Here is a 144,179-nt window from a genome sequence, read left to right as displayed (position 1 = left end):
CGGAATAAACTTCGTTCATAAACATTTATAAAACTGGTATTAATCAAATAATGCATCCTCTAATATTCTGTGCTAAATATTCAACACCGTTGTGTTCTTCTGAACAAAACAATACGGCGAATGACAATTCTGTTAGTCAACAACACAAAGAAACAGGATTTCTCGTGATTACATGCATATTAAACTGATTACATATCAATAAAGCTTATAGATATCGTATTTCGGGTATAAGTATCATAAGCACAGCAAGAAATACATTTTAAACATTTTAAAAAGGTAATTTTGACCACAAGTGGTCGGGCATGATAAGGAGCCTGTGTTTTGTGTGTGTGTATGCAGAGTCGTGCACACGTGGAACCGCGTGGTGAACTTTGTCCTTCGTTTTCAGTGTGAATATCTTCTTGAGTTGATGAGATTAACTCAGGGGACCTGACCGAGCATCTGCTAACACTGTTGTTTTGTTTTGAGGGGTTAATCAGTACCTTTTGTTTGTTGATTAGATTTGATTGATCAACACAAAGGCAGACCTGATCATCTGCTTTCCGTTACAACATGCACAGTGAGACTGCACAATTAATTCGGCTTACGACAAATAATCTTTTTACGATGTCAGTTGATGACCTTGGCAAGCGTTTACGTGAACTTTCATGTGCCGGTGCTTTCGACTCTAAAGGAAAAATTCCATTAATGTTGCAAGTTAACCCTGAACAGGTTAAGGCTCCGACTCGTCCGTTCAATAACTTTAAAACCCCTCTCACTTGCTTCTGCTGTGGCCGTCCTGGGCATATTGCCAAGTTTTGCAGAAAGAGAGTTGAGCTGCAGCAGACTAATGGAAAACAGATGTTTCGGCGCTCTGATGGCTGTGGCCCAAAAGCCCCATCCTTGCGCCCTTCTTCACAGAACAGACAGTATCCAACTGAATGGAGGAAACAATGACTACGAGTGCATACACAGGAGCCTGCCTTTTCAATGATTACATTAAATTATGGTAACAAGTCAAATGTTCTGCCATTCATTGAATTAAATGTTGATCATAAACCATATGTCTTTCTCGTCGATTCAGGTGCCAGTGTATCATCATTGTCATCAAACTTTTATGAGGGTCTGATCACGGGGAAGAAAATCAGTTCTATCGGAATTGACAACGTTCCAGTAAAATGTGAAATGTCACCTCCCTTACCGGTTACTTCTAAGGATGTACCATCATTGTTTAAAATGCATGATTTTGCAATCATACCAAATTCACCATTCTGCCTTTTGGGTCGAGATTTAATGCATAAACTTGGTATGAAATTGGATTTTGATGCTGACTCTCTGACACTTATGTTTCCTGCAGCTTTTTCCATCACAACCGACACAGGAAGTTCTCTTGTCGCTGATTTGCCTGCAACTGTGCTGCCACAGGAAATTTCGGGCGTCAATCCTCAATTGTGGGCGGAACACAAGGATGACGTAGGGCTAATTGATGTCCGGCCCTACAGGGCAAATTTGATAACTGATAGACCTGTGTTTCAAAAGCAATACCCGCTTTCAAAGGAAAAAGAGGAGGGAATTGCCCCCCTCATAGAACAGCTATTGGCTCAAGGCATCCTGGTTCGCACTCATTCACCTTATAATACACCAATTAATCCTATCAAAAAGGCAAATGGTTCTTGGCGTCTAACGCAAGACCTGAGAAAAATTAATGATTTGATAAAACCACTTGCACCAATTGTGCCAGATGTACAGACTATAATTAATTCTATTCCTTCAGAACATGCATTTTTTCCTGTTATTGATTTAAGCTCTGCCTTTTTCAGCATTCCGGTTGATCGTGAAACTCAGCCACTGTTTGCGTTTTGTTTTCAGAATTGTCAATTTATGTGGACCCGCCTTCCTCAGGGGTTTAAGGATAGCCCGGCCGTTTTTGCCGCCGTAGTGCAAGCGACACTGAAAGATGCCAAACTCCCTCCAGAGACTTGTCTGCTCCAGTATGCGGATGACATCCTAGTTACTGGCGCCTCTGCGGAGATGTGTGCTGCTGCCTCCACAATTGTCTGCAATATTCTAGCTGAGGCTGGATTTAAGGCATCCAAAGAGAAACTCCAGTGGGTGCAGAGAAAAGTCACCTACTTGGGCCATGAACTGTCACAAGGCCAAGTCCGCCTGTCTGTTGACAGGGTTACAGCCATCGCTGCATTCAAGCATCCATCAACACGGAAGCAAATGCAAAGCTTTCTGGGACTGGTGAATTACTGCAGGCTATGGGTTCCTAATTGCTCCATGTATGACAAAATCTTGCGAGAAGCTACGCTGGGTGATAAAGAGGACATTACATGGACTGCTGAAATGGATCAGGCATTCAGACACTTGAAATCCTCTCTCCTAAGGCCTCCCGCCCTTGGCCTCCCTTCTTATTCTCGCGAATTTCATTTATATGTGCACGAGGGTCGCGGAACGGCCGCGGCAATCCTGGCCCAGGACCATGGTGGTAGTTTTCGCCCCGTTGCGTATCTGTCCAAAACCCTTGATTCAGTGGCCAGGGGTCTCCCTGCCTGCCTGCGCGCAGTGGCTGCTACAGCGATCATGGTACAGGATGCTGAAAAGGTTGTTTTATCACATCCATTAACTGTACATACTTCTCATCAGGTTGGAGCTATTATGCATAATATTTCTACACAGCATATGACTGCTCAACGCCGTTCAGGCTATGAGGCTATATTGTTAGCTACTGCTAATTTAACATTGAAAGTAACCTCTGTTATTCATGGTCCCACTGTACATTTGCACAGGTTGCTGACACAAGGTGAATTTCAGAGTGACGACCACGACTGCCTGACCAGGATCCAGACTTCAACTGCTTGCAGGCCAGATGTGTCTACATCTGTCCTGGAGGAGGGGAAGCATTATTTTATTGATGGATCCTGCTTTAAGCCAAACGACAGTACATATTTGTGTGGTTATGCTATTGTTGAATTGCCCGACAATGTAATTGAAGCATATTCGCTGCCATATAAATCAGCACAAGTTGCAGAACTAATTGCTTTAACAAGAGCTTGTCAATTGGCGAAAGGTCAGTGCATCAACATATACACTGACTCTAAATATGCGTATGGCGTAGTCCATGATTTTGCTAAATTGTGGGAGGAAAGAAATTTCAAAACCTCCGATGGAAAACCAATTTCGCATCATAATATTGTGGCCGAGCTGATTAGTGCAGCACAGCAGCCATTAAAGCTTGCTGTCATTAAAGTAGCTGGTCATAAGACAGGTGAATCTGAGGAAGCGAAAGGAAACAGATTTGCAGATGAAGTAGCGAAATGGGCAGCAAAAGAGGCGATACGTAGCCCACATGTAAATGACCAAAGCACTGAAGTCCCAATGATGAATTCGTCATTGACTAATGATTTGGACATAAAAATACTACAAGCGAATCCTACTCAAGATGATTTGAATCATTGGGCAGCCAATGAAGTAAAACCAGACCAAGCTGGTATTTTGAGAGATAAACAAGGTAGAATTGCACTACCTGCATCCACCATTGTAATGTTGTGCAGGCATTATCATGGTGTATCGCATGTATCAAAAGAGAAAGTGATACAAAGTCTGAATCAATCATATTGCATAGCAAACGTTCGAAGGAATACTTTGTTAATATTGGATGCTTGCCTGGTGTGTGCACGAACAAATCGGCACAAGGCAATCGCCCATGATGCTTTACCGCATCCGGAACTTCCTTTTCAATATTTACAGATCGATTTTACACACATGCCTCCATGTGGAAATAACAAATATCTGCTTGTGATTATTGATCGATTTTCTAAGTGGCCAGAAGCTTTTCCGTGTGGAAAAGAAAATGCAAAGACAGTAGTAAAGGTTCTTGCAAAAGAAATTATACCGCGCTTTGGCATTCCAACCGTCATAGCAAGCGACAATGGAACTCCGTTTGCTTCTAAAGTGACACAATTATTAGCCAAAGAGCTTAATATTAATTGGCATTTTCACATTCCTTATCATCCGCAGAGCTCAGCGAACGTGGAACGTTTGAATAAAACGATAAAAGAACGTCTTAATAAAGCGTGTCTAGATACGGGCAGAAATTGGGTTGATTTGTTGCCTGCCGTATTGACAGAAATGAGAATGTCTCCATCAGCCACTACAAAAATGTCTCCATTTGAAATTCTCATGGGTAGACCTTTCCCGACCCCTTGGGTCAGAGGTCGCGCTGGCAATCTTTCCACAGGTGACACGGAGGTGATCATCGCGGATTATGTGGATTCCCTTGTCAGAACTTTGAATGGCATAAATGGTGATGTTTCTCTGTCTCTCCCTCTTCCCTCAGAAAAGCCAACTTATCCTTTCGTTCCAGGACAACAGGTGCTGATAAAGTGTCTGAAGCCCACGAAACTTGGGGAACCAAACTATCTGGGGCCTGCCACGGTGATCGCTGTGACGAGGACTGGTGTTCTGACTGACCTCCAGCCGCAGTGGATCCACGCTAGCAGAGTGAAGGCAGCTCCATCCCAGGGGAACGCATAAGCCTATGCGGAAGTGAACCTCCAGCACTGATCGAAAGGAGAGCGAGGAAGAGAAGTAGACGAAGAACGAGATTGCTAATTGAAATTAGCAATAATTATCCTTGAATCCATTAAGTCATGTCCGCTAAGTTGCTATTACACCTGTTCGTGCTGATAACCATGCTCATTTATGCACAAGCCCTTGTTAGCAGTGGTAATGAAACTTGGCTGAGCCACGAAGACGAACCACATGCGTTTGCCTCCAATATGTGGTGGAGGTTAGCCAACTTCACTGCTAAGTCTACAGGAAAAAAGGGTGACTGTTATGTTTGCACAAAAATGCCGCAAAGTGCTGCCGGACCTCATGTAAGTGTTAAGTCACCAACGACAGAAGAAGACTTATTCTGCCCTTTATTCATTAGTAATATTGGAATGATTGCACCTCAAAATTCATCGGTAAATTGGACTTGTACTGCAACTGTCACTTTCTTGTTGTTATCAGGACAAGTACATGTTAAAGTGGCAACTGTAGGTCCCATTCCAGACTCATTGTTCTGTATTGAAAGAAAAGTAGGAGCTGCAACACTAGGTACAATTCCTGAGAGTAAATGTAAGCAAATATATCGCCGTTGTGAAGTACGAAACATGCCCTGTTGTCTTAGCTGTTTGTCGGGAGAAGGAAAATTTGATTTATAATTGTGTACCAAAACATCTCCAAGCCCTCTAACTACTATGAATGCTTATGCAGGAGCCACACCCGAGATTCAAGAATTGTGTGATGAGTATTGTGGACTTTACTCGGGAAAAAATTGTAATAGGTATGTTCCATCTGTAAAAGGAACAAGAGCTTTGGGAGATTGGTTTTGGTTATGCGGACACATGGTTTACACTTCATTACCTTTTAATTGGAGTGGACGATGTGCCCTAGTAACTTTAGAAGAATATTCTATGATTGTTAGATCACATGAAAGGGATAATGTGTTGAACCAAAGAAACACACGCTCTCTCTCTGACCGCAGTTCAGTTAGTAGTTTGGGAAGAGATAATCCAGTACCAAAAGAACATCGACTATGGACTGGTACGGAAAAATTCTTTGAAGGTATTTTTCCATCAATAGGAATTGGCAGTCTTCAAATTGAAGTAGAAGTTACAAGATATGAATTAATTTCATTTATTAAAACTACGAGGGACACTTTGGCTGGTGTCCAAGAAGAGCTTCGCTCGTTACGTCTTCTTTCGCTGCAGAATAGATTAGTCCTCGACCAATTAACCGCGGCCAGAGGAGGGGTGTGTGTCATCGTTGGTATCTCCTGTTGTACTTTTGTCCCGGCGAATGACGAAGATGGCCATGTTATCGCTGAAGGAATAAATAATATGACAAAAATTGCTGATGAATTACAGAGAAGAGAAGTGAGTGACAGAAGCGGTTTCGGTGATTGGATAACGAGCTGGAGGCAGATGCTTGTATCTGCTTTAATTCCAATAGGAACGATCCTGTTAATCCTTGCATTTATTGTTTGTTGTATTATTCCATTCATTAGGATGTTGATTTATCGTGCTATGAATACTTTTGTATCTTCTCAATATGCTATGATGAATAGAACTGTAAAACCTTAATGATTTTGAAGGAAATGTTTGAATGAAGAATGTTTCACTGTATTATCCTACAAATAATGGACATGCTGAGAATAGTGTGATATGATAATTCTGTTATATGATAATTATCTTATCAAAGGGGCCATTGTCAGAAATGTATTTTCTTTATCTCAGCTTTGTCCATGCAATAGCTTTATTCATAACTATGTTTTGTCCAGAGCATAAGTTGTGTCCAGAGAACAAAAGGCCCTGTACAGTAAGAAAGCCTTGCTTGCACATTCTTTTGTATGTATGTAATGCACATCTGTTTCATATTAAGAAGCACCCCCAAATATAGAAGGGGGGAGAGAGATGTGTGTTTTCTATGCATTGTGTGTTACAGAAGCCTTTTGGACCACAAGGCTCAGAAGGAAAACTTTACCGGATATTTACCATTTATAGGATTGTTATATAAGTATATCTGATATGATATGATGTCATGTATGTTCTCATTGGTTGAGATTGTGATACTCCCTATACATTTTCAGTATATATTTGTCCAGACTCTTGGAAAGCCTAAGCTATCTTCCTGAGCTTCCCAGCGCTGGTTTCTTTCTTTTGTTTTATTCATTCACTACCCAAATAAAGGACGGAAAGAAAAGGCACTTCGTGTGGGACAACTTTATTTCTAACAGATTTGGGAGCTCGTCCGATCTACTCCGGATGGTAAGAAAATTTCTTCTTTAAATAAGAACAGTTTCTTACTATCTGCTGAGTAGAGGAATTTTTCTGCGTGCCCTGATTAGTGCCATATTTGGTATTGGATATCCTTGCAATAGCAAGAAGAACGGTAAAGTGACCTGATCAGTCCTTTTATCGTTATGGTTTACCTCGTGTTTAATTAAGGCGTGCTTTGATTAAGACGGGAAGAACGACGAAAGAAAGTGATCTTTTATCGTTGCTTTTTGGGTGTTCCTTGTGTTTTAATTAATACAAGAAGAGCGTGAGAAAAAACTGATCACTTTTTCTGCGTTTTGGTTTTACCTTACTTTTGTAAGAAGGAAATATTGTCGCGAGATATTTCAAAGTGCTCCGTTCCTTTTTGTGGTTGTGAGTGAATGATACAATACATAGTTTATTTTGATCTTTTCCTTTTCCATTCTTCTATCTCTTTGTTTCTTTGGCCAACTGTACTAACAATTGTAACTGCAGAATTGTTCTCTTTGTTCTCTATTGGACTGTTTTGAAATTGGTTTGCTTTGAATTTGAGGAGAAATTTTTGTGTGGCTTAAAATGGGCAATAAAATATCTCCTCCGTTAATTGATGAATCTCCAAAAGATTTCATGATCAGAAACGATCAGGCTTTTTATACTGAGCCCTACCTGTCGAACCTGGCAGGGTGGTCGACTGGCAAAACACAATTAGACCCATTTCCTCGAGAGGGTTCATTTAAAGACGCCGACATGCAAAGTGCCAAAGATATGATTTTTGGAAATTGGGGGGACCCTTTCTGGCCCGGGGATTATATGGAGAAATCCTTTAAAACTTGGCAAACCATGAAAAAATACTGGGATCAAGGTCCAGTAAGAGTTAAGAGTACTGAAAATAATAGTTTATCATACCCTGAATTGGCTGTGCGGAACAGTGCAGTTTCTGCCGTCTCTGTCTCTCCGTCAGACACAGAGAAGAGTTCCCTGCACACGGAAAAAAAGTCTCTCTTGGAAGAGACACAGACGCCGCAACCCCTCCCTCCCAAATATGAGAGCATTCAGGCTCCCGCTGAAGCACCCGTTAAAAATAGATTATACCCTGACTTAAAGCAGGCGACTGCGTTTCCTTTCGTTGAAACTTCAGATGGATTTAAAGTTCATCCGCTAAATATCTCTGAAGTAATGGCTATCTGTAAAGAACTGCCAGATCCGTCCAAAACCCCGCATCATTATGTTTCTGTTTTGAAGCGTTTGACTGCCTATAGCCAGTTGACTGGGCGTGATTATCGATTTATATTAACGAAAACTCTTCCTGCTGACATTACGGAGGAAGAATTAATTGAAGCGGTTGATCTTTTGGATCCTGTTAATGATGTACCGCCGTCACGTCGTCTTGTGAAAACAGATCCTGAACCGATTGACCTCTCCAAATCATTTCGTGGTTTGAGATTTAAGGAGGATGACGATGACGATGAATCTGGTTGGATATGGTCCAACCCGAGTAAACTTAAACTTTTTTTCAAACAATTGACTGCATTTTTGCTGAAGTTGTCATCTACTAAACAAGATATTTCGCATGCCGCTAATACAAAGCAAAAATCAGGCGAGACGCCAACAGTTTTTTTTAATAGGTTCAAGCGTGCGTGGATTGAGGAATCAGCACTTCCAATCGATGATGACAATTGTCTGTTGTTTGTGAACACGTTTCTGAACAACATTGTAGCGAATACGACTTTGGGTAAATTTGAATTAGCTCAATAATATAGGGAATTTTGGAAATATTAATAATTATGACTCATGGTCATAATTCATAAGTCGCATATACATTTATTTTATCAATTATAGAGATTAACTGGTTCTGTAACTGATCTAATCGTTATTCGTCCAGCGAGTAACGGTGAGATTATCACAGTTAAGAAGGGTTATCTCTTTACAAACTCCAAGAAAGTTTAGGTTCTGGCCACGAACAGTAAACTTTATGAGTTTCTTAATTAAAACTACTGAATGTAGTCTAATATCGAGCTTGTAGCTGGATCTTTTGTTTCATTGACTTTAGAATGGTGGGTTTTCAAACACAGAGACAGTGAAAAGTATAAATGGTTTTTAATAAATGTGACTAAAGATTATATGAGCTACGAATAGAAACGTACGTAAAAATGCAAACAATAAACACAAACAAACATTTAAACAATAATAACATACGTGATAAGAATAAAATGAAATGAAAGAAAGAAAGAGAGAAATAGAGAGAAGGGAAAAGCTAGTAATTGTTACATACAGAAACCTAAACGACGGACCCCAGAAAAGCAGCTTTTATCAGATAAATATACTTGCACGTCTGTTCTCTGTTTGGTTGATGCTGAAAGCGTGGACGAGGTCCTGTTTCGACTGCGTCTTCCGGTGTCGCGGGAAGCTTGAAAAGGCTCACTGAAATGTAACGTTACTGAGAAAGTTCGTCTTCATCTTCCGTGAAGGAAGAGGCAAATATAACTTAGTTGCAAAAGAACGGCTGCTACGACTCGAACATGTGTTTGTCCGAGGCCTTCCGGGATGTTCCTCGGGGAAGCGTCGCGCCGGTAGAAGAGGAGGAAGGATGAGAGCGAGGTGAGAGAGAGAGAGGTGAGAGAGCCCGCTGTGTTTTGAAGGAGCTCAAGTCACGCCCCCTTGCGTGCGTGACCCAATCGCCTGGGAGGACGTATTGTGGTCATGTCCTTTCATTTGGAAAGGTACACGCCTCTTCTAACTAATGCTGGCGGAATAAACTTCGTTCATAAACATTTATAAAACTGGTATTAATCAAATAATGCATCCTCTAATATTCTGTGCTAAATATTCAACACCGTTGTGTTCTTCTGAACAAAACAATACCGCGAATGACAATTCTGTTAGTCAACAACACAAAGAAACAGGATTTCTCGTGATTACATGCATATTAAACTGATTACATATCAATAAAGCTTATAGATATCGTATTTCGGGTATAAGTATCATAAGCACAGCAAGAAATACATTTTAAACATTTTAAAAAGGTAATTTTGACCACAAGTGGTCGGGCATGATAAGGAGCCTGTGTTTTGTGTGTGTGTATGCAGAGTCGTGCACACGTGGAACCGCGTGGTGAACTTTGTCCTTCGTTTTCAGTGTGAATATCTTCTTGAGTTGATGAGATTAACTCAGGGGACCTGACCGAGCATCTGCTAACACTGTTGTTTTGTTTTGAGGGGTTAATCAGTACCTTTTGTTTGTTGATTAGATTTGATTGATCAACACAAAGGCAGACCTGATCATCTGCTTTCCGTTACAGTCCCCCCTTGATGAGTTGATAGGGCGTGTATGGGCCTAGTTGACTCATCACGGTAACAATGGTCAGATGGCAGGTGGTTGCTAGGCTGATGACTCAGCTCAAATGAGGTTGAGGGGGGTCGATAGTGTGGGATCCCCCCTTTTCGGGGTTCCATAGGAAACCGCCGGACACGGCGTTGTGAGCTTGGCTGTGGATGTTCACATTTCGTTGAGGTAATGTGCTCTTTCGACGTTGCTGGGTTTAAGTCGAATGTACACTTTCGGAGTGTGAGTCCTGCTTTGGTAATCAGGACTCGGGGCTGCTCTCTCTCCATGCGATGCCGGATGCCGGATCTGGTGATGTCCGATTGTGGCTGCTTTCTAGCGAACCACCACAGCATCGTGGGTTTGGTGCTGCGGTGTTCAGCACATGATGTGTTCTCGGCACGCCTGACCCCCCTTTGTGCGCTGTGGCCTTACAAGCTGTGGCGCTGTGATGGCACAGGTGCACAATGCGTACAGAAGTCCTGTGAACGCAGCTTGTGCGTGGTGGCAGACAGTTGTCTGAGGCACTGGCTGCCAGTGAGCTCAGATGGCTTGCGAGGGTGGTGGAGGGGTAAGTGGCGGCATAGAAAAAGTCTGTTCTTCAGAGGCCCGCATGACCTTTTAACACAGCGGAGGTAGCGTAAGCAGCTCTGAGGCGTGCAGTGTAGTTGGTAAAGTTTGTTTTTGCTGTGTAGTCACTGCAATCGTGAGGGTGGTTGGTCTGTGTGTGGCGCAGACATTGGTCTGGTTACTCAACTGCAGTTCAGTCCAGGACCTTGAGGCAGCAGGTGTCAGTGTTCGTTTTCTGTGTCTGTGTCAGACGTGGCTGCACTGTCTTCATCTGTTGTGTAAGAAGACTCTGGCTCACCAGTGTTCTGGGGAGAGTGGTTCCAGGTTCGACGGTCTGGGCTTGGAGTTCTGGACGGCTTTGTGTGTGTGCCAGGTCCTCCAGGGCCTCTGTGGCCTGGAGCTGTAGTGCGGCTGTCTTTTGCTGCAGGTCGGCGTTGGTCCTTTCGCTGGCCCGGGCCTTGATGACGAGGTTGAGTGCGAGTTCTCCGAAGATTTTAGCCAGCTGCTCATGGTCGTACTTCTGGGTTGGATCGTAGGTCTCAAACTGGTCCAGGTACTGTGGGTCAGCGGCGTCCTGGGGCAGAACCATTGCTGTCATTTCTCGCAGCCATGTTTCGAGAGTGCGCCAGCGGACTGGGTGACTGGATGAGCTCGACATCTTTGCTTACTGTGGTGAGAGAAGCACAGCACACACAAAAAGAGACAAAATGCAAGTTGGTTTTAGGGTCAAATGAGCTATACTCGTACGGCTAGGCCGTTTATGAGAATTTCGGGGCTAACTGATGCCGACAGTTAGCGGAGCCAATTTCGTGGGTATGGATAAAGCCCACAATAGAGATTTTGACAGGCGGTAGCCTGGGGGTCGTCTAATGACGCCGGCTCTGATCGTTACTCTATTCACTTTCCTGGGGTCTCTCTTAGGTTCTGTCTGTAAGTGAAATGAGAGAAACAAATCACAACAGAAATGGAGAAAAATTTAAATAAAAACAAAGTTGAAGGTAGGGAAGATCAAAGGGAAACACAACACAAGGAAGTGAATTGGTCTGTAATGAAATGTCACAAGCAATAACACGGGGAGTGTTATAAAAATAAAAATAAAGAGGCCTAAGCCTATAAACACTGACTGAGTTCTGCCAATAGATACACAATAAGGGATTAAGGTGTTAGACTTAATGTAAATTAAGGCTTTCTGGTGTCATCAAATTGAGTAAATATGTATGCAGGAGTCCGAGGCAAAGGTTTTACTAAAATAGTGATACAACAAAAGGGAAATTAGGATAACTGATGGTGATTTATCAGAATAACCTAAACTAGTTTGAATTGAAATTCAACTAAGCATGCAAGGGGAGGTTCAAAATAATAAAAATAAGGAAGGAAAGAAAATTAGAATGATGACAGTGATGTATCAATACTAAAATTAATTAAACTGAAATTCAGAATGACTTCCTATAATCCTTACAATAACACTGAAGTTATTAGTATTGCTTATAAAAATAATCAAACGAAAAGGGTAGCAATAAAGCACTTACATGCAGACTGGGACTGGGTGGACTATCAATAACTGAGTGAATCAAGTCTAAGCTTTAATTCAAAAAAAGTTTTTTTTTTTCGAACTTCACTTAAAGTGTGACAGTCAGAAACAGGGAAAAAGGAATTGTCTAACTCCAAATAATATCAGCATAAGCTAAGCTTGAATGCAGTTAAGTGTTTGAGAGAGAAATTGAATGCAGAGAGAAAAAGAAATTGAAAGCAGGTATTATCTTAGAACGCCACAAGATGGCGTAGTTGCGCTCGTGCAGGCTGACGTCAGGGGGAAGCGACGCTTACGCAGGATGACGTCGGTGTAGGGCGCGTGATTTGACAACCTGCCACACACCTAGAGGCTGCCCTCTAGTGTCGGTGACGTGATTCAGCAATTTAGACAGCAGATTTTTTTATCTGTGGAAATCACGAGTATTTCGCGCTCTGTTGCATGCGGAAAATGCGAGTTTCACAACATGTAACTACAGGAATTACACATTTTACATTACACATTGAGACGGTTTAGAATGAAAACAGGAATTATCATCTATTTTAATTCATAAAACTGGTCTCCAACTACACATTATATATGAAACGGTTTACAATAAAACAGGAATTAGACCTTCTGTTTTATTTCAGCTGTGAACAGGAATTTTTTTTCTTCTGTTTACTTACAGCTATGAACAGGTATTATCTTCTGTTCATTACAGGAACAGGGATTATTCTTCTGTTTTACTTAATTAGAGCTATGAGCACGACAGGAATTAGACATCTGTGAATTTAAGCCGTGAGCACACATGCATCAAACAGCTATGAGCAGGAATTATCATCTACTCATCTCCCATAAGCATTAATCAAAATAGCCCTTTTATGATTTTATGCGTAGGTTTTTCAAAATTGGTTCGCGACGCCAATGTCTAACCAGGAGTTTATCGTTAACGTTTTGTATAAGGCCTATTACGACTGAAAACTGAAGCACTGTTCAGATCAGGTTTACGTCCTCGTCCTAAAAGAGATCCTTCGTCTTCATTTAGTCGGTTTAAATCATATTACATGAACTAACTGTAAAGAGTTTCGCTTCGTCTTTACAGAGACACATGTAATATCATGAACTGCAGTTTTAGCACTTAACAGTGATTAAAAATGCTTAGACATTTTGAAACTGTTAATTTGAAGAGCTGAGCTGGCTTTGTGCCTATAACGTCAGCTGAGTGAGTTCGCTTTATAGCGACTTACCTCACAATTCAAAACGCGCGTGTAACGTTACAATTATTAATACCAATAATACACATTCACTGAAACTGAATTTTGCCCACCAAATAAAGTTTGAAACTGCCTAAAATAACTCCACCAAAATGTAGCGAATACGACTTTGGGTAAATTTGAATTAGCTCAATAATATAGGGAATTTTGGAAATATTAATAATTATGACTCATGGTCATAATTCATAAGTCGCATATACATTTATTTTATCAATTATAGAGATTAACTGGTTCTGTAACTGATCTAATCGTTATTCGTCCAGCGAGTAACGGTGAGATTATCACAGTTAAGAAGGGTTATCTCTTTACAAACTCCAAGAAAGTTTAGGTTCTGGCCACGAACAGTAAACTTTATGAGTTTCTTAATTAAAACTACTGAATGTAGTCTAATATCGAGCTTGTAGCTGGATCTTTTGTTTCATTGACTTTAGAATGGTGGGTTTTCAAACACAGAGACAGTGAAAAGTATAAATGGTTTTTAATAAATGTGACTAAAGATTATATGAGCTACGAATAGAAACGTACGTAAAAATGCAAACAATAAACACAAACAAACATTTAAACAATAATAACATACGTGATAAGAATAAAATGAAATGAAAGAAAGAAAGAGAGAAATAGAGAGAAGGGAAAAGCTAGTAATTGTTACATACAGAAACCTAAACGACGGACCCCAGAAAAGCAGCTTTTATCAGATAAATATACTTGCACGTCTGTTCTCTGTTTGGTTGATGCTGAAAGCGCGGACGAGGTCCTGTTTCGACTGCGTCTTCCGGTGTCGCGGGAAGCTTGAAAAGGCTCACTGAAATGTAACGTTACTGAGAAAGTTCGTCTTCATCTTCCGTGAAGGAAGAGGCAAATATAACTTAGTTGCAAAAGAACGGCTGCTACGACTCGAACATGTGTTTGTCCGAGGCCTTCCGGGATGTTCCTCGGGGAAGCGTCGCGCCGGTAGAAGAGGAGGAAGGATGAGAGCGAGGTGAGAGAGAGAGAGGTGAGAGAGCCCGCTGTGTTTTGAAGGAGCTCAAGTCACGCCCCCTTGCGTGCGTGACCCAATCGCCTGGGAGGACGTATTGTGGTCATGTCCTTTCATTTGGAAAGGTACACGCCTCTTCTAACTAATGCTGGCGGAATAAACTTCGTTCATAAACATTTATAAAACTGGTATTAATCAAATAATGCATCCTCTAATATTCTGTGCTAAATATTCAACACCGTTGTGTTCTTCTGAACAAAACAATACCGCGAATGACAATTCTGTTAGTCAACAACACAAAGAAACAGGATTTCTCGTGATTACATGCATATTAAACTGATTACATATCAATAAAGCTTATAGATATCGTATTTCGGGTATAAGTATCATAAGCACAGCAAGAAATACATTTTAAACATTTTAAAAAGGTAATTTTGACCACAAGTGGTCGGGCATGATAAGGAGCCTGTGTTTTGTGTGTGTGTATGCAGAGTCGTGCACACGTGGAACCGCGTGGTGAACTTTGTCCTTCGTTTTCAGTGTGAATATCTTCTTGAGTTGATGAGATTAACTCAGGGGACCTGACCGAGCATCTGCTAACACTGTTGTTTTGTTTTGAGGGGTTAATCAGTACCTTTTGTTTGTTGATTAGATTTGATTGATCAACACAAAGGCAGACCTGATCATCTGCTTTCCGTTACAACATGCACAGTGAGACTGCACAATTAATTCGGCTTACGACAAATAATCTTTTTACGATGTCAGTTGATGACCTTGGCAAGCGTTTACGTGAACTTTCATGTGCCGGTGCTTTCGACTCTAAAGGAAAAATTCCATTAATGTTGCAAGTTAACCCTGAACAGGTTAAGGCTCCGACTCGTCCGTTCAATAACTTTAAAACCCCTCTCACTTGCTTCTGCTGTGGCCGTCCTGGGCATATTGCCAAGTTTTGCAGAAAGAGAGTTGAGCTGCAGCAGACTAATGGAAAACAGATGTTTCGGCGCTCTGATGGCTGTGGCCCAAAAGCCCCATCCTTGCGCCCTTCTTCACAGAACAGACAGTATCCAACTGAATGGAGGAAACAATGACTACGAGTGCATACACAGGAGCCTGCCTTTTCAATGATTACATTAAATTATGGTAACAAGTCAAATGTTCTGCCATTCATTGAATTAAATGTTGATCATAAACCATATGTCTTTCTCGTCGATTCAGGTGCCAGTGTATCATCATTGTCATCAAACTTTTATGAGGGTCTGATCACGGGGAAGAAAATCAGTTCTATCGGAATTGACAACGTTCCAGTAAAATGTGAAATGTCACCTCCCTTACCGGTTACTTCTAAGGATGTACCATCATTGTTTAAAATGCATGATTTTGCAATCATACCAAATTCACCATTCTGCCTTTTGGGTCGAGATTTAATGCATAAACTTGGTATGAAATTGGATTTTGATGCTGACTCTCTGACACTTATGTTTCCTGCAGCTTTTTCCATCACAACCGACACAGGAAGTTCTCTTGTCGCTGATTTGCCTGCAACTGTGCTGCCACAGGAAATTTCGGGCGTCAATCCTCAATTGTGGGCGGAACACAAGGATGACGTAGGGCTAATTGATGTCCGGCCCTACAGGGCAAATTTGATAACTGATAGACCTGTGTTTCAAAAGCAATACCCGCTTTCAAAGGAAAAAGAGGAGGGAATTGCCCCCCTCATAGAACAGCTATTGGCTCAAGGCATCCTGGTTCGCACTCATTCACCTTATAATACACCAATTAATCCTATCAAAAAGGCAAATGGTTCTTGGCGTCTAACGCAAGACCTGAGAAAAATTAATGATTTGATAAAACCACTTGCACCAATTGTGCCAGATGTACAGACTATAATTAATTCTATTCCTTCAGAACATGCATTTTTTCCTGTTATTGATTTAAGCTCTGCCTTTTTCAGCATTCCGGTTGATCGTGAAACTCAGCCACTGTTTGCGTTTTGTTTTCAGAATTGTCAATTTATGTGGACCCGCCTTCCTCAGGGGTTTAAGGATAGCCCGGCCGTTTTTCCCGCCGTAGTGCAAGCGACACTGAAAGATGCCAAACTCCCTCCAGAGACTTGTCTGCTCCAGTATGCGGATGACATCCTAGTTACTGGCGCCTCTGCGGAGATGTGTGCTGCTGCCTCCACAATTGTCTGCAATATTCTAGCTGAGGCTGGATTTAAGGCATCCAAAGAGAAACTCCAGTGGGTGCAGAGAAAAGTCACCTACTTGGGCCATGAACTGTCACAAGGCCAAGTCCGCCTGTCTGTTGACAGGGTTACAGCCATCGCTGCATTCAAGCATCCATCAACACGGAAGCAAATGCAAAGCTTTCTGGGACTGGTGAATTACTGCAGGCTATGGGTTCCTAATTGCTCCATGTATGACAAAATCTTGCGAGAAGCTACGCTGGGTGATAAAGAGGACATTACATGGACTGCTGAAATGGATCAGGCATTCAGACACTTGAAATCCTCTCTCCTAAGGCCTCCCGCCCTTGGCCTCCCTTCTTATTCTCGCGAATTTCATTTATATGTGCACGAGGGTCGCGGAACGGCCGCGGCAATCCTGGCCCAGGACCATGGTGGTAGTTTTCGCCCCGTTGCGTATCTGTCCAAAACCCTTGATTCAGTGGCCAGGGGTCTCCCTGCCTGCCTGCGCGCAGTGGCTGCTACAGCGATCATGGTACAGGATGCTGAAAAGGTTGTTTTATCACATCCATTAACTGTACATACTTCTCATCAGGTTGGAGCTATTATGCATAATATTTCTACACAGCATATGACTGCTCAACGCCGTTCAGGCTATGAGGCTATATTGTTAGCTACTGCTAATTTAACATTGAAAGTAACCTCTGTTATTCATGGTCCCACTGTACATTTGCACAGGTTGCTGACACAAGGTGAATTTCAGAGTGACGACCACGACTGCCTGACCAGGATCCAGACTTCAACTGCTTGCAGGCCAGATGTGTCTACATCTGTCCTGGAGGAGGGGAAGCATTATTTTATTGATGGATCCTGCTTTAAGCCAAACGACAGTACATATTTGTGTGGTTATGCTATTGTTGAATTGCCCGACAATGTAATTGAAGCATATTCGCTGCCATATAAATCAGCACAAGTTGCAGAACTAATTGCTTTAACAAGAGCTTGTCAATTGGCGAAAGGTCAGTGCATCAACATATACACTGACTCTAAATATGCGTATGGCGTAGTCCATGATTTTGCTAAATTGTGGGAGGAAAGAAATTTCAAAACCTCCGATGGAAAACCAATTTCGCATCATAATATTGTGGCCGAGCTGATTAGTGCAGCACAGCAGCCATTAAAGCTTGCTGTCATTAAAGTAGCTGGTCATAAGACAGGTGAATCTGAGGAAGCGAAAGGAAACAGATTTGCAGATGAAGTAGCGAAATGGGCAGCAAAAGAGGCGATACGTAGCCCACATGTAAATGACCAAAGCACTGAAGTCCCAATGATGAATTCGTCATTGACTAATGATTTGGACATAAAAATACTACAAGCGAATCCTACTCAAGATGATTTGAATCATTGGGCAGCCAATGAAGTAAAACCAGACCAAGCTGGTATTTTGAGAGATAAACAAGGTAGAATTGCACTACCTGCATCCACCATTGTAATGTTGTGCAGGCATTATCATGGTGTATCGCATGTATCAAAAGAGAAAGTGATACAAAGTCTGAATCAATCATATTGCATAGCAAACGTTCGAAGGAATACTTTGTTAATATTGGATGCTTGCCTGGTGTGTGCACGAACAAATCGGCACAAGGCAATCGCCCATGATGCTTTACCGCATCCGGAACTTCCTTTTCAATATTTACAGATCGATTTTACACACATGCCTCCATGTGGAAATAACAAATATCTGCTTGTGATTATTGATCGATTTTCTAAGTGGCCAGAAGCTTTTCCGTGTGGAAAAGAAAATGCAAAGACAGTAGTAAAGGTTCTTGCAAAAGAAATTATACCGCGCTTTGGCATTCCAACCGTCATAGCAAGCGACAATGGAACTCCGTTTGCTTCTAAAGTGACACAATTATTAGCCAAAGAGCTTAATATTAATTGGCATTTTCACATTCCTTATCATCCGCAGAGCTCAGCGAACGTGGAACGTTTGAATAAAACGATAAAAGAACGTCTTAATAAAGCGTGTCTAGATACGGGCAGAAATTGGGTTGATTTGTTGCCTGCCGTATTGACAGAAATGAGAATGTCTCCATCAGCCACTACAAAAATGTCTCCATTTGAAATTCTCATGGGTAGACCTTTCCCGACCCCTTGGGTCAGAGGTCGCGCTGGCAATCTTTCCACAGGTGACACGGAGGTGATCATCGCGGATTATGTGGATTCCCTTGTCAGAACTTTGAATGGCATAAATGGTGATGTTTCTCTGTCTCTCCCTCTTCCCTCAGAAAAGCCAACTTATCCTTTCGTTCCAGGACAACAGGTGCTGATAAAGTGTCTGAAGCCCACGAAACTTGGGGAACCAAACTATCTGGGGCCTGCCACGGTGATCGCTGTGACGAGGACTGGTGTTCTGACTGACCTCCAGCCGCAGTGGATCCACGCTAGCAGAGTGAAGGCAGCTCCATCCCAGGGGAACGCATAAGCCTATGCGGAAGTGAACCTCCAGCACTGATCGAAAGGAGAGCGAGGAAGAGAAGTAGACGAAGAACGAGATTGCTAATTGAAATTAGCAATAATTATCCTTGAATCCATTAAGTCATGTCCGCTAAGTTGCTATTACACCTGTTCGTGCTGATAACCATGCTCATTTATGCACAAGCCCTTGTTAGCAGTGGTAATGAAACTTGGCTGAGCCACGAAGACGAACCACATGCGTTTGCCTCCAATATGTGGTGGAGGTTAGCCAACTTCACTGCTAAGTCTACAGGAAAAAAGGGTGACTGTTATGTTTGCACAAAAATGCCGCAAAGTGCTGCCGGACCTCATGTAAGTGTTAAGTCACCAACGACAGAAGAAGACTTATTCTGCCCTTTATTCATTAGTAATATTGGAATGATTGCACCTCAAAATTCATCGGTAAATTGGACTTGTACTGCAACTGTCACTTTCTTGTTGTTATCAGGACAAGTACATGTTAAAGTGGCAACTGTAGGTCCCATTCCAGACTCATTGTTCTGTATTGAAAGAAAAGTAGGAGCTGCAACACTAGGTACAATTCCTGAGAGTAAATGTAAGCAAATATATCGCCGTTGTGAAGTACGAAACATGCCCTGTTGTCTTAGCTGTTTGTCGGGAGAAGGAAAATTTGATTTAGAATTGTGTACCAAAACATCTCCAAGCCCTCTAACTACTATGAATGCTTATGCAGGAGCCACACCCGAGATTCAAGAATTGTGTGATGAGTATTGTGGACTTTACTCGGGAAAAAATTGTAATAGGTATGTTCCATCTGTAAAAGGAACAAGAGCTTTGGGAGATTGGTTTTGGTTATGCGGACACATGGTTTACACTTCATTACCTTTTAATTGGAGTGGACGATGTGCCCTAGTAACTTTAGAAGAATATTCTATGATTGTTAGATCACATGAAAGGGATAATGTGTTGAACCAAAGAAACACACGCTCTCTCTCTGACCGCAGTTCAGTTAGTAGTTTGGGAAGAGATAATCCAGTACCAAAAGAACATCGACTATGGACTGGTACGGAAAAATTCTTTGAAGGTATTTTTCCATCAATAGGAATTGGCAGTCTTCAAATTGAAGTAGAAGTTACAAGATATGAATTAATTTCATTTATTAAAACTACGAGGGACACTTTGGCTGGTGTCCAAGAAGAGCTTCGCTCGTTACGTCTTCTTTCGCTGCAGAATAGATTAGTCCTCGACCAATTAACCGCGGCCAGAGGAGGGGTGTGTGTCATCGTTGGTATCTCCTGTTGTACTTTTGTCCCGGCGAATGACGAAGATGGCCATGTTATCGCTGAAGGAATAAATAATATGACAAAAATTGCTGATGAATTACAGAGAAGAGAAGTGAGTGACAGAAGCGGTTTCGGTGATTGGATAACGAGCTGGAGGCAGATGCTTGTATCTGCTTTAATTCCAATAGGAACGATCCTGTTAATCCTTGCATTTATTGTTTGTTGTATTATTCCATTCATTAGGATGTTGATTTATCGTGCTATGAATACTTTTGTATCTTCTCAATATGCTATGATGAATAGAACTGTAAAACCTTAATGATTTTGAAGGAAATGTTTGAATGAAGAATGTTTCACTGTATTATCCTACAAATAATGGACATGCTGAGAATAGTGTGATATGATAATTCTGTTATATGATAATTATCTTATCAAAGGGGCCATTGTCAGAAATGTATTTTCTTTATCTCAGCTTTGTCCATGCAATAGCTTTATTCATAACTATGTTTTGTCCAGAGCATAAGTTGTGTCCAGAGAACAAAAGGCCCTGTACAGTAAGAAAGCCTTGCTTGCACATTCTTTTGTATGTATGTAATGCACATCTGTTTCATATTAAGAAGCACCCCCAAATATAGAAGGGGGGAGAGAGATGTGTGTTTTCTATGCATTGTGTGTTACAGAAGCCTTTTGGACCACAAGGCTCAGAAGGAAAACTTTACCGGATATTTACCATTTATAGGATTGTTATATAAGTATATCTGATATGATATGATGTCATGTATGTTCTCATTGGTTGAGATTGTGATACTCCCTATACATTTTCAGTATATATTTGTCCAGACTCTTGGAAAGCCTAAGCTATCTTCCTGAGCTTCCCAGCGCTGGTTTCTTTCTTTTGTTTTATTCATTCACTACCCAAATAAAGGACGGAAAGAAAAGGCACTTCGTGTGGGACAACTTTATTTCTAACAGATTTGGGAGCTCGTCCGATCTACTCCGGATGGTAAGAAAATTTCTTCTTTAAATAAGAACAGTTTCTTACTATCTGCTGAGTAGAGGAATTTTTCTGCGTGCCCTGATTAGTGCCATATTTGGTATTGGATATCCTTGCAATAGCAAGAAGAACGGTAAAGTGACCTGATCAGTCCTTTTATCGTTATGGTTTACCTCGTGTTTAATTAAGGCGTGCTTTGATTAAGACGGGAAGAACGACGAAAGAAAGTGATCTTTTATCGTTGCTTTTTGGGTGTTCCTTGTGTTTTAATTAATACAAGAAGAGCGTGAGAAAAAACTGATCACTTTTTCTGCGTTTTGGTTTTACCTTACTTTTGTAAGAAGGAAATATTGTCGCGAGATATTTCAAAGTGCTCCGTTCCTTTTTGTGGTTGTGAGTGAATGATACAATACATAGTTTATTTTGATCTTTTCCTTTTCCATTCTTCTATCTCTTTGTTTCTTTGGCCAACTGTACTAACAATTGTAACTGCAGAATTGTTCTCTTTGTTCTCTATTGGACTGTTTTGAAATTGGTTTGCTTTGAATTTGAGGAGAAATTTTTGTGTGGCTTAAAATGGGCAATAAAATATCTCCTCCGTTAATTGATGAATCTCCAAAAGATTTCATGATCAGAAACGATCAGGCTTTTTATACTGAGCCCTACCTGTCGAACCTGGCAGGGTGGTCGACTGGCAAAACACAATTAGACCCATTTCCTCGAGAGGGTTCATTTAAAGACGCCGACATGCAAAGTGCCAAAGATATGATTTTTGGAAATTGGGGGGACCCTTTCTGGCCCGGGGATTATATGGAGAAATCCTTTAAAACTTGGCAAACCATGAAAAAATACTGGGATCAAGGTCCAGTAAGAGTTAAGAGTACTGAAAATAATAGTTTATCATACCCTGAATTGGCTGTGCGGAACAGTGCAGTTTCTGCCGTCTCTGTCTCTCCGTCAGACACAGAGAAGAGTTCCCTGCACACGGAAAAAAAGTCTCTCTTGGAAGAGACACAGACGCCGCAACCCCTCCCTCCCAAATATGAGAGCATTCAGGCTCCCGCTGAAGCACCCGTTAAAAATAGATTATACCCTGACTTAAAGCAGGCGACTGCGTTTCCTTTCGTTGAAACTTCAGATGGATTTAAAGTTCATCCGCTAAATATCTCTGAAGTAATGGCTATCTGTAAAGAACTGCCAGATCCGTCCAAAACCCCGCATCATTATGTTTCTGTTTTGAAGCGTTTGACTGCCTATAGCCAGTTGACTGGGCGTGATTATCGATTTATATTAACGAAAACTCTTCCTGCTGACATTACGGAGGAAGAATTAATTGAAGCGGTTGATCTTTTGGATCCTGTTAATGATGTACCGCCGTCACGTCGTCTTGTGAAAACAGATCCTGAACCGATTGACCTCTCCAAATCATTTCGTGGTTTGAGATTTAAGGAGGATGACGATGACGATGAATCTGGTTGGATATGGTCCAACCCGAGTAAACTTAAACTTTTTTTCAAACAATTGACTGCATTTTTGCTGAAGTTGTCATCTACTAAACAAGATATTTCGCATGCCGCTAATACAAAGCAAAAATCAGGCGAGACGCCAACAGTTTTTTTTAATAGGTTCAAGCGTGCGTGGATTGAGGAATCAGCACTTCCAATCGATGATGACAATTGTCTGTTGTTTGTGAACACGTTTCTGAACAACATTGTAGCGAATACGACTTTGGGTAAATTTGAATTAGCTCAATAATATAGGGAATTTTGGAAATATTAATAATTATGACTCATGGTCATAATTCATAAGTCGCATATACATTTATTTTATCAATTATAGAGATTAACTGGTTCTGTAACTGATCTAATCGTTATTCGTCCAGCGAGTAACGGTGAGATTATCACAGTTAAGAAGGGTTATCTCTTTACAAACTCCAAGAAAGTTTAGGTTCTGGCCACGAACAGTAAACTTTATGAGTTTCTTAATTAAAACTACTGAATGTAGTCTAATATCGAGCTTGTAGCTGGATCTTTTGTTTCATTGACTTTAGAATGGTGGGTTTTCAAACACAGAGACAGTGAAAAGTATAAATGGTTTTTAATAAATGTGACTAAAGATTATATGAGCTACGAATAGAAACGTACGTAAAAATGCAAACAATAAACACAAACAAACATTTAAACAATAATAACATACGTGATAAGAATAAAATGAAATGAAAGAAAGAAAGAGAGAAATAGAGAGAAGGGAAAAGCTAGTAATTGTTACATACAGAAACCTAAACGACGGACCCCAGAAAAGCAGCTTTTATCAGATAAATATACTTGCACGTCTGTTCTCTGTTTGGTTGATGCTGAAAGCGTGGACGAGGTCCTGTTTCGACTGCGTCTTCCGGTGTCGCGGGAAGCTTGAAAAGGCTCACTGAAATGTAACGTTACTGAGAAAGTTCGTCTTCATCTTCCGTGAAGGAAGAGGCAAATATAACTTAGTTGCAAAAGAACGGCTGCTACGACTCGAACATGTGTTTGTCCGAGGCCTTCCGGGATGTTCCTCGGGGAAGCGTCGCGCCGGTAGAAGAGGAGGAAGGATGAGAGCGAGGTGAGAGAGAGAGAGGTGAGAGAGCCCGCTGTGTTTTGAAGGAGCTCAAGTCACGCCCCCTTGCGTGCGTGACCCAATCGCCTGGGAGGACGTATTGTGGTCATGTCCTTTCATTTGGAAAGGTACACGCCTCTTCTAACTAATGCTGGCGGAATAAACTTCGTTCATAAACATTTATAAAACTGGTATTAATCAAATAATGCATCCTCTAATATTCTGTGCTAAATATTCAACACCGTTGTGTTCTTCTGAACAAAACAATACCGCGAATGACAATTCTGTTAGTCAACAACACAAAGAAACAGGATTTCTCGTGATTACATGCATATTAAACTGATTACATATCAATAAAGCTTATAGATATCGTATTTCGGGTATAAGTATCATAAGCACAGCAAGAAATACATTTTAAACATTTTAAAAAGGTAATTTTGACCACAAGTGGTCGGGCATGATAAGGAGCCTGTGTTTTGTGTGTGTGTATGCAGAGTCGTGCACACGTGGAACCGCGTGGTGAACTTTGTCCTTCGTTTTCAGTGTGAATATCTTCTTGAGTTGATGAGATTAACTCAGGGGACCTGACCGAGCATCTGCTAACACTGTTGTTTTGTTTTGAGGGGTTAATCAGTACCTTTTGTTTGTTGATTAGATTTGATTGATCAACACAAAGGCAGACCTGATCATCTGCTTTCCGTTACAGTCCCCCCTTGATGAGTTGATAGGGCGTGTATGGGCCTAGTTGACTCATCACGGTAACAATGGTCAGATGGCAGGTGGTTGCTAGGCTGATGACTCAGCTCAAATGAGGTTGAGGGGGGTCGATAGTGTGGGATCCCCCCTTTTCGGGGTTCCATAGGAAACCGCCGGACACGGCGTTGTGAGCTTGGCTGTGGATGTTCACATTTCGTTGAGGTAATGTGCTCTTTCGACGTTGCTGGGTTTAAGTCGAATGTACACTTTCGGAGTGTGAGTCCTGCTTTGGTAATCAGGACTCGGGGCTGCTCTCTCTCCATGCGATGCCGGATGCCGGATCTGGTGATGTCCGATTGTGGCTGCTTTCTAGCGAACCACCACAGCATCGTGGGTTTGGTGCTGCGGTGTTCAGCACATGATGTGTTCTCGGCACGCCTGACCCCCCTTTGTGCGCTGTGGCCTTACAAGCTGTGGCGCTGTGATGGCACAGGTGCACAATGCGTACAGAAGTCCTGTGAACGCAGCTTGTGCGTGGTGGCAGACAGTTGTCTGAGGCACTGGCTGCCAGTGAGCTCAGATGGCTTGCGAGGGTGGTGGAGGGGTAAGTGGCGGCATAGAAAAAGTCTGTTCTTCAGAGGCCCGCATGACCTTTTAACACAGCGGAGGTAGCGTAAGCAGCTCTGAGGCGTGCAGTGTAGTTGGTAAAGTTTGTTTTTGCTGTGTAGTCACTGCAATCGTGAGGGTGGTTGGTCTGTGTGTGGCGCAGACATTGGTCTGGTTACTCAACTGCAGTTCAGTCCAGGACCTTGAGGCAGCAGGTGTCAGTGTTCGTTTTCTGTGTCTGTGTCAGACGTGGCTGCACTGTCTTCATCTGTTGTGTAAGAAGACTCTGGCTCACCAGTGTTCTGGGGAGAGTGGTTCCAGGTTCGACGGTCTGGGCTTGGAGTTCTGGACGGCTTTGTGTGTGTGCCAGGTCCTCCAGGGCCTCTGTGGCCTGGAGCTGTAGTGCGGCTGTCTTTTGCTGCAGGTCGGCGTTGGTCCTTTCGCTGGCCCGGGCCTTGATGACGAGGTTGAGTGCGAGTTCTCCGAAGATTTTAGCCAGCTGCTCATGGTCGTACTTCTGGGTTGGATCGTAGGTCTCAAACTGGTCCAGGTACTGTGGGTCAGCGGCGTCCTGGGGCAGAACCATTGCTGTCATTTCTCGCAGCCATGTTTCGAGAGTGCGCCAGCGGACTGGGTGACTGGATGAGCTCGACATCTTTGCTTACTGTGGTGAGAGAAGCACAGCACACACAAAAAGAGACAAAATGCAAGTTGGTTTTAGGGTCAAATGAGCTATACTCGTACGGCTAGGCCGTTTATGAGAATTTCGGGGCTAACTGATGCCGACAGTTAGCGGAGCCAATTTCGTGGGTATGGATAAAGCCCACAATAGAGATTTTGACAGGCGGTAGCCTGGGGGTCGTCTAATGACGCCGGCTCTGATCGTTACTCTATTCACTTTCCTGGGGTCTCTCTTAGGTTCTGTCTGTAAGTGAAATGAGAGAAACAAATCACAACAGAAATGGAGAAAAATTTAAATAAAAACAAAGTTGAAGGTAGGGAAGATCAAAGGGAAACACAACACAAGGAAGTGAATTGGTCTGTAATGAAATGTCACAAGCAATAACACGGGGAGTGTTATAAAAATAAAAATAAAGAGGCCTAAGCCTATAAACACTGACTGAGTTCTGCCAATAGATACACAATAAGGGATTAAGGTGTTAGACTTAATGTAAATTAAGGCTTTCTGGTGTCATCAAATTGAGTAAATATGTATGCAGGAGTCCGAGGCAAAGGTTTTACTAAAATAGTGATACAACAAAAGGGAAATTAGGATAACTGATGGTGATTTATCAGAATAACCTAAACTAGTTTGAATTGAAATTCAACTAAGCATGCAAGGGGAGGTTCAAAATAATAAAAATAAGGAAGGAAAGAAAATTAGAATGATGACAGTGATGTATCAATACTAAAATTAATTAAACTGAAATTCAGAATGACTTCCTATAATCCTTACAATAACACTGAAGTTATTAGTATTGCTTATAAAAATAATCAAACGAAAAGGGTAGCAATAAAGCACTTACATGCAGACTGGGACTGGGTGGACTATCAATAACTGAGTGAATCAAGTCTAAGCTTTAATTCAAAAAAAGTTTTTTTTTTTCGAACTTCACTTAAAGTGTGACAGTCAGAAACAGGGAAAAAGGAATTGTCTAACTCCAAATAATATCAGCATAAGCTAAGCTTGAATGCAGTTAAGTGTTTGAGAGAGAAATTGAATGCAGAGAGAAAAAGAAATTGAAAGCAGGTATTATCTTAGAACGCCACAAGATGGCGTAGTTGCGCTCGTGCAGGCTGACGTCAGGGGGAAGCGACGCTTACGCAGGATGACGTCGGTGTAGGGCGCGTGATTTGACAACCTGCCACACACCTAGAGGCTGCCCTCTAGTGTCGGTGACGTGATTCAGCAATTTAGACAGCAGATTTTTTTATCTGTGGAAATCACGAGTATTTCGCGCTCTGTTGCATGCGGAAAATGCGAGTTTCACAACATGTAACTACAGGAATTACACATTTTACATTACACATTGAGACGGTTTAGAATGAAAACAGGAATTATCATCTATTTTAATTCATAAAACTGGTCTCCAACTACACATTATATATGAAACGGTTTACAATAAAACAGGAATTAGACCTTCTGTTTTATTTCAGCTGTGAACAGGAATTTTTTTTCTTCTGTTTACTTACAGCTATGAACAGGTATTATCTTCTGTTCATTACAGGAACAGGGATTATTCTTCTGTTTTACTTAATTAGAGCTATGAGCACGACAGGAATTAGACATCTGTGAATTTAAGCCGTGAGCACACATGCATCAAACAGCTATGAGCAGGAATTATCATCTACTCATCTCCCATAAGCATTAATCAAAATAGCCCTTTTATGATTTTATGCGTAGGTTTTTCAAAATTGGTTCGCGACGCCAATGTCTAACCAGGAGTTTATCGTTAACGTTTTGTATAAGGCCTATTACGACTGAAAACTGAAGCACTGTTCAGATCAGGTTTACGTCCTCGTCCTAAAAGAGATCCTTCGTCTTCATTTAGTCGGTTTAAATCATATTACATGAACTAACTGTAAAGAGTTTCGCTTCGTCTTTACAGAGACACATGTAATATCATGAACTGCAGTTTTAGCACTTAACAGTGATTAAAAATGCTTAGACATTTTGAAACTGTTAATTTGAAGAGCTGAGCTGGCTTTGTGCCTATAACGTCAGCTGAGTGAGTTCGCTTTATAGCGACTTACCTCACAATTCAAAACGCGCGTGTAACGTTACAATTATTAATACCAATAATACACATTCACTGAAACTGAATTTTGCCCACCAAATAAAGTTTGAAACTGCCTAAAATAACTCCACCAAAATGTAGCGAATACGACTTTGGGTAAATTTGAATTAGCTCAATAATATAGGGAATTTTGGAAATATTAATAATTATGACTCATGGTCATAATTCATAAGTCGCATATACATTTATTTTATCAATTATAGAGATTAACTGGTTCTGTAACTGATCTAATCGTTATTCGTCCAGCGAGTAACGGTGAGATTATCACAGTTAAGAAGGGTTATCTCTTTACAAACTCCAAGAAAGTTTAGGTTCTGGCCACGAACAGTAAACTTTATGAGTTTCTTAATTAAAACTACTGAATGTAGTCTAATATCGAGCTTGTAGCTGGATCTTTTGTTTCATTGACTTTAGAATGGTGGGTTTTCAAACACAGAGACAGTGAAAAGTATAAATGGTTTTTAATAAATGTGACTAAAGATTATATGAGCTACGAATAGAAACGTACGTAAAAATGCAAACAATAAACACAAACAAACATTTAAACAATAATAACATACGTGATAAGAATAAAATGAAATGAAAGAAAGAAAGAGAGAAATAGAGAGAAGGGAAAAGCTAGTAATTGTTACATACAGAAACCTAAACGACGGACCCCAGAAAAGCAGCTTTTATCAGATAAATATACTTGCACGTCTGTTCTCTGTTTGGTTGATGCTGAAAGCGCGGACGAGGTCCTGTTTCGACTGCGTCTTCCGGTGTCGCGGGAAGCTTGAAAAGGCTCACTGAAATGTAACGTTACTGAGAAAGTTCGTCTTCATCTTCCGTGAAGGAAGAGGCAAATATAACTTAGTTGCAAAAGAACGGCTGCTACGACTCGAACATGTGTTTGTCCGAGGCCTTCCGGGATGTTCCTCGGGGAAGCGTCGCGCCGGTAGAAGAGGAGGAAGGATGAGAGCGAGGTGAGAGAGAGAGAGGTGAGAGAGCCCGCTGTGTTTTGAAGGAGCTCAAGTCACGCCCCCTTGCGTGCGTGACCCAATCGCCTGGGAGGACGTATTGTGGTCATGTCCTTTCATTTGGAAAGGTACACGCCTCTTCTAACTAATGCTGGCGGAATAAACTTCGTTCATAAACATTTATAAAACTGGTATTAATCAAATAATGCATCCTCTAATATTCTGTGCTAAATATTCAACACCGTTGTGTTCTTCTGAACAAAACAATACCGCGAATGACAATTCTGTTAGTCAACAACACAAAGAAACAGGATTTCTCGTGATTACATGCATATTAAACTGATTACATATCAATAAAGCTTATAGATATCGTATTTCGGGTATAAGTATCATAAGCACAGCAAGAAATACATTTTAAACATTTTAAAAAGGTAATTTTGACCACAAGTGGTCGGGCATGATAAGGAGCCTGTGTTTTGTGTGTGTGTATGCAGAGTCGTGCACACGTGGAACCGCGTGGTGAACTTTGTCCTTCGTTTTCAGTGTGAATATCTTCTTGAGTTGATGAGATTAACTCAGGGGACCTGACCGAGCATCTGCTAACACTGTTGTTTTGTTTTGAGGGGTTAATCAGTACCTTTTGTTTGTTGATTAGATTTGATTGATCAACACAAAGGCAGACCTGATCATCTGCTTTCCGTTACAACATGCACAGTGAGACTGCACAATTAATTCGGCTTACGACAAATAATCTTTTTACGATGTCAGTTGATGACCTTGGCAAGCGTTTACGTGAACTTTCATGTGCCGGTGCTTTCGACTCTAAAGGAAAAATTCCATTAATGTTGCAAGTTAACCCTGAACAGGTTAAGGCTCCGACTCGTCCGTTCAATAACTTTAAAACCCCTCTCACTTGCTTCTGCTGTGGCCGTCCTGGGCATATTGCCAAGTTTTGCAGAAAGAGAGTTGAGCTGCAGCAGACTAATGGAAAACAGATGTTTCGGCGCTCTGATGGCTGTGGCCCAAAAGCCCCATCCTTGCGCCCTTCTTCACAGAACAGACAGTATCCAACTGAATGGAGGAAACAATGACTACGAGTGCATACACAGGAGCCTGCCTTTTCAATGATTACATTAAATTATGGTAACAAGTCAAATGTTCTGCCATTCATTGAATTAAATGTTGATCATAAACCATATGTCTTTCTCGTCGATTCAGGTGCCAGTGTATCATCATTGTCATCAAACTTTTATGAGGGTCTGATCACGGGGAAGAAAATCAGTTCTATCGGAATTGACAACGTTCCAGTAAAATGTGAAATGTCACCTCCCTTACCGGTTACTTCTAAGGATGTACCATCATTGTTTAAAATGCATGATTTTGCAATCATACCAAATTCACCATTCTGCCTTTTGGGTCGAGATTTAATGCATAAACTTGGTATGAAATTGGATTTTGATGCTGACTCTCTGACACTTATGTTTCCTGCAGCTTTTTCCATCACAACCGACACAGGAAGTTCTCTTGTCGCTGATTTGCCTGCAACTGTGCTGCCACAGGAAATTTCGGGCGTCAATCCTCAATTGTGGGCGGAACACAAGGATGACGTAGGGCTAATTGATGTCCGGCCCTACAGGGCAAATTTGATAACTGATAGACCTGTGTTTCAAAAGCAATACCCGCTTTCAAAGGAAAAAGAGGAGGGAATTGCCCCCCTCATAGAACAGCTATTGGCTCAAGGCATCCTGGTTCGCACTCATTCACCTTATAATACACCAATTAATCCTATCAAAAAGGCAAATGGTTCTTGGCGTCTAACGCAAGACCTGAGAAAAATTAATGATTTGATAAAACCACTTGCACCAATTGTGCCAGATGTACAGACTATAATTAATTCTATTCCTTCAGAACATGCATTTTTTCCTGTTATTGATTTAAGCTCTGCCTTTTTCAGCATTCCGGTTGATCGTGAAACTCAGCCACTGTTTGCGTTTTGTTTTCAGAATTGTCAATTTATGTGGACCCGCCTTCCTCAGGGGTTTAAGGATAGCCCGGCCGTTTTTCCCGCCGTAGTGCAAGCGACACTGAAAGATGCCAAACTCCCTCCAGAGACTTGTCTGCTCCAGTATGCGGATGACATCCTAGTTACTGGCGCCTCTGCGGAGATGTGTGCTGCTGCCTCCACAATTGTCTGCAATATTCTAGCTGAGGCTGGATTTAAGGCATCCAAAGAGAAACTCCAGTGGGTGCAGAGAAAAGTCACCTACTTGGGCCATGAACTGTCACAAGGCCAAGTCCGCCTGTCTGTTGACAGGGTTACAGCCATCGCTGCATTCAAGCATCCATCAACACGGAAGCAAATGCAAAGCTTTCTGGGACTGGTGAATTACTGCAGGCTATGGGTTCCTAATTGCTCCATGTATGACAAAATCTTGCGAGAAGCTACGCTGGGTGATAAAGAGGACATTACATGGACTGCTGAAATGGATCAGGCATTCAGACACTTGAAATCCTCTCTCCTAAGGCCTCCCGCCCTTGGCCTCCCTTCTTATTCTCGCGAATTTCATTTATATGTGCACGAGGGTCGCGGAACGGCCGCGGCAATCCTGGCCCAGGACCATGGTGGTAGTTTTCGCCCCGTTGCGTATCTGTCCAAAACCCTTGATTCAGTGGCCAGGGGTCTCCCTGCCTGCCTGCGCGCAGTGGCTGCTACAGCGATCATGGTACAGGATGCTGAAAAGGTTGTTTTATCACATCCATTAACTGTACATACTTCTCATCAGGTTGGAGCTATTATGCATAATATTTCTACACAGCATATGACTGCTCAACGCCGTTCAGGCTATGAGGCTATATTGTTAGCTACTGCTAATTTAACATTGAAAGTAACCTCTGTTATTCATGGTCCCACTGTACATTTGCACAGGTTGCTGACACAAGGTGAATTTCAGAGTGACGACCACGACTGCCTGACCAGGATCCAGACTTCAACTGCTTGCAGGCCAGATGTGTCTACATCTGTCCTGGAGGAGGGGAAGCATTATTTTATTGATGGATCCTGCTTTAAGCCAAACGACAGTACATATTTGTGTGGTTATGCTATTGTTGAATTGCCCGACAATGTAATTGAAGCATATTCGCTGCCATATAAATCAGCACAAGTTGCAGAACTAATTGCTTTAACAAGAGCTTGTCAATTGGCGAAAGGTCAGTGCATCAACATATACACTGACTCTAAATATGCGTATGGCGTAGTCCATGATTTTGCTAAATTGTGGGAGGAAAGAAATTTCAAAACCTCCGATGGAAAACCAATTTCGCATCATAATATTGTGGCCGAGCTGATTAGTGCAGCACAGCAGCCATTAAAGCTTGCTGTCATTAAAGTAGCTGGTCATAAGACAGGTGAATCTGAGGAAGCGAAAGGAAACAGATTTGCAGATGAAGTAGCGAAATGGGCAGCAAAAGAGGCGATACGTAGCCCACATGTAAATGACCAAAGCACTGAAGTCCCAATGATGAATTCGTCATTGACTAATGATTTGGACATAAAAATACTACAAGCGAATCCTACTCAAGATGATTTGAATCATTGGGCAGCCAATGAAGTAAAACCAGACCAAGCTGGTATTTTGAGAGATAAACAAGGTAGAATTGCACTACCTGCATCCACCATTGTAATGTTGTGCAGGCATTATCATGGTGTATCGCATGTATCAAAAGAGAAAGTGATACAAAGTCTGAATCAATCATATTGCATAGCAAACGTTCGAAGGAATACTTTGTTAATATTGGATGCTTGCCTGGTGTGTGCACGAACAAATCGGCACAAGGCAATCGCCCATGATGCTTTACCGCATCCGGAACTTCCTTTTCAATATTTACAGATCGATTTTACACACATGCCTCCATGTGGAAATAACAAATATCTGCTTGTGATTATTGATCGATTTTCTAAGTGGCCAGAAGCTTTTCCGTGTGGAAAAGAAAATGCAAAGACAGTAGTAAAGGTTCTTGCAAAAGAAATTATACCGCGCTTTGGCATTCCAACCGTCATAGCAAGCGACAATGGAACTCCGTTTGCTTCTAAAGTGACACAATTATTAGCCAAAGAGCTTAATATTAATTGGCATTTTCACATTCCTTATCATCCGCAGAGCTCAGCGAACGTGGAACGTTTGAATAAAACGATAAAAGAACGTCTTAATAAAGCGTGTCTAGATACGGGCAGAAATTGGGTTGATTTGTTGCCTGCCGTATTGACAGAAATGAGAATGTCTCCATCAGCCACTACAAAAATGTCTCCATTTGAAATTCTCATGGGTAGACCTTTCCCGACCCCTTGGGTCAGAGGTCGCGCTGGCAATCTTTCCACAGGTGACACGGAGGTGATCATCGCGGATTATGTGGATTCCCTTGTCAGAACTTTGAATGGCATAAATGGTGATGTTTCTCTGTCTCTCCCTCTTCCCTCAGAAAAGCCAACTTATCCTTTCGTTCCAGGACAACAGGTGCTGATAAAGTGTCTGAAGCCCACGAAACTTGGGGAACCAAACTATCTGGGGCCTGCCACGGTGATCGCTGTGACGAGGACTGGTGTTCTGACTGACCTCCAGCCGCAGTGGATCCACGCTAGCAGAGTGAAGGCAGCTCCATCCCAGGGGAACGCATAAGCCTATGCGGAAGTGAACCTCCAGCACTGATCGAAAGGAGAGCGAGGAAGAGAAGTAGACGAAGAACGAGATTGCTAATTGAAATTAGCAATAATTATCCTTGAATCCATTAAGTCATGTCCGCTAAGTTGCTATTACACCTGTTCGTGCTGATAACCATGCTCATTTATGCACAAGCCCTTGTTAGCAGTGGTAATGAAACTTGGCTGAGCCACGAAGACGAACCACATGCGTTTGCCTCCAATATGTGGTGGAGGTTAGCCAACTTCACTGCTAAGTCTACAGGAAAAAAGGGTGACTGTTATGTTTGCACAAAAATGCCGCAAAGTGCTGCCGGACCTCATGTAAGTGTTAAGTCACCAACGACAGAAGAAGACTTATTCTGCCCTTTATTCATTAGTAATATTGGAATGATTGCACCTCAAAATTCATCGGTAAATTGGACTTGTACTGCAACTGTCACTTTCTTGTTGTTATCAGGACAAGTACATGTTAAAGTGGCAACTGTAGGTCCCATTCCAGACTCATTGTTCTGTATTGAAAGAAAAGTAGGAGCTGCAACACTAGGTACAATTCCTGAGAGTAAATGTAAGCAAATATATCGCCGTTGTGAAGTACGAAACATGCCCTGTTGTCTTAGCTGTTTGTCGGGAGAAGGAAAATTTGATTTAGAATTGTGTACCAAAACATCTCCAAGCCCTCTAACTACTATGAATGCTTATGCAGGAGCCACACCCGAGATTCAAGAATTGTGTGATGAGTATTGTGGACTTTACTCGGGAAAAAATTGTAATAGGTATGTTCCATCTGTAAAAGGAACAAGAGCTTTGGGAGATTGGTTTTGGTTATGCGGACACATGGTTTACACTTCATTACCTTTTAATTGGAGTGGACGATGTGCCCTAGTAACTTTAGAAGAATATTCTATGATTGTTAGATCACATGAAAGGGATAATGTGTTGAACCAAAGAAACACACGCTCTCTCTCTGACCGCAGTTCAGTTAGTAGTTTGGGAAGAGATAATCCAGTACCAAAAGAACATCGACTATGGACTGGTACGGAAAAATTCTTTGAAGGTATTTTTCCATCAATAGGAATTGGCAGTCTTCAAATTGAAGTAGAAGTTACAAGATATGAATTAATTTCATTTATTAAAACTACGAGGGACACTTTGGCTGGTGTCCAAGAAGAGCTTCGCTCGTTACGTCTTCTTTCGCTGCAGAATAGATTAGTCCTCGACCAATTAACCGCGGCCAGAGGAGGGGTGTGTGTCATCGTTGGTATCTCCTGTTGTACTTTTGTCCCGGCGAATGACGAAGATGGCCATGTTATCGCTGAAGGAATAAATAATATGACAAAAATTGCTGATGAATTACAGAGAAGAGAAGTGAGTGACAGAAGCGGTTTCGGTGATTGGATAACGAGCTGGAGGCAGATGCTTGTATCTGCTTTAATTCCAATAGGAACGATCCTGTTAATCCTTGCATTTATTGTTTGTTGTATTATTCCATTCATTAGGATGTTGATTTATCGTGCTATGAATACTTTTGTATCTTCTCAATATGCTATGATGAATAGAACTGTAAAACCTTAATGATTTTGAAGGAAATGTTTGAATGAAGAATGTTTCACTGTATTATCCTACAAATAATGGACATGCTGAGAATAGTGTGATATGATAATTCTGTTATATGATAATTATCTTATCAAAGGGGCCATTGTCAGAAATGTATTTTCTTTATCTCAGCTTTGTCCATGCAATAGCTTTATTCATAACTATGTTTTGTCCAGAGCATAAGTTGTGTCCAGAGAACAAAAGGCCCTGTACAGTAAGAAAGCCTTGCTTGCACATTCTTTTGTATGTATGTAATGCACATCTGTTTCATATTAAGAAGCACCCCCAAATATAGAAGGGGGGAGAGAGATGTGTGTTTTCTATGCATTGTGTGTTACAGAAGCCTTTTGGACCACAAGGCTCAGAAGGAAAACTTTACCGGATATTTACCATTTATAGGATTGTTATATAAGTATATCTGATATGATATGATGTCATGTATGTTCTCATTGGTTGAGATTGTGATACTCCCTATACATTTTCAGTATATATTTGTCCAGACTCTTGGAAAGCCTAAGCTATCTTCCTGAGCTTCCCAGCGCTGGTTTCTTTCTTTTGTTTTATTCATTCACTACCCAAATAAAGGACGGAAAGAAAAGGCACTTCGTGTGGGACAACTTTATTTCTAACAGATTTGGGAGCTCGTCCGATCTACTCCGGATGGTAAGAAAATTTCTTCTTTAAATAAGAACAGTTTCTTACTATCTGCTGAGTAGAGGAATTTTTCTGCGTGCCCTGATTAGTGCCATATTTGGTATTGGATATCCTTGCAATAGCAAGAAGAACGGTAAAGTGACCTGATCAGTCCTTTTATCGTTATGGTTTACCTCGTGTTTAATTAAGGCGTGCTTTGATTAAGACGGGAAGAACGACGAAAGAAAGTGATCTTTTATCGTTGCTTTTTGGGTGTTCCTTGTGTTTTAATTAATACAAGAAGAGCGTGAGAAAAAACTGATCACTTTTTCTGCGTTTTGGTTTTACCTTACTTTTGTAAGAAGGAAATATTGTCGCGAGATATTTCAAAGTGCTCCGTTCCTTTTTGTGGTTGTGAGTGAATGATACAATACATAGTTTATTTTGATCTTTTCCTTTTCCATTCTTCTATCTCTTTGTTTCTTTGGCCAACTGTACTAACAATTGTAACTGCAGAATTGTTCTCTTTGTTCTCTATTGGACTGTTTTGAAATTGGTTTGCTTTGAATTTGAGGAGAAATTTTTGTGTGGCTTAAAATGGGCAATAAAATATCTCCTCCGTTAATTGATGAATCTCCAAAAGATTTCATGATCAGAAACGATCAGGCTTTTTATACTGAGCCCTACCTGTCGAACCTGGCAGGGTGGTCGACTGGCAAAACACAATTAGACCCATTTCCTCGAGAGGGTTCATTTAAAGACGCCGACATGCAAAGTGCCAAAGATATGATTTTTGGAAATTGGGGGGACCCTTTCTGGCCCGGGGATTATATGGAGAAATCCTTTAAAACTTGGCAAACCATGAAAAAATACTGGGATCAAGGTCCAGTAAGAGTTAAGAGTACTGAAAATAATAGTTTATCATACCCTGAATTGGCTGTGCGGAACAGTGCAGTTTCTGCCGTCTCTGTCTCTCCGTCAGACACAGAGAAGAGTTCCCTGCACACGGAAAAAAAGTCTCTCTTGGAAGAGACACAGACGCCGCAACCCCTCCCTCCCAAATATGAGAGCATTCAGGCTCCCGCTGAAGCACCCGTTAAAAATAGATTATACCCTGACTTAAAGCAGGCGACTGCGTTTCCTTTCGTTGAAACTTCAGATGGATTTAAAGTTCATCCGCTAAATATCTCTGAAGTAATGGCTATCTGTAAAGAACTGCCAGATCCGTCCAAAACCCCGCATCATTATGTTTCTGTTTTGAAGCGTTTGACTGCCTATAGCCAGTTGACTGGGCGTGATTATCGATTTATATTAACGAAAACTCTTCCTGCTGACATTACGGAGGAAGAATTAATTGAAGCGGTTGATCTTTTGGATCCTGTTAATGATGTACCGCCGTCACGTCGTCTTGTGAAAACAGATCCTGAACCGATTGACCTCTCCAAATCATTTCGTGGTTTGAGATTTAAGGAGGATGACGATGACGATGAATCTGGTTGGATATGGTCCAACCCGAGTAAACTTAAACTTTTTTTCAAACAATTGACTGCATTTTTGCTGAAGTTGTCATCTACTAAACAAGATATTTCGCATGCCGCTAATACAAAGCAAAAATCAGGCGAGACGCCAACAGTTTTTTTTAATAGGTTCAAGCGTGCGTGGATTGAGGAATCAGCACTTCCAATCGATGATGACAATTGTCTGTTGTTTGTGAACACGTTTCTGAACAACATTGTAGCGAATACGACTTTGGGTAAATTTGAATTAGCTCAATAATATAGGGAATTTTGGAAATATTAATAATTATGACTCATGGTCATAATTCATAAGTCGCATATACATTTATTTTATCAATTATAGAGATTAACTGGTTCTGTAACTGATCTAATCGTTATTCGTCCAGCGAGTAACGGTGAGATTATCACAGTTAAGAAGGGTTATCTCTTTACAAACTCCAAGAAAGTTTAGGTTCTGGCCACGAACAGTAAACTTTATGAGTTTCTTAATTAAAACTACTGAATGTAGTCTAATATCGAGCTTGTAGCTGGATCTTTTGTTTCATTGACTTTAGAATGGTGGGTTTTCAAACACAGAGACAGTGAAAAGTATAAATGGTTTTTAATAAATGTGACTAAAGATTATATGAGCTACGAATAGAAACGTACGTAAAAATGCAAACAATAAACACAAACAAACATTTAAACAATAATAACATACGTGATAAGAATAAAATGAAATGAAAGAAAGAAAGAGAGAAATAGAGAGAAGGGAAAAGCTAGTAATTGTTACATACAGAAACCTAAACGACGGACCCCAGAAAAGCAGCTTTTATCAGATAAATATACTTGCACGTCTGTTCTCTGTTTGGTTGATGCTGAAAGCGCGGACGAGGTCCTGTTTCGACTGCGTCTTCCGGTGTCGCGGGAAGCTTGAAAAGGCTCACTGAAATGTAACGTTACTGAGAAAGTTCGTCTTCATCTTCCGTGAAGGAAGAGGCAAATATAACTTAGTTGCAAAAGAACGGCTGCTACGACTCGAACATGTGTTTGTCCGAGGCCTTCCGGGATGTTCCTCGGGGAAGCGTCGCGCCGGTAGAAGAGGAGGAAGGATGAGAGCGAGGTGAGAGAGAGAGAGGTGAGAGAGCCCGCTGTGTTTTGAAGGAGCTCAAGTCACGCCCCCTTGCGTGCGTGACCCAATCGCCTGGGAGGACGTATTGTGGTCATGTCCTTTCATTTGGAAAGGTACACGCCTCTTCTAACTAATGCTGGCGGAATAAACTTCGTTCATAAACATTTATAAAACTGGTATTAATCAAATAATGCATCCTCTAATATTCTGTGCTAAATATTCAACACCGTTGTGTTCTTCTGAACAAAACAATACCGCGAATGACAATTCTGTTAGTCAACAACACAAAGAAACAGGATTTCTCGTGATTACATGCATATTAAACTGATTACATATCAATAAAGCTTATAGATATCGTATTTCGGGTATAAGTATCATAAGCACAGCAAGAAATACATTTTAAACATTTTAAAAAGGTAATTTTGACCACAAGTGGTCGGGCATGATAAGGAGCCTGTGTTTTGTGTGTGTGTATGCAGAGTCGTGCACACGTGGAACCGCGTGGTGAACTTTGTCCTTCGTTTTCAGTGTGAATATCTTCTTGAGTTGATGAGATTAACTCAGGGGACCTGACCGAGCATCTGCTAACACTGTTGTTTTGTTTTGAGGGGTTAATCAGTACCTTTTGTTTGTTGATTAGATTTGATTGATCAACACAAAGGCAGACCTGATCATCTGCTTTCCGTTACAGTCCCCCCTTGATGAGTTGATAGGGCGTGTATGGGCCTAGTTGACTCATCACGGTAACAATGGTCAGATGGCAGGTGGTTGCTAGGCTGATGACTCAGCTCAAATGAGGTTGAGGGGGGTCGATAGTGTGGGATCCCCCCTTTTCGGGGTTCCATAGGAAACCGCCGGACACGGCGTTGTGAGCTTGGCTGTGGATGTTCACATTTCGTTGAGGTAATGTGCTCTTTCGACGTTGCTGGGTTTAAGTCGAATGTACACTTTCGGAGTGTGAGTCCTGCTTTGGTAATCAGGACTCGGGGCTGCTCTCTCTCCATGCGATGCCGGATGCCGGATCTGGTGATGTCCGATTGTGGCTGCTTTCTAGCGAACCACCACAGCATCGTGGGTTTGGTGCTGCGGTGTTCAGCACATGATGTGTTCTCGGCACGCCTGACCCCCCTTTGTGCGCTGTGGCCTTACAAGCTGTGGCGCTGTGATGGCACAGGTGCACAATGCGTACAGAAGTCCTGTGAACGCAGCTTGTGCGTGGTGGCAGACAGTTGTCTGAGGCACTGGCTGCCAGTGAGCTCAGATGGCTTGCGAGGGTGGTGGAGGGGTAAGTGGCGGCATAGAAAAAGTCTGTTCTTCAGAGGCCCGCATGACCTTTTAACACAGCGGAGGTAGCGTAAGCAGCTCTGAGGCGTGCAGTGTAGTTGGTAAAGTTTGTTTTTGCTGTGTAGTCACTGCAATCGTGAGGGTGGTTGGTCTGTGTGTGGCGCAGACATTGGTCTGGTTACTCAACTGCAGTTCAGTCCAGGACCTTGAGGCAGCAGGTGTCAGTGTTCGTTTTCTGTGTCTGTGTCAGACGTGGCTGCACTGTCTTCATCTGTTGTGTAAGAAGACTCTGGCTCACCAGTGTTCTGGGGAGAGTGGTTCCAGGTTCGACGGTCTGGGCTTGGAGTTCTGGACGGCTTTGTGTGTGTGCCAGGTCCTCCAGGGCCTCTGTGGCCTGGAGCTGTAGTGCGGCTGTCTTTTGCTGCAGGTCGGCGTTGGTCCTTTCGCTGGCCCGGGCCTTGATGACGAGGTTGAGTGCGAGTTCTCCGAAGATTTTAGCCAGCTGCTCATGGTCGTACTTCTGGGTTGGATCGTAGGTCTCAAACTGGTCCAGGTACTGTGGGTCAGCGGCGTCCTGGGGCAGAACCATTGCTGTCATTTCTCGCAGCCATGTTTCGAGAGTGCGCCAGCGGACTGGGTGACTGGATGAGCTCGACATCTTTGCTTACTGTGGTGAGAGAAGCACAGCACACACAAAAAGAGACAAAATGCAAGTTGGTTTTAGGGTCAAATGAGCTATACTCGTACGGCTAGGCCGTTTATGAGAATTTCGGGGCTAACTGATGCCGACAGTTAGCGGAGCCAATTTCGTGGGTATGGATAAAGCCCACAATAGAGATTTTGACAGGCGGTAGCCTGGGGGTCGTCTAATGACGCCGGCTCTGATCGTTACTCTATTCACTTTCCTGGGGTCTCTCTTAGGTTCTGTCTGTAAGTGAAATGAGAGAAACAAATCACAACAGAAATGGAGAAAAATTTAAATAAAAACAAAGTTGAAGGTAGGGAAGATCAAAGGGAAACACAACACAAGGAAGTGAATTGGTCTGTAATGAAATGTCACAAGCAATAACACGGGGAGTGTTATAAAAATAAAAATAAAGAGGCCTAAGCCTATAAACACTGACTGAGTTCTGCCAATAGATACACAATAAGGGATTAAGGTGTTAGACTTAATGTAAATTAAGGCTTTCTGGTGTCATCAAATTGAGTAAATATGTATGCAGGAGTCCGAGGCAAAGGTTTTACTAAAATAGTGATACAACAAAAGGGAAATTAGGATAACTGATGGTGATTTATCAGAATAACCTAAACTAGTTTGAATTGAAATTCAACTAAGCATGCAAGGGGAGGTTCAAAATAATAAAAATAAGGAAGGAAAGAAAATTAGAATGATGACAGTGATGTATCAATACTAAAATTAATTAAACTGAAATTCAGAATGACTTCCTATAATCCTTACAATAACACTGAAGTTATTAGTATTGCTTATAAAAATAATCAAACGAAAAGGGTAGCAATAAAGCACTTACATGCAGACTGGGACTGGGTGGACTATCAATAACTGAGTGAATCAAGTCTAAGCTTTAATTCAAAAAAAGTTTTTTTTTTTCGAACTTCACTTAAAGTGTGACAGTCAGAAACAGGGAAAAAGGAATTGTCTAACTCCAAATAATATCAGCATAAGCTAAGCTTGAATGCAGTTAAGTGTTTGAGAGAGAAATTGAATGCAGAGAGAAAAAGAAATTGAAAGCAGGTATTATCTTAGAACGCCACAAGATGGCGTAGTTGCGCTCGTGCAGGCTGACGTCAGGGGGAAGCGACGCTTACGCAGGATGACGTCGGTGTAGGGCGCGTGATTTGACAACCTGCCACACACCTAGAGGCTGCCCTCTAGTGTCGGTGACGTGATTCAGCAATTTAGACAGCAGATTTTTTTATCTGTGGAAATCACGAGTATTTCGCGCTCTGTTGCATGCGGAAAATGCGAGTTTCACAACATGTAACTACAGGAATTACACATTTTACATTACACATTGAGACGGTTTAGAATGAAAACAGGAATTATCATCTATTTTAATTCATAAAACTGGTCTCCAACTACACATTATATATGAAACGGTTTACAATAAAACAGGAATTAGACCTTCTGTTTTATTTCAGCTGTGAACAGGAATTTTTTTTCTTCTGTTTACTTACAGCTATGAACAGGTATTATCTTCTGTTCATTACAGGAACAGGGATTATTCTTCTGTTTTACTTAATTAGAGCTATGAGCACGACAGGAATTAGACATCTGTGAATTTAAGCCGTGAGCACACATGCATCAAACAGCTATGAGCAGGAATTATCATCTACTCATCTCCCATAAGCATTAATCAAAATAGCCCTTTTATGATTTTATGCGTAGGTTTTTCAAAATTGGTTCGCGACGCCAATGTCTAACCAGGAGTTTATCGTTAACGTTTTGTATAAGGCCTATTACGACTGAAAACTGAAGCACTGTTCAGATCAGGTTTACGTCCTCGTCCTAAAAGAGATCCTTCGTCTTCATTTAGTCGGTTTAAATCATATTACATGAACTAACTGTAAAGAGTTTCGCTTCGTCTTTACAGAGACACATGTAATATCATGAACTGCAGTTTTAGCACTTAACAGTGATTAAAAATGCTTAGACATTTTGAAACTGTTAATTTGAAGAGCTGAGCTGGCTTTGTGCCTATAACGTCAGCTGAGTGAGTTCGCTTTATAGCGACTTACCTCACAATTCAAAACGCGCGTGTAACGTTACAATTATTAATACCAATAATACACATTCACTGAAACTGAATTTTGCCCACCAAATAAAGTTTGAAACTGCCTAAAATAACTCCACCAAAATGTAGCGAATACGACTTTGGGTAAATTTGAATTAGCTCAATAATATAGGGAATTTTGGAAATATTAATAATTATGACTCATGGTCATAATTCATAAGTCGCATATACATTTATTTTATCAATTATAGAGATTAACTGGTTCTGTAACTGATCTAATCGTTATTCGTCCAGCGAGTAACGGTGAGATTATCACAGTTAAGAAGGGTTATCTCTTTACAAACTCCAAGAAAGTTTAGGTTCTGGCCACGAACAGTAAACTTTATGAGTTTCTTAATTAAAACTACTGAATGTAGTCTAATATCGAGCTTGTAGCTGGATCTTTTGTTTCATTGACTTTAGAATGGTGGGTTTTCAAACACAGAGACAGTGAAAAGTATAAATGGTTTTTAATAAATGTGACTAAAGATTATATGAGCTACGAATAGAAACGTACGTAAAAATGCAAACAATAAACACAAACAAACATTTAAACAATAATAACATACGTGATAAGAATAAAATGAAATGAAAGAAAGAAAGAGAGAAATAGAGAGAAGGGAAAAGCTAGTAATTGTTACATACAGAAACCTAAACGACGGACCCCAGAAAAGCAGCTTTTATCAGATAAATATACTTGCACGTCTGTTCTCTGTTTGGTTGATGCTGAAAGCGCGGACGAGGTCCTGTTTCGACTGCGTCTTCCGGTGTCGCGGGAAGCTTGAAAAGGCTCACTGAAATGTAACGTTACTGAGAAAGTTCGTCTTCATCTTCCGTGAAGGAAGAGGCAAATATAACTTAGTTGCAAAAGAACGGCTGCTACGACTCGAACATGTGTTTGTCCGAGGCCTTCCGGGATGTTCCTCGGGGAAGCGTCGCGCCGGTAGAAGAGGAGGAAGGATGAGAGCGAGGTGAGAGAGAGAGAGGTGAGAGAGCCCGCTGTGTTTTGAAGGAGCTCAAGTCACGCCCCCTTGCGTGCGTGACCCAATCGCCTGGGAGGACGTATTGTGGTCATGTCCTTTCATTTGGAAAGGTACACGCCTCTTCTAACTAATGCTGGCGGAATAAACTTCGTTCATAAACATTTATAAAACTGGTATTAATCAAATAATGCATCCTCTAATATTCTGTGCTAAATATTCAACACCGTTGTGTTCTTCTGAACAAAACAATACCGCGAATGACAATTCTGTTAGTCAACAACACAAAGAAACAGGATTTCTCGTGATTACATGCATATTAAACTGATTACATATCAATAAAGCTTATAGATATCGTATTTCGGGTATAAGTATCATAAGCACAGCAAGAAATACATTTTAAACATTTTAAAAAGGTAATTTTGACCACAAGTGGTCGGGCATGATAAGGAGCCTGTGTTTTGTGTGTGTGTATGCAGAGTCGTGCACACGTGGAACCGCGTGGTGAACTTTGTCCTTCGTTTTCAGTGTGAATATCTTCTTGAGTTGATGAGATTAACTCAGGGGACCTGACCGAGCATCTGCTAACACTGTTGTTTTGTTTTGAGGGGTTAATCAGTACCTTTTGTTTGTTGATTAGATTTGATTGATCAACACAAAGGCAGACCTGATCATCTGCTTTCCGTTACAGTCCCCCCTTGATGAGTTGATAGGGCGTGTATGGGCCTAGTTGACTCATCACGGTAACAATGGTCAGATGGCAGGTGGTTGCTAGGCTGATGACTCAGCTCAAATGAGGTTGAGGGGGGTCGATAGTGTGGGATCCCCCCTTTTCGGGGTTCCATAGGAAACCGCCGGACACGGCGTTGTGAGCTTGGCTGTGGATGTTCACATTTCGTTGAGGTAATGTGCTCTTTCGACGTTGCTGGGTTTAAGTCGAATGTACACTTTCGGAGTGTGAGTCCTGCTTTGGTAATCAGGACTCGGGGCTGCTCTCTCTCCATGCGATGCCGGATGCCGGATCTGGTGATGTCCGATTGTGGCTGCTTTCTAGCGAACCACCACAGCATCGTGGGTTTGGTGCTGCGGTGTTCAGCACATGATGTGTTCTCGGCACGCCTGACCCCCCTTTGTGCGCTGTGGCCTTACAAGCTGTGGCGCTGTGATGGCACAGGTGCACAATGCGTACAGAAGTCCTGTGAACGCAGCTTGTGCGTGGTGGCAGACAGTTGTCTGAGGCACTGGCTGCCAGTGAGCTCAGATGGCTTGCGAGGGTGGTGGAGGGGTAAGTGGCGGCATAGAAAAAGTCTGTTCTTCAGAGGCCCGCATGACCTTTTAACACAGCGGAGGTAGCGTAAGCAGCTCTGAGGCGTGCAGTGTAGTTGGTAAAGTTTGTTTTTGCTGTGTAGTCACTGCAATCGTGAGGGTGGTTGGTCTGTGTGTGGCGCAGACATTGGTCTGGTTACTCAACTGCAGTTCAGTCCAGGACCTTGAGGCAGCAGGTGTCAGTGTTCGTTTTCTGTGTCTGTGTCAGACGTGGCTGCACTGTCTTCATCTGTTGTGTAAGAAGACTCTGGCTCACCAGTGTTCTGGGGAGAGTGGTTCCAGGTTCGACGGTCTGGGCTTGGAGTTCTGGACGGCTTTGTGTGTGTGCCAGGTCCTCCAGGGCCTCTGTGGCCTGGAGCTGTAGTGCGGCTGTCTTTTGCTGCAGGTCGGCGTTGGTCCTTTCGCTGGCCCGGGCCTTGATGACGAGGTTGAGTGCGAGTTCTCCGAAGATTTTAGCCAGCTGCTCATGGTCGTACTTCTGGGTTGGATCGTAGGTCTCAAACTGGTCCAGGTACTGTGGGTCAGCGGCGTCCTGGGGCAGAACCATTGCTGTCATTTCTCGCAGCCATGTTTCGAGAGTGCGCCAGCGGACTGGGTGACTGGATGAGCTCGACATCTTTGCTTACTGTGGTGAGAGAAGCACAGCACACACAAAAAGAGACAAAATGCAAGTTGGTTTTAGGGTCAAATGAGCTATACTCGTACGGCTAGGCCGTTTATGAGAATTTCGGGGCTAACTGATGCCGACAGTTAGCGGAGCCAATTTCGTGGGTATGGATAAAGCCCACAATAGAGATTTTGACAGGCGGTAGCCTGGGGGTCGTCTAATGACGCCGGCTCTGATCGTTACTCTATTCACTTTCCTGGGGTCTCTCTTAGGTTCTGTCTGTAAGTGAAATGAGAGAAACAAATCACAACAGAAATGGAGAAAAATTTAAATAAAAACAAAGTTGAAGGTAGGGAAGATCAAAGGGAAACACAACACAAGGAAGTGAATTGGTCTGTAATGAAATGTCACAAGCAATAACACGGGGAGTGTTATAAAAATAAAAATAAAGAGGCCTAAGCCTATAAACACTGACTGAGTTCTGCCAATAGATACACAATAAGGGATTAAGGTGTTAGACTTAATGTAAATTAAGGCTTTCTGGTGTCATCAAATTGAGTAAATATGTATGCAGGAGTCCGAGGCAAAGGTTTTACTAAAATAGTGATACAACAAAAGGGAAATTAGGATAACTGATGGTGATTTATCAGAATAACCTAAACTAGTTTGAATTGAAATTCAACTAAGCATGCAAGGGGAGGTTCAAAATAATAAAAATAAGGAAGGAAAGAAAATTAGAATGATGACAGTGATGTATCAATACTAAAATTAATTAAACTGAAATTCAGAATGACTTCCTATAATCCTTACAATAACACTGAAGTTATTAGTATTGCTTATAAAAATAATCAAACGAAAAGGGTAGCAATAAAGCACTTACATGCAGACTGGGACTGGGTGGACTATCAATAACTGAGTGAATCAAGTCTAAGCTTTAATTCAAAAAAAGTTTTTTTTTTTCGAACTTCACTTAAAGTGTGACAGTCAGAAACAGGGAAAAAGGAATTGTCTAACTCCAAATAATATCAGCATAAGCTAAGCTTGAATGCAGTTAAGTGTTTGAGAGAGAAATTGAATGCAGAGAGAAAAAGAAATTGAAAGCAGGTATTATCTTAGAACGCCACAAGATGGCGTAGTTGCGCTCGTGCAGGCTGACGTCAGGGGGAAGCGACGCTTACGCAGGATGACGTCGGTGTAGGGCGCGTGATTTGACAACCTGCCACACACCTAGAGGCTGCCCTCTAGTGTCGGTGACGTGATTCAGCAATTTAGACAGCAGATTTTTTTATCTGTGGAAATCACGAGTATTTCGCGCTCTGTTGCATGCGGAAAATGCGAGTTTCACAACATGTAACTACAGGAATTACACATTTTACATTACACATTGAGACGGTTTAGAATGAAAACAGGAATTATCATCTATTTTAATTCATAAAACTGGTCTCCAACTACACATTATATATGAAACGGTTTACAATAAAACAGGAATTAGACCTTCTGTTTTATTTCAGCTGTGAACAGGAATTTTTTTTCTTCTGTTTACTTACAGCTATGAACAGGTATTATCTTCTGTTCATTACAGGAACAGGGATTATTCTTCTGTTTTACTTAATTAGAGCTATGAGCACGACAGGAATTAGACATCTGTGAATTTAAGCCGTGAGCACACATGCATCAAACAGCTATGAGCAGGAATTATCATCTACTCATCTCCCATAAGCATTAATCAAAATAGCCCTTTTATGATTTTATGCGTAGGTTTTTCAAAATTGGTTCGCGACGCCAATGTCTAACCAGGAGTTTATCGTTAACGTTTTGTATAAGGCCTATTACGACTGAAAACTGAAGCACTGTTCAGATCAGGTTTACGTCCTCGTCCTAAAAGAGATCCTTCGTCTTCATTTAGTCGGTTTAAATCATATTACATGAACTAACTGTAAAGAGTTTCGCTTCGTCTTTACAGAGACACATGTAATATCATGAACTGCAGTTTTAGCACTTAACAGTGATTAAAAATGCTTAGACATTTTGAAACTGTTAATTTGAAGAGCTGAGCTGGCTTTGTGCCTATAACGTCAGCTGAGTGAGTTCGCTTTATAGCGACTTACCTCACAATTCAAAACGCGCGTGTAACGTTACAATTATTAATACCAATAATACACATTCACTGAAACTGAATTTTGCCCACCAAATAAAGTTTGAAACTGCCTAAAATAACTCCACCAAAATGTAGCGAATACGACTTTGGGTAAATTTGAATTAGCTCAATAATATAGGGAATTTTGGAAATATTAATAATTATGACTCATGGTCATAATTCATAAGTCGCATATACATTTATTTTATCAATTATAGAGATTAACTGGTTCTGTAACTGATCTAATCGTTATTCGTCCAGCGAGTAACGGTGAGATTATCACAGTTAAGAAGGGTTATCTCTTTACAAACTCCAAGAAAGTTTAGGTTCTGGCCACGAACAGTAAACTTTATGAGTTTCTTAATTAAAACTACTGAATGTAGTCTAATATCGAGCTTGTAGCTGGATCTTTTGTTTCATTGACTTTAGAATGGTGGGTTTTCAAACACAGAGACAGTGAAAAGTATAAATGGTTTTTAATAAATGTGACTAAAGATTATATGAGCTACGAATAGAAACGTACGTAAAAATGCAAACAATAAACACAAACAAACATTTAAACAATAATAACATACGTGATAAGAATAAAATGAAATGAAAGAAAGAAAGAGAGAAATAGAGAGAAGGGAAAAGCTAGTAATTGTTACATACAGAAACCTAAACGACGGACCCCAGAAAAGCAGCTTTTATCAGATAAATATACTTGCACGTCTGTTCTCTGTTTGGTTGATGCTGAAAGCGCGGACGAGGTCCTGTTTCGACTGCGTCTTCCGGTGTCGCGGGAAGCTTGAAAAGGCTCACTGAAATGTAACGTTACTGAGAAAGTTCGTCTTCATCTTCCGTGAAGGAAGAGGCAAATATAACTTAGTTGCAAAAGAACGGCTGCTACGACTCGAACATGTGTTTGTCCGAGGCCTTCCGGGATGTTCCTCGGGGAAGCGTCGCGCCGGTAGAAGAGGAGGAAGGATGAGAGCGAGGTGAGAGAGAGAGAGGTGAGAGAGCCCGCTGTGTTTTGAAGGAGCTCAAGTCACGCCCCCTTGCGTGCGTGACCCAATCGCCTGGGAGGACGTATTGTGGTCATGTCCTTTCATTTGGAAAGGTACACGCCTCTTCTAACTAATGCTGGCGGAATAAACTTCGTTCATAAACATTTATAAAACTGGTATTAATCAAATAATGCATCCTCTAATATTCTGTGCTAAATATTCAACACCGTTGTGTTCTTCTGAACAAAACAATACCGCGAATGACAATTCTGTTAGTCAACAACACAAAGAAACAGGATTTCTCGTGATTACATGCATATTAAACTGATTACATATCAATAAAGCTTATAGATATCGTATTTCGGGTATAAGTATCATAAGCACAGCAAGAAATACATTTTAAACATTTTAAAAAGGTAATTTTGACCACAAGTGGTCGGGCATGATAAGGAGCCTGTGTTTTGTGTGTGTGTATGCAGAGTCGTGCACACGTGGAACCGCGTGGTGAACTTTGTCCTTCGTTTTCAGTGTGAATATCTTCTTGAGTTGATGAGATTAACTCAGGGGACCTGACCGAGCATCTGCTAACACTGTTGTTTTGTTTTGAGGGGTTAATCAGTACCTTTTGTTTGTTGATTAGATTTGATTGATCAACACAAAGGCAGACCTGATCATCTGCTTTCCGTTACAACATGCACAGTGAGACTGCACAATTAATTCGGCTTACGACAAATAATCTTTTTACGATGTCAGTTGATGACCTTGGCAAGCGTTTACGTGAACTTTCATGTGCCGGTGCTTTCGACTCTAAAGGAAAAATTCCATTAATGTTGCAAGTTAACCCTGAACAGGTTAAGGCTCCGACTCGTCCGTTCAATAACTTTAAAACCCCTCTCACTTGCTTCTGCTGTGGCCGTCCTGGGCATATTGCCAAGTTTTGCAGAAAGAGAGTTGAGCTGCAGCAGACTAATGGAAAACAGATGTTTCGGCGCTCTGATGGCTGTGGCCCAAAAGCCCCATCCTTGCGCCCTTCTTCACAGAACAGACAGTATCCAACTGAATGGAGGAAACAATGACTACGAGTGCATACACAGGAGCCTGCCTTTTCAATGATTACATTAAATTATGGTAACAAGTCAAATGTTCTGCCATTCATTGAATTAAATGTTGATCATAAACCATATGTCTTTCTCGTCGATTCAGGTGCCAGTGTATCATCATTGTCATCAAACTTTTATGAGGGTCTGATCACGGGGAAGAAAATCAGTTCTATCGGAATTGACAACGTTCCAGTAAAATGTGAAATGTCACCTCCCTTACCGGTTACTTCTAAGGATGTACCATCATTGTTTAAAATGCATGATTTTGCAATCATACCAAATTCACCATTCTGCCTTTTGGGTCGAGATTTAATGCATAAACTTGGTATGAAATTGGATTTTGATGCTGACTCTCTGACACTTATGTTTCCTGCAGCTTTTTCCATCACAACCGACACAGGAAGTTCTCTTGTCGCTGATTTGCCTGCAACTGTGCTGCCACAGGAAATTTCGGGCGTCAATCCTCAATTGTGGGCGGAACACAAGGATGACGTAGGGCTAATTGATGTCCGGCCCTACAGGGCAAATTTGATAACTGATAGACCTGTGTTTCAAAAGCAATACCCGCTTTCAAAGGAAAAAGAGGAGGGAATTGCCCCCCTCATAGAACAGCTATTGGCTCAAGGCATCCTGGTTCGCACTCATTCACCTTATAATACACCAATTAATCCTATCAAAAAGGCAAATGGTTCTTGGCGTCTAACGCAAGACCTGAGAAAAATTAATGATTTGATAAAACCACTTGCACCAATTGTGCCAGATGTACAGACTATAATTAATTCTATTCCTTCAGAACATGCATTTTTTCCTGTTATTGATTTAAGCTCTGCCTTTTTCAGCATTCCGGTTGATCGTGAAACTCAGCCACTGTTTGCGTTTTGTTTTCAGAATTGTCAATTTATGTGGACCCTCCTTCCTCAGGGGTTTAAGGATAGCCCGGCCGTTTTTGCCGCCGTAGTGCAAGCGACACTGAAAGATGCCAAACTCCCTCCAGAGACTTGTCTGCTCCAGTATGCGGATGACATCCTAGTTACTGGCGCCTCTGCGGAGATGTGTGCTGCTGCCTCCACAATTGTCTGCAATATTCTAGCTGAGGCTGGATTTAAGGCATCCAAAGAGAAACTCCAGTGGGTGCAGAGAAAAGTCACCTACTTGGGCCATGAACTGTCACAAGGCCAAGTCCGTCTGTCTGTTGACAGGGTTACAGCCATCGCTGCATTCAAGCATCCATCAACACGGAAGCAAATGCAAAGCTTTCTGGGACTGGTGAATTACTGCAGGCTATGGGTTCCTAATTGCTCCATGTATGACAAAATCTTGCGAGAAGCTACGCTGGGTGATAAAGAGGACATTACATGGACTGCTGAAATGGATCAGGCATTCAGACACTTGAAATCCTCTCTCCTAAGGCCTCCCGCCCTTGGCCTTCCTTCTTATTCTCGCGAATTTCATTTATATGTGCACGAGGGTCGCGGAACGGCCGCGGCAATCCTGGCCCAGGACCATGGTGGTAGTTTTCGCCCCGTTGCGTATCTGTCCAAAACCCTTGATTCAGTGGCCAGGGGTCTCCCTGCCTGCCTGCGCGCAGTGGCTGCTACAGCGATCATGGTACAGGATGCTGAAAAGGTTGTTTTATCACATCCATTAACTGTACATACTTCTCATCAGGTTGGAGCTATTATGCATAATATTTCTACACAGCATATGACTGCTCAACGCCGTTCAGGCTATGAGGCTATATTGTTAGCTACTGCTAATTTAACATTGAAAGTAACCTCTGTTATTCATGGTCCCACTGTACATTTGCACAGGTTGCTGACACAAGGTGAATTTCAGAGTGACGACCACGACTGCCTGACCAGGATCCAGACTTCAACTGCTTGCAGGCCAGATGTGTCTACATCTGTCCTGGAGGAGGGGAAGCATTATTTTATTGATGGATCCTGCTTTAAGCCAAACGACAGTACATATTTGTGTGGTTATGCTATTGTTGAATTGCCCGACAATGTAATTGAAGCATATTCGCTGCCATATAAATCAGCACAAGTTGCAGAACTAATTGCTTTAACAAGAGCTTGTCAATTGGCGAAAGGTCAGTGCATCAACATATACACTGACTCTAAATATGCGTATGGCGTAGTCCATGATTTTGCTAAATTGTGGGAGGAAAGAAATTTCAAAACCTCCGATGGAAAACCAATTTCGCATCATAATATTGTGGCCGAGCTGATTAGTGCAGCACAGCAGCCATTAAAGCTTGCTGTCATTAAAGTAGCTGGTCATAAGACAGGTGAATCTGAGGAAGCGAAAGGAAACAGATTTGCAGATGAAGTAGCGAAATGGGCAGCAAAAGAGGCGATACGTAGCCCACATGTAAATGACCAAAGCACTGAAGTCCCAATGATGAATTCGTCATTGACTAATGATTTGGACATAAAAATACTACAAGCGAATCCTACTCAAGATGATTTGAATCATTGGGCAGCCAATGAAGTAAAACCAGACCAAGCTGGTATTTTGAGAGATAAACAAGGTAGAATTGCACTACCTGCATCCACCATTGTAATGTTGTGCAGGCATTATCATGGTGTATCGCATGTATCAAAAGAGAAAGTGATACAAAGTCTGAATCAATCATATTGCATAGCAAACGTTCGAAGGAATACTTTGTTAATATTGGATGCTTGCCTGGTGTGTGCACGAACAAATCGGCACAAGGCAATCGCCCATGATGCTTTACCGCATCCGGAACTTCCTTTTCAATATTTACAGATCGATTTTACACACATGCCTCCATGTGGAAATAACAAATATCTGCTTGTGATTATTGATCGATTTTCTAAGTGGCCAGAAGCTTTTCCGTGTGGAAAAGAAAATGCAAAGACAGTAGTAAAGGTTCTTGCAAAAGAAATTATACCGCGCTTTGGCATTCCAACCGTCATAGCAAGCGACAATGGAACTCCGTTTGCTTCTAAAGTGACACAATTATTAGCCAAAGAGCTTAATATTAATTGGCATTTTCACATTCCTTATCATCCGCAGAGCTCAGCGAACGTGGAACGTTTGAATAAAACGATAAAAGAACGTCTTAATAAAGCGTGTCTAGATACGGGCAGAAATTGGGTTGATTTGTTGCCTGCCGTATTGACAGAAATGAGAATGTCTCCATCAGCCACTACAAAAATGTCTCCATTTGAAATTCTCATGGGTAGACCTTTCCCGACCCCTTGGGTCAGAGGTCGCGCTGGCAATCTTTCCACAGGTGACACGGAGGTGATCATCGCGGATTATGTGGATTCCCTTGTCAGAACTTTGAATGGCATAAATGGTGATGTTTCTCTGTCTCTCCCTCTTCCCTCAGAAAAGCCAACTTATCCTTTCGTTCCAGGACAACAGGTGCTGATAAAGTGTCTGAAGCCCACGAAACTTGGGGAACCAAACTATCTGGGGCCTGCCACAGTGATCGCTGTGACGAGGACTGGTGTTCTGACTGACCTCCAGCCGCAGTGGATCCACGCTAGCAGAGTGAAGGCAGCTCCATCCCAGGGGAACGCATAAGCCTATGCGGAAGTGAACCTCCAGCACTGATCGAAAGGAGAGCGAGGAAGAGAAGTAGACGAAGAACGAGATTGCTAATTGAAATTAGCAATAATTATCCTTGAATCCATTAAGTCATGTCCGCTAAGTTGCTATTACACCTGTTCGTGCTGATAACCATGCTCATTTATGCACAAGCCCTTGTTAGCAGTGGTAATGAAACTTGGCTGAGCCACGAAGACGAACCACATGCGTTTGCCTCCAATATGTGGTGGAGGTTAGCCAACTTCACTGCTAAGTCTACAGGAAAAAAGGGTGACTGTTATGTTTGCACAAAAATGCCGCAAAGTGCTGCCGGACCTCATGTAAGTGTTAAGTCACCAACGACAGAAGAAGACTTATTCTGCCCTTTATTCATTAGTAATATTGGAATGATTGCACCTCAAAATTCATCGGTAAATTGGACTTGTACTGCAACTGTCACTTTCTTGTTGTTATCAGGACAAGTACATGTTAAAGTGGCAACTGTAGGTCCCATTCCAGACTCATTGTTCTGTATTGAAAGAAAAGTAGGAGCTGCAACACTAGGTACAATTCCTGAGAGTAAATGTAAGCAAATATATCGCCGTTGTGAAGTACGAAACATGCCCTGTTGTCTTAGCTGTTTGTCGGGAGAAGGAAAATTTGATTTAGAATTGTGTACCAAAACATCTCCAAGCCCTCTAACTACTATGAATGCTTATGCAGGAGCCACACCCGAGATTCAAGAATTGTGTGATGAGTATTGTGGACTTTACTCGGGAAAAAATTGTAATAGGTATGTTCCATCTGTAAAAGGAACAAGAGCTTTGGGAGATTGGTTTTGGTTATGCGGACACATGGTTTACACTTCATTACCTTTTAATTGGAGTGGACGATGTGCCCTAGTAACTTTAGAAGAATATTCTATGATTGTTAGATCACATGAAAGGGATAATGTGTTGAACCAAAGAAACACACGCTCTCTCTCTGACCGCAGTTCAGTTAGTAGTTTGGGAAGAGATAATCCAGTACCAAAAGAACATCGACTATGGACTGGTACGGAAAAATTCTTTGAAGGTATTTTTCCATCAATAGGAATTGGCAGTCTTCAAATTGAAGTAGAAGTTACAAGATATGAATTAATTTCATTTATTAAAACTACGAGGGACACTTTGGCTGGTGTCCAAGAAGAGCTTCGCTCGTTACGTCTTCTTTCGCTGCAGAATAGATTAGTCCTCGACCAATTAACCGCGGCCAGAGGAGGGGTGTGTGTCATCGTTGGTATCTCCTGTTGTACTTTTGTCCCGGCGAATGACGAAGATGGCCATGTTATCGCTGAAGGAATAAATAATATGACAAAAATTGCTGATGAATTACAGAGAAGAGAAGTGAGTGACAGAAGCGGTTTCGGTGATTGGATAACGAGCTGGAGGCAGATGCTTGTATCTGCTTTAATTCCAATAGGAACGATCCTGTTAATCCTTGCATTTATTGTTTGTTGTATTATTCCATTCATTAGGATGTTGATTTATCGTGCTATGAATACTTTTGTATCTTCTCAATATGCTATGATGAATAGAACTGTAAAACCTTAATGATTTTGAAGGAAATGTTTGAATGAAGAATGTTTCACTGTATTATCCTACAAATAATGGACATGCTGAGAATAGTGTGATATGATAATTCTGTTATATGATAATTATCTTATCAAAGGGGCCATTGTCAGAAATGTATTTTCTTTATCTCAGCTTTGTCCATGCAATAGCTTTATTCATAACTATGTTTTGTCCAGAGCATAAGTTGTGTCCAGAGAACAAAAGGCCCTGTACAGTAAGAAAGCCTTGCTTGCACATTCTTTTGTATGTATGTAATGCACATCTGTTTCATATTAAGAAGCACCCCCAAATATAGAAGGGGGGAGAGAGATGTGTGTTTTCTATGCATTGTGTGTTACAGAAGCCTTTTGGACCACAAGGCTCAGAAGGAAAACTTTACCGGATATTTACCATTTATAGGATTGTTATATAAGTATATCTGATATGATATGATGTCATGTATGTTCTCATTGGTTGAGATTGTGATACTCCCTATACATTTTCAGTATATATTTGTCCAGACTCTTGGAAAGCCTAAGCTATCTTCCTGAGCTTCCCAGCGCTGGTTTCTTTCTTTTGTTTTATTCATTCACTACCCAAATAAAGGACGGAAAGAAAAGGCACTTCGTGTGGGACAACTTTATTTCTAACATAGATCCATTGTTCCAAAACGCAATAAACTGATTTGGGCCCTTTTATATATCTATTGAAGGTTCTGATTGATGTGTGTTAAATTTTGACTCTTACAGCCTGTTTACACCTGGCCACTTAATGCGTTTTCTCAGATCGGATAGCTATCTGATTTATCAAAACGATTCCATTTACACTTGGTCACATAAATGTGTTTTTGCGAAACGGATTTAAATCCGATCTTCAATTCCCGCGCTATATGCAGATTTAATGGAGTGCCCCTCACGAAAGCAACAGATATGAGCTGCATTTTATTGATCATCATCTAAAAATTTCTAAATCAAAGACCGCAATAAGAGAGAGCGGCAACAGCCCTGGTAAGATCATTTCATTTCTCTACTTTTAATGATGATGATTGTGTGTTAAGCGTCTGCGACTTAGTTTCACTTTGATTTGCGATACACTGTAAAAAGTAATTGCTGATTCTACTTAAGAAAAACTAGTGAATTTAACTTACTTTGTAAAATTTGTTGATTTAACTTGATTAGACTGTGTACTGTGAACTTAGGTAGTAAGACTAAACAGATCTAGTACATTGTACTTATGATTAAGTGTATTGTACTAAAGGCATGTTCACGCTGTTGCAAATTTCTGGAGCACAGAATTTGCATAGTAATAATAATAATGATGATGAATAATGATGAAATTATTTTTTTTTAGTAAATACCCTACAAATATATATATATATATATATATATATATATATATATATATATATATATATATATATATATACACACACACACGTGTGCATGTGTATGCATTCATTTATAGGTTCTGAATCTTTTTTTCTTTCGTGCTATAAAATAACTGGGAAGATTAAAGCTTATTTGCAAGCCCATCAGCTGCTGTTGCTTCACAGTCTATTATATTTTTATTTACAGAGCTTGATATAATTACTGGTCGTTGGGTAAGTTTCAGCATAAGACAAAACTACTCTTCTAATAGGCTACTTTAATTTCTTAAATGCATTTTCGAATCGCGCATGCGCAATGGGACGGTTTGTGTTTGAAGAAGACGACGACGAAGAACTTCAGCTCGTGTTCGGGATGAGGCAGCAAAACTAGGTATGCTCTTGAACAACCATTTAGAAACCTTGATGTCATTGTATTGCGTATAAACATACACACAAACTTACACGTGTGAGGTTCTGAATCTTTTTTTCCTTCGCGCTATAAAATAACTGGGAAGATTAAAGCTTATTTGCAAGCCCATCAGCTGCTGCTGCTTCACAGTCTATTATATTTTTATTAACAGAGCTTGATATAGTTATTGGCCGTTGGGTAAGTTTCAGCATAAGACAAAACAACTCTTCTAATAGTCTACTTTAATTTCTTAAATGCATTTTCGTCTCGCGCATGCGCAATGGGACGGTTTGTGTTTGAAGACGACGAAGAAGAACTTAAGCTCGTGTTCGGGATGAGGCAGCAAAGCTAGGTATGCTCTTGAAGAAATATTTATAAATCTTAATGTATTTCGTATAAAAACTCAAATTTAATTTGCTCGTACAGTAAGAGGAAAAGGCACACTAAAGTAGTTTTATGTCGAATGAGACCAGTGGCTTTTACTAGTTTGCAAAAATCGTTTTTTACTGAACACTCACACTGTTATGTACAGTTTATAAGCTGTTTTAATCGGTTATAAGTTCGGGGTTTATTAATATGTAAAAACCTGTGCGGCCTTAAGGAACATTTTTTTCTAGAACGTTCGACGCTCACGTGTCATTCACATGGAAATGAACAGCACGATAAATTAATTAAGATGGCATAACTAACAAGCAATTACTACCTTTTTTGTCTTTTTATTTTGTGTATGCTTATTTTTGTGACTTAAATTCATGCAGTGGACGTGCAAGTTCTGCTTGTTTTCGTGTGAAAAGAGGTCTCAGCTGTTGAAAACACTACAGATTAAAACATGGAAGCTACTCTAGAAGTACTCCGATTCCATGTCTCTACACAGATTGTCTTTGTTCATTTAAATCATTTAATGCACTAAAGGTGCACTTAACTAAAAATCATTCACATCAAGCACATGGTAGCCAATCCAGTCCATGTGATAACATCCCTTTGATATTTAACTGCCCACTTTGCAGTTTTGAGGAGCCCTGCACAAAGTCATTTTTTTTTCTCATTTACGGCAGCATCTAAAAAATCATGAAACTGTGCAGTGTCCATACAACAATTGCAATTTTGAGAGCAATGTCTACTCTACATTTAATTCACATAGCCTATATGTAGAGATCATGGAGCACTTGATGAAAGACAATTGAAATCTGAGGTTCTCTTGCACGTTGCTTCTCACAGTGTAGATAATGTGCAACAAGAAGAACCTTTGAGCACTGATCCTGTAGATGAACATTTGGAGGAAAAGGATATAGAGAATGAAAACCTTGATCTATTGCATCATCAATTGGAGCACAATTTAGCCTCACTATTTCTCAAAATGCAGGCAATTTTGCATGTTTCTGATTCGGCTGCGCAGGAAATAATTCGACAAATAAATCAAATTTTACTTTTTTCAGAACCCCTTGTCTATCATGCAATTCAGCAAATTCTCATTGAACATGAACTGAGTGACTGTGATTCATTAGTGAGAAAAATAGTGAATGCAGTAAAAGAAAGTAACCCAATCTTGACAATGACCAAAGATGGCGAGCCTCTTTCCACAATAAGCAGAAGAGCATCGTATTTTCAGAGGGAATTTCCGATTGTCATGCCAATCGAATACAAGCTTGATGCACACTCAGTCTCTTATGTGCCAATTCTGCAAATGTTGCAGAAAATTCTAAACAGGCCTGACATTCTAAATAGGGTCCAAGACTTACCGAGATGGCACCCACTATCAAGAAAATGACTTTTTCAACACTGAGACCTTCAGGATTGTTCTGGGTCTTTATGTTGATGAATTTGAGCTGGCCAATCCCCTTGGCACTTCTAGAAAAAAACACAAAATGTTCGCTCTCTATTGGGTTCTAGCCAACCTTCCCTCAAAAGATCGTTCATTACTTCAGCTAGCAATTTTATGCAGAGCTACTGCAGTAAAACAACATGGTTACACAGACATCTTGCGCCAACTTGTTCAGGACCTTGAAACTCTTGAAAAGCATGGTGTATACATTGAACAGTTAGGAGAATGTGTGAAAGGAAGTGTACTTTTTGTGTCATCTGATAATCTAGGTGCTCATTCTTTCGCAGGAGAACGAGGAGTGAAATCCAGGAGAAGGAGGTCCGGTCGGGAGCATTTGAACTGAGAACCAAGCAGGAGCATGACAGGCATGTGGCTGAAGTGTTACACGATGCGAGTTTGGTAAAGCAATATGGTGTAAAAGGTGGCTGTGTTTTAAGTGAAAGGTTGGAACATTTTCACACAGTTGGTGGTTTTCCACCTGACCTAATGCACGACCTTATGGAGGGTGTCATCCCTATTGAAATGTCCTTGTGCATTAATGATTTGGTCTCAAGGAAATTAATCTCTCTTGAATCCCTGAATCAAGCTATCAAGCAGTTTCCTTACAAATTCTCAGACAAAGTTGATCAGCCTCAGATCATCCCAGGCACATTTGCCTCAAAAGGCACCATTGGGGGTAATGCCCATGAGAATTGGGCGCTTATTAGACTTCTGCCCCTCATGGTTGGCTTTGATATCCCTGAAAATGATAAAACATGGGAAATTGTGTTGCTTCTGAAAGATATGTTAGAAATGACATTGACATTCAAGTTCACTGAGGATTCTCTTGATTTTCTTGATGCAAAGATCTCAGAACACAGACATTTACTTTTAACAGTCTTTCCTCATTTCAAATTGCGCCCTAAACACCACTATATTGAGCACTATCCGCAGCTCATAAGAACATATGGGCCACTAAGAGATATGTGGACGATGCGATTTGAGGGAAAACATAAAGTCTTCAAGCAGGTAATCCGTGACACCAAAAACTTTAAAAATGTTCAACAAACTTTGGCTGTTCGCCATCAAAGACTGCTGGCTTACTACATTGACTCCCCCTCCTTTCTCAAGCCACCCATACAGACAGATAAGATGATGGGTACTTTGATGTCAACTTTCCCTCAGAACATTCAGGAATTCCTGAGAGACAAATATGCAGTTCAGAACACTGTCCTCGCAGCATCATCTGTGAGCATTGATGGAATCAAGTATAATCCAGATATGGTTGTATCTGTTGGTACTTGCTCAGGCCTACCTGATTTCAAACAGATTTTCAAAATTCTTGTCGGTGTAACCCAGAGTGATTACAAATAAAAATTAAGAAAGGAAAAAAATAAATAGTAAGCCAGAGTGGGTACTAAAAGAAATAACCAAAAGTAAATTGAATTAAAAGTAAATTAATAACTGAGTTCAGAATTGTAAAGTTAACTTTTTCCATTAATGATTCAAAAGTGTTTTCTTTTTGTTCTTATTTTTCTTATGTTGTGAATATGAAAAATGTATGCTGTATTTTGAATGTTATGTTGCCTTTAAGAGAATATGATGTGTAGTTCACTGACGACCTATCAGGAGAGAGTAATGTGAATGAGGGGATGACGTCAGAGCACGCGGAGAGATGAGATGTAAGCACAGTCTGCACAGAGAAATCGGCAGAGATAATTCTGAGTGAAATTAACATTGATTTTGATGTAAAACTAGACAAAACGTCTAGAGGTATATTTATTTTGTTTGAATTGAACTATATGAGTGATTTTGAGTTAGTTTTGATTGTTTTTATCGTGGACACGGCGATGATACGGACTGAGCTCATCACTGTGTGGAACAAGATGGCGAGCCTCCCAGCGAATCCTGATTAAAACGAAACCATAGAACGATTTCATCGGACCCTCTGCTTAGTTTTCCCCGGACGGAGGAAAAGAACTGTGCAGGATGACAGAGTGAACTGACGTCGAACTCTGTTCTCTTCTCTTCTCAATTGACAGTATTCTATTTTCCCCTTTCACCACAACGGTAGGCCTGAACTGTTGCATCTAACGTTTACTGGGGTATGGACGATATTTTTTCTCTTTTGAATTCAGAGACTGGTATTTGGGAAAAACACTACTGAATCTACAGATATTTGATCGTTTGTTCATTGTTCATTGCCTGTTTTTATTTTTATTTTAAAGAGAAGGGTTTATTGTGTGAAATAATTGAGATACAATTGTTATTTTTATTTTATTTTTATTTCTGAGTTGAACTGGGAAAAAAAAAGAAGAAACGAATCCATTGTGGATTTCGATTAAGAAACTTAAAACCTAAAATTAGTTCAAATAAGGAACTATAAAACTAAAAGATAAATATGTAAAAAGAAAACATTGAAATAAGAGTTCGAGGAAATTTGCAATAAATTAGCTTTCAAAAAGAGATTAAAAGGAAATAAATAGACTAATGCCTAAAAGAAAAAGAGATATTAAAAAAGGGATAAATAACTAATAATTTTAACAAGGAAAAAGAGAAAACCCAGAAACCATTTTATTTAATTGTTTTATTTTTCTTGCATTTATTAATAATCCGTGGTTTCATTGTTAGTCAACTGCCCATTTTTCTTTTCTGCCATTTCCGTCTTTCCTGAAAGAGAGACAATTTAATTCATTTCATTCATTACTTTTCTCCCCTTTAATATAAATCTTGCAACATTATTCTAACTTACCTTTGTTGTCTGTCTGTTCATTTAATCTCTCACTGCTGCTCCCTACGAATCTAGAGTACTGGTCCATGTATCCTCTTGTATGACTTACCTTGGTGCCCATTAGGCCGTGGTGTCCTGGTGACCTGAAGGAGGCGCTACAGTTTTGGCGAGCCAGCCAGGAGTAGTAAGTAGAGAGATATCTTGATAATAGAGAACAGACAGATATAAAGAGGCATTGCATTGTGAGAATGGAAGTCATTGAGCAAGAGAATGTTAAGGTTCCAAACTCACTTATTGTGAGTGGTATTACAAATACCGAGAGAGATAACGATCTGACTGAGCATCTCAGTAGATATGGGCGCATTGGCAGGATTGTTTGCATTGATAGCCCTGAGTCTACATATCACAAAAATGTGATAATTGAGTATGAAAGTGGAAGTGCACTGAAGAGCTTAGAGCCTCAGTTGCCATTTGTTTTTGAAAGCCCACATCAGCCCAATCTCAAGTATGAGATTAAAGCTTTGTCTAGTATCTATGTGCAAACAGTCACTAGTAGCGCCACCAAGGGCTATATGGAAGAATTGAAGCGCATCGCAAAGCTTAGTGGTAAATCATTTGAGGAACTCTTAAATGAGGAGTTTTCAAAATGCAAAGAACCTGTATCTCAGAACAAAGATGACTGTGGGAGAACTCAATCACCTACTCTTGCAAATGCCATGCCTGAGACCCAGCCAGACTTTGCACCGGTCAATCCAGTTCAAGGGAACCACGAACCACGAACTGATGCTACGTTCGTTCCGTTGACCAGAATGCCAGTTCCTAATTTGAATCCCCCAGAAGTACAGCGTGTTGTAGTTGAGCATATTGTGAAGAGCGAAGATGCTGCTTCTCACATGCACGCTCCTCTCAAGCTAAGGTTCTTTTCTGGAAGGTCCCCTCGTCCAGGGAATGAGGTGGATTATGATACGTGGCACAATAGTGTTGAACTCATGCTACAAGATCCTGCTGTTTCTGATCTAGTCAGGTCCAGAAAAATTCTTGACAGCCTTTTGCCTCCAGCAGCAGACATTGTGAGGATGTTGGGTTCACACGCTACACCAAGAGCGTATCTTGATCTATTAGATTCAGCTTTTGGAGCCGTGGAAGATGGCGATGAGTTGTTTGCTAAATTCTTGAACACGCTGCAGGACGCAGGAGAAAGACCATCCCAGTTCTTACAAGGTCTGCAAGTAGCTTTGACACGGGCCATAAGAAGAGGTGGTGTGTCCTCTAGTGAGACTGATCGACACTTGCTGAGACAGTTTTGTAGAGGTTGTTGGGACAATGCCCTCATTTCAGAGTTTCAGCTTGAACGAAAGAAAACTGATCCCCCCTCTTTCTCAGAACTTTTGCTGCTGTTGCGCACAGCAGAAGACAAACAAAGCACCAAAGAGTTTCGTATGAAAAAGCATCTTGGCACATCCAAGCAGCGCACTTCTTCTTACTCCTTGTATGCTTCCTCTGATGAGATGGTTTCAACTCAAACGGTTTCTGACTTGAAGAAGCAAATTGCAGTGCTACAGGACCAGGTTGAGAGCTTAAAAAAAGCCAAAGATCAAACAAAGGATTCTCACGAGAGTATAGTCCGTGACTTGCAAAAACAAGTAGCAGAGTTGCAGAGTGAAGTTGTTGTTGTTAAGCCAGCCAAGTCTGCACATGTTAAATCCGCTGCAAAGATGACCAAATCACAGTCTGTGCAAACAAACCTGAGTGAAGTTTCCCACAGCTTTTCTCCTAAACAACTGAGTAAACCTAAAGCCTGGTACTGTTTCCGCTGTGGCGAGGATGGCCACATTGTCTCGACTTGTGATAATGCTGCAAATCCTGCTCTGGTAGCCTCCAAAAGAAAGCTATTAAAAGAGAGACAGTCTTCCTGGGAGACACGTGTGGGGTCATCACAGCCTGCCCCTTTAAACTAGAACCAGCTCCAGTTGTGGGACAAACAGGGGCTAAAAAATTGATCAGGGGTCCCGAAGACTATAAAAACAGAAGTTGCAGTTGGCACGTTCGCACAAGAAACAAACCTTTTGTTCTGCCTAAGGGATTGGTTGGGGCAAAGTGCACCGCTGAAGTCCTTATTGCAGGTCAAATATGCAATTGTCTTCTTGATACGGGGTCACAAGTGACCACTGTTACACAGACCTATTATGAGCAGAATTTGTCCCATCTGGAAATTAAGCCTCTAGAACATCTTCTTGAGGTGGAAGCAGCAAATGGTCAGCTTGTTCCTTACCTTGGGTATATCGAAATTGATGTGGTGTTCCCCAAGGGTTTCCTTGGAGCTGAGACTAAACTTTACACACTTGCTTTGGTTACTGCAGATACCAGCGGTAGTGCTAAATCTTCTGTACTTATAGGCACAAACACCCTTGACTTAGCCTATGAGAATCACTCTAATGCAGAGATTACAGTATCTACTCAGACTGTACCTTATGGGTTCAAAGCCATTCTGAATGTCCTTGGACACAGATTCAAGCAAAAATCTAATAGTATTATTGGATCTGTGCGAATTATGGGTACCAAGCCTGAATGTGTTCCCGCTGGACAAACTCTTGTTCTTGAAGGCGCAATCAGCACACACGAGTCATCCTCTGACAAGTGGGTTCTTATGGAGTCTCCTTCTGAAACAACTTTGCCAGGAGGTCTTTTGTGTACTTCTTGTCTTGTCACACTTCCTCCTAGAACATCACAGAAAATTCCGGTGATCCTAAAAAATGAAACGGAGCATGACATTTTAGTCCCTGCAAAGAGTATCATTGCAGAATTGCATTCGCTGCAAAGTGTGATCACTAAAGAAGCTGCAATGGGGAGTAGCAATGAGGTGGAAGATGCTCAGCCTTTCACTATTGATTTTGGTGACTCACCAATATCTGGGGAGTGGAAGAGAAGAATTTCAGAAAAACTATGGTTAATGCCAGAAGTTTTTGCCCTTCATGACCTTGACTTTGGTAGAACTGATAAGGTGACGCATCGTATAAGGCTACAGGATGAAACCCCATTCAAACACAGGGCACGACCAATACACCCTCAGGATTATGATGCAGTTCGCAAACATCTGCAGGAGTTACTGGATGCTGGTGTTATTCGGGAATCAGAGTCCTCTTTTTCTTCACCCATCGTAGTCGTTCGAAAGAAAAATCGGGATGTCAGACTCTGTATCGACTACCGCAAACTTAACCTGCAAACAATCAAGGATGCATATGCACTGCCAAATTTAGAGGAGACCTTTTCTGCCCTCACTGGTTCACGCTGGTTTTCTGTTCTTGATCTCAAATCTGGTTACTACCAGATCGAGGTGGAGGAGTCAGATAAGCATAAGACCGCTTTTGTCTGCCCTCTAGGATTTTGGGAGTTTAACAGAATGCCGCAGGGGGTCACAAATGCTCCCAGTACTTTTCAAAGACTGATGGAGAGGTGCATGAGTGACATCCATCTGAAAGAGGTTGTTGTTTTTATCGACGATTTGATAGTGTTTTCAGACACATTGGAGGAACACGAGCGCAGGTTGTTGAGAGTGTTAAGTCGGTTGAAGGAGTATGGATTGAAGCTCTCTCCAGAAAAATGTAAATTTTTCCAATCCTCTGTAAAGTATCTGGGACACATTGTGTCTAGCAGTGGCGTGGAAACAGACCCTGAAAAAGTCGAGGTGCTGAAAAGTTGGCCAGTCCCAAAGAATCTGAAAGAGCTACGGTCGTTCTTAGGGTTCTCAGGATACTATAGGAGGTTTATCCAAGATTATGCCATGATTGTGAAGCCTTTAAACGATTTGACATCTGGGTATCCACCACTTCGAAAGGGTTGTAAATTCAAGGAGAGGAAAGACTACCATAATCCCAAAGAGCCTTTTGGGAGCCGTTGGTCTGTGAGTTGTCAACTGGCATTTGAAGCGATCATTGAAGCATTAACTACTGCTCCAGTGCTTGGTTTCGCTGATCCGAAACTTCCGTATGTTTTGCACACAGACGCAAGTACTGTAGGGCTAGGAGCAGCCTTATATCAAGAACAGGATGGGCAATTGAAGGTAATCGCTTATGCCAGTAGAGGTCTTTCTCGGAGTGAGGCCCGTTATCCAGCTCACAAGTTGGAGTTTTTGTCCCTGAAGTGGGCGGTCACGGAAAAGTTCAATGATTACTTGTATGGTAACCAGTTCACCGTTGTTACAGACAGTAATCCTTTGACATACCTATTGACTTCCGCGAAGCTGGACTCAACTAGCTACAGATGGCTCTCAGCCCTTTCGACTTATTCTTTCAAACTACAGTATAGAGCTGGTAAACAGAATCTGGATGCTGACAGTCTGTCCAGACGTCCAAATGGTGGTTGGAGAAATGACATCACATCTCAAAAGGAGCAAGAGCGAATCCGTCAATTCACCTTGAATCACCTACTTGATGATGATGTTCTCACTGTTCCTGCTGAGGTTATTCAGGCTATATGCGACAAGCACATTGTCCATCACAAGTCAGTAGGTTGTGGTGGTCCTCCTTTTGCTTTGGTTGAATCCCTCGCCATGCATGTTGATGCAATCCCATGCAGTTTTGATCAGAATGAGGTCTGTGATGGTATTCCTATAATCCCAACTTTCGGAGAGGATGATTTGAAGGAAAAGCAAAGATCTGATCCCATCATCCGTGAGGTCATTCAGCAATTAGAGACTGGGGAGACAATTCCTCCCTCTGTAAGGAAAGAGTTTCCTATGCTTCCATTGCTAATAAGGGAGTTAAAGAAGCTGGAGTTGCGAAACGGAATCCTCTATCGGAGAAGACAGGAGGGAGGTCATATCCAATACCAGTTGGTTCTTCCTGAATCTTTGCGTGGTATAGTTCTGACATGTCTACATGATGAAATGGGACATTTGGGCATAGAACGCACACTGGATCTTGCAAGATCGAGGTTCTATTGGCCTAGAATGTTTGCAGATGTGGAGAAAAGGATCAAAACATGCCCTAGATGTGTGTGTCGTAAGTCCTTACCTGAGAAAGCTGCTCCTTTAGTTAACATTCATGTGACTCGACCTCTTGAGCTGGTATGCATGGACTTTTTGTCTATTGAACCAGATTCCAAGAACACCAAGGATGTGCTGGTTATCACGGATTTTTTCACCAAGTATGCGGTTGCTGTTCCTCCTACCAACCAGAAGTCGCGTACTGTGGCTAAAGCTCTTTGGGAGAATTTCATAGTCCATTATGGAATCCCCGAGAAGTTGCATAGCGACCAAGGAGCTGATTTTGAATCAAAGACTATCAAAGAGCTTTGTGAACTGATGGGAATTCAAAAGATCAGGACAACCCCTTACCACCCCAGGGGGAATCCAGTTGAAAGATTCAACCGTACTCTCTTAAGTATGCTTGGTACGCTGAAAGAGTGTGAAAAGGTGCATTGGAGTAGTTTTGTAAAACCCCTCGTACACGCATATAACTGTACCATACACGATTCTACTGGGTTTACCCCATATGAATTAATGTTTGGAAGGCAGCCGCGTTTGCCTGTCGATGTGGTTTTTGATGTTCCTCAGAACAGAGAGCAGTTTAAGACACATTCACAATATGTCAGTGATTTGAAGTCTAGGTTGCAGGGAACATATGACTTAGCAATGAGAAATTCTGCTAAAGTTGGAGAGAGGAACAAAGCTCGTTTTGACAAACATGTTCTTGAATCCACTCTGGACATTGGAGATAAGGTTCTAGTCAGAAATGTACGCCTAAGAGGGAAACATAAACTAGCAGACAAGTGGGAATCACTTGTTTATGTTGTTGTAAGCAGGGCAGGTGATCTTCCTGTGTATACTGTTAAGCCAGAAGGTAAAGATAGTCCGTTGAGAACGCTTCACAGAGACCTTTTACTACCTTGTGAATTGTTGCAGTTACCTGAGGAGGTAGTTGAATTGCCCAGGACTCGAAAACGTCCGCCAACTCGTAGAAATCCTAGTACTGAGGTACAAGAGCAGACAAATTCTGACTCTGATGACGATATTCCTTTAGAACTGCCGTACCGAGATCCTCTAGTCTGCACGAACACCAGGTTCATTGAGGTCTATGAAACTGAAAAAAGGTTACAGAATGACGTTCCCTCGAATCCTGTTTTTCAGGACTCTGTTGATAACATTTCAACTGAAGACTTACCTGTTTTGGCAGACTCTGCTGCCGAATGCTTACCTGAGTCAGAGCATTCTAGAATTGACAGTATACCTACCTTGAATTACTTACCTGTTGATGATCCAGAGATTTTGGAGCCTGAGGCTAATGAAAATGTACCTGCAGTCGCTTCTGACACGTTCACTAATCAAAGCATACCTGTAGAGGAAACAGAAAGAGTCTGTGAGCATGAAACCGCAAAAGAGCAAAATGATGAAAGTTTCATCAGAAAGTCTAATAGAGTTAGGCAGAAACCAAAAATGTTCACTTACCCTGAATTGGGTAATCCTTTAATTTCCATAGTACAGTCTCTTTTCCAGAGTCTTAGTACAGCTGTGACTGACTCTATCACGGAAAGCAGTTTTACAGATTCACCTAAACCTGTATTAACACAACCTGTTAGTTGCATGCACAGGGACGTGCATAGAGTTAACGGGGGAGGGTGTAACCCAGAGTGATTACAAATAAAAATTAAGAAAGGAAAAAAATAAATAGTAAGCCAGAGTGGGTACTAAAAGAAATAACCAAAAGTAAATTGAATTAAAAGAAAAGTAAATTAATAACTGAGTTCAGAATTGTAAAGTTAAAACTTTTTCCATTAATGATTCAAAAGTGTTTTCTTTTTGTTCTTATTTTTCTTATGTTGTGAATATGAAAAATGTATGCTGTATTTTGAATGTTATGTTGCCTTTAAGAGAATATGATGTGTAGTTCACTGACGACCTATCAGGAGAGAGTAATGTGAATGAGGGGATGACGTCAGAGCACGCGGAGAGATGAGATGTAAGCACAGTCTGCACAGAGAAATCGGCAGAGATAATTCTGAGTGAAATTAACATTGATTTTGATGTAAAACTAGACAAAACGTCTAGAGGTATATTTATTTTGTTTGAATTGAACTATATGAGTGATTTTGAGTTAGTTTTGATTGTTTTTATCGTGGACACGGCGATGATACGGACTGAGCTCATCACTGTGTGGAACAAGATGGCGAGCCTCCCAGCGAATCCTGATTAAAACGAAACCATAGAACGATTTCATCGGACCCTCTGCTTAGTTTTCCCCGGACGGAGGAAAAGAACTGTGCAGGATGACAGAGTGAACTGACGTCGAACTCTGTTCTCTTCTCTTCTCAATTGACAGTATTCTATTTTCCCCTTTCACCACAACGGTAGGCCTGAACTGTTGCATCTAACGTTTACTGGGGTATGGATGATATTTTTTCTCTTTTGAATTCAGAGACTGGTATTTGGGAAAAACACTACTGAATCTACAGATATTTGAACGTTTGTTCATTGTTCATTGCCTGTTTTTATTTTTATTTTAAAGAGAAGGGTTTATTGTGTGAAATAATTGAGATACAATTGTTATTTTTATTTTATTTTTATTTCTGAGTTGAACTGGGAAAAAAAAAGAAGAAACGAATCCATTGTGGATTTCGATTAAGAAACTTAAAACCTAAAATTAGTTCAAATAAGGAACTATAAAACTAAAAGATAAATATGTAAAAAGAAAACATTGAAATAAGAGTTCGAGGAAATTTGCAATAAATTAGCTTTCAAAAAGAGATTAAAAGGAAATAAATAGGCTAATGCCTAAAAGAAAAAGAGATATTAAAAAAGGGATAAATAACTAATAATTTTAACAAGGAAAAAGAGAAAACCCAGAAACCATTTTATTTAATTGTTTTATTTTTCTTGCATTTATTAATAATCCGTGGTTTCATTGTTAGTCAACTGCCCATTTTTCTTTTCTGCCATTTCCGTCTTTCCTGAAAGAGAGACAATTTAATTAATTTCATTCATTACTTTTCTCCCCTTTAATATAAATCTTGCAACATTATTCTAACTTACCTTTGTTGTCTGTCTGTTCATTTAATCTCTCACTGCTGCTCCCTACGAATCTAGAGTACTGGTCCATGTATCCTCTTGTATGACTTACCTTGGTGCCCATTAGGCCGTGGTGTCCTGGTGACCTGAAGGAGGCGCTACATCATCAACAGTGATGTTCTGTTTGTATGTAAAGATCTGACATGTTGGTACATTGAGCACCTGCGTTCTTTTGAACTGTGCAGTCATGTGCTATCACTGTCAATTACCAAACCCTCAGATCTAAATGACCCATTTCCTTTGCCAGCCTATACACTTCGGGGCAGGACCTATGTTACGCTCAAACATTATATCATATGCTGAATGAATGACAATTCAGGTTTTAAAGGGACTTCAGAAATTCTGCAAATTATCATTATTTAGTTTCATTCTTATTCTGTAGACAAAAATTATTATTTTTTAAAAGATTTCTGACTGCTCTTGTCTGTATGTCAGAAGATCACAGGCATAGCTTCAGGAGGACACAAAAGCATACATAATTTAATTCAACTAGGTGTTCAAATAGTAGATCAATAGGTTTGGTGAGAAACAAACTGAAATGTTATGAAATGTCACATCATGCATGTACTCGAGAGAGCAGCGGTTAGCTTAAATGCTATCCTGTGTGAAGGGTTTCTCCTTTAGCACAGTATATTTTGTTCAAGATTTATAAATAATTTGAAAGAAAAAAAAACTGTATATCAATCTTGAACAAATTCTCCTGTGCAAATGAGCAACCCTTCACACAGGATAGCATACACACATCATATATACAGTTAAATGGATTATATATTGAAGTTCATTTCTCAACAAACCCATCCATTTATGCCTTAAGTGCTTGAACTGTATTGCACAAGTCACATGAAATTATGAATGCCTCTGTGTACATTACATTTTAAACAAGGATGAGTGAAACTTTTCAAATCATATTTTTGCAAAGGATGGGTTTAGAATGATGAAATTGGGGTGAGCTGTCCTTTTAATTTAAGAAAACTAACTCAATTCTTTTACCTTTGTAGAGAGACCAAGTATGGAGAAAACAACTGTACTCCGAGTTATAGTTTGTGACAAAGACATCCGAAAAATTGTACTTCCTGTGAAACCACAGACAGTTGACTCACTGTTGGAACAACTTGAAGAAAAACTGGGACTTCAGTACAAGTTCGCACTTCAGTTTGAGGATCCAGACTTCAACAATTCCCTCGTGAATCTTACAGACATTGCTGAATTGCCAGATAAGCAATTCTCGAAAGAGATTCTCGAAAAACTCTCAGAAACTATATACAATTACAAAGCTTACCCAGATAAGGAAAACTTTGAGGCTGTTGCTACTGCTTTGATACAAAAACACCCTTGCCTTACCCAGCCTGGCTCATCTAAGGGGTGGAATGGGTGGTATGATAGCCTTAGGTGGAAAATGGGCAATTACCGCTCAAAACTGCGTCGAGCTGGATGCTTGGAGGTATCCATAAATGGTGGGAAAAGAAGAGGACTGCAGCCTCAGAGAAACATCAAAAGATCCAAGAGGTTTGAAATCAATTTTCTACCGAACTTCCCTGATGGTGAAGATGAAGCGAGCATGGAGTCCAAAAGGAAAAAGATGGTGGACGACATGAAGAAACGTCGTCTTAACGCTGCACTGATAGCCCGGAACATGAATTCTACATTTGCCTTGCGTAGAAAGGAATTGATAGAGAAGGAGCCTGCTGTGAAGAATACAGTGGAAAGGTGGCCAGCCCTCTTCACACAGAGTCAGGTGAGTCTTAATTGTTTTCCTATATCATTTCATCTTGAATATTTTCAAAGCAAATTTATCATTAACCAGTTTTGGTGTTTAATTCATACTTGGACATTTCAGTGAAAAGTGATTGCTTAATGTCAGTTTGTCCTACTTCTATTTTTTTAGATCATGGCAGAGTTTAGTCGTATATCTGGCAAAAACCTGCAAACTGAATTCTTTCAAGAACTGGACAGATTCACTCCACGTTTCATCGATATCTTCAGGGCTAAAGGTGGAGACATTGGTTCCAAACTTAAGAAGATTCTGCAGCAGATTGAAAATGACGTAAGCTCCTCGACATATTACAATTCTTTTTCGAAAGCAAAACAAATGTTGCTTTTGCTGTTGTTTTTTGCTCTGTGTTGTGTAAGCGCTATTCAATATACATTTTTATAACTTTGCAGAAATCGAACATCAATGCGGGACGAACAGCCGTTCTTCACGGCCTACCACTCCTCCTCGGAGAGGACCCCTCCGATTTTTACAAGACATGTTTTGTAAGTATTTTCTTCTCTGATGATTCTTATTTAACAGGCAAACTGTTCTTCAAACAGTTTTGATATCTAGAAAGAAGAGTTATGAAGGCAAAAAAAACAGTCAGGATACTGAAACAAAGAAAGGGATAGAGAAAAGAAAGTGAAAGATAAATAAAAAAATTTGGAAAAAAGACAGTATAAGAAGATACATTTTATATTGCATAAATAAATGAATAAAAAACATTTCTAAGAAAGACAATAGATTTTGATAGTTTTAATTAATATAGCTGGCCTTCAGTTTGTCTTTTCATGCAGTTGTTTGATGTATGTATTTCCCCCCTGCATCCACTCCTGTGTCCTGTTTGAAAAGGCCTTTACATTTAGACATACCGTGTTATTAATTTAGTTTCACATTTTAATGAGAGTATGTACTCTTAAAGGGATAGTTCACCGCAAAAAAAATTGTCATTTACTTACCCTTATGTTGTTCCAAACCTGTATGAGTTTCTTTCTTCTAGCTGAACACAAAAGAAGATATTTCGAAGAATGTCAGTAATCAAACAGTTGAGAGTAGAATTGAATTGACTTCCATAGTATTTTTCCTATTATGGAAGTCAATGTCTACTCTCAACTGTCTGTTTACCAACGTTCATCAAAATATCTTCTTTTCAGTTCAACAGAAGAAAGAAACTCATGCAGGTTTAGAACAACTTGAGGGTGAGTAAATGATGACACAATTTTCATTTTTGGGTGAACTATCCCTTTAAAAGATGTTTTGTGGCTTTCTTTGACCTCATTTTTGTTATATGTTTTCCCATTTTTAGGACTGTGATGACAATGAAGACATGTCGGACGTTGAAATAGGTATTCTGACAGTGATTCCCGAGGACTCTGCAACTGTACCCTACTCCATGCATCTTGGTGCCACAACAACGGCAATAATTTTGGAAGGTACAGTGGTTGTGGATGATCTTGAAAATCTTCCACAAGCAACGTGTTTGCTCTTTGGACTAATTTATGCTCTAAACTTAGAGTATCCTGCAGCACTGAAATGCACATTCGACTTCATACAAAGAGTGATTTTGTCCCTTGGCCACAAGTCACTCAAACCTAAAATCCAATCACTGAAAAATCGCCTGATGCAGTAATAGATCATAGCCATGATGCTAGTTTGAGTGAATAGAAGCTGTCTTTAAGAAAACTAAAGAAATTGTTCAGTACTGTTTTACAGATACTTCAGTTTTTTCCAATTGTTGAAAATGAAAAAAATAAAAATAATAAAAATCCACATTTAAGAGGATGTTTTGAAAAATTTCAAGTTTACTTGTTTGGTTTTAGAATAGTTTTATTAGAGAAGAATTTTAAAGAGAACTGTAGTAGGAAGGTGTTCTGTACTAAACTTGTAACATACTTGGAAGCTCTGCTTTTGAACACTTTGTAAAGATGTTAAAAACAAAGAAACATTGATCCTTTTATTGTCTTTTTTCTTTTCTTTTTTTTTTCTTTTTCTTGAGTGCAGTATGTGCTTTTTTTTTTCTAAAATGTTGCTGGCGGGCAGTTGACGGGCATGCCTTAAGTGATGTTTTAAAATTAATACTGTTTTATATAGAGCAAATAAAGTGTTCTAGTGTTGTGCCAAATCTGTTGTCTGTCTTTGCATTCTCAACTTAGAATTTTGAGTACAACTTGCTTGAGAAAGTTAAGGCAATCAGTTTCCACACATTCGTCTAGTAAAATGAACAAGCCGACATGTTAGAAGAACTGTTTGGTTTAAGTTCTGCTTACAAATCTCAACTTAAATCTGTTAGTTACCTAAACTTTTGAATTTGAGTTACTTGTACTCAAGTTTTATGGTAACCTCTACAAATACACAAGTTAACTCTACAAAGTAGTAGAGAGTAGTATCAACTAAAAAATTATGACCTAATTTACTTGAGAATTTTGAGGCAATCAGTTTCCACAGCTTTTCTAAGTAAAGTCAACTTATTACTTTTTACAGTGTAGTTTGCACGTTGGCTTAATGAATAGATGCTCAGCTGCTCATCTGCGGTGACGCGCGTGTTCCAGTAGCGTCGTCATATCTGGCTATAACATTACATATAGCCTATAACACGCTCTCACGCGTTTATATTATAGTATTTTTGGGAGGAGTACAATTTACATATGTGGTTTCAACAACCAGATGCATTTACACTTGTCCAGTTTCGTCTGGAATGCGGCCCAGACCACCTCCCGAAGTGGTTTGAGCGATCGGATTCAAATCCGTCTCGAATGCGTTTCAGAGGGCATTTACACCTGGTCTTTTCACGATCGGATAGCTATCCGATCTGAGAAAACGCATGAAGTGGCCAGGTTTAAACAGCCCCATAGTGTTTCCACTTGGGTAATTGTGTGCTAACTGAGCTGAAGCTGTGCTGACTTGAGTGAACAATTTTGAATGCTAGTGCTTTCTAAATGACAACATGGTCTAAGCAATGAGAAATGAAGGGATTTGTGTGTAGAGTTTTGCAGTGACAGTTCAACAAATCTGACTCATGTGTCAAAACAGGGAATAGTGTTTATAGTTTAGTGAAATGGGTGTGCTTTTTGATAAATGGCGTTATGGTTTTGAAATTTTAGTTCAAAAGCCTGGTTATAGTGTTTAAGCAATCGAGAAAAACTGTAAGTTTACACAAACATATGGTAATAAAATTTTTCCCGGACTGAGAGATCATGGCTTATGTTTACTTTATTGATAATTTCTTCAAAACAATCATTAGCTAATTAATGCATATAAATGTGTAAACAAGCACCTAGGTCTTCCCCCTGATAACTTTGTCAGTGGCAACATGGAGGAGAAGTTGATTGTTGCTGTGTCTTCTTTCCCCGTTCTCTGTCACATCTCTTTATTCATATAGAGACAGAACAATGAAAACTGACGCATGGAGCAAAGTGGCAGAGGTTGTTGGTGTTCCTGGTAGGTTTCAATGTAATAAAACTGTTTGTGTCCATGTTAAGTCCTGTTTACAATAGGCTATTGATTTCACATAGGCTATAAGACACATTTTGAGCAGTGTGAGTGGCAGTCACAATTACAAATTCTTTATTGTATTTTTAGACTATTCGATAAGAAAACAAAATGGTTCTCAACACTACTAGATAGCAAATACTTGTTTTTGTTGCTGAATAGATATATTTTGGTTCACAAAATTTTAATCAATATCACTTGCTTTTAAATGACATAAGATAGTCCCTAACTTTTTTAGTTTACCTAAACTGAGCTGTTCACATGTGTTAAAAAAATTGTTAAAATAATGCAATAAGTAGGATAAAACGATTACTTTTTGATTTTTAAGTTATATTTATAGACATATTAAGTATGATATGCATCATATCTGTTGGATAGGATGTGTTTGCTGAGCTACAGAAATGTTCTAAATAGAACTTACATTTAGCAGATGCTTTTATTCAAAACAACATATAATAGAGGCAACAATATTCATAGTCTACAATGCCAGTAAAAAAAAAAAGAAGCTATATTAGGAACTAATTAAAGTAAATAACAATCTTCTTTTAAAGTAACATTCTTAAATTAAGGTACATTTATTTGAGAAGCAAAATAACAATGGATAATAAATGTTGTATTCTGTGAAACTCATAACATGCATAAAAAAAATAAAAAAATAATACATGGCATTCCGGTAAGAAAAAAATACACTTCATTCAAAGAGAAAAAAAGTTTATTTGGTCTTATTAAAACAATAAACCTCTGTTAATTTCGAGAAATGTATCTGAAAACAAGACATATCTTTAATCTTATGTCAAATTGCATCTTAAGTAAATGTATCTTTTGTAGTAAATGTTCCATGACAATTTGACAATTACATTTTTGTGTGATTTAACAATTACATTTGTTCATACAATGTATTTATATTCACCACATTTAGCTGATGTTTGCAAAAAAAAAAAATGGAAGGGATTAAGAGATGCGTTCAAAAAGAACAAGAACCGAGAGAAGGAGGCTAGCAGGAGTGGAGCGGGGTTAGGGGTTCATAAACACTGGAAATATTCTGCTATTATGAGCTTCTTAACCCCATTCCTGGAGTTCAGGGAGAGCTCAAGTAACATTTCAAGAATCTCTCCACCCTCTACAACCAGTACATCACGTTCAGAGTGCCCAGGCATCCAGTGCAAAGATAGCCCATCCAGCGAAGATCACACCAGAATTGCAGGACAGCCAGTGCACACAGGAATACCAACACCGAACAGAATGCCCTGCCAAGCATCCACTAGAGCACCTAGGCAGTCAGTTTAATGGAAAACTGTCCCAGCTCCCCTAACAGTGTGTCTAGCTGGCCAGAGAGGACTCTCTCTCCACCACAATAGAATCAAGGACAACCTCAGGAGTTCAACGTCTTCATTCAGTGTAGAAGAAGTCCATCGCAACTCCCACCATTTGCTCTGCGTGTCTCTCCGGCCCAGGGCCGGCAGGCCACAATCTGCACTCCAGCCATAAGAACAGAGTCAAACTAACCATGCAAGTTCATCATATCTTCTTCATCCAACGGAGAAGAAAACGATCGCAACTTTAACATTTGACACTCACAGAACAAACAACTTCAATTTTCAACAACTTCAAGAACTGTGTCCCCTGCACAGACCATGCAAGTATCAATTTAATGAGGAGCTCTGAAAATTATAAGCTGATGGTTCTTTTCGTAGTTAAATGGATCTTTTCCATAGTTCCATTTCCTGCTTCCGGTTCCATTCTATCACTCACCATTTTACCTATGCATGTATGTATGTATGTTTGTTTAGTTTAGTTATGTTTGTGATTTAGTTAATAAAACTTGTGCACAATGTAACAACTACGAGAATGAACCAAACACAAACTAATCTTCTTCCAGAAAATTAATTCTAACTTTCCACTTCCTGCCGAACAAAGGGGAAGATTTGGTCAGGACTTCGTATCCTCATCAATCTTGTCATGGGGTCCAAGCATCACCGGTCTGACTAATTAAAAGAGCCCCCAGCACTAACGAAATAACTGGTCAATGCTAGCTTTGTTGCCAAAACACTGACTGGTTAAGAGAAAGACAGAGACCAAGGTCCCACACAGAGTTCTCACATTCCAGGCTCAAATCACCCAGGCTCCAGAGAGTCTGCAACCAAAGACTTTTATTGGTTAACTTTAAGGAAGAATGTTGTCAACGTTTGATGGTTTTTAAAAGAATTATCGGTTCAGAGAATGGTACTGCTCAGGGCCCTAACAAGAGGTCACATGACCCCTGCGACTAACAGACCCCATCTTTCTTAAGGACCAAGGAGATGAACAAAACAGACGTCAGCAGGAACTATACATGAGCTCAGATTGGAATTTCTTAAAACCACGAGAACTGAGATTTTTACATATCAAAATGCATAAAACTCATCCCAGAACAATTCTTGACTGACCTATAATCAGACTATCGTACATAATTCTTTGTTGTCTACAACCTAGTATATGTGTATATGTGTCTACACTTGGTTATATCCCATGTAAGTCATTTAATGGTTATAACTGTTAGATGTTTGAATGAAAGTGTGTTGTGTTTCATATCAGTAGGATCGTATGCTCGTGATTCAAAAGATGGCTTGATTGAAATCTGTGTAAAATGTTTCATATTCTTATAATAGTAATTTTGTCTAAACTGTGGCCTCTGTACTCTCTGCTAGAGCTTGCGGAGATCCCAGATAACGCATGATTTACGATGAGACAAATAAAGCCAGTGTCTAATTGGTCCGATCTCTTCAGGAGGTGGGGCAAACTTTTGAGTTTAAAATCTTAGACCCGAAACAAAGCTCTCTCTCTATCTCTGTGCTCTCGCTCTCGGGGTTCACCCTCAAGAAACGCTCTGCTATCACTCTCAAGAGAGATGGGCAGAAAAAGATGAAGATCTAAACCAGACCAGCAACCATGTAGACCGCAGAGACAAACAACCCAAATTAAGATCAGAAGAATGGGTTCAACAGCTTTATTCAAGCCATCTTACTACTCTCGTCTAAATTTTCTTTTCTTTTCTAAGTTTTCCTTTATTTTCCGTTGTGAGTCTCGGTTCTAAGTTAAGTTTTGCGACAAGATTTCGAGCCACGTTTCTTCTGCAAAGCCAGCTTCAAACAAAGACTTTCATTCCGCCAGCACACCACGTGACTGGCCGCTGCAGACCCAGGCACAAGGAGACCAGCCAACGAACCCGGGGAAACCCCCTTGTACGCAACGAAGGGAATTCCCAAAAAGGAACGCAAAGACAAGCAAGTACCTCCAGACTAAAAGCTGAACTGGTGTATTGATATAAATTTAATAACCTGTCTAAGAAATGATAGAAGGGTTAAATTAATGATTGATGGTTCGTTCCAGGTCATGTCTTATAAGTGCATATAGAAACTTGGGATTTCATCATCTCACTCTTAAACTCACTCTTAAAACTTAATCTTTCCTTACTCTTTTTCCTTCTGCAACTCGTATGAATGTGTGTGCGTGTGTTTGTGTTAGATATTAGTTTTATGTGTTAGAATAATCAATAAAGTCATGTTTGTATTTTAAAGAGAAGTATTACTTGTTATGTGCTTACGAATTTATTGTCTTGAACTTCGATCTAAGTTACCTTGCTAACTATAGTGTTTCACTATAGTTCGGATATTTATATCCGTTGCAGAGTTGATAGTTACAGCCAGTTCAAATGAACCGCGAACGAGTCATTTGCTCGGTTGTAATAAGTGACTCTTTCGAATTCCCTATAAATTAATTAATAATTCCTTTGAGCTAAATTGACAAATCACTACAAATACAAATATATTACAACAATATGTATTTGGTTCTGATTCTGTTGGAAACTTTTATTCCTTCATCGAAGCAAGACCAGGAGACTTGAGATGGATCTTATAAGCAGAAGAGATTTATTCTTCCGAGTCTGTAGTTCATCAAGTCTAACTTGTTGGGAACTTTTTATTCCTTCATCGAAGCAAAACCAGGAGACTTGAGATGGATCTTATAAGCAGAAGAGATTTATTCTTCCGAGTCTGTAGTTCATCAAGTCCGTAGTTCATCATCATCAAGTCTAACTCATAATACAGTATTCATTGTAATTATACTTTTCAAAGAGGGGAGGGATTACATAGAGGTGGAGACTCTGAATAAAGCATGTAAATGAGTATACAGGTTAAGGAACCCGCCCCAGACTCCATACCATTCAAACGCATATGTGCTAATCCAATAAGCCTAACGATTCAATGTCTGGACTGTGGCTCTGGCTCCAAGAGCCATTAAAGACAATAGGTTAGCCTCTCCGTGATCGGACTCGTTTAACTTACAAAGGAAAAACAGGTCTGGCAGGAATATCTTGCTGTAAACTCAATAATCACTTTCTCAGTTTATATACTATTGTAGTTGAAACTTAAATTAAACATTTAATAAATTTGTAATACAACACTTCCCCCTTCCCCCCTTAAAAACTCTCACAAAATACAAATTTAGAAACTTAAAAGTTCATTCTTGTAACTTGTGTAAGTTACAGGCACATAGCAATTTCATTCTTGTAACGTGTGATAGTTACAGGCACATAGCATGATCTGTGTTGTTCATCTGTAATTGCATGCTGACACAGAAACAAAACATGCAATTAGGGTCCGTGAAGTCCTTAAGAGTAATAGTCTTTTCTAGTTGAAAACTGTTATTTCCTTGTGCTGGACGTGGTTGACACATTTGATACTAACAGGTTTCTGAACCATGAAAAGTTATCTTCAGTCATCTGGTGTAATTTTGTTGATGGATGACTGAAGAGTCTCTGCGTTGTGTATTTTTTTTCTTTTTCTTTTGTGATAGTTCGTTCGGCAGTTGTCGTCTTGAAGTTGTGGCTTCATATGCAGGTGAGACGGTCGTTGCATATGGATCTCGGAAACAGCCATCAAATGGTATCTGCACAGAGGAAGAAAGAAAACAAAAGACGACAGAGCAGTATTTGTTCAAACACTAGGGTTGTAGCAGTATTTGTTTAAATACGGGTTGTATCGTTTTCTGAGTCTGCTGTTGTTGTTTCATTCTTTCCCTATTTCTTAATTGATTTGACACCTATGGACCAGTGAGGTGGGGATAAAAAACTGAGGGGGAAACCTATGAGGAAATCTTCACCACATGGCTGACCCCCGAGGCCTGTTGCACTTCGGTTCTTCTATGGGCTCCGCACTGGTCTGTGTGTCCTATTCTGTCCCTGTTGTGTGCACACTGTACAGTGTGTGAGAAAATTGGCACATTTCCATTCTCCAGTGAAACATCAGTCATAGTAGACATCATAATATAGCATGGGGACTGACTGGAATATTTCTGTGGTATAACATTTACGGCTGTGACTCTACTTAATCAGGGTTCCCTAAAAGAAGGCTGAGAACAGACACTTTCCTTTTGTTCTATTAAACAAAAATCAGTATTTCGTCTCTGTTGTTGTTTCTGGGGAAATTAAGCACTCACAGCCTAAATGGTTAACGCCTTATCAATCACCTTATGCCCCATGAGTTTAATGAGGAGGGGAGGGGCTACTTCAGAGTATCAAGCAAGCTTAGCAGAAGCTGAGTAACCTTGTTAACTTCTTTAAAGTTATTTTTGTTTTTCCTACACTCTTTCATCCAATGGCCAGGTTTACCACAGTAATTACAGCTGCCCTCTCTCTTAGGACATTTGCATTTCTGTTCATTCTCTGTGTTGACCTTAAAGGATGCTGCTGCAATTTTTACTCTTGCCTTGACATCAGAGTCTCTTTCCCAAATAGCTAACCTGTCTAAGTTGTTTTGCAGGGTTCTACTGGACCATGTTAACCTGTTAAGCTGCAACCCCACTTTTGAAAAATCCCCAGAAATGACATACCCAAACTGAAACAGATACAGTTCATGAACCCTTTGTACTAAAAGCACAAGTATGATCTCATTTGAAAGCTGACACCTGGCAGTTTATTGTAAATGTAGAATTAATTATTGTCATAATGAAAAAAATTGTTATAAATAGCTTTAAAGTTATGTAAAGTTATTAGAAATTTATTTTTATGAAACATCTTCATGAAAATAAAATTGAAGTTGACACTGTAACAATCTAGAAATGCACTGCAGCTAAAGCCACATGTCTGACCATATTATATTTAAAATATGAAGATGATAAGTCTAAAACTCTGTATTTAGTTAACCTGTTAACCTTTGCCAGTGCGCCCGCGCACTGAAGCGTTTTTTTTTTATTTAGTTCAAATTTACTATCAGATTTAATGTTATGCCTTGACAAACTATACATCATTAAAAAGATATAATACTCAAGTTTCAGTATTTGACCACTATTGTATTCTGAGAAACTTATAGCGACAGTTATTTCTAAATTTCTGTCAGGAGTTATGAAATGAAAAAATGAGTCGATACCTTTAATATGAATTATGCGCGTCAGCCGCTTTCATTCATAAAAAAACTCCCGTGCTGTCGTCATGACAGCGATACACAAAACAACGTCCCTCAGGGCTTTAGCTAAAAAATGTGCAGATTTGGAGAAATATTGATAGATTCTCATAGGTTTACATCAGATTTCTATTGACAGGAATAATATTTATTGAATTTATACCCAAATGCGTCGATGTAATCTTTATGAGCGTTTGGCACTCTCATTTACTGGGTTTTCAAGTCATACCAGAAGCCTGAGGGCGCTATAAGCACAATAATAACCCATATATGGGATATGAAGAAGAGCCATAATCATGTGACATTCCAGGACGTCACTGATACCAGAGATACACACAAAGCTAACAAGAGATAGCGCTGTATCATGCAGATACAGATATTTTGAAGACAATAAACATGATTGCAATGATATTCGAGTTACCTGTGTTTTTCAAGCCATGCCAGGTATTTTAATAATAATAGATTATATGTATAATGTAATGCTAATCTATAGACCATCATTGTGCAGAATATGATCAAATAGTATATTTTCTGTCAGATTTTTTTTATCTGATGTCAAATTAGATCACAGAAGATTATTTAAAACACTTCACTTGCGTTTTAAAGTAAGTTTGAAGCACAAACATGGTTTTAATCTCATAAATTGTCATGTATTGATGGTGTGCTAAGCTAACATGCTAGCTAGCTCTTGGTGCTTCTATCTTGAAAAAAATGAACTAAATACAGAGTTTTAGACTTATCATCTTCAGATTTTAAACATAAAATGTTTAGACATGTGGCTTTAGCTGTAGTGCATTTCTAGATTGCTACAGGGTCAACTTCAATTTTATTTTCATGAAGATGTTTCATAAAAATAAATTTCTAATAACTTTACAAAAATTTAAAGCTATTTATAAAAAAAAATTCATTATGACAATAATTAATTCTACATTTACAATAAACTGCCAGGTGTCAGCTTTCAAATGAGATCATACTTGTGCTTTTAGTGCAAAGGGTTCATGAACTGTATCTGTTTCAGTGTGGGTATGTCATTTCTGGGGATTTTTCAAAAGTGGGCTTGCAGCTTAACAGGTTAAATTTTTTCAAGATAGAAGCACCTAGAGCTAGCTAGCATGTTAGCTTAGCACACCATCAATACATGACAATTTATGAGATTAAAACCATGTTTGTGCTCCAAACTTACTTTAAAACGCAAGTGAAGTGTTTTAAATAATCTTCTGTGATCTAATTTGACATCAGATAAAAAAATCAGACAGAAAATATACTATTTGATCATATTCTGCACAATGATGGTCTATATAGATTAGCATTACATTATAAATATAATCTATTATTATGAAAATACCTGGCATGGCTTGAAAAACACAGGTAACTCAAATATCATTGCAATCATGTTTATTGTCTTCAAAACATCTTTATCTGCATGTTACAGCGCGCATCTCTGTAGCTTTGTGTGTATCACTGACGTCCTGGAATGTCACATGATTATGGCTCTTCTTCATGTTCCATATATGGGTTATTATTGTGCATATAGCGCCCTCAGGCTATTGGTATGAATTGAAAACACAGTAAATGAGAGTGCCAAACGCTCATAAAGATTACATCGACGCATTTGGGTATAAATTCAATAAATATTATTCCTGTCAATAGAAATCTGATGTAAACCTATGAGAATCTATCAATATTTCTCCAAATCTGCACATTTTTGAGCTAAAGCCCTGAGGGACTTTGTTTTGTGTATCGCTGTCATGACGACAGCACGGGAGTTTTTTCCCATGCACTAACCTATTTTATACACGCTTAATACCTCGTTATTGAATACAGCAGGCCACGCCCTACTATTTAGCCAAGCGAAACTCATAAGTCACGACACACAAACAAATCCCATGCGGGCGCGCGTTTTACCGGAGTAAGACACAGTAAATGAAACAAAGTTTCCTAGCAACAAAGAGAATAAAAGAGAAGCTAAAATCTACTGGGAAAAGTAAACACTCACAGACTGATGTTCTTTCCTGTTGTTCGACTGCTTCTTCTAATAAGTACTAGCAGATGGGTAGAATAAATACTTTAACTGGCTTTGGCCACGCCCTACTATTTAGCCAAGCGAAACTTAAAAATCACAACACACAAACAAATGCCACGCAGGCGCGCGTTTTACCAGAGTAAGACACAGTAAATAAAACACAGTTTCCTAGCAACAAAGAGCCACGCTAAAATCTACTGGGAAAAGTAAACACTCACAGACCGATGTTTTCTCCTGTTATTCGACTGCTTCTTCGATAGTGTTCGGTAGTGTTCTTCGGTAGTCTTAGAAGATGCCATACTTCATGTGGAATGTGCTTTGAGTGGCAGAGGTGAACAAGGTGTACACCTTGTAAGCTGTAGAGTTAGCCTCGATTAAGTATGGTACCCACTACTTCATCAGAGAGACCTGCATTCAGGAGTTGATCCCCCTCAGGGGCCAAACCCACAGCTTCCACATATCTCCCACGGGAGGCCGTCTAGGAGGGCTACCAGGTCCGAAAACCAAACTTGGGCCGACCAGAACAGGGCTACCAGTAGAAGTCGAACCCCGTCCTGGTGAACTCTTTCTAGAACTCCCAGGAGCAGAGCGATTGGGGGAAATGCGTACAGCCGAAGCCGAAGCCACGGTTTTCTTCCGCCTGGCCAAACAGCCTACTGCGTCTCGGGGTTCATTCCATCAGCTCCTGGCTCAACCCAAATTCAGGTGCCCAGGGATGTAAAGTGCTCTCAGAGAGAACAGCTTCCCTTGGGACCACAGGAGGATCTGATGTGCCAGTCTGCAAAGAGGGCGCAATATCAGACCCCCCAGATGATTTATGAACTAGACCACCGACGCACTGTCTGTTCGAACTAGAACATGGTGGCCTGTGAGGTCTGGGAGAAAATGCCTCTGGGCTAGCAGTACCGCTAAGATCTCTAGGCAGTTTATGTGCCAAGAGAGATCATGTTCTTTCCACAGACCCCGGGTCGAGCGGTCGTCCATGACCGCACCCCACCCTGTGCAGGATGCATCTGTCGACAGTATCTTGCGATGACAAAGTGCTCTAACACAGGGCCCTGGGACAGGAACCAAGATTGCTTCCACACGATCAGGGAACAAGGCACCTGCACGTAACCTTGGTCATGCGAAGCAGGTTGCCCCTCAGGGAAAACTCCTTGGTCTTAAGCCACCACTGCAGGGGTCTCATGTGCAGCAGGCCAAAAGGTATCATGTTAGACGCAGCTGCCATGAACCATAACAGCCTCTGAAACAACTTTTTTACAGTGATGCTCTGGCCTAGCTTTATTCTGGTCACCATGGGCAAAATCGACTCAATACGTACAGGAGACAGCTGTGCCCACATCGTAATCGAATCCCATCCAACTCCTAAATATGTTGTCCGCTGCACAAGAGTGAGCATGCTCTTTTTTGCATCTTAGTCCCAAGCGTTTCATGTGGTCGAGCACGACGTCTCAATGCCTCCCTTTCTGCCGCCATCTCCTGAAACTGGGCTAATATCAGTCAGTTGTCTATATAAATGAGGCAGCAGCAGCTGCTTACCACACTCCTTTGGGTGATGCATCATCGAGGAGAGACCCTCTGATTACTCGTTTTCTTTGTGGCACTCTGAGACTGAGACCTGCACTGTGCATGAGAGCACCGGCCTGGGATTTGGCCATCATATTGGAAGGCTGTAGCGTCTGGACCAATCGGACACACACAAATTATTCATTTATTTAATGAATAATCCAGCAAACTCACTGTGAAACTTTCACCAAAAACTAACATCCCAAATGAAGCTAACAAACTGGCAGGACGGTGTCTTGTTACAGGGAACACAGAGAGTTTTTACGATCGAAAGGAATGTGGCCGCATGTGCAAGAGAGAGACAATGGGAAGAAACAATCTTCCATGCAGACTTCACTGCATTAATCAGAGACGAACTGAGCTAGAAATGAACATGCATCCCAGAAACTGTGTGAATGAGTGTGATGTTTTGTGTCCTATTATGTATACACCATGGTATGTATTTTATTATACAACCAACGGTCAATGTAACCTTACCTGTTTCAAGTCTCCTATCTAATTAATCCTCATTTGATGACTCACGCTTTGATGTACATCACCTTCTCTTAGAATGCAGTGTGGATTTGTTATATCTATCTGAGTATTAATTAACAGAAAAGAGGTAAGGCAGATTTGAGATAGCGTCATAAATCTTCACCACAGAGGAAACTCCCGCCAGACAGTCCACCCTTCTCATTGGTACAGCAAACCCAGAGAGGGGTGGCCATTCTCAAGCTTTATTAGAGACGGACCACAGTGACCGCCCTCTCTTCTCAGCGCTTCTCATCCGAACAACAACGCAGTTTCTGCTGTTACTGGGGGAGGGGGAGGGGGAGGGGGAGGGGGAGGGGGGGGGGGTGTATGTTTGTTTAGTGTAAGTTATGTTTGTGATTTAGTTAATAAAATTTGTGCACAATTATGAATTTGATTTCTGATCCTCTGTTTGCATACAAAGTCCCTATTACAATCTTGATCCTGTTACATGCTCTAATTGCTGTACACAATAAGGAATAATTATTTTTCAGTGACCATGAAAGATACACTTTTCTTAGAATAAATGAATAATCGAAGAGTTTGTTGGAACTGATTAATTGATTGTAATTTTAATTTGGCTTACCTCAAAGTTAATCTAATTAACTGACCCAAATATTAATAATTAATCATAATTGGTAATTATGGATTATTATTAATATTTCCCCTTTGAGCTAATATCGTTACAAGGCCTTGCTTTGGCTCCCTTTGAGCCTATCAAAGAGGTTCCAGAAAAGTTCCTCATTTGCCCCTATTATGGATTTTTGAAAATGACCTTTTATGTAGTGTGTAAGATAGCTCTAAGTGAATGAAAACATCCTGCAAAGTTTTAAATCTGAAAGTGCACCGTATATAAAGTTATTGTCTTTCAAAAGTAAGAGTCGTCTCTGAGTCAATTAAATGAATCGTTTTTCAAACGAGTCATAAGCCGTTTCGTTGTGACGTCAAGACGAAACATTAGAATATTGCCTGCCCACTTATTGCATGCGCAGACACCAGGGAAAACTTGAACCTCAAACCAGCAGCTGATTCCTGTGGATACTGGATAGCATCATGTTGAGAAGACGGCGCTGTGCTCTATAATGTGAAGGTAAAGCCAGTTTTTTTTCACTGCCCAAGGACAAGCATGTGAAGAATCAGTGGTTAAAGTTAATCTTTACCACGATATCACAGCAGTATAATCCTAAACTTTTGCTGTGTTCCCTTTATTTTACTGAAGACTGCTTCTCAAATCTCAGAGTTCAATGTAGGATTCACAAACCGCTTGCTCTTGAAAGATGGTGTTCAAAAAACTTAGCTTTGAGTTTTATATTGTCTAGGTCTCTTGCTAACTGGTTGACTCACATTATTACTGTCTTACTGAAATACTTCTGCTAATCAGGTGTGGGCAACGATTACCTATAACTGTGTCTATTAATGCAGACTGTCTGTCGTTCTCACTACTTTGAAGAAATATTTGTTTTACCAACATTTATGTTACATCAGATCATTCACTCGTTCAGCTCGGCTAATGTATACATTGTATACATGCACTGTTATTGATACAGTTTCCATGTGTTCACCGCAATATATTAGAAAAATACTCTGTAAATAAATTATTACAAGTAAAATAATCGGTTTGTTGATGGACATGCACTTGTTAATGCTGATGGTGAGGAATTACAGTTGCAACATCTCATATAATGTACCTCAAACTGAGTAGTGTATCACTGAGAAACGTCCTGCTCGAGCCATACTTGTGATGGAGGTTCGGGTTGAATAACAGTTCTTCCAATGTTTGATCATCGGACTCACGCTCGCATTGATATGGTAAAATCGACGTCATTATTCGTTACTGTGTTTAGTTTACGGTGTAGGAAGCCTCAGGACAAGCAGAGCTGACATTGTCATGGCAATGGGCGGGTTTTTTTCCGATGCGCTGTACACGGTTGGCAAATCACAACAGACTGAGCTGTCTGGCCAATCAGAGCAGAGTATATCACGGAAAGGAGTGATTTAGAGCGATCGATTCATTTGGCGAGTCGTTTGAGAGTCATTGAAAATGTGATGATGTGCAAATGTATATTATGAGGAAATTAAACAGGTTTTTTTTTTACCTTTGATGCATGTAAACAGGTTGTAGGAGACTCCACAACAACATTAGTAAACTTTAAAATAGCATAATAGGGGCCCTTTAAAGACTACAGAGACTTACAGGCTCTGTTGGTAGCTCCTTTGTGCCTAGAATTTGTACCTGGCATGGTGAAAGCTTTTCTTCACCCTAGACCGGGTTATGTGTCTAAAGTCCCCACTAATATTTCAGGGCCTATTATGTTGCAGGCCTTTTGTCCTCCTCCCTTTCATTCTTCAGATCAGGAGAAATTTTATCTGCTGTGCCCAGTAAGGGCTTTAGATGCATAGGTCCAGAGGCATTCCCTCAGTGTCTTGTTCCCTCTTCAGGGAACCAGGGCTACAGTTGTAACCTGAGACATTTTTCTTTAGTCAAGTTAAAGTTGACTAAACGTCTAGGCGGTTTAGACTAGTTTTAGTAAATGTAGTCACATTTTCATCGTGCTGCATAATGGTTAAATTGATCACAATTGTTTTGCTCAAAATTGTAATTGCAACAGCCATTGTTTTCACATTTCATCAGAATTATTGCACTTTCACCTAAGTACAAATCAAGATAGGCTAATGTCAACTCGTACGCATGCTAACAACAAACAGTTTTACTCATTCTACATTCTACGACAAATAAAATGAGAAAATTAATGAATTCTATTATTTGTACAAAAATAATAACAATAATAAGAATAATAATAAAATATTCATCATAGCTCAGACACAATAATTGGCTCTGGTCTGGGCTCCCCCCACCCCTCCCCCAAACTCCGCCTGTGAGGCCATCCCTTAATTGCAGATTGTATAAATGTAGATGTAAAACCCACCAGGTCCATTTGTCTGTGTCAGTTATGGCACGACTGTATGCAACTCTTCTCACATTTTGGCCTCTGCTGTGTGTTAGTGGGCAGAGTCAGTCTAACGGTGTATCTATCAAGGAGATGAGGATACTTACAGCTTTTACCAGGGAGGAGATGTGGTTCTGGGAGGGATTTTTCCTTTGCATTCCAGCACAATACCATTGGTTTCAACTTTCACGACCAAACCTAAACTAATTAAATATAAATTGTGCGATATGGTTTTATCTTCTGGAAGATAAGAAAAACATAACTGTTTTTAAATCATACTGACTGATCTATTTGACATAATTTTAAATAAGTTTACTTTGTTTTATTGCAGCTTTACCCCTCGAGCACTGAGGTGGATGCAGATGATGATCTTTGCTGTGAGAGAAATAAACCAGCGGCAAGATCTTTTGCAAAACCTATCTCTGGGCTACCACATCAGGGTCAGCGGTGATGACATACCTGTATCTGTCAAGAGGTCTTTTCTCCTTGTCACTGGACAGCCAGAGAGGGACAGTGGACAAAGCTGTGAAGACACACAAAAGCAGCCAAGCCCTGTAATTGTGGGAGAGGCATCATCAGGAGCAAGGGCGCTGTAAAGGGGTGGAAGGTTAGGACGATTCTAAGGGCCCAGGCTGATTTAGGGCCCAGAAGAGCAGACCCCCTTTTTCTTTTCTTATTTCTTTTCTCTTTTTTATACATACATTAAATGTGCTAGGGCCCCTCATGCACTAAATTTGTATTTTGTCCGTTTTGACCATAGATTTAATATTTAAAAAACAAAGAATGTATTTACTGTTTCAGTCACACCCCTCCCCCTTACAATGGTTCATTCCACCTGCGCTGTCCGAGCTACGATCGCTAGTGTAACGTCTCTTGCTTATTGCACTTGCTATGATGCAGCGCAGACAGTGACACACGCAGGTGTCACATCAAAAGTTAGGGCATCAAAAAAGGAAAGGAAAGAGAAGACAGGGAACGCCGAAGTCGACAGTTGTCACACAGTTTTTCAAAAAGAAAGGTAGCTTGCCCTATTCATTCCAAAACTTTCAGAGTTACTTATTTTTGTTGCTACATGACCTGCTTTTATCTAGCTAGCTTAGTAAAATAATTACTGATTTATGATTTACATCCAACAATAATAACATCTCTGGGTTATCATGTCTCTACACCATAGACTGTAAAAAATAGCTCTACACAGATTCAGCGGCTTCTGCACACCCACGTCCTCCTTCTCCCCCCGTGCGAAATTCGCGTCCGATATTTTAGCACGTTAAAAAATAAATACAACCTCACGTTATGTCAATCACACTTGCACACTGCCTCCGAAACTTTCGTCCGTCAAAAAAAAAAAAAAATAAAAAAAAAAAATCGGATCGGGTTCGATTTTCTGCGTTTTCCGCATCCGTAACAAGGGTTTGAATGGTGTTTTGACAGTTTAAAGCCACAGAATGACGGATACGAAAAAACGCATGCGAAAATTTCGGATTCAGTGTGCAAGGACCTTCAGCCGAACAAGGTGAGCCTGAGCGCGAAACTTCACGAAGATTGAAGCCTCTCAACACGTCTTATCTACTGTGTTCGCCACATGATGATAACTTTACAAAACAAAAAGTAATCTATACGCTTCAAAAATCACAAAATCAGTTTGCCGTGTGTGTCGTGTGTTCTGTGAAGTGACAGTGCTTCTGCTACGATCGATTATGTCAAACTTGACGTTCTTAATATGAATAAAATGCCCCAGAAAAAAATAATATAAAAAACTGAATAAAACATGTGTCTGTAGTAACCATTGGCTATAAGGAGTTTACAAAATAGATATTTTAATATTTTATATTATGAAAACTAAATAGGCCAATAGAAATAATATGGTTATTATGTGTGTGTTTGACTTATACAAAAAAACATTTTTCTTGTTTTTGTAGGCTTTGTACTCATCTTTAGACATTTTAACTACGCAATGTGCGTATCTTTTTTAAAGTAGGCTATACAGGGCATGTTTATTGGGTTAAATTTTATCTGTAAAAAATGTAGGGGGCCCAGAAATTTTGGTTTCCATAGGGCCCAGAATTTCTGGCGGCACCCCTGATCAGGAGTCTCCATGGCTGTTCTGAGAACTCTAGGCTCATTCAAAATACCCTTAGTAAAATAAAATCATTTAACATTATGTTATGTTTTATCACTTTGTCTTGGTAATACATATTGTGAACTTGATGTATGTTTTCTGATTATTCAGATTCCCTTATGGTGTGTGTGTGTGTGTGTGTGTGTGCATATTTACATTTGGTTTTCAGAATGTATTAAATAAAGTACATATAGATTTGTTCCAATGACCGTTTTATTAGAGTGATATCTGTTTGTTGTCTTGTATTTATAGTGCATTGCTAATGTAACAGGGTTAAAAAGAACATTTGATTTAAAGAGTATTGTGTGAATTTCATAAAATAAGGCATTTGGTTGTATTTATTGGTGTTAGAAGGCTTCCCTCATGTGGCTATTAATGGTACTGCAGATATTGAATTTTGTCGCTCTTCTCTTGCCGTACCGCAGCAGATTCAAGTGTCGACGCTGTGGGTATGTATGGTTTTTCATGCTCTGACGCATTAACAAATTAATTGTGAAAATTATACGTTTCAAGTGAATCTTTTCGACGGAATATATTTCATACATATATGTGAACATATAGATAATGCATTTACAGGGCTCGACATTAAGGCTTGTCCGCTTGTCCTGGACAAGTGGATTTTTTGTAGGACAAGTGGAAGAGAATATTAGTTGTCCCACTGGACAAGTTAAATTTCAAACAAAATAAAATGCCCTGTTACTTAACGTTATGTGCCACTCATTAAGTCTATAATTTTACAGATTTAATTTTACCGATTTGAGACGTCGCATCACTGCCAGATTCAAACTGTGCTTTCGCGCGTTGACTGGCGCTGAGCCAGAGTCGGACGCGTTCAGCGCTGCCATATATCACAACTAAGCAGTGTTTTTAACCTCATAATGCAGACCTGCCAACCTGTACGCATTTTGCGTAGCGGATCCGCATTTTGACTTCAAAGTACGCTGGTACGATTTGTCACTCTAAATTACGCAAAAACCTGCTGACGCCTCTGTGCACGCGCTGTCCTCAAATCAAGCAACAGCAAAAGAAGAAGAGTTCGACCAATCATAGCGCTGGGTTCATTCCCCAAATAGCAAGCGGGGATGATTGACAGATGCGTAAGGCCTATCATTAAAAAGAGACTGAAAATCGACAGCAATAAAGATTCCCGCTCGATCCCCCTTCACTCCCGCGGCCGCCGTCTGGTCTGACTGAGTTCATAAGCGAGGACAGTACAGTACGGTACTTCTGACTCCTGAAGGTAAACGGCCTGGGCTCGATGTGGAAAGTTGATTGTTGAGTTAACTTAATCTTATGGATTCGATGATCACACAGATCGCATGGATTATCTTAAAATACTCCGTTAAGTTATTCATGGTTGGTCACTCAGAAAATAGGAAGACATCATTCAGTCATGCAAATAATAAAATGCTGAACAATAAATCTTGAAATCGCTATGGTTTAGTGATTATGAAAGTGCTGTGATTTGTGGATTACTGATAAGCGCGAGTCTGGAGAAACAGGCGTTTATTTATTCATTCATTCTCAGTGTTGAGAAACGTAGCCTTCATGTGTTACGTTATTGTGTTAATTATACCTAAAGTACCTAATTATGTTACATATTTATTTTGTACGAAAACTAGCGCGTCAGTTACTTATGGATTAAAAAGTACCGTTGTATCAGTGCTGCGCGAGCTCTCTCACAAACGCAACGCGCGTGCACAGAGAGAAGATCATTGTAAAATTAAAATTGACGGGCTATAGTTTAAATTTTGTTCGTGCTTGTTTTTTTTTTTTCTGTCAAAAAGCATTTTGTATTATCCATCCCTGCTTTTAAAATTCGTTAAATGACGGACGTTTTACTGTTAACACAGCCCTCATTATATGTCGGATTCGGAACTTATACTTTATATTATTTTTAGAATAAGTGATTCGTTATGCTATTATTGGACTCCTGTCTATTCTTGTCAACTGTTTTCTATAAATATGTTTGGTTAACATTTATTCAGCTAAAATGTGCAATGTTCAAATGCAAAGACAGCACGTCATAAATCGAAGCCCTTTTCCCTGTGGTATGTAGTATAGGATATTGGAAAATAAATTAATTAGCTAATCTTAATTGTACACAATGTTCCCATGTTTTTTTTATTATTTTTTTTACTGCGTTCTAGGGGTTTCTTCATTTTAGACTAGTTGACCAGCACACATCATATTATATAATGCATGTGTGTCGTCGTCCAAACCGCCCATACAACCCCCCCCCCTCCCCCGTCGTCGGTACGCAAAAAAAATTTCCATGGTTGGCAGGTATGCATAATGTTTATTTTAGGTTTCAGATATTTAAATACACATAAGCACGAGTAAAACAATACATTTGGAGTTTGTAAAATACACACTGATGTCTATGGAAGCAGCAATAACAATCTATTAAAATATAATTTGCCGACGTGTGTTATTCATATCAGACAAACATAGTGGAAGTAACTATAAAGTTTACTCTATTCTTCTCAGTTCACCGGCCACTTTCTTGCATTTATTTCGGGAGAAACTGATGAATTCACGTGCTGTAAATCCGACTGACAGGACAACATGTGGCGCCCATCTCATGATCAAGATTATTTATAAAGGTTTTTAAACAACCAAACACACTCACTCACACGTATTTGAGAATCGGAATATCAGATAGGCTGATTGATGACATGGTAAGCAAGTTTGTGAATATTTTGAATAAAGGAAAAGCGAAATAAAAGCGACACATCTGTCATACAGTATTATTGTGGCTGCGGTGTATCGCGTGACGCGTCGCCATGGAAACATTAAAGGGAACGTTCGCCTTGAAAAAACTCACTCTGGGGGGTGGGGGGGTCAGTTAGAATATTTTAAACTTACGCGTGAAAGGGTTAAAGAAATGATCAAAAATAAATATATGTGTGTGCTGTAAAGTGGTTAGAAAAAAAAATCGCAATCGGCAGGTCAAACTCAATGAAAAACCGGAATCAGCCTAGAAAATTGAAATCGGTGCATCTCTATGTCTACAAAATTATTTTAGATATAGTATACAGTAAGTCTAGCTAGCTTAAGCTTGTCTAGCTAGCTTGCAAATTCTGAGGATACCTACAAGAGTCACCACTTCCTCTGGTGATACACTGCACACCAGCGTGCAAAGTATTACTTTGTATTCTGGAGTCTGGAGTCTGGAGATCCTTATTTCTTGTTGAAGGGGAACTCTGTTCTTGGGACACGTTCCTTTCTACTGTTTCAACTGAATTGTATTAATATTGATAGTGTTTGGATGCTTTCAATGGTTTGTTCAAATTCTGCATTAGCAAAACACAAAAAAACAATTAAATGATAAAATTATATCTTTACCCGGACAAGTGACTTTTGTGCATGGACAAATAAAACATAAATTTACTTGTCCGAAGGACAAGTGCCTCAAAAAGTTAATGTCAAGCCCTGCATTTAGCACTTTAACACGGTTGTTGTGAGTATTATAAGATGTATTGAATTTCCATGTGCGTCACACGTGCGAGCACGGATTCATTTCTCGTGACGATTGCGTCTGTCTTAACTATCTGACGATTATTTGTATTATGATTTGAGTGAATGTGTAATTTCTATCTTTCTAGTCCATATGAATGTCTGCAGTCTGTCATCAGCCAATGTAAATTATCTTTCTTCTTGTTGTTTCCAAAAAAAGGTATGTTGCTTTCGAGTTTATTCTGTTTTAATGATTAATGAAGAATTACTGATGTTGTCTGCAATTAACTATTCTGTACATTTACACTGGTGTACTTATTATAAGCATTATGTTAAGTTTTTCACATTGTATATCATTACTATGCGTTTAATGTGAATAATACGAGTTAGTGGTAACCGCAGCAGATTCAAGTGTCGACGCTGTGGTCCATATGAATGTCTGCAGTCTGTCATCAGCCAATGTAAATTATCTTTCTTCTGGTTGTTTCCAAAAAAAGATAAATTCGAGCTGAAATTTGTGAGTGTGTCCTTCCACATCCGTTACACTAATCGTACTAAAATTTTGTGTTTTTATATTTTAGGTAAGCTACTTTGCATCCTGTTCCTGTCTCAGTAACAAGAGAGAGTTTCCAGCATTCATGCGGACAATGCCAAGTGATCTATTTCAGATTAAAGCTTTGGTAAAACTTGTATATTATTTTCAATGGACATGGGTCGGGTTGATCGGTGTGGATACAGACTATGCTCGGTTTGCCATCCAGCTCTTCCTGAAAGAGTCAGAAATATTTAATATTTGTCCTGCTTATGTTCGCATTTATCCTGTTGCACTGACGCAAGATGCAGCAGAGGAACTTGTGAACATTTTGAAATCTTCTTCTGCCACAGTCATAATTAACTTCTCTGTGGACTCTTATCTGCATGGTATCCTGAAAGAGTGCAGACGGCAAAATCTCACACATCTTCAGTGGATTGCCAGTGAATAGAATGAATAGAATGAGGCATTTATATAGCGCTTTCATATGTACTACTGTACACCCAAAGCGCTTTACAATCATATCAGGGGCCTCTCCTCAACCACCACCAGTGTGTAGCATCCACTTGGATGATGCGACGGCAGCCACAGAACAACGGCGCCAGTGCGCTCACCACACACCAGCTATAGGTGGAGAGAGGAGAGAGAGTGATGGAGCCAATTCAATGTAAGGGGATTATTAGGAGGCCATGATTGGTAAGGGCCAATGTGTGGAATGTGGCCAGGACACCGGGGTTACACCCCTACTCTTTACGAGAAATGCCATGGGATTTTTAATGACCACAGAGAGTCAGGACCTCGGTTTTACGTCTCATCCGAAGGACGGTGCTCTTTGACAGTATAGTGTCCCCGTCACTACACTGGGGTGTTAGGACCCACACAGACCACAGGGTGAGCACCCCCTGCTGGCCTCACTAACACCTCTTCCAGCAGCAACCTGGTTTTTCTCAGGAGGTCTCCCATCCAGGTACTAACCAGGCTCAGCCCTGCTTAGCTTCAGTGGGCAACCAGTCTTGGGCTACAGGGTGATATGGCTGCAGGGTGAGGCCTGGGCCACATCAAAAGTCCTTTGGGAGGATTTTGATGATCTGTTAAAGGGAACATTGGGTTTTGCCATACGGAAAGCTGATATCCCACATCTTGGAAGTTTCCTCAGAAGAGTAAATGTTTCTGTTGTGCAGTTGTCCAATTTTCTCTCTGAGTTTTGGGAAGAGACTTTTCATTGTCGGCTGAATGAGTCCTTAAACACCGATGTACATGGAGAAGCAGCACAGAACTGGCCACCTTGCAATGGCAGTGAGAGTTTGGATGATGTGTACACTCTTTATTCTGATGTGTCACAACTCAGAGTGTCCTACAACGTTTATAAGGCTGTGTATCTAATTGCACATGCACTACATGACATGAGCACATGCGTGCCAGGAAAGGGCCCCTTTCAAAATGGGACATGTGGGAGTCTATATCAAATTCTGCCATGGCAGGTTTGTCTGCTTTACATTGTCAGCCCATACATTCCAATATACAGTATGTGTGTGTGTGTGTGTGTGTGTGTGTGTGTGTGTGTGTGTGTGTGTGTGCTTTACTTTGCATTATCCTTTCTCCCAACCTTCATCGAAGCTCCTTCACTACATGAAACAAACACATTTCACAACATTAGGAGAAGAGGTCAGATTTGATGACAACGGTGATCCTATTGCATCCTACGATCTGATGAACTGGCAAAGAGGGTCTGATGGCTCCCTTCAGCTAGTGAGGGTGGGATTCTACGATGCCTCCTTTGAAGAAGACAAGGACCTAATAATAGATGAGCCAGTAATTATGTGGCACAGAGGAGAGAAGGTGTGTGCCATCCCACTCATCACCAGATACTGTTTACTATGTTTGCTTTTCATTCAACTCTACTTAATGTTTATGGCTGAACTAAGAAGAATCCAGTTTCATAATTTAAAATGGAAATGCACTGTTGATTTTATTTTGTAGTAAACGTATACACATTTGAATTTATTTTACATAATGATACACACTCTAACAGAGTAGTGTTGGGCGATATGCTCCATTTTCATATTGTCCTATCGTCAGCCTGTGAAATTGGCGATAGCCTACACGATATTATCGTGAGGGGGGTGGGGCTGTAGCAACGTTGGTGCGCGACATTCAGCAACTGAGCGACAATGTTCTGACAATTATTTATTTATTTATTTTTTATGCTAGATGTGCCCCATTTAGCATGTTATGTTTTGAGGTTCATTTTTAATTAGTCAAATGTTAGATAATTACATACTTTTTAAATATTGTTTATCCTTATTATTATTTAATGGACCTATCAGTAAATTAGCCCAATTATAATCAACACCTGCAAGCGTACACTTTGAAGAGAAAAAAATGACAGAAGGTTACATTAATTCAACTTTATTTAAACTGCATATGGTAATCAAATTGCACTTCCAAAAGTCATACAATTGTGAAAAAAGTAAAAAATAAAAAAAATAAACGAATATACAAATTTCTTTTAGGTATAATAAATAAAACATAAAAAGCAAAGATCAGAACATTTAATGAAAGTTCGGTAACCGTAATCAGTCCAGGAAACATCCACAAAATGATGTTTTATTAACAAGGTTCGGGAGGAACACGTTCTAATGATCAAACAATCAAGTCATTCCAACCAGCTGTCAGCAATCAGTAATCAACAGGTCCACAACAGTTCTCAGCATGATTAAAGGCCTATAAATACACAGGTAACACAGGTAATACTGTTCCTTCATTAATGAATAATTACACAGGAACAAACGAGTAACGAATTATTAACATTCTAGTAACTACTATTAACTAACATGAAACTCTGATTAACAAATTAGTAAGTAATAGCGCTCAGATGAATGTAGTAGTTCACTATTAGCTAAACAATAACTACTATTTTTTTCATACCTCCTAGAGAACTACTATCTACAGGTTCATAATTAACATGAATAATGCATAATGTATAATAAAAGGTAATGGTAACCCACTAGTAATGACTCAAGTATTACTACATCATTCTAAAGGAACTACTAATTATTTGGATCAGTATTCTAAAGTGAACAACATGATAACTACCTAATATTGACTGAAGTCATTGTATACGGAGCCCCTAAAAGGTCATGGTGGTGGAAAAAAAAATTAGGGGTGGGTAGAAAAAAATCAAGGTGGTGGAAAAAAAATCATGGTGGTGGGAAAAAAAATTCGGGGTGGGTAGAAAAAAATCAAGGTGGTGGAAAAAAAATCATGGTGGTGGAAAAAAAATTCGGGGTGGGTAGAAAAAAAATCGAGGTGGTGGAAAAAAATTCGGGGTGGGTAGAAAAAAAAATCGAGGTGGTGGAAAAAAATCAGGATGGGAGAAAATATATATATATATATTTTTTTTTTTGCGTTCTCTTGCAAAACCATTTCCTGTTTCCTGCTTGCTGTACTGCTTCCAGTGGTTCAGACAGCTCCGCGCCATACATTCATAATGGAGCAGTTCATAGAGTTTTATTTTGAACTTGGACTGAAGTACAAAGAAATACGGTATGTGCTTAGTTCAAAGCATGGTTTTGACGTCAGTGAAACACACCTGAAAAGGATATTACGCAAAAAAGGACTTTCTCGACGGAAAGGTTACTCGGCCTTAGTGGATCTTGTTGATTTCATCAGTCATCAGCTGCAGTACTCTGGGCAACTTCATGGATACCGATGGATGTACGCGAAATGCAGAGAGAGGGGTCTGCGTGTGAGAAAAGAGGATGTGCGCTTGGTGCTGAAGGAATTGGATCCTGCAGGAGTTTCAGCAAGGAGAGCAAGGCGTCTCAGACAGCGCAACTACTTTGCCAAGGGACCAAACTTCATTTGGCATTTGGACTCGTATGATAAGTTAAAACCATATGGCGTTTGCATTAATGGCTGCATTGATGGCTTTTCGCGCAAGATTATTTGGCTGAATGCTTACACAACTAGTAGCGATCCAAAGTTAATAGGTAGTTACTATAATGACGCGGTGGAGCGTTTGGGAGGATGCCCTAGAGTCGTAAGAGGGGATCTTGGAACTGAAAATGGTCATGTTAGAGACTTTCAACGTTTTCTTCACATCAATCACGCAGAGGAAACCCTCGACAGCTATTTGGAAGGTCCAAGTACTGCCAACCAAAGGATCGAGTACTGGTGGGGGTTTTTGCGCAGAGAGTGCATGGAATTCTGGATTTCCCTGTTCGCTGACCTCAGAGACAGTGGGTTCTTCGATGGAGGATTCTTGGACAAAAGTTTGCTCCAGTTCTGCTGCATGGGACTCATCCAAGTAAGTTTATCTGAAATTATGTTCTGATGCCTCTCTGTGTGTGAAATATTCAGAGGGAGAAGGGGGAGACGGGCCGGGGAGAAAGGCAAAGTCCCCAAAATTGGATATTTTATCATTACCACATTTTTATAAACACAACAACACATGACTGTTTTCGGTGGGAGACAAAAAGGAGACATTCAGAGCAGTAGCCATCATCTTTTGGTTTCCACAGTCTAGATGTTTGTAACAGTGATACACTGAGTAAATGAGGACACAATTTACCATTTTGAGTACTCTATTTCCAAGTTTTGCCTAATTTTATTAATTTATTTTTATTGTTTTACAGGATGAGCTGGATGACACTGCACAGATTTGGAATGCACACACCATTAGGCCATCAAAGAACATCAGTAACCCCAGTGGTCGGCCCAATGTGATGTATGCACTGTCTGAGCTCTATCACACCACAGACTTCCTGACCTCAGCTGACACTGAAAGTGTTCAGTTGTGCAAGAATGAATGCACTTTCCGACGCCCCATACCATGTGATCCAGATGTAAATGAACTGTGTAATGTCATAATCTCTGAGTTTCAGTGGAACATTCCAAGAGACCCATATCAAGCTGTGAACTTATATGTGCATTTAAGAGATGTGATCAGGGCATTACTGTAAGTAAGGTCATTTTTATCTGAAATGTCTATGTAATATGTAGACAATACTGTCTCCATGGGAATCCTGCAACATTGTGGAAAGTTTTTATATAGAATTACAATTTAACAGACTACAATCTAGGCACATAAAAGTCATTAAAAATGAAACCAACATTTGCAAACTTGTTTATTGTTTACAAAGTCGTATTCAACTGTAAAGAATGCTACTGAGGAAATGTTAATTTCCAAATTTGAACCTGTATCAACACGTAAACAGTTTTACCTTTATAAAATAAAAAAAGTTTACATTTTCAGAGAACTTTCCTTACTAACAACCAAACTGGTACTGCATAGAATGGAAATCAGAATGTTTGCTAAAAGTTCAATTACAATTTAATTTCAAAAAGTTTGAATAGCTGTAAATAAAATGCATTTAAGGTTGAATTGACATAAGAATCAAATATTTATCAATATTAATGATTGAGGGATATATTTTAAAAGAACACAAACCTGACCAAATACTATGGTTACATTTTATGTAATTAACAAAAAAGCTAATGATTTGTTGCATTTCCATTCTAACAAAGGTTACGTACGTTGCATGGGATGAAGATTGTTTCAAGACATTTTAGCTAGAAAAATACACATTTTAAAATATTATACTAAAATGTCTTTTGTGCAAACAAAACACTTGCAACAAGACGATCAAAAAAAAAAACAGTTAAACCGTAACAGCACAAATTATATGCTTTCAAAGACAACAAACCTGACCACTTGCTGGGAAATGCTAAACCTATTTGAAACGTAATTAACGTAATGACAGTCAAATGTAAATTAATTAATTTTTTCAAATTAATAGTCATCCAAAAACTGCTGTTGTTTGTAGCATCCTGTTCTTTTCCCCATTGTATATAAAAATACCATCGAACATGCATAATAACTACAGACTATCAAGTTCCAAAAAAAAAAAAAAAAAAGTGACTTTGATGACTATGACCTATTCCTGGGCAGCAACAAATTCACAGGATGTCCATTTCTAAGTAATCACTAGACAGAACATTGTCAAACTCTGTGCGGAGGTCTGGGTAAGAACTCTAAGTATAATGTAAATCAAGAGTAGCTCCGCAGGTATGAGCTATTGGTCTTCTGCTGAGGCCAGATTCTGCATTGAAGCTTACCTTAATTTGATCAACACATATAACAGAAGAACCAGTGCAGAACCGCAGAAATTTTTCGGCTTTGCTTTGGTCAGCATTTCTGAGATAACGTTGCAGATGATTGAATACCATCTGTTCTTTCTGAGAGCGAATCACCTCTGTTGTTTGAAGTAGCTGTGCCACTTTTTTGCCAGTGGCCGCCTTTGTGTCATACAGAGATACTAGACTGTCTTGGTCTGGTACTTTCAGCAGTGCAACTGGCATGGCTCTGGAGAAACAATCTATTACATATTTGGGCTCTTGAAGAATTGCTTTGTGAGCCATTGTTTGGATGGCAACTTTCATGGTGTTTTTTGGAGGGATGGAATGAGAGCCCATTCTTGTGAAGAGGTCAAGCAAATCATCTTCATCACACTCCTCCAGCGTGCCTTGACAAGCCTTTGCAACGGCAGTTCGTTCAGCCAAAGAGAGGTAGTTGTGGAAAGATGACATCAGGATATCATCATTGACTGAGTCAATTCCATGCATGCATGCTAAAATGAAAGCACAGGAAAGCCTTACTGGCAGTACACCAAGGTCAAGTAATCCCTTTACCCAGATCCTTCCTACTGCCTCCCATTCAGCTTCAGAGAAGTCCGGTCTCAGTCTAGGAACCCGCTCATCTTCTCCTTCACACTGTTCTAAGAACTGATCCCAGAATGCAGTGTAAACTTCTCTGGACACCCCAGCATCATCTACAGCTTTCTCATTTACAAATTCCATCTTCAGTGTAGACTGAATTATGCTGCCATCCATGAACACAGCCAAAAGATCTTCTACAACCTTTACCCTGTGTATTACAGCATTCACAACCATTGCACTTTCAGAGTTTCCAGATGAAATTACAGGAGAAAGATGGTTTCCTGAATGGGATGGCAAATTTTCTGGTAGTAAGGGCATTTCACTACCAATCTAGAAAAGGAGAGTTAAAAACAGTTTAGAACAATTATTTCTATATTCTTTTACAATATGTATTCATTAGCGATTTTCTACTAATCAGTTCAGTTAAACAGTTCTCACCCTCATATTGTTCTAAACAAGCTTTTCTTTAGTGTCACTGTAAAACAGCACTGTGTAATTAGGCTAAGCTGCATTTATTTTAGTTAGATTTTGAATACTTAAGTTTAGTTCTAGGGTTTCCAATTGCGTTTACTATAATGATTTCATGTAGTTTCTGTTAAAATTGATTTAAGATATATTTTCCTGACACAGTCCAGTCCCCATTCTTTGTACCTGCATGAAAAATGTATTCAACAGAAAAAGAAAGTCATGCTGGTTTGGCATGACATGAGCCACAGAATGTTCATACAAACTGTTCCTACGCTGACCAAAATTATAAACGCAACACACATTTGGTTTTGCCCCCATTTTTCATGAGCTGAACTCAAAGATCTAAGACTTTTTCTATGTACACAAAAGGCCTACTTCTCTCAAATGTTGTTCACAAATCTGTCTAAATATGTGTTAGTGAGCACTTCTCCTCTGCCAAGATAATCCATCCACCTCACAGGTGTGGCATATCAAGATGCTGATTAGACAACATGATTATTGCACAGGTGTGCCTTAGGCTGGTCACAATAAAAGGCCACTCAAAAATGTGTAGTTTTGCTGTATTGGTGGGGGTCCAAAAACCAGCCAGTACCTAGTGTGACCAACATTTGCCCAACGCAGCGCAACACATCTATTTTGCATAGAGTTGATCAGGTTATTGATTGTGGTCTGTGGAATGTTGGTCCACTCTTCTTCAACAGCTGTGCGAAGTTGCTGGATATGCCACACTTGTGAGGTGGATGGATTATCTCGGCAAAGGAGAAGTGTTCACTAACGCAGATTTAGACAGATTTGTGAAAAATATTTGAGAGTAGTAGGCCTTTTGTATACATAGAAAAAGTCTTAGATCTTTGAGTTCAGTTCATGAAAAATGGAGGCAAAAACAATATTGTTGCATGTATAATTTTGGTCAGTATGTATAACTTACATCATGGAACTTTAGACTTCTGTGATGTGTCTTTGCTTTTGTTCACAAATATTATAAATGCCTACTTACATGTATTAGAAGAAGCTTGATTCTCAGATTAATTAGATTAATTTAGGGCCTCAACGAAGAACTTTGTTAGTTGTCAAATTTCAAAGGTTTGTCCCTATGTATGTGATCTATATAGACTTTGTCCCTTCCTTAATTTTCATTGTATACAAGCAAAGCCAAATCTTACACAAAAGTATTTTAAATCAACTGCAGGTGATGGCACTTCATTTTCAGCGTCATTCAACTCTACATTCTGGAGGATTAATAAATATGCAGAAAATTATAAGTAAAACACATTGTCACAATATATATATATATTTTTTTTTTAAAAGGACCATGTTACCTGTATGATGTTCTCATTTAGATTCCATCTTATTACAACTGCTTGGTCCTCATCTGTTTGTTCAAGTTCATCCCCTTCATTCCATTTAACTGTGTCTTCCTTATCATTGTCCTCTTGAAGGGTCTCAACTATGCTGCTGTGTAGCGGTGGAGAGTGATTGGTCAAGTCAATAAATTCATAGCTTCTCTGAAAATCAGAGAGCTCAAGTGAATGCTGTGGACTTTTCAATTGATGTGCATTTTGTCTACACAGTTCATCAGTCTCCTCTTCACTTAAGCTTCTTGCGAGACTTTGGAAGGTGTGTCTTCTTTGGATATCTCTGGGTGGTAAAAGAGAGTCTGGGTGGTATGAAGTGCTGGGTGTCTCCAAGGTAAAACCACTCTGAGGAACATACTCCATTCCTCTTGTTCTTTGGGCTTCAGTTCTTAGTTGTCTCTGAAAAACATTCAATATAACATTCACTGATTAACATTTAATTGTAAATGTAATTATTTCAGTGCTACAACAAACAATTATTTAGATTAGTGATTTATTAAATTAAAATGTGATGTACCTAAAAGTTAAATAAAAATGCAAATGTTAAAAAATGAATAATAACTTAATACTCAAATTAGGATTAAATTGTGTTGTTTTAACATTAATTTATATATCATTTAGTGATTTTTCTGCATACCACTAAAGCAGTGGTTCCCAAACCTGTCCTGAAGGCCCCCCAACACTGCACGTTTTCTTTGTCTCCCTACTCAAACACACCTGATTCAACTCATCAGCTCATTATCACATGGGTTAATTGAGCTGATGAGTTGAATCAGGTGTGTTTGATTAGGCAGACAAAGAAAACGTGCAGTGTTGGGGGGCCTTCAGGACAGGTTTGGGAACCACTGCATTAGAGGAAGCCGGAGAACCACACTTTGAGGACCACTGATTTAGATAATCAATTACCCAATGGTTGTTTCAGATTACTCAGTATGTTTATTTTGTCATTGAGAGGATCAAGCGTCCAGCAACATTGAGATTTTTGTAAACATCAGCAAACCATAACAAAAACATTTGTTGACAGTTTTATGTCGTCAACGTTGTGGATAATGGTGACTAATTGTTTCAGCCCTAAATGATCATTAACAACTCTTGTTAGTATATTTACAAATGAAACCCAAAATACATTTAAATAAATCCAAGCCAGTCTTCATGATTTTACTAACCTTCCTCTTGGTGTCTTTGTTAGATGGAAGTCTGTCATCCGATAAATGCATGCTTGTATCCTCAAGACCACTGTCACGTCCATGCAATGACGCTTTCGCAGCAGTTCTCTCAGAATCACCATCTAATCCATCCTGCACTGAGTATTCATTACATTCTTCATCACCATCAGATAAAGATTCTACATCTGTGAGGTACACCTCTTGTTTAGTGCAAATGTAAAATCTCATCAATTTCAGTTTGGTTTGCTCATAGAGATCTCCAACATTGCTGTCTGTGGGAATGACGTTTTTTTTTAAATCACAAACACAAAAAGTGAAGTCTGTTTCTGGACCTTTTGGTGACTCTCCATTTGGGAAAAAAAGGTTCTTTCCCATTTCCATTATTTGTAGAACTGTTGTCTTTTTTTTAACTGTCAAATGCCGAGTGCCACCACCATTATTGGTCCTCACTTGTTGGTATCCATTATGGCCAAAGTGAAGCCATCCAATTTCAATTCTCTTGGCTGTTTTTTCTGCGGACACATTTTTGTGTCTTGCCATTATATTACTTTCCCTAGGAAAGACACTTGCTTTTCCATGGAGAGCTTTACCAGACTTTGAGCCCAGCTTTCTTGCTTCTATTTTACTTCTCAAATTTTCTAACAAAGATTCTTTGTTAGAGCAGGCAGCTGTTTGTTGACAGAAGGAGACGACAGCCAGTCGGTCACCAAATGAACCGATATACCTTGCCAGTTGTTCATCATTCATAACTGAGAGCACAGACTTGTCAATCTGAAAATACAGTAAAATTTTAATTTTATAGATTAGTTTTTAAAAGAACATAAATGCATCCATGAATTCATAATACATTAATTAACCATCTATATTAACTAACCTGTATTTTAAAACATCTAACAACATTTATGTAGAAAAAGTCACATCTCTTGATCTACGTGCCATGCTGATTTTAAAATGGAGCTCAGTATAAACTTTAAGGGTATAAATAATCTAACAACCTAGCTAGTGTTTACTGGTAAATTCAATTACATTTAGTAATTGTTGCCCTGATCAGGTTGCCCAGATGAAGCTCTTTCACATAACACATATTTGCATCTATTTCACATACAATACCTGATAATTAATAGGAACAATACAAAAAAACTTAATTATACCAATAAAAGGGTTCAAAAAGTTTATATCCTCTTAATTAGTTTGCTATGTTGCTTGATGATGATTAATAACTCTTTTTATGTTCACTTCTGTGATAGTTGCACATCACAGAAATTAGAGATTGATATATCTCTTTTGACAAATTACTTAAATGTTCCTCATTTTGTAAGTTTTGGTAAAGGTTTCTGCTATCAATCCTTGAGATCCAGCTGTTCAAAAATGTAATTTAAAGGACTCACAATTATTAGAAACGGTGCAAACATTCAGTGATGCTCAAGAAGGCAACATACTATATTAAACTATAGTACATTTTTCATCAGTTTATGGTCTGTGTAATTTATATGAGAGAAAATATTTTATGTTCTATTTCTACACATTAATCATTACAGTTTACACGTCACCTTAGAATTATAAGGTTCTATCTGCATTCTGAGCACTTTTGAGATATTAAGCTTCAAAGTTTATGCATTCCATAGACTTCTGTATATAGAACCATTTTTGTTTTCTAAACAAAGGCCCCAAAATGTACATAGCTTACAAAAGAAACATCAAATAATGTAAATAAGTTGTCACAGAATAAGAATATGTAAATAACAAAATTTTACAAAAATGTCAGATAGAACCTTATAATTCTAAGGTGACCTGATTATAACTTGATCAAAAGAATACATTCTCTGGGTTCTTAATATAGTGTGTTGACTTCTTCATTATCAATGGATATGTGTATTGTTTGTAATAATTGTGTATGAGTCCCTTACTGTTCTACTGTAAGTGAAAAAAAATGGTTCTCAGCATTAGGCAATGTAGGACACAATTAAAATGTGCAGAAAATGCTGGAAGAACTAAGAATATGTAAACTGAAGGATTTTGCTTAACAACGGTGGGCGCTTTTATGTCTAAGGACAAAGCAGGAACTTGCAAACAACTCAAAAACTACAGTCAATGGTCAAAGACCATTCAGGAAGTCAAAGATTATAAAAACAACCAGGGGGTGCACATTTCTGAAACAGGTTCAGTTCATTTACGTTATTGTAACGTAAGTATCTTCTGTTATACCTTTACAGGCTATTTTACAGTTCTAAAACAATGCAATGTAAACTATCTCTATTTTGGCAAACGTATACACTCCCTATAAGGACCCTATAAGTTAACTTTTATTACTAGTAGTGAACCAGTTAATTATTGAAGGTATGTACATTATTTCTGATTCAACATGAGACTTGGCATGTGGAAAATTGCATGTGGTGATATACTGACAGCCTATGGTTGCCTTGGCTAGCAATAATTAAAACATAGTCTAGGCCAATATGTGGGTTTTAAGTATATGATATTAATAGTTTAACGTTAGAAATACACGGGGATACACGTCAACACCTTTGGTTGCATAATTAAAAGTAGCTTTAATTTACATATATTACCTAAAGGTCTATTGGCCTTTAATGAAACAATACCCACCTTATCCCTTTTCATGAGGTTGATGTCCTCCTCTGGAATATCTCGTGACCTTAAAAAGTTCTGTAGATCGTCCTCCATCACAGAGCTACAACAATTATTGTTATTAAATTGTGGTAAGTGTAATCACGTGAAAGTTTGGTTTATTGTTCTATTTAAATAGTTAAAAAAGACTTTAATATATGATAACTTACCGCGAAAGGCTGACCTTTCCCCATTCAGTCACGTTCATCCAAGTGATGCTGTTATACCGTACCAACACAAACGAGAAGCACCGCGCAGAGACATCTCGCGAGAACACGCCTCTCGCGAGAGGGAACGCAAAAAAAAAAAATAAATAAATTTCCTACTCCGTTTTTTTCCTCCCACCCAAAACTTTTTGCTCCCACCCAGAATTTTTTTCCCACCACTCCAATTTTTTTTCTACCCACCCCAGATTTTTTTTTCCACCACCGCAAATTTTTTTCACCACCCCGATTTTTTTTTTTACCCACCCCTATATTTTTTCCCCACCACTCCGATTTTTTTTCTACCCACCCCAATTTTTTTTTTTACACCACCTCAATTTTTTTTCACCACCCCGATTTTTTTTACCCACCCCTACATTTTTTCCACCACCATGACCTTTTAGGGGCTCCGTAATTGTAAGCTTTTGAGATTTTTGTAAGATTTTGAATATCAATTCCTTCCAATGGATTTGGTAACACTTTAGTCATTACTAGTGTGTTCCCATGATCTTCACTTTACAATACTGATCCAAATTATTAGTAGTTACTTTAGAAAGATGTAGTTCCCTTTCGTTGTCACTACGTCGGATGACGACGAATGGGGTTTCGCTTAGAAATCCTATCATCTTCGAGTATTAAAACACGAGCCAATGGCAATGAAATGCCATGGGTCTGCGGAATTTGCATAGCGTAACTCCGCCCCATGCAGGGGGTATATAAGGAAGTGCGCGAGCAACATGCAGACTATGTTTTCGCTTCGGAGCCAAGTTCAGTACTTCACTCCACAAGCCTTTTGAGTGTCATCTCAAATCTCTTCGAGACGAGCGGCTCTTCAGTGTGTTGGTGTGACGGCGCTTCCAGCGAGATCGCATTTCCTGCTGCTGATTTGTGCAGTAATCTGCCGACAGTGAGTGTGTTTCTCCCTGGGTGCTTCAGCACTCTGCTGAGCTTTTCCACTCTCTAAAAGAGCTGCACGCGGCACGTCTTTTTCAAGACGGTTCGCCCGTGTATTTTCTGGATGTGTGTGCGTCAGTCATCTGCCTAACGGTCGCGAGCGCTGTTTTGCGTGTTGGGCTTAATCACGCTTGGCAGCGCTCGTTGATGAGTCATGTTTTCATTGCGGGAACATGACCATCGCGATGTTTATAGATCAAGACTCAATGATCTCCATGTGAGTAGAGTCCCCTCTGCCACACCCCAATTTATCTCTTCCTCGAGAAGGGATACTTTGGCTGGTGGCCAGGGTGATCTGAGGGTTTGGTGTGGCACAACAACCGACGAGTCAATTCCTCGGGCCACACCCCCCTCCACATCGCAGACCATGCACTCACAGCATCACAAGGCGGGCTTGATTCCTCTGGAAATGAAGTTTCGACTGCGTTGCCTCCCACGGGAGTGCCATCGTTGCCGGGACCGATCCAGAGCTGTCAGCCATGCTTTCCCGGGCAGCTGAAAGCATCGGCTGGAGTGGCCCCGCCCTCCCCCCGAGCGCTGTAAGCTTCTCCCGGACGTGCATCAGGACACCTGCGCTGCTCGAAACTCCACGTGACTTTCGCGGCCCGCGGGTGTCCTCCGCCTTCGCTGCTTTCGATCGCACGGCGATCATGGTCTGTATGTTCCCTGTCACTATAGTGGCACGGTCATGCAGTGCTGTGTGTCGCCTGCGCCTTCGATGCAGTGCTGTCCCGGGAGTTCTGTCGAACCGGCCGCAGTGGAACGCTAGTCCTTCCCTGGCCAACCCTGGCAGAACGCGGAAATTCTAACCACGCCCCTATGCTGGGACGCTATGCCTCCCATGCCCGGCCTGGTTGTTCCGCCACGCACACTACTGACCTCGCTCTCGGGCGACATCGGTACCTGCGTGATCCTGGGTCAGGTGATGTCCACTATGTGGTCCAGACATGGGCTTAGCCAGGTTGATGTGGCAGGGTCTGAGAATTCATTTTCTCAGCTCCCCCATGTCCCAGGCTGAGCTCTTTGGCGGTGTGGCTTCGACCACCTGAAGCAGACTCGGGTCCGGCACCGATGGTCATCCATCCGTGCGGCCTCCTCAGTCTGCTTCCCGCCAAGCCCCCATCCATGCGGCTGCTCCCCTCTGGCCTGCAAACGGACCTGAGCAGGAGGAAGCCGCAGGAGGGCGGCGCTGCCCGTCTCCGCCCCTTAGACTGCCACGCCAGCCTAAGCAGCACCTTGAGGCGGGCTGCCTGGTCGGCGGGGTGGTTGAGGACTGCGCCCAACAGTCTTCGATCAATCCACAAGCAGACTGAGGCTTCTGCACTGACGGTCATCTGTCGGTGTGGTCTGCTTAGTCTGCTTCCCGCCGACGCCGCCTCCTTGCGGCTCCTCCCCTCGAGCCTTCACTGGCCTGAGCACAGGGGGGTCGCTGGAGGCTGGCACCGCCTGTCTCTGCCCCTTAGCCGGCTAACACCTGGCTGAGCAGCACAAAACCTGAGACAGGCAGCTTGGAGTTAGGGCTCAGTTCTTCAGGAGCTGGTAGCAGGACCACTCCTTCCCCCACTTGAGGGCTGGGTGAAGATCTCTACAAAAGAACTAATGCTCTTTCTCTGAGCCCCAAGAGGCTGTGGATGACAGCACGCGCCGCCCACGGGCCACGCTCCTCTCATCCCCCTCTGTCGCCAGACCCCTGCCGGAGCACGCCCCCGTGGGACGCTGGTCCTCCCCTGGCCTCCTCTGGCAGGACGCGGTTTATGGCCGTGCCCCCGCACCGGGCCGCTATGCCACCCACGCCTGGGCCGGTCATTCCGCCTCGCTGCACCCCCGACGGTACGTCTGTGGTTCGAATAACCCCGCTGGCGCAGTTTCTGGAGGCCTGGCTAGAGCTTTCCGGACTGTCCCGCCGGGTCGGAGAACCATCAGGCTCGGCTACGTGATTCAGTTCGCGTGGTCTCCTCCCCACCTCAGGGGAATCCACTCACTATGGCCGGTGGCTATGCCCCTGTCATGAGAGCGGAGGTCGCTACCCTACTGGCGAAGGGTGCGATCGAGACTGTCCCTCCAGCCGAAATGAAGTCTGGGTTTTACAGCCCCTACTTTATTGTACCGAAGAATCCGGTGGGTTACGACCAATCCTGGACCTGCGCGTCTTGAACCGCTCCCTTCAAAAAAGAGGACGCCGTTCAAGTTGCTCACGGCCAAACGCATTTTCGAATGCGTGCGGCCGCAGGATTGGTTTGCAGCGATCGACCTGAAGGACGCCTACTCCCATGTCTCCATTTTTCCTCGACACAGACCGTTTCTACGGTTTGCTTTCGAGGGACAGGCATACAGTACGCGGTTCTCCCTTTCGGGCTAGCCCTGTCTCCTCGCGTCTTCACGAAGGTCGTCGAGGCAGCCCTTGTTCCCCTCCGGGAACACGGGGTTCGCATCCTGAACTATCTCGACGACTGGCTGATCCTAGCTCACTCTCGAGACCAGGTTTGCGAACACAGGGATCTTGTGCTCCGGCACCTAGCTCGTCTGGGCCTTCGGGTCAACTGGGAGAAGAGCAAACTCTGCCCAGTGCAGAGGATCTCTTTTCTCGGTATGGAAATCGACTCGGTCGCCATGTGCGCGCAGCTTACGAGCGAGCGCGCAGTCACTGCTGACTTGTCTTCGCCAGTTCGAGGGCAAGAGTGCGGTCCCACTGAAACTTTTTCAGAGGCTCCTGGGGCATATGGCATCCGCAGCCGCAGTAACGCCGCTCGGATTGCTTCATATGAGACCGCTTCAGCTGTGGCTTCGCGATCGAGTCCCGAGGTGGGCATGGCAACACGGCAAGCTCCGGGTCCCAGTGACTCCGGCCTGCCGTCAGACCTTCACCCCGTGGTCGAACCTCAGCTTTCTACGGGCCGGAGTGCCCTTAGAACGAGTTTCCCGGCATGTTGTTGTCACAACAGATGCCTCCACCACGGGCTGGGGCGCCATGTGCAATGGTCATGCTGCCGCGGGCTCCTGGACAGGACCCCAGCGCCTTTGGCATGTCAATTCGCCTTTGGCTAAGCCACACCCTAGAATGTAGATTGACCAATCACAGCGCAGCCAAGAACGAACTCCGACAGAGGTCCGACACTTTTTCACAGCGCTCCATTGACTTTAACGCAGGCGTCTCATATTTTTGGTCTCGGCAGGCTATTACCTTCGTAGTTTTATCAAAAATATGGTTAAACGTTGTGCCTGGGGCATTTGTAACACAGATACGCGTTTCCCAGAGAGGTTGGAGGGGGGTGTCCGTTTTTTTCCCTTCCCAAAACCGAAGTCAAATCCTGACAAGTGTCGTCTTTGGATTAAACTGTGTGTGTGGACGTCCTCACAGTCAGCTAAACCCCTCAAGGATCAACAAGCACACTTTTGTGTGCTCTAAGGTAAATTTTGCCTTTAACCTTACTGTGAAGTTATACTAGTAAGACAGTTTTAGGTTATGATTTCGGTTCTCTACCCTAATTAATGAAGAATCAAGGTCCTAGTAGCAAGCAAGCTTAGCGATAGTTTAGTTATCATGTAAGTTAAATCAGGATTGTATGTTTTGACTAGCGGCTGGATGTTAGCTAACTTTGTTATTCAAGATACAAACACATAACGTTAACGTTATCCTATCTTGAATAACAAAATATCTTGAATAACAAAGTTAGCTAAAACAAACAGCATAAAACTGTCTTACTAGTATAACTTCACAGTAAGGTTAAAAGCAAAATTTACCTTAGAGCACACAAAAGTGTGCTTGTTGATCCTTGAGAGGTTTTGCTGACTGTGAGGACGTCCACACACACAGTTTAATCCAAAGACGACACTTGTCAGGATTTGACTTCGGTTTTGGGAAGGGAAAAAAACGGACACCCCCCTCCAACCTCTCTGGGAAATGCGTATCTGTGTTACAAATGCCCCAGGCACAACGTTTAACCATATTTTTGATAAAACTACGAAGGTAATAGCCTGCCGAGACCAAAAATATGAGACGCCTGCGTTAAAGTCAATGGAGCGCTGTGAAAAAGTGTCGGACCTCTGTCGGAGTTCGTTCTTGGCTGCGCTGTGATTGGTCAATCTACATTCTAGGGTGTGGCTTAGCCAAAGGCGAATTGCCTCGAGTTGCTGGCTGTACGTCTCGCCCTGCACCGTTTCCATGCGTTGCTCAGGGGTCAGCACGTACTAGTCCGATCAGACAATACCGCAACAGTAGCGTACATCAACCATCAAGGTGGTCTACGCTCCCGCCGTATGTCGCAACTCGCCCGCCACCTCCTTATATGGAGTCAGAAGCATCTGAGGTCGCTTCGAGCCATTTATATCCCGGGACACCTGAACCAGGCGGCCGACGAGCTGTCTCGAGTTCAGCCTCTCGCTGGAGAATGGCGACTCCATCCCCGGACGGTTCAGCTGATTTGGGATCAGTTCGGCGACGCACAGGTAGACCTGTTTGCCTCCCACGACTCGTCCCATTGCGACCTGTTTTATTCCCTGACCGAGGGCACGCTCGGCACGGATGCACTGGCGCACAGCTGGCCGAGGGGCCTACGCAAGTATGCGTTTCCCCCAGTGAGCCTTCTTGCGCGGACCCTGCGCAAGATCAGGGAGGACAAGGAGCAGGTTATATTGGTTGCCCCATACTGGCCCAGCCACACCTGGTTCTCAGAACTCATACTCCTTGCGACAGCACCTCCCTGGCCAATTCCTCTGAGGAAGGACCTCCTTTCTCAGGGACGGGGCACCCTTTGGCACCCTCGTCCCGGTCTTTGGAACCTCCACGTGTGGCTTCTGGACGGGACGAGGCAGGTTTGAGTACCCTACCACCAGCGGTGGTGGCTACCATCACTTCCGCTAGAGCATCGTCCACGAGACATGCCTATGCGTTGAAGTGGAACCTCTTCGTCAACTGGTGTTCTTCTAAACAGCAAGAACCCACGAAATGCCCGATCAGTGTCGTGCTTTCCTTCCTGCAAGAAGGGTTGGAGCTAAGGCTGTCTCCCTCCACCCTGAAAGTGTATGTTGCCGCCATTGCCGCACATCACGATGCAGTTGAAGGTAAGTCTCTGGGGAAGCATGACCTGATCATCAGGTTCCTGAGGGGAGCGAGGAGACTAAATCCTCCTCGCCCTCCCCTCGTACCCTCTTGGGACCTCTCAGTGGTTCTGACTGCCCTGCAGAGTGCTCCATTTGAGCCTTTGCAATCAGTGGAGCTTAAGTTCCTGTCAATGAAGACAGCGCTCCTGGTTGCATTGGCCTCCATCAAGAGGGTAGGGGACCTGCAGGCATTTTCGGTTGACGAAGCGTGCCTGGAATTCGGGCCGGCTAACTCTCACGTGATCCTGAGACCCCGGCTTGGATATATGTGCCCAAGGTTCCTACCACACCCTTTCGAGATCAGGTAGTGAACCTGCAAGCGCTGCCCTTGGAGGAGGCAGACCCAGCCTTGGCACTGCTCTGTCCAGTACGCGCCCTTCGTGCTTACGTAGACAGAACGCAGTGTTTTCAGGACCTCAGACCAGCTCTTTGTCTGTCATGGTGGGAAGCTGAAGGGAAAGGCTCTCTCCAAACAAAGGTTGTCTCACTGGATAGTGGACGCCATTGCTTTGGCTTACCAGCAGCAAGGTCGACCGTGCCCCCTTGGTGTGACGGCCCACTCCACTCGGAGTGTGGCATCCTCTTGGGCTCTAGCGCATGGCGCCTCGCTAACAGACATCTGCAGAGCTGCAGGCTGGGCGACACCTAACACATTTGCGAGATTTTACAATCTCCGAGTAGAGCCAGTTTCTTCTCATGTACTCGCTTCAACTAGCCGGTACTAGATTCTGCTCAGGTGTCTTCGCTTGCTCGCCATTCCTCTCCACGGACGGGATACGTGCGATATTTCCTCAGGTGAGCCTAATAAGCCCTGAGTCTCCTCCAGCACTGACGACGTCAACGCCAGAGTTATGCCACCTGCAGCTTTCGCGTTGGCTAGGTGCCTCCATGTGCATGGTTCCCCTCCGGGCGACCCCCACATGTGTATTCCACTGTAAGCCTCCTTGAGCATGTGTCTTTCCCTTGGCAAGCCACCTTGCCACCCCTGGGGTTGAAATATTCCACCTGCGGCTGGACACCACAGTGATTCTCCTTATGCAGTTCCTTCGGGTCATATGTGTATTCTTAAGTCCCCCCCTTCGGGCTGGGCATGATTGCATATTTCTACTGGATATGCTTCCCAGTGTACCTTGGTATTCCTGTGTTAAGTAGGAGTCCTTCGTCCGTGCTAGTCTCACGACAGGGAGCTCAGACTTACGCAGGGCACTGGAAGACAGTCGAGAGGTGGCGTGATTACACTGGGAACCCCATTCGTCGTCATCCGACGTAACTCGGAGTGACAACGAAAGGGAACGTCTCGGTTACGTATGTAACCCTCGTTCCCTGAGTAGGGAACGGAGACGTTACGTCTCCCTGCCACTTCCGCTGTACCGCTGGAACACCTGAGTTCAGTCTCGGCTCCTCAGCGAAGACATAGTCTGCATGTTGCTCGCGCACTTCCTTATATACCCCCTGCATGGGGCGGAGTTACGCTATGCAAATTCCGCAGATCCATGGCATTTCATTGCCATTGGCTCGTGTTTTAATACTCGAAGATGATAGGATTTCTAAGCGAAACCCCATTCGTCGTCATCCGACGTAACGTCTCCGTTCCCTACTCAGGGAACGAGGGTTACATACGTAACCGAGACGTTACACTTGATTCATTACTATCCAAAACCTTACAAAAGCCTTTAAAGCTTACAGTGACTTCAGTCAATATTAGGTTGTTATCATGTTTTTCACTTTAGAATACTGATCCATATCATTAGTAGTTCCTTTAGAAAGATGTAGTAACACTTGATTCATTACTAATGGGCTACCATTACCTTATATTAAACATTGTGCATTATAAATATTTATTAACCTGTATATAGTAGTTCTTATAGTCTTCAGTGAGGTATGAAAAATAGTAGTTATTGATTAGCTAATAGTGAACTACCACATCCGACTGAGCGCTATTACTTACTCATTGGTTAATCAGAGTTTCTTGTTAGTTAATAGTAGTTACTAGAGTGTTACTAATGCATTACTCATTTGTTCCTGTGTAGTTATTCATTAATGAAGAAACAGTATTCTAAAGTGTTACCAATACACACAGTCGACTCACCCATATTCCTCGACAGTTTTCAGCTTTTGGTTTACCATACTGCTACGATGTCCCAAGTCTAACTATCTCCGTCCGACGACGAGTTCGACTGTACTCCGGTTCCTCCATCGCCATCAGCCGGCCCCAGGACCACTCCTTCTCCGCCTGATATCGAGCCCCAGGTTTTATCTCGCGGATGCCGGTCCGCCCAAGCAACCCACTGCACGCCAAGATGCCAAGGCCTACCCTCACCTCCCCCGGCGAGGACTCCAGCATCCTCCCCGGCATCCTCCTATCGTTCAGCCGTGCCTACGATTCCGCCTATTGAAAAGTGGACAGTTTTAAGTTTGAGGCAAGCACTGATAAATTCTGATGTTCAGCCCTCACGCAGGATGAACAAGGCACAACTATACAAACTGTATGTTACCTTGCAATCAGCAAACCTCTCTCCTAAGTCCACCCCAGCTTCCAAGGCGGCAAGCAGGCAAGGCAAAACTCGGGAGGCCTCGGATTCGCCTCGCCCGACACCTTCCTCTCGTACAAGATCCGGTTTTCGGCGTGCAGCGGGCCACAGCACCAGGCCTTCAGCGAGCCTAGGCCGCGCCCCGTATTCCACAGCTGCGAGACTTCATTCGCCTCTAGTTTCAGCTCACCATGTCAGCGCGGCTCGTCCTGCCGTAGCGCCATACACAGATGGGCCCGCCTGTCCCCGCTTAACCTCCCGGCACCTTCTTCCCGAAGTTTCTAACCTCTTTCCTTTGCAGTGGCCTCCAGCTCCCGTAGCAGACGCTAGCGTAAGGCTGCCTCCGCTAGCGGCGCAGGCCCAGACATTACATCATCTTCCTGCGACTACCGCTAACCCCTCCCTTTTTCAGTGGCCTGCAGCACAAGCAAGCGCAAGTCTGCCTCCGTTTGCAACACAGGCTCACGCTTCTCATTTCTACCCTTCTCTTCCCCCTTATGCTTCTCTCAATGTCCCTCCTCAAGCTCCACAGGCAGACTTAAGCGTGAGGCTGCCTCCGCCAATAGTCAAAGCCCCGGCTTCTCTCCCCTACAGCTCTCTCTTAAATATAAAATCACATTATTCTCTTTTTACAGCTACACCATTGCCCGTCCCATCAAACGCCGTCGCCTTGGAACCGCCCCCTGTGTGTCACGGAATGGGGAAATACAAAAGGTGCGAGGACTCAAGTGCAGAGAATATGAATTTATTAATAACAGAAAGGCTAAACACAAAACAAAACCCACGAGGGGGAAAACACAACTAACAAATATAACAACCGAAAACAGAACATGAACTTACTAGGGAATCAAAGGGAACAGGAAACATAAGACAACGAACCAACACAGACTGCAAACAAGAGGGGACTATTAAAGGGAACAAATCAAGAGGGAACAGGTGGAACAAATTAACCAATGATCAGATAACAAGATGGGAGGGGCTAGACAATAGACACGAGCACATGGCCCAAAATAACAAAACACCCATGTGCAGCACAAGACAGGACAGGCATGTGACATTACCCCCTCCCTACGGAGCGGCTACCAGACGCTCCATCAGACCAGGGCGGGACGGGAGGGACAGACCAGGGCGGGAAGGGAGGGACAGACCAGGGCGGGACGGGAGGGACAGACCAGGGCGGGACGGGAGGGACAGACCAGGGAGGGACGGGAGGGACAGACCAGGGTGGAGACAGTCCACCGGGCGGCCAGGGCGGAGCTGACAGTCCAACGGGCGGCCAGGGCGGAGCAGACAGTCTATCTGGCGGCCAGAACGGAGATGACAGTTTATCGGGCGGCCAGGGCGGAGACTCTCCCTCAGGCGGCCAGGACGGAGCGGGCAGTTCATCGGGCGGCCAGGGTGGAGACTTTCCCTCGGGCGGCCACGGCGGAGACGACCCCTCGGGCGGCCACGGTGGAGACGACCCCTCGGGCGGCCATGGCACTGGAACAGACACCGGCTCAGGAACTGGAACAGACCCCAGCTCAGGAACTGGAACCGACACTACCGGCTCAGGAACTGGAACAGACCCCACCAGCTCAGGAACAGACACCACCGGCTCAGGAACAGGAACAGACACCACCGGCTCAGGAACAGGAACAGACACCACCGGCTCAGGTTCAGGAACAGACACCACGGGCTCAGGTTCAGGAACAGACACCACCGGCTCAGGTTCAGGAACAGACACCACGGGCTCAGGAACAGACACCACCGGCTCAGGTTCAGGAACAGACACTGGCTCAGGTTCAGGAACAGACACTGGCTCCGGCTCAGGAACAGACACTGGCTCCGGCTCAGGAACAGACACCGGCTCCGGCTCAGGAACAGACACCAGCTCCGGCTCAGGAACAGACACAGGCTCAGGAACAGACACAGGCTCAGGAACAGACACAGGAACAGGCTCCGGCTCCGGCTCAGGAACAGACACCAGCTCCGGCTCAGGAACAGACACAGGCTCAGGAACAGACACAGGCTCAGGAACAGACACAGGCTCAGGAACAGACACAGGAACAATCACTGGCTCCGGCTCAGGAACAGGCTCAGGAACAGACACTGGCTCCGGCTCAGGAACAGACACTGGATCCGGCTCAGGAACAGACACTGGCTCCGGCTCAGGAACAGACACTGGCTCCGGCTCAGGAACAGACACTGGCTCCGGCTCAGGAACAGACACTGGCTCCGGCTCAGGAACAGACACTGGCTCCGGCTCAGGAAAAGACACTGGCTCCGGCTCAGGAACAGACACTGGCTCCGGCTCAGGAACAGACACTGGCTCCGGCTCAGGAACAGACACTGGCTCCGGCTCAGGAACAGACACTGGCTCCGGCTCAGGAACAGACACCACTGGCTCCGGCTCAGAAACAGGAACAGACACCACTGGCTCCGGCTCAGGAACAGGAACAGACACCACCGGCTCAGGAACAGGAACCGACCCCACCGGCTCAGGAACAGGAACAGACACCACCGGCTCAGGAACAGACACCACCGGCTCAGGAACAGACACAGGCTCGACAGCGGCCATCTTGTCAGGGGACACAGGCTCGGCAAACGTGACCTGAACACTCTCGGCGGCGGCCCTCTTGTCCGAAGACACAGGCTCAGCAGGCGTGACGTGAACAGGCTCGGTGGTGGCCATCTTGTCCGAAGACACAGGCTCGGCAGGTGTGACGTGAACAGGCTCGGCGACGGCCATCTTGTCCGAAGACACAGGCTCGGCAGGCGTGACGTGAACAGGCTCGGCGGCGGCCATTCTGTCCGAAAACACAGACTCGGCGGTGACCATCTTGTCCGAAGACACAGGCTCGGCAGACGTGACGTGAACAGTCTCGGCGGCAGCCATCTTGTCCGAAGACACAGGCTCGGCAGGCGTGACATGAACAGGCTCAACTGCGGCCATCTTGACGGAAGACACAGGCTCGGCAGACGTGACGTGAACATTCCTGGGAATATCTAGGATCTTGACTAGCGTCGAAAAATAATCCAACAACGTCTCAGCAGGCGTCTTGTCAGGGGACACAGGCTCTGCGGCGGCCATCTTGTCCGGTGACACAGGCTCGGCAAACGTGACGTGAACAGGCTCTGGCTGGGCAGATGTGACGTGAACAGTCTCTGGCTGGGCAGACGTGACGTGAACAGTCTCTGGCTGGACGTGAACAGTCTCTGGCTGTGCAGACGTGACATGAACAGTCTCTGGCTGGGCAGACGTGACGTGAACAGTTACGGAGGGAGCCTTTCTCCTCCTCCTGTGTTTTGGAGCTACCGGACTCTGGATCACCGGCACTGGGACCACCGGCACTGGGACCACCGGCACTGGGACCACCGGAACAGACACGGAGGAGGTCTTCCTTCTCCTCCTCTGTCTCCGATGGCAATGTGCAGGTTCTGAGCTAGGCGGAATCAGCGGCGAATGGGGCTCTGGGCTGAACGGAACCAGTGGCGAATGGGACCCTGGGCTGGACATCACCAACCCAGGGTCGAAGAGGGGCCAGAGTGGAGAGTGGTGTCGGGACTCCTCTCGACCACCTCCTCTACTGCGGCCTCCACGGGTCCCGCGAAATATGACCAACCGGGTTCCCAAAAAAGACTGTCCTCTCTCCCGCTCGGTGGCTGGGGAAGAGACACTGTCGGACATGCTGCTGGATGAGTGAGCTCCTCTGCTGAGTCCTCAATTGGTTGGTTCGTTCTGTCACGGAATGGGGAAATACAAAAGGTGCGAGGACTCAAGTGCAGAGAATATGAATTTATTAATAACAGAAAGGCTAAACACAAAACAAAACCCACGAGGGGGAAAACACAACTAACAAATATAACAACCGAAAACAGAACATGAACTTACTAGGGAATCAAAGGGAACAGGAAACATAAGACAACGAACCAACACAGACTGCAAACAAGAGGGGACTATTAAAGGGAACAAATCAAGAGGGAACAGGTGGAACAAATTAACCAATGATCAGATAACAAGATGGGAGGGGCTAGACAATAGACACGAGCACATGGCCCAAAATAACAAAACACCCATGTGCAGCACAAGACAGGACAGGCATGTGACACTGTGGCTCACAACATCCGAGCACAGATCCTGGCAGGTGCGGACATAGACCTTTCACTTTTACTTTTTCTGCTTCCCGCTTTTCCTGCTTCCCCTAGTCTAACCGCCTGCGGGCATTTTTCAGTCACATAAAAAAAAAAAAAACACACATTCATCACGTTTACTTTGTTTTTCCGAATTTTCTATTGCCTTCAGCCGCCTCACAGAAGTCATTTGTTCCGCCTTTCCTCATAGGTGTCGCGAACTGAACGACAATAGCGCTCATAGCCGAGCTCGCGTTGTCCTATGGGGGAGGGCACTTTTACACTTACCACAAACTCTTCTCAGCAAAGTGTGCTGTTAGGGTTTCCCAGTGGAACCAGTGCCCTTACTGGGGAGCACTCGACACCGACCTACACTACAGAGTATTCCTTGGCTGCAAGAACATTTCTTGCGCAGTCTGCAGGTCTGTGGCACATTCTACTACATCGTGCCCACAAATTAACCCCTCCATTCCCCCCTACCCGGAGACAGCACCAGTTAAATCCACCAGCTACGTGCCAAGACCAGTAACTATCAATCCCCACGATGCTAATTTCAGCTCCAAAGCATCTACTGACAACAAACAGCCTTGCAACAACTTTAACATCGGCAAGTGCACCAGGCAGCGTTGTCAGTACTTGCACATATGCAGCTTCTGCGGCAGTGCTCATGCCCGTCCTATATGCCCCGTGTTTAAAGATGTCAATAAGAAATCTAAAAATTATTTATCGACTCCCGTGAATATTTCTCGTCTATCATTTGAACTAGCTCACCACCCGGACTCCGACTTCACTGAATATCTGCTGTCTGGCCTCCAACATGGTTTTAAACCTGGAGTGGAATGCCCGCTCTCACATAACATCATCTGCAATAATCTCCAGTCGGCTCTCGCCGAGCCCGACGTAGTAGACAACCTGATTAAAAAAGAAGTCGAGTCAGGCTTTATGATTGGCCCTTTTGACGATCCTCCATTCAAAGTTTTTCACATTAGCCCCATCGGAGTGGCTACGAGAAAGTTTTCAGGTAAGAAACGCCTCAAAATCTGTCAGCTCTGCATAATTCCCTGTTCCCAAGCATTAACAGCCTGATCCCACTTGATGAATTCTCTCTCAAATACCACGACGTAGATCAGGAAGTCGACCTGATAAAAATCGTGGGTCGGGGCGCTTGACTCGCAAAAGTTGACATCACTTCGGCTTTCAAAGTGATGCCCATCCACCCGGATTCTTGGCACTTATTAAGAGTGCGCTGGCATGGGAAATTCTATTTTGCCATACGCTTAACTTTTGGATGCAAAAGCAGCCCCAAATTTTTTTACATGCTATCTGAAGCCATTTGCTGGATTTTGTCAAACAATTATGCAATTCCTCACCTCATTCACCTGCTGGACGATTTTCTGATAATTTCGCCACCTGACGCCATTCCAGCAGCTCAGATCCTCACAGTTCAAAACGTTTTTTCCGAGCTCGGAATCCCCATCGCCCAAGAGAAAACCATGGGTCCCGCCACATCGATCGAGTTCCTTGGCATTAACTTAGATTCGGTTAAATACCAGGCCTCCCTGCCCAAGGAAAAAATCGATAGAATAATCCTCATCTCATCTACCCTCGTAGACAGTTCAAAGTGTTCCAAACGTGAACTCCTATCCCTGCTCGGCCACTTAAAGGGGTCATGCACTTTTACAAGTTGATTGTACTGAAATGTGCGTTGGCAGTGCCTGTACACAACCATCATAAAATGATAAAAATCCATCCAGTGTTTTTTTTTTTTATCTTCTTATAATGTTTCCTCCCATCTCAAATCAAGCTGTTCGATTTTGTGACGTCACAAAATCGACGCCCCTCCCACGATGGTTGATTGACAGCAGCGTTTCAACACAGACCCGCCCTCGTGAGCGAGCTGTCAATCATAGCCCGCGCCGACCGGTGCCTTCATTGTTGATCCGCTGGAGCACTGTCTATGAGCAGAATGACGTCTAAGCGATTGTGGTGTTCTGTTCTTGGGTGTAATAATGAACACAGCATCATATTGATGTTCCTAAATTCGTACAGCTGAAGACGCAGTGGCTGAGTTTGTTTTCGAAGGGAATATTCTCCACGATCAACGTCAATGCTTTCATGTTTGCGCGAATCATTTCACCAGACTGCTTTACAAACGAGGGTCAGTATAAAGCTGGTTTTGCTAAAAGCTGCTCCTGAAAAAAGGATTGGTACAAACTATTCATGTTCCTGCTGCACCTCCAGAAGAACTGAAGTGAGTGTAACGTTTTATTAAGCTTTATATTAATCTTTCTATTAATCTTTCCAAATCGCTTGCACGCTTCATGATGAATGCAGCTATTTTTTACACTCAGGTACATTACGGCATGTTTTCTATGTACGACGTTCTCAATATAATTCATAATCCCATGTTTATAATGAACAACGCGTTATGGTTATTGTGTTATTGTGTTACAAACGGTGTACACACAGAACAGAGGGGCGGGGTGAGCAAAGCTCATTATCATTTAAAGACACATGCACTTGAACGGCGTGCTGAAAACAGAGCTGTTTTTGACCAGGTAAAATGAGTGTTTTCTTACAATACTAATGAGAATTTTTAATTAAAGTATATTACAAACTTTTAATTTAGACCCTAAAGAATCTTATAAGCTTGTACAAAAATGACATTATATGACCCCTTTAAACTTCGCCATGCGCATCATCCCACAAAGCCGCCCTTTCATTTCTCATCTCCTCTCTCTCACGTCTTCGGTTAACGCACTAGAGGATCTTATTTCCCTAACTCCAGCGTGCCGCGACGAACTCAAGCTATGGATAACATTCCTTAAACAATGAAACGGTCTATCTTTTTTTATATAAGAACCAAATTTCCTCCCCCATCAACATCCAGCTATTCACAGATGCAGCCCCCTCATTCGGTTTCGGGTTTTTTTTGCCAAGGACGCTGATTCGCATGCCCCCCCCAAATCCAGGACACACTACAGTCCTCAGCATTATTCGAGCTTTACCCTCTCGTGGTAGCAGCCTTCCTGTGGGGGAAAGAATGGACTGCTAGCAGTATCTTAGTGCATTGTGACAATGAAGCTACAGTCCAGTGCATTAATAAAGGCCGTTCCCATTCACCCGCGCTGATGCCACTTTTAAGACGTCTAATCTGGATTTCAGCGTGTTATCAATTTATCTTAATTGCCAAACATATCCCCGGATCAAAAAAAAAAAACAAATTGCTGACTCTCTGTCTCGCTTTATGTTTCAGAAATTCAGGACGCTGGCTCCAGAGGCGGACAAATTCCAAACTCCAGTACCTCATTATTCGGAATTAATATTTCCATAACCCACCCGTTAAAACCCCTCCTCGACACATCGCTCGACACCATTTTCCAAGCAGTTTCTCCCAGAACTCTCCAATCCTATGTGACCACATGGAGATGTTTTAAAGCCGTCCACTTTACCTATAACACGCCATTCCATGATTTTTCTCATTTCAATAACCTCCTTCATCTCTTACCTTAAAAGCGTTAAGGGCCTCCAAGTCTGGTCCATCAAAGGCTACCTGAGCGGTATCCAATTTTTTCACAAATTGATACATGGTGCCCCCTCCCCAGAGATAAATAATTCACAAACTTCCCTCCTAATTAAAGGCATCCAACGATCCCAGCCCACCCGTTCCGACTCAAGACAACCCATAACGTTAGATATGCTTACTAAATGTATTCATACCCTCTGCACAGGCTACCAATCCCTTAATACATCTCGCACTCTCGACGCCATGTTTATTCTAGCTTTTTTCGGTTTTCTCAGATGCTCCAGATTTGACCCAAAAGTCCACCCAAGCATCTCAGACCTATCAGTACTTGACAGTGAAACAATCTCTTTTCTGAATAAACAGAGCAAAACAGACCAAACCAAAAAAGGCCATCTCATATACATTTTCAATCTCTCGTCAACAATTCAACCATACCAAACTATACTGGCATACCTTCAACTGAGAAACTCTCATGCTAAATCCCCTCTCGAACCCCTATTTGTAGATGACTCCAACAAACCCGCAACATGCTTTTGGTTCCAAAAGCACCTAAAATCCGTTCTCCAGAAATCAGGCATCCCAGCCAAAAATTTATCCAGCCATTCATTCCGCATCGGGGCAGCAACCTCAGCAGCCCAAAAGGGCCTCTCCCAGCAGCAGATCCAAGCTCTCAGAAGATGGTCCTCAGATGCTTACCAAAGCTACATCAGGACCAACCGATTCCATATCAAAAAAGCCCACCAAACCCTTGTCGGGTAAAAAATTAAAAATATAAAATCGATGTCTTCTCTTTCCCCGTCCGGCGAGTATTGATCTTCCAGCGGACGCAGCGAGAGTTTCCAGGCCAAGCATCTTCATCTCCTCCTTCTCTGTCCAGCGAGTATTGATCTCCCAGTGGATACACCGAGAGTTACCCAGGTCAAGCATCTTCATCTCCTCCTTCTCCGTCCAGCGAGTATTGAGCTCCCAGCGGACACAATGAGAGGTTTCCCGGTCGAGCATCTATGTCTTCTCTTTTTCCATCCAGCGAGTATTGATCTCCCAGCGGACGTAGCAAAACCCTTCCGGACAAGCATTTACGTTTTTTCTCTTTTCCTGACTGGCGAGGTTTACGATAACGATGCCGTGACTATTGCCGCAAGAACCCTCCTGTTCGAACATCCATACTTTACCTTCCAGGATGCCAGCAGGACTTACCCGTCAGAGACTATGCGTATTGAACTCCCGCCGGACGCTGCGAGAGATCTCCCAGCCAAACATACAGGCTTCTCCTTGAAATGCCAGCCCGCCAATCTCTGCGCTCTTTTCGTGGGGTCTTTAAGCTGGCGGCTGTCCTTTGCTCACTTAGCTTTTTGGGGGAGTACTCTGGGTTCGGGCCCAATTTCCGAGCTCGGAGCCCTCCCCCCGTACAGCACGCCAAATACTCATAACTATTTATTCTCTGATCATTTGTAAGTGTGAACTTGTGAAATTATGTTGTATTAACAAGGTTCGGGAGGAACACGTTCTAACGATCAAACAATCAAGTCATTCCAACCAGCTGTCAGCAATCAGTAATCAACAGGTCCAGTCAATCAGCATGATTAAAGGCCTATAAATACACACAGTCGACTCACCCACATTCCTCGACAGTTTTCAGCATCCCTCCACCACCCCATCTCCTCACACTTGCCTGGTTATCTTCCTAACCAAGAGATACGGGGGGAGTACTCTGGGTTCGGGCCCAATTTCTGAGCTCGGAGCCCTCCTCCCGGACAGCACTCCAAATACGCATAACTATTTATTCTCTGATCATTTGTAAGTGTGAACTCGTGAATCCGGAGGAGCAAAGAATGAGACTAAATAGCAGACATATCAAATGAAAAACTAAACAGTGCGAGCGAGGCTACATTAGTCACATTAGAAAATGAAGTTGTAGGTTGTGTTTGAATAATTATGCATCTTATTAAGCTGAGGTAAATTAAACGCAATACTCACGTATCCTCGCTCGATGAAGAATGAGACAACACAATGAGTGGAGCCCAACGGGCTTTTAAAGGCTGATTTTCGCGCTTCAGGGTAGTGACAAGTACATATGTAGTCCAGTGGTTGTCAAGACACCATAGGCACAACCTTAAGCAATGGCCCTGAACGGTGGTTTAATGTCAACATTGAGTGGTGAAGGTTGTTACAGCGTTGTCACAATGTAGTAATAGCAACCTTTTAGCCATGTTGTTAAAACATTGTTAGAAGGTTGGTTACGTTGTGCCAACATTCTGTTACAATACTACGTACTAAGTTGTTTTGTTAATGTGCTACGGAAACAAAATACTGACGAACAACGATGCCGTTTTCATCTTAGATCTGTATAAGAATGATGCGTCTGTTTACACAAGCACTCTTGACGATTTGTGAATGGATCACCTTGCAGAAAACAAAAACATTTTCTTAGAGGAGTACTCATATGCGCGTGTCGGTGATTTTGTTATGAATTTAGGCAAGGCAAATTAATTGTAGTTCCTAATATTAATTTAATAACAATTCTAGCTTTATAATAATAATAATAATAATAACAATAATAATTTTATACATTAATAGGGAAACGAACCAATGATCACATTGATAGCGTCAAAGGCATCTGCCATCAGCGATATCTCTGACTATCGTCGATACACGATACTATCGTCTAACGGCACAACCCTATAACAGAGTTCAGACTAGTGTTTGTCTACTGTTTGTTCTGTTGTGGTCATTAGGCTCCAGAATCATTGTGCAGTCTAAGCTGTCTGCCAGGCTCCAGGAAGGCCAGGCAAAAAGGAAAGCCAGTTTGCTGCTTTGACTGCATACCATGTGCTGAAGGAGAGATCAGTAATGAAACAGGTGTGAAGTTCTTCACAGTTCCTCACTTAGTGGTTTTCTGAGAAGAAAGGAAAATTAGTGTTTTATGCTTCCCCTTCCCTCCAATGTTTCCACAGACTCAAATGATTGCCTGACATGTTCAAAGGAAACATGGCCGAACCAAGCCCAAGACCAATGCATTCCCAAAACATTAGAGTTTTTGTCTTTTCAGGAGCCCTTGGGAATAATCCTGTGGGCAATTTTCAGCATTCGGAGCCTGTGCAGCATTAGCAGTGCTTGGTGTGTTTATAATGTACAGAAAAACACCAGTCATACGAGGAAACAATATGGAGTTAAGTTTCCTTCTCCTCCTGTTCCTCTGCGCAGGCTTTCTGGTTGGCCTGACATTTATAGGGAAGCGCACTGACTGGTTATGCCGGATTCGCTATCCAGCCTTTGGAATCAGCTTTTCTCTCTGTATTTCATGCATCTTGGCAAAAACTGTAGTAGTTTTAATGGCATTCAGGGCCACCCTCCCTGGTAGTAATGTCATGAAGTGGTTTGGCCCTGCTAATCAAAGATCAAGTGTAATCTTGTGCACTTTTGTGCAAGCACTTATTTGCATCATATGGTTAACAACTAAGCCTCCTGTTGCTGCATATAACACCAAGTTCATGAATGCAACAATAATTGTTGAATGTGCTGTAGGATCTAAAATTGTTTTTTTGGTGTGTGTTAGGATATATCGGTTTCCTATCTTCTTTGTGTTTCTTATTGCCATTTTTGGCCAGAAAACTACCAGATAACTTTAATGAGGCTAAAATCATCACATTTAGCATGCTTATATTTTTTGCTGTGTGGATAACATTCATTCCAGTTTATGTGAAATCTCATGGAAAGTATATGGTTGCTGTCCATGTCTTTGCTATTCTAGCTTCTGCCTTTGGTCTCTTGCTGTGTATATTTGCTCCTAAGTGTTATATTGTACTTTTAAAACCAGAGAGAAATGACAAAAAGCAAATGATGAAATAATACTGAAATGAAATCAGTTATGAGGCCAACAGATCACAAAAATAGATATAATAAAATGATTTCATGACTTAGATAAATTGTCTGGTTATTAAACATTATTAAATGCATTTTGTTGATGCTATTGTTGTTATTGTAATTACAAACCACAAATTTCACATTTCATTTCATTTTACTATTCAGCAAAAACTCAAATATTGGACATTTCCACAATTTGTTAAAAAAGTCACTCAATATTAGTGGTAAAAGAAAATACAATTTCACAGTTGACCTAAATGTGTACTTAAATACATTGCATTAGGGAGAAAGAATTTTAAAGGGATCATGAACTGGATTATTTTATAATGTTCCCTTTCGTGGTCACTACGAGTTACGTCGTGAAGACGAATGGGGTTTCGCTTAGAAAGCCTCTCATCTTCAAGAAATAAAATGATCCAATAGCAAAGAAATGCCATGGGGCTGCGGAATTTGCATTGCGTAACTCCGCCTTACTTCGTGGGTATATAAGGAAGTACGCTGGCAAAATGCAGATATGTTTTTGCTTCAGAGCCAAGAGTTCTCTTCACTCCTACAAGCCATTCTGAATCATCTTCACTCTACTAGACGAGTGGCTCTTCAGTGTGTTGGTGTGACGGCGCGTTCCAGCAAGATCGCATTGCCTGCTGCTGATCTGTGCAGTGATCTGCCGACAGTGTGTGTGTTTCTCCCTGGGTGCTTCAGCATTCTGCTGAGCTTTTCCTCTGTCTAAAAGAGCTGCACACGTTTGCCCGTGTATTTTCTGGATGTGGGCGCGTGATCCATCTGCATAACGATCACAAGCGCTGTTTCGCGTGTTGGGTTTAATCACGGCAGCACTCGTGGATGAGTCATGTTTTCATTGTGGGAACATGACCATTGCGATGTTTATAGCTCGAGACTCAATGATCTCCGTGTGGGTAGAGTCCCCTCTGCCACACTCCAATTTATCTCTTCTTCGAAAGGGGATACTTTGGCTGGTGGCAAGGGTGATCTGAGGGTTATGGTGTGGCATATAACCGACGAGTCATTCCTCGGCCCACACCCCCTTCCACATCTCAAACTGTGGGGCTTCCGTGTGTGGCTGGTTCCTCTCGGGACCCAGTTTTTCATTTGGGGCTCCGGCAGATGATGTCATGTCACTCACAGCATCACAAGGCAGGCTTGATTCCAATGAAAATGAGGATTCGACTGTGTTGCCTCCCTTGGGAGTGCCAGTGTTAGTCGAGTCAGATCCAGAGCTGACGGCCATGTTTTCCCAGGCAGCTGAAAGTGTCATTTGGAGTGACACCGATTTCCCCGAGCGCTGTAGGCTGGATGATTGGTTCCTGGGCGCGGCGCGTGCTGCACTACCAGCACTCACCCCCAGTGCCTTTCTTCCCGGACGTGCATCAGGACACCTCCGGGTTGCGAGAGTTCCCGTGACTTATCGCAGCCCGCGGGCGTCTCCGCCCCTTAGCCGGCCAAACGCCAGGTTAAGCAGCACTCCTGAGACAGGCAGCTTGGAGTTAGGGCTCAGTTCTTCTCAGGAGCTGGTAGCAGGACCACTCCTTCCCCCTGGGGAGAATCTTTTTTATAAGAATTGATGCCCCTTCCTCCGAGCCCCAAGAGGCCGTGGATGGCAGTGTGTGACGCTCTGCCTCGCCACTCTCGTCCCCCTCTGTCGCCAGACACCTGTCAGAGCAGGCCTCTGTGGAACGCTGGTCCTTCCCTGGCCTCCTCTGTCAGGACGCGGCAATGACTGTGCCCCCACACCGGGTCGCTATGCCGCCCACGTCCGGGCCGGTCATTCCGCTTCCGCTTCGCCACAACCATCAGGCTCGGATATGCGATTCAGTTTGCATGATCTCCTCCCCGCTTCCGGGGTGTCCATTACACTATGGTGGGTCCATTACACTATGGCACAATGCCCCTGTCATGCATATGGAGGTTGCTACCTCCGTATACATGGTGATTGGTCTGATTTGGTGATTGGTCTGGTCTGATCGCTGATTGATTGCTCCTGTCTGCCTCGCTGCCTGCTGTAAGTTTGTTTGCTTCGGTGCTGTAAGCTCCGTCTTAGCCTCGTATTTCTGTCTGTTTTGAACCATCATTTACTATCATTTCTAGTTGTTTATACTACTAAATACAGCTTAACCTGTTAAGCTGCAACCCCACTTTTGAAAAATCCCCCGAAAGGACACACCCAAACTGAAACAGATACAGTTCATGAACCCTTTGCACTAAAAACACAAGTATGATCTAAATCTCTAATTATTGTCATAATGAAAAAAATTGTTATAAATAGCTATTATTATTATTAAGTTATTAGAAATGTATTTTTATGAAACATCTTCATAAAAATAAAATTTAAGTTGGCACTGTAGCAATCTAGAAATGCACTGCAGCTAAAGCCATATGTGTGACCATGTTATATTAAAAATCTGAAGATGGTAAGTCTAAAACTCTGTATTTAGTTAAATGTTTTTCAAGATCATGTCATATATGACTTTATTTTGATTAGACTCTAAAATGCTACTGATGTTTAGTCATCATCTAAGCATCCATTCAGTCTTTTGTCTCTATTGTTTTGTGGTGCAAACGAGCCCCATTCAGTCTCAGTCTCTCCTGCACACATTCACACCTCTCCAGCCTGGTTATGGCTCTAAATATGCATTTCTTTTGTCTGCATTATAGTTACTAACGACTGGCTATTCACAGGCTATTCATAGGGTTTCAATCCCTAATTTATTTTATCAAAGTTCTCACTTACATTTGAAACTATCAAATGCCCTTCTGGAATAAAGAATCATTTCAGTAAGCATTCCTATTTAGAAAAAATCATAAAAGATAACTGCTAGGTGGCAGGTGCACCTGGGGCTAGCTAGCATGTTAGCTTAGCACACCATCAATACACGACCATTTATGAGATTAAAACCATGTTTGTGCTCCAAACTTACTTTATAACGCAAGTCGAGTGTTTTAAATAATCTTCTGTGTTTGTATCTAATTTGGCATCAGATAAAAAAATCAGACAGAAAATATATTATTTTATAGTATTCTGCACGATGATAAAGTCTATATCGATTAGCATTACATTATAAATATAATCTATTATTATGAAAATACCTGACATGGCTCGAAGAACACAGGTAACTCAAATATCATTGCAATCATGTTTATTGTCTTCAAAAAATCTTTATCTGCATGTTACAGTGATCTCTGTTAGCTGTGTGTGTATCAGTGACGTCCTGGAATGTCACATGATTATGGCACTTCTTCATGTGTTCCATATATGGACTATTATTGTGCATATAGCGCCCTTAGGCTGTTGGTATGGATTGAAAACACATTACATCAGTATCCAGCGCTCATAATGATTACATCGACGCATTTGGGTATAAATTCAATAAATATTATTCCTGTCTATAGAAATCTGATGTAAACCTATGAGAATCTATCAATATTTCTCCAAATCTGCAAATTTTTGAGCTAAAAGCCCTGAGGGACGTTGTTTTGTCAAGCGCTGTCATGACGACAGCACAGAGTTTTTTTTATGAATGAAAGCAGCTGACGCTCATAATTCATATTAAAAGTATCGACTCATTTTTTCATTTCATAACTCCTGACACAAATTAAGAAATAACTGTCGCTATAAGTTTCTCAGAATACAATAGTAGTCAAATACTGAAACTTGAGTCTTATATCTTTTTAATGATGTATAGTTTGTCAAGGTATAACATTAAATGTGATAGTAACTTTGAACTAAATGATAAAAAAAAAACGCTTCAGTGCGCGGGCGCACTGGCAACGGTTAACAGGTTAACCAACATCTCAGATTAACCTGACATCGCTAGCTTCCGTTATTATTAGCACAACACGCTAATTGTAGCCTGTTAATGCGCCACCTGTGCGCTCAGTTATTTATTTTTATTTTTTTTTTCTCGCGCGCCCGCACCTTTGAGTTCATAAAAAGCCCAGGTGAGTAAGAATCAGTCAACAAACACGATGAGTAATGTCTTGTCCTGTTATTGTCACTTGCACTTCATGTCACATGTTTAGCATAGCCTTCTCTGTCGGCAATATAGGATTTATATGTGATAAATGCAAGGAGACAGTTAGGCTGACGGAGAAGATTTCAGAACTAGAGACACGCATCCAAACTTTAATTGAGGATAGTAAGAGTGCTAGAGCTTTAGATACTATTTTGGATGCGCCTAGCATAGTGAACTCTTTACATGATGCTGTTCCAGCTGAGTTAGTGCCTGCGCAGTAAGGCAAATGGGTGACAGTGAGGGATCGCTCTAGTCATGGATAAAAAAACACTCTTCCGTTCCGATTACCATAACAAATCGATTTGCCCCGCTCAGTGAAACACCCACTGATAATTCTGTTGATTGTGCCCTAGTAATTGGCGATTCTATTACACGGAACGTGAAAATAGAGACACCAGCCACCATAGTCACATGCTTGCCGGGAGCCAGAGCACCTGAAATCAAAGCAAATTTAAAAGTGCTGGTTAATGCTAATCGTAAATTCTTCATTATTCACGTCGGCACAAATGATGTTCGACTCTGCCAGTCGGAAATCACCAAAATTAATATTAAAGAGGTGTGTAAACTCACAAGTACGATGTCAAGCACTGTAATTTGCTCTGGCCCCCTTCCTGTTCGGAGGAGTGATGAAATACTTAGTAGATTGTGTTCACTCAATGGCTGGTTGTCGAGGTGGTGTCCGCGTAATAATATAGAATTCATAGACAATTGGAAAAGTTTTTGGGGCAGACCTGACCTGTTGAAAAGAGATGGTATTCATTCCTCCTGGGATGGTGCTGCTCTTCTCTCTAGTAATATGGCATATAGTCTTAGAGCTCAAACATGACAATCTGGGCCTCAGGTCAGGAAGCAGACAGACTGGCTTAACCGACTGTCTGCTAGCGGCCTCGCGTCACCCAGGTCAGATAAATCCCATCACATAGAGCCTCTTTCACCTAGCTATCATCATATAGAGACTGTGTCTGTTCCCCGAATTTGGGAATCCAAAAAAACGTTTAAACCCATCTAAGGTTAAAATGTAATTGATGTTCAACAAATAAAAAACAGCTCTAATACAAATGAGCTAATGCTAAAGCTCGGGTTGCTGAATATTCGATCGTGTAGCAACAATGACATCTGCTTTTCACATTAAGTGAATCATGTGATGTCGAAAACATCGTCTTTGTCCAAACAGCGCTGATTAATAATTCCCCACGGGGCAATTTACCAGCGCCCGGGTGGCTGGACTTCCCCCCAGCTCAGCGTGGACCCCTAGTGACTTTATAGCCGCGTGACAAGCCTCAAAGACATTCCAGACATTCCACACACACACACACACACTCGTGGACTTTCAACCAGAAACCCACCACGAGATGCAACTGAGGAGACATCCAAACACACACACGCACATTGCCATATATGGACTTCCACGTAATAAAATTTCATTTTACCATTCATTACAAATTTATAAAGAGTGTTCCGGGTGATTTGCATGTTCCCCAGTGTGATATTAGAGTAGTTGTGTTTTGGAATTACAGTAATGTAATCTTTAAGTGCCTTTGTTCCACAAAATAATGTATCCCTATGTGTCTGTCTGTGTCACTATTCGTTCTTGGTATTGTTTTAATCCCCTTTGCACGATGAAGGAGATTTTTGATAAGAGACTGTGATAAACGTTATGGTTCCATGCGTTTTTAATTCCCCGAGCATAATACCATATTTTGCCCCCTCGTGATTCCACACGAGGGTCGGGCTGCACTAACACACAAAGAAACTTTATCCCCCATCAGATCAGAAGAACTGATTGGCTGTGTCCCAAAAAGAGGGCGTAAACAGATGTCTCTTAAAAAGAAGAGACCTTCACTTCGCTCTCTCTCATCCCTGATCTCTCACCCTTCCTCCTCTTCTCCCCGGCGCAGCGCTTCTCCAAGGAACATCTGAAGGAGGCCCTGGCCTTCTCTATCGAACGAACACATGTTCGAGTCGTAGCTGCGTCCTTTGCAACCAAGATTTGCAACCTCTCCCTGCCCGGGAGATGAATCTGAACTTTCTCGGTAACGTTACATTCAGTGAGCCTTTTTAAACTTCCCGCGACACCGGAAGACGCAGCAGAAACAGGACACCGTCCGCGCTTTCCTGCCTCTCAGCATCACCCGAACAGAAGACAAACTCGCAAGTATATTTATCTGATAAAAGCTGTTCCAGGTGTCTCGTGAACTTAGGTTTCTGTATGTAATAATTACTAGCTTTTCCCTTCTCTCTATTTCTTTCTTTCTTTCTTTCTTTCTTTCTTTCATTTCATTTTATTCTGATCACGAATTTTCTTGTTTGGTTAAATGTTTGTTTGTTTTATTGTTTGTATTTTTACGTACGTTTGTATTTGTAGCTCATATAATCTCTAGTGTTACATTTATTAAAATCCATATATACTTTTAACTGTCTGTGTTTGAAAGCCGCTTTTATAAAGTAATGAAACAAAAGATCTAGCTACAAGCTCGATATTATAGACTACATTGAGTAGTTTTAATTAATAAACTCAGAAAGTTTGATGTTCGTGGCCAGAAGATAAACTTTCTTGGAGTTTGTAAATAGATACCCCTTCTTAACTGTGATAATCTTACATTTATTCGCTGGACGAATGATTGATGACCAGACCAGTTACAGAACAAGGTAATCTCGATAATTGATAAAGTAAATGTACATGCGATTTCTGAATTATTATGACCATAAGTTATGATTATTAATATTTCCAAAATTCCCTATATCCTTGAGCTAATTCGCATTTACCCAGAGTCGTTTATGTTACAATCGCTTACTTCAAAAGCACTCATTGTTAATGATATGATTTCAGATAATAACCTAGATGTGCTGTGTTTGACAGAAACCTGGCTAAAACCAAACGATTACATTACTTTAAATGAGTCCACCCCGCAAGATTACTGTTATAAACATGAGCCTCGTCTGAAACGCAAAGGGGGAGGTGTTGCTGTAATTTATAGTAATATTTTCAAAACCACTAAGAAATCAAGTTTTAAATATAATTCTTTTGAAGTGTTAGTACTTAATGTAAAAATATATAATGTAAATGATAAATCACGTTTGAGATTTGTGCTGGCTACTGTATACAGGCCACCAGGGCACCATACAGACTTTATCAAATAATTTGCTGACTTTCTAACAGAATTAATATTGACTGCAGATAAAATACTAATTGTTGGTGATTTTACACATCGATAATGAAAAAGATGCATTGGGTTTGGCATTTAAAGACATTGTAAACTCTATTGGAGTTAGACAACATGTGTCAGGACCTACTCATTGTCGTAATCATACTCTAGATCTAATATTATCACATGGAATAGATGTTGATGCCATTGAAATTCTGCAGCAGAGCGATGACATCTCAGATCATCTAGTCTCGTGTAAACTTCATTTAGCCAAGGCTGCAAAGCCGACTCCGTGTTTCAAATATGTTAGACCTATCACTTCTGCCACTAAAGATTGCTTTATCAATAATCTTCCTGATCAGTTTCACCATCTCAGCATCCCAGATAGCTTAGAAGAACTAGATATTGTGACAGAAACTTTTAACTCTCTCTTTTCCAGCACTTTAGACACAGTTGCTCCGTTGCGCTTAAAGAAGATTAAAGAAAATAGTCCAACGCTGTGGTACAACGAGCACACTCAGGCCCTTAAGAGAGCAGCCAGAAAAATGGAGCGCAACTGGAAGAAAACAAAACTAGAGGTATTTCGCATTTCATGGAAAGAGAGCTCGATTGCTTACAGAGAGGCCTTAAAAGCTGCTAGATCTGCTTATTTTTCAAACCTATTAGAAGAAAATAAACATAATCCTAGGTATTTATTTGAAACGATGGCTAAACTAACGAAAAAGAAAGCTTCAAGCACCGAAGTTTCCAAGCAACACAGCAGTAATGACTTTATGAACTTCTTTACTTATAAGATTGATAATATCAGGGAGGAAATTATAACTATGCAACCGTCTACTGCAGTATCGCATCAGGCAGTGCATTGTAGACTCCCTGAGGAAAAATTTGATTCATTCGTTGCTATAGGAGAGGAAGAATTTACTAAACTCGTTAAATCATCTAAATCTACAACATGTATGTTAGACCCTATACCGACTAAGCTACTGAAAGAAATACTTCGAGAGGTCATAGATCCTCTTCTTAACCCCCTGAGGTCGGCTGTCGCGCCGGCGCGATAGGCTCGTTTTTTTCCGTATGAGTGCAAAAAAAAATAAATAAATAAATAAATAATTTTTATCTTATATGCTTGTGTTATACATCAATCGATCCTGTTTAGTGTGTATTTTTTTTGTGTATGCTCATAATAAAAACAAAGTGTTGTGCTTTTTGCCAAATAAAGAAAAATAAACATGATGCGAGTTCTGCCTACTCTCCGTCAGTGAAGTCAATTCTGAAACGCGTCCGAAAATGAACTGTAACTCAGCGAATACTCAGTCAAACAGGCATACAGTCACACAGGCATGAAGCTTGAATTTTCTTCTTTTAAATGAAGTAATTTTTATGAAAAACAAATATTCACAGTTTATGTAATATGTATGCAAAAAGAGAGATGTCAGTCGTTCTCATCTCAGCTAATTAAGTTTTAATGTGCTCCGCCCACGGAGAGCGCGCGCTATTCAAACGCAAATGTGAGGTGATCCAAACAAACCTGTGAAACGCCCACATCAGCTGGATAACACACACCGCGAGTTCACTTTCAGACTTATGTACTTTACGATGCTGTGAGGAATACTACTATCTTGATAATAATCCTGCAAAAATTTACCTCAGAAGTTCTGGAAGTATCATTTCGAGGAGCAAACGGATCCCGCTGAGGAATTAGGTCAGTTCTGTTTGCTTTGTTCTAATCTGAATGAATGAACGCACAGATGCGTGCTGTTGTGGAGCTACAGCTGGCAAAAATACTGTTTAAATATGAATTGCGTTTCTGTGTATGAATGAATGAACGAACGAACGCACAGATGCGTGCTGTTGTGGAGCTACTACAGCTGGCAAAAATACTGTTTAAATAATATGAATCGCGTTTGAATGAATGAACGCACAGATGCGCGCTGTTGTGGAGCTACTACAGCTGGCAAAAATACTGTTTAAGTAATATGAATCGCGTTTGAATGAATGAACGCAAAGATGCGTGCTGTTGTGGAGCTACTACAGCTGGCAAAAATACTGTTTAAATATGAATTGCGTTTCTGTGTATGAATGAATGAACGAACGAACGCACAGATGCGTGCTGTTGTGGAGCTACTACAGCTGGCAAAAATACTGTTTAAATAATATGAATCGCGTTTGAATGAATGAACGCAGAGATGCGCGCTGTTGTGGAGCTACTACAGCTGGCAAAAATACTGTTTAAATAATATGAATCGCGTTTGAATGAATGAACGTAGAGATGCGTGCTGTTGTGGAGCTACTACAGCTGGCAAAAATACTGTTTAAATATGAATTGCGTTTCTGTGTATGAATGAATGAACGAACGAACGCACAGATGCGCGCTGTTGTGGAGCTACTACAGCTGGCAAAAATACTGTTTTAATATCAGGGATTAAAGTTCTCCGTCGCTACGACGGATTTCCGTTAATTGCAGCAAGTCCATGACGGATTTCCGTCATTGCGGGTTCCAGTCTGTCCTTAAAGTCTTAAATTCACTTTTCATAATTTTAAGGCCGTAAATAGGCTTTCATTTCTCAAATAGTGTAATAAATATCTTAATTTTAGTTTGAATAGGTCTTAAATTAAGGAAAGACGAGGTGTATTCACCCTGCTGAGGGGGATGTGATCAAAGCCTGGAGTGGAGCAAAAGCACGTTCCTCTCTCCACTCTAAGCACTCTGTAATCACTCCGCTCATAGTCCACTCCGGGTTTTCAATTACCGCTCACGGAAAGTGCATGTCAGGCTACAGCTGAGCGCTGAGGTAGAACTATATTTCAGTGACACACTTATAATGCAGGTAGGGCTGGGCGATATCGATATAAAAAATATATCGATATATTTTTTAAATGCGATATGGAATTAGACCACATCACATCGATATAGTTCAAATTTGCGCTGTGATCCTTGCTCCCCGCGCCCCCGCTCCTCCTTTTCCACACTGCGTGCGTGTTTAGAGCATATGTTATGAGAGGCGAATCATGACTAACGTTACTTCAGAAAACCCAGCACAATAGGAACTACCAGGCAGGCAGTGACATAAGTGTACGCTGAAATAAAGTTTTTCACCTCAGAAAAACGAACTTTCTTGTCCTGTCAGCCGTTATCCTGTTCTCGTAGCGCACACTCAATTGCACGCGCAAATTCAGCGGCGCGCGCTGTATTGCTTCACTGATCAAGTGCAAAAGAAACTACGAGCATGCAACGCCGTTACGTTGTAAATTACACTAAATAAAAGTAATGATGGTATGATTCTCATTCTATTCACCAGTTTCCATGTTTCATTAACAGTTATTGTTAATATTGTGTATTCACCATGATAACTGTCGTTTCCATATAACCCCAAAATGCTACTATTTTTCTTTGTGTTACTTTTTATATTTTTAAATGACTGTAGTGGCTCATACCAACATTGTATTAACAAAAACTAGTTTGGGACTGCTATTTAATAGCTTTAGCCTAGGCCTAATGTTTACAGTGCTATGCATAAGTTTAGACACCCATGCTAAAGTTGACTAAAAAGAGGAATAAAAAATCATCTTTTGGAAATTGAACTTAAAGGTATAGTGGAGGATCTTTCCGAATTTTATAGCATAGCACTTATGCATAGCACTGTATTTATTAGTACAAGTCTTTACTATTAGTCATATTCTTACAATTTATGTTAAGTAAAGGGGAAAAGTAATGTAACGGGAACAGGAATTTTAATACTGACCCTTGAGGTACAACAACAATAGACAAAAGGTGTATAAACTCAGTTTTATTAACAATCTTTCAATACATAAAACACACCCTATATATAGATGTATACACAACTAGGAAAAGAGGTTAATAACATTTATATGCGCGGTCCATGATCACGCTAAAGATCACAGATGATTAAGTACACATAAGCATATTAAGCAAGTAGCACTACTGCTATAAAAACCAGTGATAAAAATATGGCGCCCTCTAGAGGGAAGTAAAGTCCCAAGGTCGCAGTTATCTCAACGCTGGTAGATGCACCACTAATAATTCTACACTCGTGTACAAATCACATCACACACACACAATCGCACTTTCATGAAAACAAGGGTTAAATAACCATAAACGCATGTGACAAAAAGATACACAGGATCACACAGCAAACTGCTACCACGTTAAAAACGCTGCTTACACGAGAAATACCCTTTCACCACATTCACTATTCAGGAAAGTTATAGCGAGCAGCCAGAACTTATAGCCTAACCATTGTCTGCTTAATAAAACCCCCCGTTTCTATACAAAACATAAATTAACAGCCCAGCAACCACTCACGGCCAGTCCACAGTTCAATATCACAGTACGAGGAAATCGCCGCCGTCTCTGTCTCTTCGTTCCTTATGACGATGCAGGGGATCTCGCGCCTCCCGTCGACAGCGTTCCTCCACGGACGGCGACCGTGAAAACTCCACCCAGAACTGCGAGGAGGGGAAAGTGGATCAGTCAACTTTTCACAACAATATCACGGGGTAAAGCCCACTCGTTCGCGAGACAGTTGCAAAACCACTTCCCTTAAATACGAGGAATAGAGTGCGTTGGGATAATTCTTTCGCCGTCTTCACTGCGTCCAAGTAGATAATGACCAGCTCGCGGCTATCTGGAGAATCGGAGGCGGAACAATACCGGCGTCTCCGCTCTCATGGGTTGCGGTGCGTGAAATCGTGTTCGGGCTCCGGCTACTCGAGACAGGTTACCAGAATCCATCAGCTTTTATCCTCTCCAGCCACTAATCATGAAGGCTGCTGATCGGTCCCCATTATCAGGCGCACCTGTGGATGATCGTCTCAAACACACACAGACATGTGTACAACCCCGCCCCCCAGACAGTTTATTCAACATCTCAATTACGTGTAGCCCCGCTACATTTTCACCCCCCTTTAATAGGGCTCGTCCCGAGCACTAAGAGTCCAGTAATAGGGCATAATGTCCCATAGTTCAATTTATGGTCCAGTCTGTTGCGACCTTCAAGGTCGGTAACGCACAGGAAGGTTCCCCCGGTTATCACGGGCCGGGTACCGACTAGGAGCACATGCCTCCGAATCTTGGTAATGTTCTGGGGCTGTACAGGGGTCTATCATTGGCTGTGGTGGGACTGTTGTGTCCTGAGCAGTCCCTACCATTTGCAACTCTGGGCCAGGGGCTTCATGAGAGGGGGCAACTGAGGCAGAAGAAAGAGGTGGAGTCACTATAGGGTTGAATGGTACGTTGGCTGGCTCTGGCAAGGAGGTCGATACAGGGTCGAACCGATATGGTGGAGCTGGCTGGATTAGTACCACAGGAGCAGGAGGCCAAAAGGTTTCTGGGCGATTGGCTATCCCAGGTTCGTATACCCCATTCTGATGACCTTCCGCGGTGTCATTATTGATTGCCGGAGGGTCTCCAGGACATGGCCGCAAATTGTTACGATGGAGGGTTCGACATGGACCATCTTTACCCTCTGGTCGTATGGTAAACACTGGGCGGTCGGGATGGGACTGCCCGACGACCACAAACGGTGCTGGTAGCCACCGCGGTGCAAGTTTACCTTGAGCCCTGCGACGAAAGTTTCTCATCAACACCCTCTCTCCTGGCAACAGTGGCAAGGTCCGAGTGTTCCGATTGTAATGCCTCTGGTTCCAGTGGTTGCGACGCTCTGCATTGTTACGGACAGTTGCATAGGCTTGCAGAAGAGTCTGGTGATGGCTTCGGACCCAACCCTCTAAACTATCTCTACGTTGGGGTGGTGCAACCTCGTACAACATATCTACTGGTAGCCTGGCATGGCGGCCAAAAACAACGTAATGTGGAGTCATCCCGGTGCTTGCGTGCGTGGTGTTATTGTAGGCCTGTAAAAGTGCAGGTAGCCGGCTAGGCCACTGGGCCTGGGACTGTGCTTCGATAGTGCAAAACAGAGCTAGGAGAGTGCGATTAAACCTTTCGCATGCACCGTTCCCCTGTGGATGGTACGGGGTGGTACGCATCTTCCTACAGCCATACATCATGCATAGTTGCTGCACCAGAGTTGACTCGAACGCTGCCCCCTGGTCTGTGAGAATTCGCTCTGGGCATCCAAAAGGGAGGATAAGTGCCGTCCACAGGGCCTTTACTGTGGTAAGAGCCGTCTGATCCTTGGTAGGTACAGCCAGTGCGTATCTAGAAAACAGATCCGTAATGATCAGGATGTACTGGTACGTGTCAGAAGGTCTCCCAAGGGACAGATAGTCTAAGGCCACAGTCTCAAAGGGGTAACTAGAGTCAATTGGGCACAGCGGGGCTTTTGGCTGAGCTCCTGATTTCCCAACTACACAAGTGGTACACTCTGTTGCCCATTTCCGGGCATTTGCACTCATCCCCACCCAGTAGAACCTCCTTCTCAGCAATGAGACCATTTTGTCCCCACTCGCATGGGCTGCTGCCTTATGATATTCTTCCCAAAGTGGTCGGGCCTGCGCTTCTGGGATAATAATTTGCTTCACCGGTGCGCCTGTATCTGGTTCCGCAACGCACCTCACCAGGGTCCCATCACACAGCTCCAAATGTCGCCACTCTCGGAGCAAGCAGCGAAGCTGGGGAGACAGAGTCGCCAGGTTATGGGCTACCGGGGGCTCATTGCTCCCCTTCCAAGTATGTAGGAGTTGCAAATCAGGATCATCCCTCTGCCGTTCCCCCCATTGTTTTTGCAGGGTATGTGATTCTAATGATGAAATGCATGCCATGGTGTACACCGTGTGTTCCGCTGCCTCTCCTGGCAGCCGTGACAGGACATCAGCATTTCGATTGGCTGTCCCTGGTCGGTAGCGTAGATTGTATGAATAGTTTGCAAGTTGGGCCACCCATCTTTGCTCCGTCGCACCCAGTTTCGCCGTTTCGAGATGGACCAGAGGATTATTGTCGGTAAAAACGGTAACCTCAGCTCCCCACAAATAATCTTTGAACTTTTCTGTAATGGCCCACTTTAAAGCCAGTAGCTCCAGTTTAAAGGAGCTATAATTTTGGTCATTACGCTCAGTGGAGTGGAGGCTGCGGCTGGCATATGCGATGACCCTCTCTCTTCCGCCTTGGACCTGAGCTAAAACAGCCCCGAGACCATCCAGGCTAGCGTCAGTGTACAATCTGAATGGAAGCTGGAAGTCTGCATAGGCCAAGATGGGGGCGCTAAGGAGGGCCTGTTTCAGATTATCAAAGGCCACTTGGCAACCAGGTGTCCACTGGATAGGGGCAGAGGGTCTATTGGCTTGTCCTTGTAGGAGTTGGTGAAGGGGAGCTGCTACCTTGGAGAAAGCTGGGATGAAGCGCCGATAGTAGCCGGCAAAGCCCAAAAATGATCTCACTTGTTTCACCGTCATAGGCACAGCCCAATCACGGACAACCACCACCTTGTCTGGATCCGTCGCTACCCCTTGGCTGCTGACGATATGTCCCAGATACGTCACTTTCCTTTGAAACAGATGGCACTTCCGTGGCTGTAACTTCAGGCCATGTTCTTGAAGACGGGTAAACACCTTTTCTAGGTGCTGCAAGTGGGCTGTAAAGTTGGGTGAATAAACAATGACATCATCAAGATAGATAAGGAGATGATCATACACCTGTGATCCCAGACAGCGTTGCATCAGCCTCTGGAAGGTGGCTGGGGCATTGCAGAGGCCAAAGGGCATACGCTCAAAGTGATACAGGCCAAAGGGGGTGGTGAAAGCGGTCTTCTCTTGGTCTTCCGGCGTGACCTCCACTTGCCAGTACCCACTTGCGAGATCGAGGGTGGAATACCACTCACACTTGGTTAGGCTAGTGAGGGATTCCTCAATGCGAGGTAGAGGGAAGGAGTCTTTGTGGGTTATTGCATTCAGTTTGCGGTAATCAACACAAAATCTCCATGAGCCATCCTTCTTCTTGGCAAGAACCACTGGAGCAGCCCACGGGCTCGAGCTCTCCTTCACCACCCCGCTGTCCAGCATGCCCTGTAGCAAGGTCCTCAGTTCTGGATAGAGGTTTGGGGGAACCGGGCGATAGCGCTCCCGGATTGGGGGCGCCGTGCCAGTGGGGATTTGATGGGTGACCACGGCTGTTCTGCCAAAATCCTCTTCATGGGCTGCAAACACATGAGACCACTTCTTTAAGAGGGCCTTCAATTGGGCCTGTTGGTCATCGTCCAGCCCTTCACCATGCAGAGCTAGGGCTGGGTGATCGTCACTTAGGGTCCGTCCCACCTGCTGTACATCAACCTCGATGACTTGGGGGCCAGTATTCCGTAACACTAGTCTCGTCCGTCCCCGCACGTCCTTTTGGTCGATTTGGGTGACTATGGCCAGGGGGCATCGTTGAGGCAGCTCCATGGGGAATGGGTTTGGATTACAGATACGCAGGGGAACCTTCCCTCCCCTGGTCCAGCTCAACGATCGAGCCACTCGCCATTCGCACCCCTGGTTCTCCATATCTTCAATCAGGACAGGGCAATCAGGCAGACCAGCAGATTGCGGTACATGAGCCCAGACAATCATTTCCGCGGAGGGAGGCAACACCACCGGGGGCTGTCGTTGGAGTCTAGCCACACCTTGAAGCTCCACTCGAGTCACGGAAGCTTCAGCCCTCCGGCAGGCGGCAAAAGCTGTATCCCATATTCTTTCTGCGGAAGGGGGGAACACAGATTTAAATGCAGCAACTCCGGGATGGCCACCTTTAAAAACCCCGGTCCAGCAATCTGCCACAACGTTCATCCCCAAGAGTCCATATTCAGTGTTAATGCAGTCATCGCGGACAATAACTACCCCCTTCCCCTTTACCTCTAATCCCCCAATACAAAAGTCTAAGACGGCGTAGCCTACATAGGGAATATACAGGCCATTAGCTGCTTTTAAAGCTAGCCATGATATACGGCTAGGGTCTTGTATACATTCATCACCAAAGTGGCGCTGGAATAGTGTTTGGCTAAACAGGGTGACTTGAGAGCCAGTGTCTAGTATGCATGGAATTCGTTGCCCTTGGACAATTACCTCAATTTCAGGGCATCTACCAACCATGGAGGGTCTTTGTTGGGGGATGGATAAGGACCCCTCCCGGTTCACTTGCCCTGCTGTGACCGGGGGTGCCGAAAACCCGTCTGGGCTGGGCGTCGCCGTGGGCAGAATCTCTGGATGTGTCCGGCATCCCCACAGTCACGGCAGATAGCTTGGCCCTGAGCATCCCATTGGTAATACGACTGTCCAGGAGGGGCTGATCCCAGGCGTTGGCGTTGAGGGGCATTGGACTGTGACTGCCAGGATGGTTGAGGGGAAGTCTCCACCTCCGGCAGTGGTTTCAAGCATCCTTGTAGCTCCTCTACAATAGACTTGCCTAGAAGGGTTACCTGTTCTTTCAACTCTTGGCGCAACTCAGCCCGCAGAGCTTCCTTCATTTGCTGCAACTCTGTGACAATGGGAGTAGGCCGTGGGTATGATGTTGCAGCAACGGTTGGGCAAACGTTGGCCTCTTCGGTGTGGCCCAGTTCCCGCTCTAATGCTTTTGCCTCCTCACAAGCCTCCGCAAAGGTGAGCGCTGGGGTCCTTCGGAGCTGCCTCTGTAGCTCCTGCTTCAAGGATCCCGTTCTCAGGCCCATGGCAAACTGTGTCCGTAGCAGCTCATCATCTGTCCCGGCGTCCAGGGGATCCCTGGCTCTCCATCTGTAATGCAACTCACGTAAATGGAGAATGAAATCCCCGACACCCTCCCCAGGTTCCTGTTTACGATTAAAAAACTGGACTCGCAACTGAGCTACTGGTCGTTGGACTCCATACAGTTCACTTAGGGCCTCTAAAATCTTGATGTCAGTGTCACGTTTGTTAGCCGCCAACAGCACCACCTCTCTTTTAGCATTTGCCTCCAATGCGCTCAGCACAAAGTCCACCCGTTGCTCTACATTCAGCCCCTGGGCCCGGATAAAGGCTTCAATTTGTGTTTTCCATTCTAAAAACTTTGATGCACCCCCTTCCCCACTAAACTTTGGGACCCATGGCCCCCCCATAAACCATGGCATTAATGCAGCTACCATTTGTGGCTGTGCACCCGCTACCTGAGGCTGCTCGCTGCTATTCATATTGTTGTGTACGTCAAGGGTCCTGCCGACACTACGCCAAAATTGTAACGGGAACAGGAATTTTAATACTGACCCTTGAGGTACAACAACAATAGACAAAAGGTGTATAAACTCAGTTTTATTAACAATC

At 42.0% G+C, this 144,179-nt stretch overlaps 1 protein-coding gene and 1 pseudogene across 3 annotated transcripts; both read left to right on the top strand.

The window, feature by feature from the left end:
* The first annotated feature begins 68,150 nt into the window (after positions 1 to 68,150).
* LOC308694926 (sterile alpha motif domain-containing protein 3-like) lies at positions 68,151 to 73,183 on the top strand. Of its 2 annotated transcripts, none has more exons than XM_081372738.1 (5): positions 68,151 to 68,593; positions 70,310 to 71,046; positions 71,197 to 71,355; positions 71,475 to 71,567; positions 72,371 to 73,183. In XM_081372738.1, the coding sequence occupies exons 2-5, from the start codon at positions 70,321 to 70,323 to the stop codon at positions 72,692 to 72,694; spliced, it is 1,302 nt and encodes a 433-aa protein (XP_081228864.1). In that variant the 5' UTR covers positions 68,151 to 68,593; positions 70,310 to 70,320; the 3' UTR covers positions 72,695 to 73,183. The 2 variants fall into 2 exon arrangements, with proteins under 2 accessions (XP_081228864.1, XP_081228863.1); XM_081372737.1 differs by having other exon boundaries at positions 68,158 to 68,628.
* A 14,940-nt stretch (positions 73,184 to 88,123) lies between these two features.
* LOC308694925 (extracellular calcium-sensing receptor-like) lies at positions 88,124 to 126,763 on the top strand (annotated as a pseudogene). Its single transcript has 8 exons — positions 88,124 to 88,260; positions 88,372 to 88,619; positions 90,131 to 90,180; positions 94,203 to 94,596; positions 95,165 to 95,634; positions 95,771 to 95,992; positions 125,650 to 125,773; positions 125,869 to 126,763. The product of its transcript is annotated as an extracellular calcium-sensing receptor-like (transcript).
* The last annotated feature ends 17,416 nt before the right edge of the window (positions 126,764 to 144,179 follow it).

The sequence above is a fragment of the Scardinius erythrophthalmus genome, assembly GCF_964197995.2.
Source record: "Scardinius erythrophthalmus genome assembly, chromosome: 8".
Lineage (NCBI taxonomy): Eukaryota > Metazoa > Chordata > Actinopteri > Cypriniformes > Leuciscidae > Scardinius > Scardinius erythrophthalmus.
The sequence above is the reverse complement of the archived record's forward strand: the minus strand, read 5'-3'. Positions and strand labels throughout refer to the sequence as shown.

Coding starts and splice junctions, on each gene's coding strand:
- LOC308694926 (XM_081372738.1), top strand. CDS start 70,321: ATGGAGAAAACAACTGTACTCCGAGTTATAGTTTGTGACAAAGACATC. Junction 71,356..71,474: donor TGCAGCAGATTGAAAATGAC/GTAAGCTCCTCG, acceptor ATAACTTTGCAG/AAATCGAACATCAATGCGGG. Junction 71,568..72,370: donor ATTTTTACAAGACATGTTTT/GTAAGTATTTTC, acceptor TCCCATTTTTAG/GACTGTGATGACAATGAAGA.